Source organism: Protopterus annectens, chromosome 16.part0, assembly GCF_019279795.1.
Source record: "Protopterus annectens isolate FY-2018-M chromosome 16.part0, PAN1.0, whole genome shotgun sequence".
Classification (NCBI taxonomy): domain Eukaryota; kingdom Metazoa; phylum Chordata; order Ceratodontiformes; family Protopteridae; genus Protopterus; species Protopterus annectens.
The window spans coordinates 629,997,801-630,141,979 of NC_056750.1; the positions used below are offsets into that span (position 1 = coordinate 629,997,801).

The 144,179-nt window shown below is 38.3% G+C and overlaps 1 protein-coding gene across 2 annotated transcripts; it reads left to right on the top strand.

The window, feature by feature from the left end:
• The first annotated feature begins 44,158 nt into the window (after positions 1 to 44,158).
• On the top strand, positions 44,159 to 109,985 carry LOC122790329 (bcl-2-related ovarian killer protein homolog A-like). 2 transcript variants are annotated; one of them, XM_044057849.1, is made up of 3 exons: positions 44,159 to 44,668; positions 97,378 to 97,445; positions 109,545 to 109,665. In XM_044057849.1, coding segments are annotated over exons 1-3 (510 nt in total). In that variant the 5' UTR covers positions 44,159 to 44,227; the 3' UTR covers positions 109,546 to 109,665. The 2 variants fall into 2 exon arrangements, with proteins under 2 accessions (XP_043913784.1, XP_043913783.1); XM_044057848.1 differs by lacking the exon at positions 97,378 to 97,445 and having other exon boundaries at positions 44,162 to 44,668; positions 109,545 to 109,985.
• Positions 109,986 to 144,179: the final 34,194 nt, after the last annotated feature.

The window sequence follows — 144,179 nt, forward strand, 5'->3', positions numbered from 1 at the left end:
CCTCTCTTCCTGCCTTCAGGCATGCCTTCCCCCTCCTCTTCTCCTTTGGCCAACAGTAGCCCAATTTCCACCAGCACCCTGTTGGCTAACAGTACTGGTGGCGGCCATTGTTAACCCGGGCCTCGACCGATCTGGTATGGAAATATGAAATGTTCTCCGCATAAGTAATTTGGCAGAGGTTTTATGCCGGATACCCTTCCTGATGCAACCCTCCCCATTTATCCGGGCTTGGGACCGGCACAAAGAAATGCACTGACTTGTGCATCCCCAATGGCTGGGTTAGTTAAAGCCTCCAATGACTATGATATTTCCTTTTGAGATAGGTTCATAGGTTCATAGGTTGGTACTAGGCTATCGGCCCTAAGGCCTATGCAAACCTAGCCATAACAATTCCCTGGAAATTTCTTCCTACAATAGTTACTTCTTTGGGCCCCTGTTTAGCAGGGCGACTGACATGATCCCAGGTTGAATTTCCTATCTCCCATCCAATCATCAAGGTTCCTTTTGAAGAGGGCCAATGAGGCGCTCTGCTTGATCTAATTGTTGTTTGACTGTATGAGAACCTATCCCAGGAATCCAATATATATTAATGAATGTGTATATTTTTTTATTCAGTTTTAAAGTGGCAGTGCATAGCATACCTTTATCATTACTGTATGTATTTATTATTCTAGTAATTGGGAGGGAATTGTTCCATAAAATAACTACACCTCTTTTTTTTTTTTTGTTGATGATGTGAACTAGATACTACAGTATATTTCCTATTATTAAGTCTGTGTATGTCTTCCTTTAATAAATGTTTTTCTTGTAAAAAAAAAAAACATTAGGATTGAAGAGATTAAGATATTTATATAAATGTCCCATTTTTCAGCTATTGTTTAATCCATGAATATTAACAGAAATACATTTTAAAGAAGACATTTAAAGGATAAGTATGTATACTAGAGTTATGATCTTTAGATGGTTATATGTGTACATATACATATATATTCTTATTGTAATTAAGTAGGAATTAACAGAATTGTGATCCAAATGATGTAAGATTAATGTATTAGTTAAAACTTCTAGAAATTTTAGACACCAAAAAGTAATAAATAGTAACTATATACACATAAATTACAACTAAATTCACCATTACCCACTTCATGGAGTTCAAAGGACTCCCGACTCAAACAGGGTACTGTTTGAGTCAACCACCCCCTTACCAACAACAGTAAATTCTTCCCCACCATAATAAATGATAATTATTATTTTGTGACAAAATGCAAGAAATATTGATATTTTACGTGCAACTTATAAATCAATACATTAAGGAACTAAAGTTTGAAAATAATACTTGCTATCATGAATAGCATTAATAGAAAAGATCAAGTCTTAGTGATTATTTGAGCATATTGTAGATGAAACAAATTATTAATGAATATAGTGGATATATAACAAGACAAGAGTCTATACTGACCAAAACAAGACATGTTGTCTAAACCATCTTAAGACATTTTAATATTTGTATATAAAAATCTTATGTATCATAAAATGGAAAATAGTAAATGACTAGTGCATAGACTCCTATATATTAAGGCAGAGTAATAACTCTTGTCCTACTGATCAGTTATATATGTCAGGTCCTTATTCTTTAGATCAATAAACATTTCAATGTTTCAGATAAGAAAATTAATAAATTACAAAAATTCTAAAAAAAAAAATCATAACTTCCTATTCCCTACTTGTAATTAAGTGTCTTATAATGGAATATAAAGAATAGCTAAGATACATAAACCAAAATTTAAAGCTGTTAACTTGCAGTCAAAGCATAATATAAATGTAATGTATAATGTAAAGGTATATAAAATATAATAAGTGTAAGTAAACCAATCACATTCCAGCCTTTTTAATGTTTGGTTATAATCTATACAATCCTGAAGCTAAATGTGTATTTAAATGGTTCAAAACCAACTAAAAACAGAATAAATGTAGAGAAAGATAAATAAATCCCTAATGACATTTCTTCTTTCACCTCTTATTATTTTGTTTTGTTATATACTTTCCAAACACAATGTAAATGAATATATAGGTCAAAATGTGATTAGCAAAACCGTTACACTCACTATTCTTCCCTTTTGTATTGAAAGATGTTTTGGAACAATGAAACATACTCTATTAGTCATTCACTAGATAAGATGAATTAGCAAGTAAACAGGAATTAAATTGAAACAGTTTCTACTAGATCATCCATTCCCTTCCTCTCTTAAAAGGCAGTAAAACATCTGTACGCTACAACATAAATATGAATTTCATATCAAATCTAGCAAAACTGCAATAAAAACATTGATAGATTTATTATTCTGTCATGTAATATTAATATTATTTGGAGTCAATTTAATATATTTTATATATAGTGTTTGCAGTAAGAAATCTTTGGGAACACTATTATTAGTCATTCTCTTAAATAAAATAAAAATATAGATAAACAAGAACTAATGAACTCAGCTGCTATTAAATCATTCATTCCCCTTCTTCTCTCCATAAAAGAGCAGTTAACGAAAACATTAATAAACTGCAGCATAAAAACATGAGATTCAAATCAGATTTATCAATACTAATATACATTGTGTAATCTTTAATATAGTCACTTTTCTTTAGGGTCAGTGAAGCATATACTAAGGTAATGTTTGTGCATTCCATATGTTTCCTGTTTTGAATTATCAAAGTTCATTTGTCTGAAATGAAATGAATATATAATAGAACTAGTATATATAAACAAAGCAAAGACCCAAATATTTATAGTCTTTAGTATTTCAAGTTGTTCTTCTTTTGTATATTATATACATTATATTATTTTCATATTTTCTTTCTTCAACAGAGTTCTTCATAGCTTGTATGAGTGAGAAGATCTCTATAAAGTGTATCACAAGTAGCGTTTGAAGGTTCCATTCAGTTCCTGCCTTTAGAGTTCAAAGTTCACATTACTGTAATGATTTTGCAGCTTTGTGAGCAGAAACCAGTTTTCTTTTAAAAAATAGAAGCTCAGAGGCTCGAGAGACCATTGCAGCATTATGTTGAAGCTTACTTTTGTTATTTTCAGTGGGAACCTTCTGATAAACCAGAAAAATAATGGAACTGAGCATGTAGACTGCTCATGAGCCTCGGAACACTGCTTATACATTGAAAATAAGCCATCGCTTTACATTTATTATATTAAAAGTGTTTTCAAAAGAAAAAACAATGTTTTAACCTAAGCAATCAAATATAACAAAAATAAGCAATGCAATATAATGAATAAAAAGCGAACAGACAACAGTTCCAGCACTCAGTTCTGATAGCTGCGCAACACAGAAACTAACTGCTCATATTTCAATAATGTTAGCACATTTAAAACAAACACACTGAACTTCTAAACCTCCCCTATCAAGAAGTACAAATCATCTAGCTATTTCAAACTACCCATTAAGTGTTCAAAGTTTAATTGAACCAAAATACTTTGTGCTGGGACTTACCTTATTAATAAATATATGTTTCAAAGATATAATGGCATAATGAATAATAAAACTGTGAAACATGTTTTTGAAAATCAAAATGACTTAAAGAAAAATAGTAAAATTAAACAATTATTTGTCTTTCAACTTCTTCTTTTTTCTGACGATTTCCAAGAGTTATTATCTGCAATTCTTTTTAATGAAGGGAAGTTCCATTCCATGTCTTCAAGTTTGTCAATTAATTTGTGTGCTTTAATATAAGATACAGCAGAGTCAGGATTATCAAAGATTTTAATTCCCTCTGTGAGAAATAGTTTTAGTCTGGCTGGAAACAGAAGGTGTACCTTTATTTGGTTCTTTGTTAGTTCCTTAATAATAGGTAAAAAGAGCTTTCTTTTAGCCATAACTGCAGAAGAATAATCATTGTCAAAACGTACAGTAATGTAATTTATTTTTATAGGGGACTTAGACCATGCAGTTTTCAGTACTAGCTCTTTATCTTGTGAAGACATGAATTTCACAATAAGAGACCTAGGAGTGATTTTATTAGAAGACAACAGATCTGTGTGCCCTTTGTATTCCAAATGAAAGGGCTTCAGGAAGATTTAAGACAGTTGGTAACCATGTAGTTAAAAAATTCACCATGTTACTTCCTTCTATGTTGTTTGGCAAACCAAAAATCCATAGATTGTTCCTCTGAGACCTGTTTTCTAATTCAACTATTTTATTTTGAAGAGCAGTGTTTTGTTTCAGGAGAAACTTTTATGTTATTTTTTCCCTCTTGAAGCCTTCCATCCACATCAGAGAGAGATTGTTCTATGTCAGATATCTGAGTCTTTTGAAGTTGTAGTTCCTTATGAATTAAATCCATCTGCTTTGAGCATTTCTGTTCAAAGACATCTATTTTTGTGTCTATTTTGTCTAGTTTCAATGACATCTCTTGTAGAGTTGTTGTTAAAGATAAAAGTTATTTCTTAATAGAAGAGTCTGAAGAATTATTCTTGGTATAACTCATCTTTCAGGCAGAGATGTTGTAATATGTTATCTGAAAATTTTGACAGGAAAATTTCAAGTAAAGTAAGTATTTTTTAAAAATAATCCACAAGTAGGTTGATAGAAGTCAGGAAATGCCATAAAAAGTCTGAATGGATTATTTTTGAAGTTTAAATCCTGTCAGAAATATGAAGAATTGGCAGAGCTGAAAGAAACTGCTGCTAGTCAGTGTACATCTTTGCCACGCCCCCTACCAAAGAAAATTTTGAAGTAAACACAGCCTCCAAGGCCAAGGGCAACCACAAGGCTTTTTTTAGCCAAGTCTTGCTCTAGTTTCAGTAAACTTCAGCTTTTCATTACAACAGACCATCTTGTCGCAGCAGTTATGGAGACACTTAAGAAGTTATGCAATACATATAGTTTTGCTAATACCTATATTCCATAAAATCAACTGCTGTTAGGAAAAAATACCCTAATAACTTTATATAAATAACCTACACAGCATGGCAGCTTGTGCCTCTCACATTTTTTGTACTTCTTTCTCAGCTTACTCCCTGTCCTTCTAAGCAGGCAATAATTACACACCTTCCTACTTGTCTTCTTCTTTTACTTCCTTGCCTCCAACATTGTCCACTTTGCCCTGCTGCACAGGTATTACCTATAACCAACACAACTATAGGATTCTCTGCCTACAGTTTCACTCTTCACAGACTGATAGATAGAAGTAGACATAGTTGATGAATGGGAGAAGGAATGCTAGCCAAGCAGCTGATAAGCATTCAGGCAGTAGCGATAAGCTAAAAAAATCACATAACCAAAAAGAAACAAAGAAGGATGATATGGAATGTGACTGAGAAGCATTACTCTGTGATGCAAAGGGTCTGGATTGGAAGACAGAGTCAAAACAATAATGCATGAGGGGAGGGTGGACACTGTTGGCATCAGAGCAACATGGACCAATGATAACAGGAATGAGCTATGGAGATGCCTGGGTTAGGTCTGCCAGGAATAGAAAAAAAAAATGGAGAGATGGAGGTGAAGTAGCAATCTACATAAAGGAGGTAATTAGAGGTAAGTTCATAGGTCTGTGATGAGCAGGCCAATAATATTGCATGGGAGTGGGCAGGGGTTAGAAGATAGGTTATGTGTCCTAGAGCTTAAAGTAGAGGAAGGGTGGAAGAACTGATACATTTATAGCATATAATCTCTCAGACACATCAAGAGATGAGGATGTGAGACAGAAGGAATGAATAAAGCTGTGGAGTAGAAGGATGAGGATAATACTTAATGGGGATCATACAGGATCAAACTGAGAGATTCCAAGCTCTAGGGTAGAAGAAAAACAGGAGCTGACTGAGGTTCCAGACCATGAGAATTCAAACAACTAGTGAAGGACAGTACCAGAAAAAATAGCATTATGGATTTGGTCCTGACAAAGCATTTGCCTAGTTTAAGGGAAAAGGAGCCAATGGCCATACCACTGTATGACTTACAATAGGTGGAGGGTTGGACTACAAAGACAAAGATAAAAAAACAGAATGAGATTTTAGGAGAATGTGTTATGGTATGCTGGAGAGAGGGTCGAGCATAATTTAAGAAACTGGAAGCAAATTGTGCAAGTAAACTTGTGTGGGAAAGTACAGAGATATGGAACATTCAGAGTTATAGTCAAGGGTGTGAAGAATAGGCAAGAGTGGAGAAGGTTAGTGGCACTTTTAATATGAGTGTGATTCTAACATCTGGACACATGATAAAGCTCTTAAAATGCAGAAAGGAGGGTTGGGGAGGTGGAGGAGTGGACAAGTAAAGGGAGAAGGCTAGTAGAAAGAAAACAAAGACAGTAATGATAGCATAGGCAAATGTTGAAGGGGAGCAAGAAGGAAGTCCTTGACATATTCCTGCTCACAACAAGGATGACTTACCTTCAGTTACTCAAGGCTATCCCTTGCATTTAGCACCTCCAACACTCAGTTTACTATTCAAACCTGAGTCACCCTAGGTGCATCCAAGACTTTAACACTCTCTGCCATGGACACATTGACCTTTGTTATTCTTTCAGCAAATTTAAGCAAAATGCAAAAACATGCATCTGAATTTTTGACTGAAAATCAGTGATAGAAGAATTAAGCATTAATTCAGACAAATGGCATTTATTCATTTTCAATGTGGTTGGGGAAGGCAGTGTGCTTCTGTACACTGAAAATAAATGTCCATTAAATATTCATGCTACTTTACTTATGATATACAATTGAAAAAATATATCTCTCTCTATATTTGTATATATATATATATATATATATATATATATATATATATTTTTTCCCCTTTGGTAAGGCAGACCCTAGATAATTTGCCAATATCTGCAGAGGCTAACGTATTTTCTGTGTGTTGACAAGGTTTGCTATGACAAAGATTGAGAAATGATGAACCAGATAGTACCTACTCATACCGTAAAGCTAACTAAGGACATTATACTTCATGGCAGGTGGAAAATACAATCTGATTGCTTTAAATTTTACTGATACATCTCAAAGGTTCATACATATTATATAGTCCTGGTCACTTAATAACCTTCACTTTGCCATTAAATGAAACATTCCTCTAATAATGTCACATTTCTGTATAATCATTTCTAGTACCAATAGGTCTGCTTTGTAACTTTTGTGAGGTATTTACATTCAGATTATTTAGCAATAGTGTCAACAAACTGTGTCATGCAGACTTCCTGGTGTCGACAATGAAATGAACTACATTGCTTTGCCATGTGCACATCAACTTTTCGTATACAAACTGGCCATTAACAACTGATCAGATGCAAAAATAACATTACTCATGTATGTCTTTATATAGTCTTATTCTGAGCAATGAAACATCTGTGTTGTAATTTATATGTATTCATACTTTCCATATTATAAATTCAGTAACAAAAACATATAACATTATTATTTTTATGCCTTTTTTCACGTTTTGTTGGGGTTTTTTTTCCATTTATTATATTTGCATGTCTTCAATTTTTTATTCAATGATGCCTATGTAGATTTTCTCCTTGTATCTTTCTTGCAAAGAGAATCAGACCCAGAATACCTAGCCAAGTTAACAAGCCATCTATCCATACACAATGAATGGATCCATAAATAAATAATTTAGGACTTGAATAATAAAATTAATAAAAAGGCTTGTTCCAGTCCATCTACAAAAGATTTTCATTTATTGTAAAGTACCTCCATATTAGAGTAAATGGGGTCTATGTTCGGGTACTGAAAAGAAATATCTGTGAACCGCTACATATCAAATGTAAACATCAAAATGTAACATTACTGAAAGCATATAACTTCAAAAAAATCATTCATCGACTAGCCATAGTTGGCCAACAACAAGAAAGTAATGAGATGTATAAGGTAAGTGAAGGAAACCTTTTAAATGTTCCCTTTTTCCCACTATAACGGGATTTTGGATTTGGTATATGTAATTAGGGGGGTGGGGGGCAAAGCCCCTCATGTTGTCTGGTTGTGTTTGCGATGTTGGCCATCTATGGCCATTCGATGAATGTTTTTTCAAAGTTGTACGCATTCAGTAATGTTATGTTTCGCCATTTTGCATTTGATATTTAGCAGTTTGCGGATATTTCTTTTCAGTGAACGAACATAGACCCAAGTAAATGACAAAATGTTATCAATTCAGTGCAACACTTTATATTTCTGTGTATCATTTCAGTTATATCTCATAATTCTGTCTAAACTCTGAAACAAAACTTATTCACATTGATGGAATATCCATCCTGTAATGTTGCACGTTGAAAAACTGTGCTTGGTTTTATCTGTACAATTCTGCAACACAAGCTCACTAACATGGATGGGATTCTCATGCTATCATGCGCATAACTGCAACAAAAGCTCTAATTCTCTTGCTATAATTTTCCGTGTTAAAACATGTAAAAATCTGTGCTTAGGCAGCTAGGTTATGGCTAAAAAGGGTTCTAGAGCCAGTTCACTAACACTGTGAATAAATAAATATAGATGCATGCATACAAACATACATACAAACTGCTTTATCTTCAAAATTTCAAAATCTAGTACTCTTAATGGCTTTGTTCACAGGTATATACTAGGTTATGACCACCAGGGCCTTTATACATGTAGCCATGCAATCCAACTCAGTTGAATCACTATGTATCATGGGCGTTTACTAGGAGGGGTATGTTAGTTAGGACGTTTCTAGAGGTTATATGGGGGGGTATATTAGTTTGGGCATTACTGTCTGTCTCTGTCTATCAATGACATGGGGACCAGACTCAGGGTGAACTTCTGATTTCCCATCCATTGGTCAAGGTTGCGCTTAAATAATGTTAGGGATGGACTCTGCTTCACATGGATGGGGAGCCTATCGCAGAGCATGAGGATCCTCTGAGACACATACCTGCCTCAGCAACATGTCTTATTTATGTCATAAGCAAAATTTAAATCCTTGGATCTAGTGGTTCTGATGCCATTCATTTTGTAGATGAGCAAAAGGTCCATAAGAGCTGGATCTGAGGATACCTTGTATGACAGGTATAGATCGCCTCCCATTAACTTGTAGGAGACAAAGTATAGAGATACGGCTTTAAGGTGGTCCATATAGGACAATGTATTTTTACACTGGATTCTCCTGATAAGGAACCTTTGTGAGCAGTCCAACGGCTGCAGGTGTCTGGGCAGGTACATGTCAAAAGGGGCATTATACTCAATGATGGTCTGATAACTGTCGAATACTCAATGATGGTCTGATAACTGTTGAATAAAGTGGCACTATTACTTCTTTCAAACTGGATGCCATGGCCTAACTTATAAGCTGGGTGACATAGAATGGCTTTCTTACTACCCTGGCCACATGTTGGTCAAAGGCCAGATTTCTGTCTACATATGTTCCCAGATCCCTGACTAACAGGTCAGCTCTTAGGGGTGTCTTATTGATGGAGAAATTAGCCTCAGTGACAACTTTCCAAAAAGGCACTATAATGCATTTCTTGGCATTGCGTTTTAGTCCATGACTTTGGCACCAGTCATTTATCTGTGTTAGACCCTCTTGTAAGATGTTTGGGTCATGGGGGAGTCTATGACAGCTCCTAATTTGCAGTCATCTGTAGATTTGGTCAGCCAGAGGCCCTTGACATTAACCTTTACCTCTGAGGAGTAGATGTCAAATATGAGCAGCCACAGCACAGAGACTAGAAGGTACCTCGCTGGAGACTGGTCTCATAGTGGAAATGGTATCACCAATCCTGACTTCCTGGGTCCTGCTATGAGACAGCTGGGAACTGAGTGAGTTATGTAGGGGGTTATGCCCAGTTCAGTGTGCTTATCAACTATACTCGAGTGGGGCATTGTGTCATATGCCTTAGCCAGGTCCAGGTAGGTAATATGTACCTTTTTGCCCTCATCCGTTGCCTTAGTGACCTTCTCAAAGAAGTCCACCAGGTTTAGTAGGCATGACCTTCCCTTGAAAAAGCCAGACTGGGTTCAAGTCTAGTGATTGAAGGTTGCCTGTGTTGATCCCTTCCATTTTCCATGGCTTTGCATATTAGACTAGTCAGACTAATAGGTCTGTAGTTTCCACAGCTGACTGATGGCCCACTTTGTAAAGTAGGATAGCCATTGCAGTCCTGCATTCTCACAGTACAAAGCCTGTTTTGAGGCTATAGTTGAAAAGTGCCTCAAGTCGTCTTGATAGTTCATGTTTCAAAATTATTAGTGAGGCATCCCTGGATACTGTTGGGGCCCACTGAGGCTGTGTTTTTGGTCTTATCAAGTGTTGCCAGGATCTGTTAATACTTTTGGTGGGGGTATGCTAGTAGGTATTTCATGAGGTGAGGTAGGTGTGAAATATGAGCTGATTTTGTCACCCAGCAAATTCTCTATGTTGCTCTGTGCAGTGAAGATGGCACCATTAACCACCAGTTCAGCTCGCTGATGTGTGCTGCCTTACATGTTTTTGACATAGCTGTAGAAGGCTCTGTGGTTGTCTTTAGCCTGTGAGGCTATCTTCACCTAGTAACTGGACTTGTTGGACTTAATTAGTCCTCTTAGTTTTCTGTTTAGTTTAATTAGAGACATCCTATCATTATGGGAGTTGCTCTTCCTGATTTTAACTATGACTTATTTTCCTTTGTGATATACCTTATTATGGTTAGGATTCCACCAGTGTGGTTTGCTTTTAGAGTTTGTTTTGGGCTTACTCTTAGTAGGTACAGCAGCCTCTATACAGCCATTTACATAGTTGTACAAGTTTTGACTTAATAGGATGTAGTTTACTCTGGAATAGTTCCTAACTGTTACAGTGTTTGCTGGGGTTACTGAGTGGATTTTTGTTTTGAAGGAGACATCTTTGTGGTCCAACCTTACCAGTGTGGACATGACACTGGAAGGGAGTGCTCTCCCATATTGCTAAGTACCAGGTCCAGTATGTTTGAACCTCTGGTGGGTGCATGCACTATCTGGTAAAATATATTTGTGTTAATAAAGTCCAGGAATCATTGTGCCTGTGAGTATGAGGCAGTGTATGTTTCCTAGTCTATGGACGGGTAGTTAAAGTCTCTCATGAATAGGGCATTTGGTTTAATAGTGAGTGTCTCTGGTAGGTCTAGGTATGAACTATGGGATTCTAGGGACACAGTAGGTGACCTATAGCTTGCTATGATATAGTATGAAACATTTTCTATGGTGGTATCCATGTGAATAAATTTCAGGGCATTGTTTTGTTTAACCAATGGACAGTTACAGATTTATAATCCTCTATTTTTTTGTCTCCGTCTGTGCAACTGATGGTCTAAAAGTGTCAAAGACCATGTTTCAGTAACAGCACAAATGTCTATATTCTCCAAAGTGAAGAAAGCTTGTAGGGTGTGGAGTTTTTTGTTTAGGTTCCTAGCACTGAGCAGTAACACCTTCTACTTTATTTGGGTTTTATTTTTTATGGCGTTAAGTTTGTCAATTTGGCATTGCCTAAAAAAGGCTCTAAGGGGGTGAAGAAAGTTTTAGTCACTATTCAGATGCCTAGGGGAAACAGGTGCAGACCATACTTTGTGAAGCAACATGGTCTGTTAACCATGTCCTCCCATAATGACAAATATTGAATCCCCTTGGAAAGACACCAGAGACTAAACCAATTATTGAAGTCAGCCATCTTTTGTTTGTACTGCGGCATCATCCATTGTGAAGACAGAATTCTGCTCAATGTAAGACACATATCTGCCTGAGACACATATTCAGATAGATCAACAATGACTCTCTTCATATAGTCCAGGGAAGTACATCACAGGAGTTTAATACCATGGCTTCAGCACCATTTGTTAGTCAGAGATAGGCCTTCTTGAAGAATGATAGCATCTGCAGGGGAGTCAACGGTAAACCCCAGCTTGCAATTGTCTACAAACATAGTCAGCCATAAACCTTCAGTACTTGCTTCCATTTCAGAGAAACAGATGCCAAAAATGAGCGGGCCCAGTACTAAGCCCTGGGGGACTCTTCTAGTGACTGCCCTCTTGGTGGAGGTGACCTCACCTATTTTGACATCCTGGTTCCTATCAGTGAGAGAATTGGCTATCCAGTGGGTGATAATAAAGGGTTTATACCTAAATTAGTGAGCTTGGCTATAATGTCTGAGTGGGATATTGTATCAAAAGCCTTTGCCAGGTCGAGGTAAGCTGTATGAACAATCTTGCCTTCCACCAATGCTTTGGTAACCCTCTCAAAAAAGTCTACCAGATTTAATAGGCACAACCTTACTTTAACAAAGCCAAATGGGATGGGTCCAGCATTTGCAGGTTACCTGTATCCTCATTTATCATGCCCATGATGATTCTTTCCATTGCTTACTTATGAAGCTGGTCAGACTTATGGGCCTGTAGTTACCCAGATCAGTGGGTGGTTTTCCTTTGTTCAGGGAATGACTGTAGCCATCTTCCATTCCTTGGGCACAAAACCGACTATAGACTCCAGTTGAAAACTGATTCAGGTGTACCAGAGATGTCATGTTTCATGCTATTTATTAAGAATCCAGGAATGTTATCAGAGTCCATGGATGCAATGTTTTTGGCCTTGGAATGTGCATTGTGACCTATTCCCTAGTAATAGTTGGTGGGTTGTGCTATGCAATATTTCCTTTGGACTAGCAGGGGAGAAATTTGAGCTGAAACTGTCAACAAAAAGGTTGGCAACAACCTCATGTTCAGTGTAGGTGATGCCATTTACAATAAATTCTGCGCATTGTTGTATGTTTCCCCTGAGGTTATGGACATAGCTGTAGAAAGCTTTATTGTTTTCCTTCGACTGAGAAGTTATTTTTTCTTCAAATATAAACTTTGAAGTATTAATTAACCATCTTAGCTGCCTGTTTAGATTGGTCAGGGGACTTCTAGTATGCATGGCTTTGTTCCTGCTACACTTGGCCAAGATTTGTTTTGTTATATAACTGATTGATATTGTGATTCAACCAGAGTGGCTTGTCTTTTGAGTTTGTGTTATTCTTAATACAAGTGGGCACAGCTTGCTCTATACAGCTGTCAATATGGCCGTAAAGAGATTTTGTGAATAGCTCAGCATATGCTATGGTGTTTACTGGGTTTGGGGGTACTTGGAATTCAGCCAAGGTGTTGCTTAGTAGAAAGAGACAAGCCTTGGAATAAATACTTCTTAAAGGTCTTGGTTTTGCTAGATTCTTGGATTTTATTTTTATTTGAAGCAATACTGCCTTATGGTCAGATTTGTTGAGTGAAGACATTACCTTTGGTGAGGAACATCGCCACCCCTCCCCATGTTCATAAGTACAAGGTCAAAGATGTTTGTAGCCCTGGTAGGAGAATGGACCAACTGTTCCAAGATTTGGAATTGCTGGGCTTATAAATTAGAAGTCGCATAGGATTCATAGTCTATAGAGAGGTAGTTGAGATCCCCCATGAAAATCGTATTGGGTAGAACAGTGAGGGACTCTAGTACATTGAGATAGGCAGTATGGGCTTCCTGGGACATGGAGGGAGACCTTTATCGTTGCAAGAATATGGTATGAAACCCTGTTTATGGTGAGTTGCACATGTATGAGTTCCAGTGGGTCATACACATTAACTAGTCAGGATGTGAGGTTAGTTTTAATATAAACTGAGACTCCTCCACTTTTAGATCCCACCTGTGCAGTAGTTGGTCTAAAGGTATGAAAGGCATTATAACCTTGTACTGCTGGGGAATTCTCTGCAACTTTAAACCATGTTTCATTACTACACAGATTTCTACACTATCAAGGGAGAGAAGTCTTGCAGGGGGTGGAGTTTCTTGTTAAGACCTCTAGCATTGAGCAGTACCACCTTCAGATATTCCTTCATAGGTTCAGTTAAGTCGGTAGGTTTAGCAGTTTGGCATTGACTAAAAAAGGCACTAGGGGGGTAGAAAAGTACTGTATCGATATCTGAAAGCCTAGAGGGGATAAGTGCAGACAATCCCTGGCAAAGCAACATGGTCTGTCAACCACATCCTCCCAGGCCAAATATTGTAACCCCCTGTATTGAAGCGAAGCCAATTGTTAAAATCATCATTTTCTGTTGCTAACATGGCATCATCCTTGGAGAATGTAGTATAATGCTCAATGCTAGGGTCATACTTGCCTGAGACACATAATTAGTGAGCTTGATCATGTCTCACTTCTTATAGTCAAGGGAGGTACATCTCAGGTCATTAATACCCACATGGACCACATAGACAGAGTCATACTGGCATCTATGATTCAGTGACTTGAATGCTTGTGACTTGTTGGATCTTACCCCCCAGAATGGTAGCTAACTCTCTACTTAGACTGGTGAGGAGTAAATCAATGTGCTCACTATAGAATCACAAATGACCAGGAAATTAAGCTGTGCACTGGTTTGCCTTCAGAGCTTAGCAGTAGAGGCAATGGCTACAGTGTTACTGTGTGTAGCTGTGGGTGGTGTTTTAATGCAGTGTTTACGTGATGACTGAAGACCTTTTTTTGATTGTACTATGTAGGAGGTCTTAGTGTTTTTGGAAGATTATCTGGAAGTGCCTGAGCATAAGTAGTTTTATGTTTAGGGTCTTTTACCCTGTGCAGTAGGCATGGTGCAAGTGTCACTGACAACTTCTATAGGATTAGACAGACAACAGGCAACAGGCAGTTAAATGGAAGAACTCCCTCTCTTCTTACCTTAACAACCCCATTGGTGTCCCCCAAGGCTCTATATTAGGACCCCTCCTCTTCAGCATCTTTATTAATAGTCTCCAGTCATCATTCACTCACTGCTGTCTACTACAGTACTCTGATGACTCTACCATCATCTGCTCTGCTAATAACATGTCTGATCTTCTACATAGATTCATAGGTGTGAACTAGGCTAATGGCCCTGAAGCCTTTACAAGCCTAGGCCATAGGATTACCATGGCATCGTACCACCCGACCTTAGTTTCCAGTGCCTCTGTCGAGTAGAGCCACTGGAGTGATCCCTGGGGTGAATTATTTTCCATTCACTCATTAAGATTTCTCTTGAAGAGGGCCAGTGAGGTGCTCTGTTTGACATTCATGTAAAGTCTATTCCATAGCATGGGCAGTATTTTGGTTATGAACCTGTCCCTCCAGCATGTTCTGTTGATTGTGGTAAAGAGGCTGAGGTCTCTGGAGCATGTGGTGTGGAGGGATTGGGATTTCTTTAGATGTAGCATTTCTAACAGAGCTGGGTCAGACATGGCTTTGTAAGTCAAGCAGAGATCACCTCTAAGTAGGCGATATGAGACAGAGAATAGTTGGAGTTTTTTGAGTCTGTCCATACAGGACAAGTGTTTAAGGCCTAGGATCCACTTTGTGAGGTACTTTTGCGGCCTCTCCAGTTGTTGCACATGTCTAGTGAGATACATGCCAAATGGGGAATTGTACTCAATGATTGGCCCAATGAAGGAAGAGTAGAGGGAGACAATGACCTCTTTCTTCCTGGATGCAAAACCCTTAGTAATGAGATGTGCCACATAGAAGGACTTTCTTACCATAGTGGCAGTGTGGTGGTCAAAAGAGATGTTGCTGTCAACCTGTGTTCCCAGATCTCTTATAACGCCTTCTGTGTTCAGTGGGCTACCATCAATGTGGTAGGTCATGGGAACTGTTTTTTTTCCAAAGGGGATGACAACACATTTTTTGGCATTGAGCTTAAGGCCATGGTTCGAACACCAGTTGGTCTCAGTGAGATCTTTCTGTAGGATGTCAACATCACTTGGGGAGTTAATAATGGCTCTCAACTTGCAATCATCTGCAAACTTTGTCAGCCAGAGTTCCTTCATGTTGGCCTGGACTTCTGAGAAGTAGATACTAAACAGGAGAGGACCCAGGACCGATCCCTGTGGGACTCCACTTGAGACTGGTCGGCAGTCTGACTTGGAGCCTGCTACTTTTACACTGTGGGTTCTATCTGTGAGCCAGTTTGCAACCCACCTAGTGATATAGGGGTTGATGCCTAGCTTAGTGAGTTTTTCTATGATTCCTGAGTGGGAAATGGTATCAAAGGCTTGGCCAGATCAAGGTAGGCTGTATGAACTACCTTGCCTTCATCCACAGCTCTGGTGACTGAATCAAAGAAGTCGACCAACTTGAGCAGGCATGATCTACCCTTCACAAAACCAAACTGTGCGGGATCCAGAGTTCGTAGATTCCCTATATCCTTCTTTATTAGGTCCATGATGATGTGTTCCATAGCTTTACATATCAGACTTGTCAGGCTAATGGGGCGATAGTTCCCAGGGTCTGTAGTCACTCCTCCTTTGTGGAGAGGGATGACTGTAGCAGTGCACCATTCAGTAGGAACAAAGCCTGAGGTGAGGCTGTGATTGAACAGGGCATGCAGGTGAGGTGCCAGTTCACTCTGTAGTTCATGTAGAACACAGCCTGGGATATTGTCAGGTCCCATAGAAGCTGTATTCTTGGCCTTGAACAGTGCTGTTTTAACCTGTGCAGCAGTAATATTGGGTACCTGGCAATCTACTGGTATTGTGATTGATCCTTTGGGGGGGACGGGTAAAGTTAGCACTGAATCTGTTGGCCAGTATATTAGCAACATCTGTTGGCTCGGTATAGGAGGTACCATTGTGCAGTAGCTCAGAGCAAATCTGGATATTGCCGTGGAGGTTCTTTACATAACTATAGAAGGCCTTGTGATTGTCTTTACTATCTGCTCCAATTCTGTTTTCATAGCTAGCTTTAGAGGATTAGATGAGGGATCTCAATTTTTTGTTGAGGCTGATAAGGGAGTTTTTCCAGTCTTGGGACTTCACCTTATTCTGCATCAGTTAACTCCTCCTGTTGTAAAGTTTGTTTATGGCAGGGGAACACCAGATTGGCTTCCTTTTTTGGAGGAGAGCGTCTTGGTTCTATTGGGTATGGCGAGATCCATACATTTGTATGCGTGTTCGTACAGTGCATTGGTGTATAATTCAGCAGTCATGCAACTATTTTCCTTTTGTATGTGTGCCGTGAAGTAAGCCACCTCTTTTCTTAGTATACCAAAGTTAGCTTTGGAGAAGTTTTTCATGGTGGTTACCTTTGCAGGGGGGTGGGAGGGATGTCGATTTCCAAGGTGATTAGTTTGTGGTCGGATCTAACCAGGGAGGAGTTAAATATTGGTGTAGAGCAACAGTTACCCATGTTAGTAGTGACCAGGTCAAGGATGTTGCTACCTCTAGTGGGGGTAAGAATGAGCTGGTCCAGGGTATTGGAATTAATGAATTCCAGGAAATTTTGGGCAAGTGTATTGGTACATGAGTAGTTTTCCCAGTTAATGGAGGGGTAGTTGAAGTTGCCCAGTATGAGAGTGTTAGACTGAACCCTAATATTCTCCAGGGTGCTTAGGAACATGGAGTGAGTGTCTTGGGACATAGTTGGGGACCTATAACAGGCTGCTACCTGAATTGCTGCCTTACCCAATGTTAGCTGCACCTGAAGTATCTCTGATGCATTATGTTGGGCTACCAGTCTGCAGGTGTGTGCATCCTTTATGAATATGGAAACACCACCACCTTTGGACCTTCGTTCCAAGTTCTGGGACAGCAAGGTGAGGAATGAGTTATAGCCTGGTAGTGTAGAGGTGCCTTCTGCTGCTTTGAACCAGGTCTCTGTTACAGCACAAATGTTGATGTTCTCCATTTTAAGGAGTGCTTCAAGCGAGTGCATTTTGAGATTTAGATATCTAGCGTTGAGCAGTATGACCCTCAGATTGCATTTGTTTGTAGCTGCTATGGTGGTAATTTGGTCTTTGGAACACCACCTAAAAAAGGCACTATAGGGGTAGCACGAGCCTTGGCCAGTATCCAAAAGCCCAGGGGTGACAGATGCAGGCCCTCTCTGGCAAAGCATTGAGGTCTGTCAATCATGTCATCCCAGGCAGACAGCTACTGGATCCCCTTAGAATGACACTAGAAACTTAGCCAATTGTTGAAATCAATCATTTTCTGCTTGTACTGTGGTATCATTCTGGGTGATGGTAGGATGCTGCTCAGGGCTAGGGTCATACCCACCTGTGCTACATAATCCAAGAGCTCCTTCATGTCTCTTTTCATGTAGTCCAGGGAGGAACATCTCAGGTCATTCACACCAACATGGACAATGACAGAGTCATATTTATACTTGTTGTAGAGTGACCTGAGTGTGGGCGTTATGTGGTGGATCTTGGCACCTGACAAGCAGCTGACTGTTACTTCCTCCTTATTCAAACTAGTGAGTGGGACATCAGTGTGCCTCACTATCAAGTCATCTATGACTAGTGTGCTGGGCATGCTGTTTTGCCTTAGGGGCTTTGTTTGAGTGGCACAATGTTTAGGAGAGTTATGTGTCTTGTGATTAGTGTTGTGTTGTGGTGGTCAAGTGCGTTTCTGCCTTGGAGGTCTCTGCTGTTTGGGTAGATTTTTAATGACAGCCTCCACGAAGGTGAGTGTATGGTTTGTGTTTTTATGTGAAGGCAGTGCTGGTATGTGTTCTGGAGGGCTATGTGTTCCATGTGGTGTGGTGCAAGTGTTCACTTTCTCCTCTTGACCAGCTATTCCAGTGTTGGCTGGAGAGAGCATGGCTTCCAATATGGATATATAAGTGCATCTTTCACAAGTCTGAGTGTTGGGAGGTAAGAGGAGAGGGTTGTTGCTGTACATGAGGCAGTTGCTACATTGCCTCTGGATGCCCAAGTTCACCAGGTTAATAGGAGAAAGCACAGGGAACTGAGCTTTAGACATGCCTGGAGGGGTGGGCATTAATAATAAGTACTGGAGCTGTTTCCTTGTAGAATGTTTAGTGCTGGTAGCACTTTTAGTGCAGGAGACGAGAGAACTAACAGCTCTAAGGGAAAATTCACTCAACTGGCTTTTACTTCTATAGAGACCTGGCTCAGCAACAGTCACCTGTCACTTAATCCAAATAAAAACAAACTACTTCTATTTACCCCCAGGAAAAAAAAAGCCCTCATATTCAAGGCTCAGTTTCCCAAATTCTCTCTCAAAGCAAAACAATAATAGAAGTTGCTATTTACACTAAAATTCTAGGAGTAATTATCGATGAACAGCTATAATCTGGCATGCACATACAGAATAATGTCAAAAAATGCACCAAAAACTAGGTATTCTTTATAGGCACAAACACTTTCTTAGCCCTCCTACTTAAGAAACCCTGGCTACCCCCTATCTACTTCCCTCTATCTTTTATGGTGCCCCATTACTTACTAACATACAATCCTCCCTAAAAGCTAAACTTGAAATGTGTTATAACAAAGTCACCAAGTTTGCTGTAAGTACTAAACATTCCACACATCACTTTACAGCTTTACACTCCCTTAAATGGCTTGAACTCTCACACTCTTTCTCCTACCTGCAACTAACAACTATGCATAAACAAATTTACAAACCCTTAGCTTGTCCTGCCCTCACCTCACTATTCAGCAACTATTTACCCAAAAGGTCTCTCGGATCTGAAAATCAACACCTTTTGCTGGTGCACAAGCCTAATCTACCTTCCGGCCAGCTTATTTATACTTTTTCTGTAGCCAAAGCCTGGAATGTTTTGCCACTAGCAATTAGATGTAATCAAAAATTCAAATCATTCAAAAGTTCTTTACAAGTTTACCTCTATTTTAGTTGAATCTGCTCTTGCACCAACTCACAACCCTCTAAAACTTGACTTACCCTACTCTTCGAATATATTCTTATTTCTATTTCCCTTATTTACTACCTGTCGCTCGTCTAGTCGGGATGAAGTAGATGAACATTGTGGGTTCTTGTTCAAGCAGGTTTATTATATACAAACAAATAAGAAATGAGGCTAACTATCATTAACGTATATACAAACTAGTTAATATACTTATACATGTTTACACTCTGGCTGCACTTCTCAAAATGGCACTGAAGCTAGCACGTGCTTGCTGTTTATATGCACATGCTGTCCTTGGAAATGCTTCTTAAAGGTACAACACACACTATTCTACATCCTCCCTCTTTGAGAAATGAGTCGTGCAATATTGATGACATTAAATGACATGTAATTGATACAGATACCTTTTGTCATGCAAATATACAGAACAAGATACATATATAAAATCACATCTAACTTGCTGCGTATTTCACACTAGGTCTGGATATGTGACCAAATCATGTAACGTAGAGATCAGAGTTAGGTTTAGCAACTGGTGTTGTCTCTGCTGAATATTCAACCTTTGGGATATCAGGAACATCTTCAGAAACAAAAGTAGGAGTCAAGACATGTTCTGGAACAGGAACATTGTCTGGATTGCTCTGAGATCTAGAGTCTATATCACAGGAACAACGCTGCAATAATGGTTCTGATACAAGAAAAAGATGTCTGTGATTTCTTCTGTACTCCACATCCTCTGATTTCACAAATTAGGATCTCAGCACATATATTTGTTACTTGACCAAGCCGGTCAAAACCTTTCACCATTTATATCTTCACTGTCTCTCATTCTTTCAATGGACGAATAAATCTGCTCGAATATGTCAGTGGCTACTGTTGACCAAGGTAATTCTGGAATTTGATTTAAATGAAGTGATTCTTTTTGCAAATGTGGTTTAGTACTACTGCATACTGAACATGAAGAAAGTACTCTGTCAATGTCTTTTACTAGAAAAGGCCAAAGTACTAGTCCTCTCACCCTTCTTTTAGTAGCTTCAGAACCTGGGTGACCATGATGCAAAATCTGGATATATCCTTGTTGTAAGGAAGCAGGAACAACAACTTTAGGACCTTTAAAAATAATGCCATCTTCCATCAACATTTCATCTCTGTAAGGAAAATAAGTTTGCACTTCAGGTGGTACACAAGACTGCTTTGATGGTCATCCAACATTAATGCTAGTGACGGACTTCAAAAGACAAAATGCTGAAGTACAAGACATTAATGCTAGATAATTGTTTTTGAGTGAGAGTATAAAATGGAAACATGTTCCTAAAGGGATAAGAGTGAACAAGTTTCCGAATAATATGGAAGAGGGTTTGGCACTGTATAATGACGTGGTTAACATTTTGAATGAATGTGGTATTGCCCTGATGAAGGCAATTGTTAAAAACAATGACAGTTTAATTGATTCACTTAGAGGGGAAATAGACATATTGAACTGGAGGATTCAAGAGGATTTATTGTATACAGTTAATGAACATAAACGAAAATACTTGACTATTTTTAAAGATGTTGATAGGCCCATTAATAAAAGCCATAAACAGAATTTATCCAAATTAGACAGAGATAACAGAGAGTATGGGGAAGGAAGGGGCTATAGTGCCTTATGAAAGAAACAATGGAGGAAGGGCTTACAACAACTACCATAGCACCAACAATAATTATCATGAGAACTTAGAACATTTCGGTCAGGAAAGTGGAGACAATGGAAGGAATGGGGGACCCCTTTAGGGAACATGGACTTAAGGAGATCTGAGAGGATCAAGAATCTGGCATCACTGCCCACATATGACCAGATAACAAGAAGGCAGCAACCTCAATATCAGGGGAGACAAAATCACTATCCCCAAAAACAGTGGGAGCAGAAAGGCAAGTAGATAGAGTGCAAACCATTCAAGGGAATGAACAAGAACAGTTAATAACAGATAATATATATAGAGAGAAGGGGCTGTCTATACTAAAGATAACTTTCATATTTTAATTATACAGATACAGTATTAATATTAATACCAGTCATTTTAGCCTATTTAATAATGGGTTCGCTTTTATACCTGCTAGAAAAGGCAATGTGGCAAATATGATCTTAGGCATAAAAATGTTTACTAGAAAATTTAATTTGGAGCTGATGTTGAGTGAAACCCATTTGATAAAAACAGGCGAGACCTTCATTAGGAAAAGTACTTATAATCAACCACTACACTCAGAACTACTTAACTTTGAAACGTTAGTGGCTAATGAAATCAGGAATGTATTTAATACAATGAGAGGGTACAGGTGTAATCTTACAACAGAAGAGAAGAGTGTGTTGGAAAAGTTAAGGATTAATAAGACAGCAAGGATAATGAAAACTGATAGGGGGGGTGGTCATGATGGAACATTGCAACTATTCAGCTAAAATGTTGGAGATCTTAAATTCAGGTGGAAGGTATTCCCAGGTGTCTCATAATGAAGTGAATATGGCATATAAAAAGATAGATATGATATTGGAAGACAACTTGATACATGGGATTATTAACAAACAACTGTTTGATTTTTTTAAGGGTTCCAAAACCATTTGTTCCAGGAATTTTGGGATCCCGAAAGTCCATAAGGACCATATAGACCCCCACTGAGACAAGTTGTTACATCAGAGGGCTCAAAAACACAGCCATCAGCCATATACATGAATAATTAAAAGCCTTTTATAGTATGTATCTGCATATTCTGATCAATTCATCGGATTTTTTGTTGAAAATTGGGTAAGTACAATTTAACCCTCATTTTTGTTTTATAACCATTGATGTTAAAGATCTATTTTCTCTTATCCCACATGATCTGGGACTTGAATGGTTCGAGGAAATGATGGTGAAATTTACATTTTTAAATGTGAATGAGTTCCGGTTAGTATTGGAGAATATAGAATTAGTCTTGAAGAACAATTTCATTTATTTTCAAGGGGAGTATCATCACCAGTTAGATGAAATAGCAGTGGGTGCTAAATGTGCACCTATTTTTGCCAACATAGTTATGCTACATTGGGAAAAGTATTTTGTATTTAATTCTAGTTATAAGGACTACATAACAGCTTATTATCATTTTTTGGATGATATTTTTATTGTTTGGCAGGGGCCTTGTGAAATAATTGGTACATTTATGAATTATTTTAATGGGTGACACACCCAAAATCAACCTCCTGCACGAGGACAATTGCACGGCTCCAAAAATCAGATGGGATCCAAAAAAACAAGTTGAGCCAGCAAACTGTGACCTAAAAAGAACATTTATTAATTATAATAGCATAAAGACAAATAACCAGACCGGTTTTGGCTGGTAAAAAACACAGCCTTCATCAGTGTAAACCAGAAGAGTCAAATGCTACAGTTTAAATACATACAAGTGCAACTACATTGGCTCATTTTCAAAATTGCTCATTTAGGCCAGGTGGGAACAATCCACCTAGCTTTACAATCCATTTCTTTTCTTTAGAATCTAAAATAGAATGCCATCCAGTTTTGCTGGATTTGTTGCCCTTGACCATATCAATGATCATAACAGTGAATTTTGCAGTTTTATGTGCCAGACAGTGTATATACAAAGCATTATTAGCTTTTTTATTTTTAATGTTACTTACATGTTCAGAAATTCTAAGCCTGAAAGAACGAGATGTTTGTCCACTGTGCAAAAGGACCCACAGGTGCATGTTGCCAAATAGACTAACTAGTCGCTGCTACAATTAGCAAAAAATTGGATGTCATAGACCATGCCACAATTTCTACTCGTAAATTGTTTGGACATGGTAACTTTATCACAATTGGTACAGTGGCCACATGGGAAGCAGCCAGTCAGAGGTTCACCAGTCAAGGTGGTTTGTTGCAAGTGAGTGTGCCCAGTGTCATGTGTATGTTTGTAATGATTGAAGCAAGATGCCAAGTTCTTACCTTTGCAAAATGAAAACAGGCATCTGTCTGGTATTATGTTGGCTAATTCTTGATCACATTGTAATATGTTCCAGTGTCTATGTATGCTGTTGATTAATAAGTCAGAGTTCCTGGCATAAGTGGTTACAAACCTGATAGGTTGTGGTTCCTCCCTGTTCCGTGGTTTGTAGGTTAACAAATCCTCCCTATGTAGTGTGTTGGCCCAGTTGCTGGCTTGCAGAACATGTCCCATATGATATCCCCTGGATCTGAATCTGTTGGTCAGGTCCTGTCTGTGTTCTTGAAAAGAAGCTTCATGGGAACAAATCCACCTCATACGTATAAATTGAGATTTCGGGATGTTTCTAGCAATGTGAGGAGGATGAAAGCTCGATGCATGGAAGACAGTGTTGTATTCGGGGTACTTCCTGAAAACCTGTGTACTTAAAGTATGGTCAGGTTGTCTGTTGATCAAAACATCAAGAAAGGTAATGGTACTTACATGATAGTTTGCTGTAAATTGTAGACCCCATTTGTTGTCATTCAGGTAAGAAATGAATTCAGTTAAATACTCCACATCTGCCCTCCATACCATCCAGCAATCATCCAGATAACGTCTCCAGATGTTGATTTCATCCAAATATATGTTGTGGCTGTTGTCATAAATGATTTGATCTTCAATGAAGGCCATGAAAAGGTCAGCATATATGGGGGCAAAGGATGCCCCCATTGCTGTACCCTTGGTCTGCCAGTAGCAAGTATCCTGATATAAGAAGACGTTATTAGTAAGAACATGTTCTGCAAGACCAACCAGAAAAGAATTAAAGTCTGGTTCATATAAACATACAAGTAAAAAGGTATGAAGGCAACGACTCCAAAAAGCAAGGAACAGGCAGGATGTCAAATAACCCCTTTTAATACGTGAGCGCTTTCGGCAAAGGAAAATTCCCTCGCCTTCTTCAGACAAAATTAAAACAATTAAAGGCTTTGATTGCCATGTTAAATACTTAAATTAACAATGACATCACAATGACTTTCCAACATTTAAAGGCATATTAAATATTGGCATTAAAACACCATTTACATAGAAAAGTTGGCTAAAAGAAAAAGCCAGTCACTTTTTAAAAACATTCCATACTAAATTCATAAACTAAAATGTATATATTTAGTTAAACTAAGGCAAAAGGGCAAATAAATCACCAAGCAGGAATTCAAATTAATTATGAATACATAAATAAATACTTTGAAGCATGAGAAATGACCATATATATGAAAAGTCCATGAATGCACATATATAAAATGTATTACTCAAACCCATGTTGATAACATGGTGTGTATAGTGCATAAAGTGCTGATCAAATACAACTAGTATATCAGTACTATATAATGCATATTTATATGAAAAATCCAAAAATTAAAATCCAAAAATTAATGATACTACTAAGACACAACTTGTACTCATACACGTGGATAGCACAACAACATAGTTTCTAAATGTATAAATGCATATGTTTATAAATTTATAAACATGTTTATCAGCATATTTGTAAATTCAGGGACTAAACTATGGGTATAAATAGATAAACAAATAGAATAATTTTGATTTTATTTTTCATTTTTCATCTATTTAATGTCATCAATTTCAAAAAACATTTGATGGACAATATTTCATTGAGTCCAGGAGGTGTGTAAGCTGCAGTACGTATCTGCCAAAAAGCTTCTTGTTCTTCAAGTCTTAACTGCCACGGCCCTCCTCTAATGTGTGACTGAACCTGATAAATAGCCGCAAAATGAAAACAATGCTCTAAATTATTATGTATATGTTTTGCAAGAGCATTGTTCAGATCTCCTCTATTAATAGCATATATGTGTTCATAGATTCGTTTTTTTAGTGGTCTATCGGTTTTTCCTATGTAAAAAGCTGGACACTTTTTACATAATGCCGCATAGACCACTCCATTAGAATTACAATTAAAGGAACCTTGGATAGTATACTTTCTACCAGCCATGTCTAAAGAAGAGCTGACTAAAATGTGTTTACAATAGTGGCATGTACCACATCTTCTCATGCCTAATCCCTTCTTATTAATCTTAGTTCTTTCTAGTAGTTGTTTGAGATTCGGGCCACGCCTATATGTAATCTTTGTTTTTTCTCCCAAGAGTTTAATCAGCTGTTGGTCTTCTATGATAATCTTCCAATTCTTAAACATGATGTTACTGATAGCGTAAGCATCTATGCTATAAGTAAAAAGAAAGCTGGTATTAAACCCTGTATCATCCTTGTGACTTTTCACAACTATGTTACCCCCACAAAGTAGTGGTTTAAAATGTCCAGATTCTCTTTTAATATAAACCTCTTGTTTTATATTCTCTACAAAACAGTGTGGGTAGCCCCTTGTTGAAAACATAGATTGTATTTTATCACATTCGTTTCTGAAATCAACTATATTAGACACCATTCGGGCCGCCCATACAAATTGTCCCTTCACTACGCTCTTTTTTAGATGTATTGGATGGGAACTATTAAAGTGAAGGTAGTTGTTAGAGAAGGTGGGTTTTCTAAAAATAGTTGATCTAAACTGTCCCAAATCCAAATCCTTAGTTATTTTAACATCAAGAAATGAAATTTCACGTAAACCCACAGTATAAGTGAAATCCAAAAATTCAGTCATGTTAGACATAGTCTTGACAAAGGATGGAATGATGTCAGCCGAACCTTCCCACAAAAAGAACATGTCATCTTGGTACCTAGTGTACCAAGTGACATGTTCCTTATACAATTCATTCTGAAACAAGAACTCGTGTTCCCAGTAAGCTAGAACACTGTTTGCAAATGTACATCCACAGGGGGAACCCATGGCAATACCTGATGTTTGTAAATAGTATTAATTTTTAAACATGAGATAGTTACTACCAAGAATGATATCTAATAGTATTTCTACTAGGTACATCTGATCTTTTTGTGCTCCTTTCCTGAGCATAAATTCAATTGTCCATTGGATTCCTACTCTATGTGGAATGACCGTATATAGATCTTTAATATCAACCACTAAAAAAGTTACAAGAGGGTCAAATTCAATTTTACCAATATTTTCAAGAAAACTCCAAGAATCTCTACAGATTTGGAGTTCTTGTTTTAATAAAGGTTTTAAAATATTATCTACCAATTTGGCACACGCATACGTAACTGACCCTCTACCATCCACAATAGGCCTAAAGGGAGGGTCAAGAAGATTTTTATGTATTTTGGGTGTGCCAAATAAAGTTGGAGTCCTTTGGGCTGTCATTGTCAGATATTGCAATAAATTAGAATCTATGGTGCCTTCAAGAAATAGATCATCTAGTATTTCTTTGATTTTTTTATTTATAATGTTAACTTCATTGAGACTATAGGGGGTGTAAGGGCCTGTGTTTAGATATTGTAACATTTTATTTTCATATTCAAAATTATCCATGAAAATAAGGCCTCCCCCTTTATCAGGTGCCATGACTCTAATGTGGCAGTCATTTAGTAAATCAATAAAAGCCAGTTCATCATCATTAATGTTCAAATTGGTTTTAATCTTATTTCTGAACATGTGATGATGTTTGTTCATTGCACGCAAATCCAGCTCACACATTCTCGAACATGTTAAGAGTATTATTGAGTGGCGGGTTGAAAACACTAGATACTCTATGCGTGTCAAGCAGAGAAGGGGTGTTACCTAAAAGAACAGTGAGATTTAATTTGCGGACATATAGTTTCAAGTCAACAATTGTGTTGACAAGGTTGCAATTTTTATCAGGTACAAATGACAGGCCTTTAGCTAAAAATTCAATAATATTTTGATCAATTGTTAAGATAGTGTAGTTATAGACTTTAAGGTCCCCGTTGTTGTTACATAAAATGGTTGGCCTTTGTTCAACATTCAGTATATTATTGATAATAACTTGTCCTGTAGTTAATGCCTGCGTTGGTTGCCCCTTTTCTTCTTTTGATAATTGCGTCCCCGATAGTTGTTGTTCGTTGTGGTGTTCTTGGGGACAGCCCCCCTCTGAAAACCCTGATTATTACCAGATGAATTGCCATCCATATCTAATGGTTGATTACTCATGTTGTTACTATTTCCCCCCTGCTGGTTATTATTAGCTCCCTGATTTCTAATACGTTCACTTCTGCAAACTGGTTGTAACTCATTATCATTCGCAGAAGTAGTGTTATTGATGTTTGATTCATCTAAACCTCCTTCAACAGGTTGTCTCCAAGTAGCAACCTGTCCAAGTGGGGGTGGGGGGTAAGCAACATTATTTTGATATTCCATGACATCCCTATCAATTTTTCGTTTTTTATTTTTTACCATTTTTTCTATGGCAGTTTCAATACTAGATAACACTCTTTGATAATCAAACTTGTACCTATTGAAATCACCATGTCCCTGTAAAAAGGTCTCAAGCTTTAACAACTCATCCTGTAACATATTCACTTCAAGTGCATAATGTTTATAAGACATTCCATAAATTCAATGCCCTGTTTATCAAACATGCTAACCAGTTCTTTATGAAATTCAGAATTTTTTATTGTGCCTGCTGGGTACCGCCACTGGCGCAACCCTTTAGGCACAATGTGTCTGTTGATACATTCACGAAGATATGACATTTCGAGTTGCAGTTTCCTGCAACGAAACAACTTTAGATCGAAAAGGTTTAATTCGTTAAGAAACAAACTCACCCTCTCATCTTGTCCTTGTGCTCCACTGTTAATCCCATTCAAAGAAAAAAAGTTATTTGCCAGGAAAGAAGACAATCTTGGCAGTACACTGCCGTTAGGAGCCCTGTCTGCCAAGATTAAATTGTCATTCTCCACTCCATTGTCCGCATTCAAAACTCTACTCTGATGAAAATGTAAACTGCTGTCACTCCTATTGTAAGCAACGCTCTGTTGCTGGTTATTTCCACCAACATTCAACTGCTGGTTACCCGAAACAGTTCTTACAATATTACCGGCACAAACAGCTGTATCTCCTTTTTCCATTAAAGGAGGAGTATGAGAGTTGCTATGTGACGGTAGAATTGGCGCCCGCACTTGCGCGCCAATGTTAGCAGAGTTAGCGTTGGGATTCAAAATCCTTTGAGACAAGTTGTCCACTTTAGTAAGCAAAAGATTAATTAGAATTGTCAAATCATTTTGCGACATAGAATTAGTCGCTCGCATTGTTCTGAGACCAGAATTGTCTAAACCTGCTTGTAGTTGTCCTTCTGCCCCAGAAGGAAAATCTTGATTTTGCGTGATGAATAAGGGCTGACTATCCTCGCCTTCTTCAGAATTTTCCTTTGCCGAAAGCGCTCACGTATTAAAAGGGGTTATTTGACATCCTGCCTGTTCCTTGCTTTTTGGAGTCGTTGCCTTCATACCTTTTTACTTGTTGGTTTGGTTTGTGAGATTCAACTGTTTGTCATGTCAGAGGCAAACGAACCAGCTGAGCAAGGGAATGAGCAGTTCGGAATGGATAGTCAGCCCTTATTTAATTCTAATTAATCTTTTGCTTACTAAAGTGGACAACATGTCTCAAATGATTTTGAATCCCAACGCTAACTCTGCTAACATTGGCGCGCAAGTGCGGGCGCCAATTCTACCGTCACATAGCAACTCTCATACTCCTCCTTTAACGGAAAAAGGAGATACAGCTGTTTGTGCCGGTAATATTGTAAGAACTGTTTCGGGTAACCAGCAGTTGAATGTTGGTGGAAATAACCAGCAACAGAGCGTTGCTTACAATAGGAGTGACAGCAGTTTACATTTTCATCAGAGTGGAGTTTTGAATGCGGACAATGGAGTGGAGAATGACAATTTAATCTTGGCAGACAGGGCTCCTAACGGCAGTGTACTGCCAAGATTGTCTTCTTTCCTGGCAAATAACAACTTTTTTTCTTTGAATGGGATTAACAGTGGAGCACAAGGACAGATGAGAGGGTGAGTTCGTTTCTTAACGAATTAAACCTTTTCGATCTAAAGTTGTTTCGTTGCAGGAAACTGCAACTCGAAATGTCATATCTTCGTGAATGTATCAACAGACACATTGTGCCTAAAGGGTTGCACCAGTGGCGGTACCCAGCAGGTACAATAAAAAATTCTGAATTTCATAAAGAACTGGTTAGCATGTTTGATAAACAGGCCATTGAATTTATGGAATGTCTTATAAAACATTATGCACTTGAAGTGAATATGTTACAGGATGAGTTGTTAAAGCGACCTTTTTACAGGGACATGGTGATTTCAATAGGTACAAGTTTGATTATCAAAGAGTGTTATCTAGTATTGAAACTGCCATAGAAAAAATGGTAAAAAATAAAAAACGAAAAATTGATAGGGATGTCATGGAATATCAAAATAATGTTGCTTACCCCCCACCCCCACTTGGACAGGTTGCTACTTGGAGACAACCTGTTGAAGGAGGTTTAGATGAATCAAACATCAATAACACTACTTCTGCGAATGATAATGAGTTACAACCAGTTCGCAGAAGTGAACGTATTAGAAATCAGGGAGCTAATAATAACCAGCAGGGGGGAAATAGTAACAACATGAGTAATCAACCATTAGATATGGATGGCAATTCATCTGGTAATAATCAGGGTTTTCAGAGGGGGGGCTGTCCCCAAGAACACCACAACGAACAACAACTATCGGGACGCAATTATCAAAAGAAGAAAAGGGGCAACCAACGCAGGCATTAACTACAGGACAAGTTATTATCAATAATATACTGAATGTTGAACAAAGGCCAACCATTTTATGTAACAACAACGGGGACCTTAAAGTCTATAACTACACTATCTTAACAATTGATCAAAATATTATTGAATTTTTAGCTAAAGGCCTGTCATTTGTACCTGATAAAAATTGCAACCTTGTCAACACAATTGTTGACTTGAAACTATATGTCCGCAAATTAAATCTCACTGTTCTTTTAGGTAACACCCCTTCTCTGCTTGACACGCATAGAGTATCTAGTGTTTTCAACCCGCCACTCAATAATACTCTTAACATGTTCGAGAGAATGTGTGAGCTGGATTTGCGTGCAATGAACAAACATCATCACATGTTCAGAAATAAGATTAAAACCAATTTGAACATTAATGATGATGAACTGGCTTTTACTGATTTACTAAATGACTGCCACATTAGAGTCATGGCACCTGATAAAGGGGGAGGCCTTATTTTCATGGATAATTTTGAATATGAAAATAAAATGTTACAATATCTTAACACAGGCCCTTACACCCCCTATAGTCTCAATGAAGTTAACATTATAAATAAAAAAATCAAAGAAATACTAGATGATCTATTTCTTGAAGGTACCATAGATTCTAATTTATTGCAATATCTGACAATGACAGCCCCAAGGACTCCAACTTTATTTGGCACACCCAAAATACATAAAAATCTTCTTGACCCTCCCTTTAGGCCTATTGTGGATGGTAGAGGGTCAGTTACGTATGCGTGTGCCAAATTGGTAGATAATATTTTAAAACCTTTATTAAAACAAGAACTCCAAATCTGTAGAGATTCTTGGAGTTTTCTTGAAAATATTGGTAAAATTGAATTTGACCCTCTTGTAACTTTTTTAGTGTTTGATATTAAAGATCTATATACGGTCATTCCACATAGAGTAGGAACTAATGGACAATTGAATTTATGCTCAGGAAAGGAGCACAAAAAGATCAGATGTACCTAGTAGAAATACTATTAGATATCATTCTTGGTAGTAACTATCTCATGTTTAAAAATTAATACTATTTACAAACATCAGGTATTGCCATGGGTTCCCCCTGTGGATGTACATTTGCAAACAGTGTTCTAGCTTACTGGGAACATGAGTTCTTGTTTCAGAATGAATTGTATAAGGAACATGTCACTTGGTACACTAGGTACCAAGATGACATGTTCTTTTTGTGGGAAGGTTCGGCTGACATCATTCCATCCTTTGTCAAGACTATGTCTAACATGACTGAATTTTTGGATTTCACTTATACTGTGGGTTTACGTGAAATTTCATTTCTTGATGTTAAAATAACTAAGGATTTGGATTTGGGACAGTTTAGATCAACTATTTTTAGAAAACCCACCTTCTCTAACAACTACCTTCACTTTAATAGTTCCCATCCAATACATCAAAAAAAGAGCGTAGTGAAGGCACAATTTGTACGGGCGGCCCGAATGGTGTCTAATATAGTTGATTTCAGAAACGAATGTGATAAAATACAATCTATGTTTTCAACAAGGGGCTACCCACACTGTTTTGTAGAGAATATAAAACAAGAGGTTTATATTAAAAGAGAATCTGGACATTTTAAACCACTACTTTGTGGGGGTAACATAGTTGTGAAAAGTCGCAAGGATGATACAGGGTTTAATACCAGCTTTCTTTTTACTTATAGCATAGATGCTTACGCTATCAGTAACATCATGTTTAAGAATTGGAAGATTATCATAAAAGACCAACAGCTGATTAAACTCTTGGGAGAAAAAACAAAGATTACATATAGGCGTGGCCCGAATCTCAAACAACTACTAGAAAGAACTAAGATTAATAAGAAGGGATTAGGCATGAGAAGATGTGGTACATGCCACTATTGTAAACACATTTTAGTCAGCTCTTCTTTAGACATGGCTGGTAGAAAGTATACTATCCAAGGTTCCTTTAATTGTAATTCTAATGGAGTGGTCTATGCGGCATTATGTAAAAAGTGTCCAGCTTTTTACATAGGAAAAACCGATAGACCACTAAAAAAACGAATCTATGAACACATATATGCTATTAATAGAGGAGATCTGAACAATGCTCTTGCAAAACATATACATAATAATTTAGAGCATTGTTTTCATTTTGCGGCTATTTATCAGGTTCAGTCACACATTAGAGGAGGGCCGTGGCAGTTAAGACTTGAAGAACAAGAAGCTTTTTGGCAGATACGTACTGCAGCTTACACACCTCCTGGACTCAATGAAATATTGTCCATCAAATGTTTTTTGAAATTGATGACATTAAACAGATGAAAAATGAAAAATAAAATCAAAATTATTCTATTTGTTTATCTATTTATACCCATAGTTTAGTCCCTGAATTTACAAATATGCTGATAAACATGTTTATAAATGTATAAACATATGCATTTATACATTTAGAAATTATGTTGTTGTGCTATCCACGTGTATGAGTACAAGTTGTGTCTTAGTAGTATCATTAATTTTTGGATTTTAATTTTTGGATTTTTCATATAAATATGCATTATATAGTACTGATATACTAGTTGTATTTGATCAGCACTTTATGCACTATACACACCATGTTATCAACATGGGTTTGAGTAATACATTTTATATATGTGCATTCATGCACTTTTCATATATATGGTCATTTCTCATGCTTCAAAGTATTTATTTATGTATTCATAATTTAATTAGAATTAATAATTTCTGCTGACAAAGGTGGGGCAGTAGTAGTCATGAACTGGTCAGACTATGATAAGGAAGCCAAGAGACAACTTTCGGACAGACGCTATTATTCTGAAATGTCAATCAACCCCACTTTTAGATTTAAGAAACAGATTGATGACTTTCTGTCCATTGCTAGGGATGAAGGTATTATTACAGCAAATGTGCTGCAGCAGCTAACAATTCAGAACTCTGTCAATCAATACATATATTTTTTACCCAAGATACACAAGGATCCAGTTAATCCACCAGGTAGACCTATTGTGTCAGGTAGGGGATACATCACGGAACCACTATCTATATTTCTGACCAAATATTTGAAGCCTTTATTGTCACGGGTTCGTTCCCGTTTACAGGACACTACTGAATTTCTACAAATTATTTCTGACACACAGTTGGAACTGGGTTGGTTAATGTGCACAGTTGATGTCAGCGCCCTATATACCAACATTCCTCACAAGGTAGGTTTGGAAGCTCTGGCCCATTGGCTAAATGTTTATTTTATTTTATTTTACATTTGTTGACCGGGCTAGTCCAACTGGATATATTTCCATTTTCAGCAGAGGCCCGGGGAGAAAAGCTCCACATATAGACAAAAGGAGATACATCATGAGGACAAATGACATAATACACATTGTTACCTATATCTAAAAACAGGAAAAAACAAGTGAAAGAACATGGAAAAGGAAATGTAATAAGTTAACCGAAAGAACAGCACTTAACTTTCTAGCAAATCTAAGTAACACAGTGATGAACATTCTAACATGTTTTAATACCAAGGAGGAAGTATAAGATTAAAGAAAGAGAAGCAACAATAGAGAGAGAGCAGATATAAATAGACATAAGGTAGTTAGAGAGAGATTAAGGGCCATAAAGATGACGATGACAAGGAGCAGTCTGTAATGGTAAAAAGAGAAAGGTAAGGGAGGAAGCAGAAGGCGCAGACGAGTAGGAAGAGAAACGAGAATAATAGATGGAAATTATTTTAGTCAGGATTAGAGCAGGGACACATCCAGTGGCTTTTAAGGTAACTTCTGAGTTTTGTTTAAACAAAACAGTGGAAGCAATAGAAGTAAGTTCAGAAGGAAGTTGATTCCAGTGTTTTCCAATGGTATTTGAAAAAAGGGAATCACCTGCTAGGTTTTTAGATTTGGTTAAGGTAACTAGCAGTTTGCTAGATGAGCGGAGGGAGTTTAGATTGGAGTAGGGGATGCAGAGGTTGGAGAGTATAGGTGTGTTGTGAGGTTGGTAAAATGCTCTATGAACAAATGTGAGTTGGGAAAGAAGTAACATGTTTGATAGTTCAAGCCAGTTTAGTTGCTGCAGATTCAGACAGTGGTGTGTTCTGAAAGGTTTACCAGTAACAAATCTAGCTATATTATTGTACGTGGTAGATAGTTTAGAGAGAATATTTTTCTTGAGGTTAGTATAAATAGGTGAAGCATAGAGAAGAGTAGAAATTAGATGAGAGTGGGCAAGGGTAGCTTTGGCTGAAGAGGTTAAGAAAGTTTTAATTCTATAGAGAGAGTCGAGTTTTCTGTTTACAGATTTAATGGTATTATTGATATGACAATCAAAGGTGAGGTTGTTGTCAATCGTGACACCTAGTAGTTTGGTTGTAGGGTCAGGTGATATAGTAGTTCCATTGCTAGATAGGATAGTAAAGTCTAGTGTAGGGGATCTGATAGTGGGCTTAAAGAGTAAGAGTTTGGTTTTTTTAGCATTTAGAAGTAGGCATCGTTTTGAGAACCAGGTTTCAACTTTGGAGAAAACAGCTTGAGTGTTAATTTGTAGTTCAGGGATGGATTTAGCAGAGCAAATTAATGTGGAGTCGTCAGCATATTGTATACAAGTGGCCTGGGGAATCGCTGCTTGTAAGTCATTTATAAAGAGGGAGAAAAGAAGTGGTCCAAGAATAGATCCTTGGGGACCCCAAGTGAGATAGGGAGAAGGGATGAGAGTTTGTTATCCCAAAGAACGGCTTGTTTCCTGTTTGTAAGATAGGAATTAAACCAGTGGACAGCCTTAGATTCTAAGGAGAGAGATTCAAGAATTTTCAGGAGAATGGAGTGGTTAACCATATCAAAGGCCTTAGACAGGTCAATAAAGAGAGCTGAAGACAGGATGCTGTTATTACGATTCTTATTAATATGGTCTGTAAAAGTGAGGAGAGCGGTGGTTGTGCTGTGAGAAGGCCTAAATCCATGTTGACAGTTAGTGAGAATGTTGTACTTTATTAAGTGGTCCATTAACTGATGATGAACACATTTTTCCATGATCTTTGCTAGTGGGGACAAGAGAGCTATGGGCCTATAATTAGAGAGTTCATAGGAGTTACCTCCTTTGTGCAAGGGTATGATGTGAGAGATTTTCCAAATGTCAGGTATGGTTTCTTCATTTATGGTTCTGTTAATGAGAATAGATATGGGATAGGCAATTTCAGAGGCTGCTTTTTGAAGGAATTCAGATGGGAGTTGGTCAGCCGAGGGGGTGCAGGGTTTAAGTTTGTGGATACATTTTTGTATAAAGGCAGTGGAGATGGGTTGTAGCCTAAAGATTGGTAGTCTGGAGGATGCAGGGTTGGGGATACTAGTATAGTCACTAGAGAGGTGAGAGGCCAAAGAATTAATAGTATCAATAAAGAAAGAGTTAAAAGTATTGGCAGTATCAAGGGAAGAATTCTTTTCAGATCCGGTAGGGGATGGAGTGGTAGTCTGTCCAGGGTGCAGAAGCCTGTTTAGGGTTGACCAGAATTTTTGAGGGTTATTGTGATTAGCTTGCTGGAGATTGCTATAATAACTTCTTTTATCAGAGAAGATAGCTTTTTTAGTACTGTTTCTTAGGTATCTAAAGGTCTGTTGGTCTGCAGGAGATTTGCTAGCTCGCCATTTTATCCAAGCTTTGTTTCTAAGTAGCATTTTTTGTCTTGTATCTTTAGATAACCAGGGGGCAGGTTTAGATTTAATTCGGATAGTGCGTGATGGGGCATGATTATCTAGAATAGTTAGGAATGTAGTATTAAAGTATTGTACAGCTTCTTCAAGAGGAAGTGTCTTTAGTTGGTTCCAATTGCAAGCACTTAGTTCAGTTCTAAATTGTATAGGGTTGAAACATTTGAGATTACGTAGGATCCTGTAGGTAGGTGTGTTGTTAGAGGCATTTCTTTGTCTAGTAATATAGGTTAGATTGTGATCGCTAAAGTCATCAGGTAGTACTCCAGACTGATATTTAATAAAAGGTTTATTAATGAGAATCCAGTCTAGAATGCTTTCTTTGTTGTTAGTTTTATTGGTCCTAGTGGAGGCGTTTATTATTTGAGTAAAGTCATGGAGGTTAATATGTGAAGCTGGGTTATTAGTAGTTAAAGAGGACCAGTCCAGGTTAAAGTCTCCGAGAATTATGGTTTCTTGGGGATAGGAGGAGGAGAGCCAACTAAGGTTATTTTCTATAGTAGTAGAATTATTTCCAGGGGGTAGATATATACAGATAATATAGATGGACTTTTTAGGGTTTAGTTGTAGCTTTGAGATAAGAAGTTCAGTCTTGTTATTGTCCAGGTTATCATAGGGTATTAATGTTACACTAAGTTCTGTTTTGAATAGGAGTGCAACTCCTCCGCCTTTTAGTTTTGCGGTCAAGTCTCAAGATGTTATAACCTGGAGGTAAGATTTCATTATCTTTGGTAAAGGGTTTTAACCAGGTTTCAGTTAAACAAAGAATATCAAAGGAGTGGTGTTGTAGAAGGGAGTGGAGATGGGTGATTTTATTATTGACACTTCGTATATTAAGGTGACCTATGAGTAGAGTGTTTGTATTAGAGGTTGGTAGTAGTAGGGAAGAGTTTAGTGAAGTGGTTGCCACACCAGGTGGAGTAGTTAAGGGCCCTGGGTTGGGGTGGATGTCCCCGTCAACCAAGGTAGAGTGGCTATGTTCAAGGTAAGCTATGATAGGGGAGTAAAATAAATATTTTGGTTTCTTAATCAAGAGATTTAGAAATTTAATGTGGGACAGTCTGTGATATCTGGCAAGGAGGTAGCTAGGGATAGATGTAATGTTTAAATGAGTAAGTTTTAGGCTTATGAGATCAGTGGCTGTATGTTTGGGTGAGTAGATAAAGTGGTAATTGGGATTTGATTCATAACAGGTTAGGAAGTATGGTAATGTGAGGGCAAGCAAAATAATAGGTGGAAGTGTTAGGTTTTCCAAGGTAGTTCCTAATACAGGGGTCTTGGGTATTGGTTTGTAAGTTTTGGTAGACATATTGTGGTGAAAGAGAAAGGAATAAACTGGATATAGGCTAAGAGTATAGAGTGAGTAAATGAAACCAGGTGGAAATCAAGGTAAGTGAGTAGTTATTGGGAGGGAGGGAGTAGGAGGAGGTAATAGAGGGAGGTTTGACAGGAGGCGGTACAGGTGAGATAGGAGCTTAGGGTAGGTTAAGATATAGAGGAGGAGTGGTATGTAGGAGGCTAGGATAGGTGGAGAGAAGGAGGAGGTGTGGTATGTCAGGTATAAAGCTAGGGGTACGTGGGGTGGGTGGGATAAGGGGTAGGGAGGGAGCCAAGGGCAGAAACAGCCAGAGAGGAGAGCGAAGTCTATCAGCTAAGCAGAGTAGCTGAAACACTACTATTTCATATGCTACGTAGTTTAGAGATATGTAAAGGAGAGTTTGTTAAAGAAAGATAAGAAGGTAGGCAGTAGTTTACAAGAATATAACAGGCACAAGGAAAAATAGTCAGCAGAGGGACAGTGTTAGGGGTAATAGCAAGTATACAAGTAGAGATGTTCAAGATATAGTCAATTGATGAAGGATAGGGAGGAATAAGAGGGAAAAAGAGTGCAACAGGCCAGGAAAGCAAATTACAGACAGTATGGGAGCAGAAACAGGCAGGCAAGTGGGATAACAGTGGAGGAAAAGTTAGACAACCTGGGGTAGGAGGGAGTAGCAGTAAAAGAGGAAAGATGTTAGGGGTAAGTGTCTGAAAGCTGAGGGGAAAACCATAGCTGGTGTCACGTGTGTGCTTCCACAATAGGACAAAACATAAACTGAAATAATTATGCAAAGTGACATACAGGCAGTAGTGGAAGGATTAAGCAGCAAATAACCCGTCGTTCAAGAGGAGAATAGGGGTGCTTCTTGGGTGCCAACACAATTTTCCTGCTATGTTACTTCAGTGATACCAAGTGAGATGGGTCAGCAGGGAGGGGACAACCCGATGAGGAGCACTAGGCTTTAATGAGGCAGTAGTGGAAGGATTAAGCAGCAAATAACCCGTCGTTCAAGAGGAGAATAGGGGTGCTTCTTGGGTGCCAACACAATTTTCCTGCTATGTTACTTCAGTGATACCAAGTGAGATGGGTCAGCAGGGAGGGGACAACCCGATGAGGAGCACTAGGCTTTAATGAGGCAGTAGTGGAAGGATTAAGCAGCAAATAACCCGTCGTTCAAGAGGAGAATAGGGGTGCTTCTTGGGTGCCAACACAATTTTCCTGCTATGTTACTTCAGTGATACCAAGTGAGATGGGTCAGCAGGGAGGGGACAACCCGATGAGGAGCACTAGGCTTTAATGAGGCAGTAGTGGAAGGATTAAGCAGCAAATAACCCGTCGTTCAAGAGGAGAATAGGGTGCTTCTTGGGTGCCAACACAATTTTCCTGCTATGTTACTTCAGTGATACCAAGTGAGATGGGTCAGCAGGGAGGGGACAACCCGATGAGGAGCACTAGGCTTTAATGAGGCAGTAGTGGAAGGATTAAGCAGCAAATAACCCGTCGTTCAAGAGGAGAATAGGGGTGCTTCTTGGGTGCCAACACAATTTTCCTGCTATGTTACTTCAGTGATACCAAGTGAGATGGGTCAGCAGGGAGGGGACAACCCGATGAGGAGCACTAGGCTTTAATGAGGCAGTAGTGGAAGGATTAAGCAGCAAATAACCCGTCGTTCAAGAGGAGAATAGGGGTGCTTCTTGGGTGCCAACACAATTTTCCTGCTATGTTACTTCAGTGATACCAAGTGAGATGGGTCAGCAGGGAGGGGACAACCCGATGAGGAGCACTAGGCTTTAATGCTCCAAACAATTAAGCCAAGCCTTGTCTCTCCACAGGATGCACCTAGACAAAGCCTAGGCATGTTTATATGAACCAGACTTTAATTCTTTTCTGGTTGGTCTTGCAGAACATGTCCTTACTAATAACGTCTTCTTTTATCAGGATACTTGCTACTGGCAGACCAAGGGTACAGCAATGGGGACATCCTTTGCCCCCATATATGCTGACCTTTTCATGGCCTTCATTGAAGATCAAATAATTTATGACAACAGCCACAACATATATTTGGATGAAATCGACATCTGGAGACGTTATCTGGATGATTGCTGGATGGTATGGAGGGCAGATGTGGCGTATTTAACTGAATTCATTTCTTACCTGAATGACAACAAATGGGGTCTACAATTTACAGCAAACTATCATGTAAGTACCACTACCTTTCTTGATGTTTTGATCAACAGACAACCTGACCATACTTTAAGCACACAGGTTTTCAGGAAGTACCCCGAATACAACACTGTCCTCCATGCATCGAGCTTTCATCCTCCTCACATTGCTAGAAACATCCCGAAATCTCAATTTATATGTATGAGGCGGATTTATTCCCATGAAGCTTCTTTATAAGAACACAGACAGGACCTGACCAACAGATTCAGATCCAGGGGATATCATATGGGACATGTTCTGCAAGCCAGCAACTGGGCCAACACACTACATAGGGAGGATTTGTTAACCTATAAACCATGTAACAGGGAAGAACCACAACCTATCAGGTCTGTAACCACGTATGCCAGGAACTCTGACTTATTAATCAACAGCATACATAGACACTGGAACATATTACAATGTGATCAAGAATTAGCCAACATAATACCAGACAGATGCCTGTTTTCATTTTGCAAAGGTAAGAACTTGGCATCTTGGTTCAGTCATTACAAACATACACATGACACTGGGCACACTCACTTGCAACAAACCACCTTGACTGGTGAACCTCTGATTGGCTGCTTCCCATGTGGCCACTGTACCAATTGTGATAAAGTTACCAAGTCCAAACAATTTACGAGTAGAAATTGTGCCATGGTCTATGACATCCAATTTTTTGCTAATTGTAGCAGCGACTGGTTAGTCTATTTGGCAACATGCACCTGTGGGTCCTTTTACATTGGACAAACATCTCGTCCTCTCAGGTTTAGAATTTCTGAACATGTAACTAACATTAAAAATAAAAAAGCTAATAATGCTTTGTATAAACACTGTCTGGCACATAAAACTGCAAAATTCACTGTTATGATCATTGATATGGTCAAGGGCAACAAATCCAGCAAAACTGGATGGCATTCTATTTTAGATTCTAAAGAAAAGAAATGGATTGTAAAGCTAGGTGGATTGTTCCCACCTGGCCTAAATGAGCAATTTTGAAAATGAGCCAATGTAGTTGCACTTGTATGTATTTAAACTGTAGCATTTGACTCTTCTGGTTTACACTGATGAAGGCTGTGTTTTTTACCAGCCAAAACCGGTCTGGTTATTTGTCTTTATGCTATTATAATTAATAAATGTTGTTTTCAGGTCACAGTTTGCTGGCTCAACTTGTTTTTTTTGGATCTTATTTAAATGGGCCATGGAATTTTTTAATTTTATACATGAAATTTGGGACAACAAGGTAAGTTATCTGGATGTAGGCATCTGGAAGGATTTTGTAAATAAAAGATATGTTTCACAAGTATATAGGAAAAACTGTTTTTCAAACTCTTACATTTTGTGAGTAATCACCCTTTTACACAGAAGAGAAATATAGTGAAGGGGAAGATGGTATGGGCAGTTCGGATGACATCTGTTAAGGAAGATTTGTAAAGAGAATTAAATTATATTGAGAGGTTGTTTTTTGAAAGAGGGTATCCTGACAACTTTACAAAATTCCTCAAAAATGAAATACTGCTGGACTGGGAGATCAAATACCTACCTTTATTGACTAGGCCAGTACTAAAGGGGACTGAATACAGAAAATCCACTGACATCTTATTTAGTAACAACGTATAATCAAGGTACGGGGAGGATTCTGAATATTATAAATAAGTATTGGGAGATGTTTGACAAAATGCCCAGTAGGTTGGAAGTGTTCAACAGGCCCTTAAAGTTTAGTTTTAAGAGGAACTCCAACTTGAAAGAAATCTTTGAAAAAGGGCAAGGAGATTGGGGAGACAGGGATGGAGTTAGGAATGAAACATTTAAGTGTGGTAGATGTTCACAATGTACATTTATAGCTAATACAGAAGAATTATGGTTACCTGTACCCCCAATTAGGTATCGAGCAGCAGGTTTCTATAATTGTTCAACCAAGGGGGGTGTGTATGTTGCTTATTGTACATCTTGTTGGGCATGTTATGTAGGTAAGACGGAACATAGTTTGAGACAAAGAATATACGAGCATATGTACGAAAAAGGTAGGAAGAGAGAGACCACTGCCTTGTTCCGACGTGTTGTAAAATGTGTAAAAGCAGATTTCAAATTTTGGGTTTTAGAAGTGGTTAAACCACAAGAAAGGGGTGGGGACTGGGAATCTAGGCTGAAATTTCGGGAATAATATGGCAATTATGCCTGGATGCCTGTGTCCACCCAGGACTGAATGATCATATTTCACTGACCTCAGCCCTAAACTTAAGGGCTAATAAGTTATAACGTGTATTTGTTATATTATTAATGTAAAATTAGATATGTTAATGTTTTTAAGTTTTTTTTGGTTATAGCTAGAAATGTTTAACAATAATATGGGTGAGTTGGGGGGATAGATGTAATAAAGGCATTAACCAATAGAAAATGAAATGCAGCCTTATATTCGGGTCAGGATGTTGTGTTAATAGATTCTGATGAAGCTTCCTGTTTGGAGACGAAAGCGCTAAATCCCTGTTGTGTTGGCTTGTAAATAAACTTTTTATACATCTTTTGAGCCATGTCCTTGTTATTTGGAATCTGTTATTTTGGACATTGGATTTGTGAGTGCCTTTATTGGTGCCAACGTGTGAAGCTTTTCTCCCCAGGCCTCCACTGAGAATGGGCTCTTATTGACTATCCTGGTAAACAAATGCCAATAAATAAAGAAGTGTATATGATAATGTAAGTCTTAGCTTTTGTAGAGTTTAGCAGAAACCAGCAGCACTCTTCTTCTCAAGTAGAGCAGTTGCCAAACATCCCAGGCACAGAGTTTCAAAATTTTAAACAAGCTAGTCCTGTAGTCAATCAAATAAAGACACAATAACTCTTACAAAAGCAATTCCTGGCTCAGAAGGATGTAGACTATCCTCTCCTGCCACTAGTGTGTAGACCACAAACTTTCTTAATGTAAAATAACTGGTTTGGAGCCCAAGTGCTTAAACCAGAACAAAGACACTTAGAATAACAGGCACAAAAAACCTTCACCAGCAGTTCCCACCTCAGAAGGGTGGAGGCTACTTTCTCTTAACACAGAGTGCAGACCACAAACCTTCTTAATGTACTTGTGGCTTGTGTCTGTACACTGGGCACTGAATTATTTTTTTTCCTATTAAATAGGTAATACGAGAGAGAGAGAGAGAGACATAGAGCCCTGACTATTACTCAAGTGACCTGAAAGTTATTAAAGAATCAGTCAACTGTCTGAGCTAGTTTGGGTGAGGACAGGAGTGATGAGACTTTCCTTGGTCTCCTCTATTTGGGAGAAGGACAGTGGATGGAGGGGGCAGTGTTGCACTTGGTTGTTCCAGTTATGACTGGAGCTGAGAGCAGTAACTGGTTTAGATATGCAGGTGGATTTGGAAGACAGGTCTCATCGCTGGGCCTGGGGCAGGATTTCTGTAGGCCATACCTCACTGAAGGTAGTGACCAAAGAATATGTTCCAAGCATCCTAAGGGAATAGGCTGTAACTTCACAAACCCAGGACCTCTACTTGTGGCTATGATGGCTGAATGGTTCCTCACCTCCCATGTAACTCCTGAATATCAGTTTTCTTGCGGTGAGTAATAACCCTAGCTGTGAGGTATGATGGTTAATGACTGCTCATGGAGTAGGGGGCAGTGTAAGCCCATACGGGTATGCTGCACTGAAACAGAATTAGTACATCCACATTACTGACCATTATCTATTACAGATTACACAAAACATAATTATGGGTACACAGGAAGGTCCCTGATGCTACCCTGATTCTTTTACTGTTGGAACTCTTTGTGACTGTAATCAACCTTGAGAAGAAATTGAATTCCTTAACTTCAGTGCAACTATTGATAGCAGCACTGAATTCCTCCTTCATCCATTTTCGGAGAAATATTTTTTGAAACTGCTTTGCAAGTCCCAAAATATACTTGAGAGAACAATTCCCAAAAAACAAAGAAGCATCAGCTAGGTGTGTGTGCCATTTCCTCAGTCCCTGAAACCTAAATTAAAAGGTGTCTAAAAGCAGGACAAATCTGATCCCCCTCACCCTAATTATATCAGAAAATAAGATTATTAAGCTGTCTGTGTGAAACAAATCGTCTCTTAGCTTTGCCAGTTTGTTTTTAAGCAAATTTAAATTAGATCTTTTTTGTGTGACTTAAGCTTCATTTTGGCACTTATTATTACTACACAGAAAATCTAAATTAAGTACTAAAATAACAGCAAAATCCCCAAACTTGAAACTGGATACCACAGGTGAAGTTAACGCCTATTGAGATGGCTGTAAACATCCTCCATATTATTCGGAGAACTCAGTACCAGACAGAGTATGACATGTTTAAGTGTTCCAGCATCGTGTGACTAGAGATTTCTGAAGATGATCTTTCAGTAGTTATGCATTCCCCATAGCAGATGTTGCTACACCATCTTACTGTCAGTCTTCCAAATTTTGGCTGCAGTTAGATCAGCTAAGAGCTTTCCTAAATCCAGCTTACGATCCAGCCTGCAGCTGCATGCTCTTCCTAGATTACTAGCATACTCTAACGCATTTAGATAGCACTCATTATACAGCTATGAGACGTCATCATTCCAGTGATATTTTTAAACACATACCAAGTTATGAGTCTGTGCTCTGCAACACTTTATTTTTAGCTGTTGTTAATAGATATGGAATGTAGCTGTCAAGCTACACATAATGCCAAGCTGCTGAAATGATCTGACCAAATCAGCTACAGCTTTACACATGGCTCTCAGTGAACAGGAAGATCCCATAGTACGAGAAGCCTATGTTATGTCTCATGATTACATTGCTTATGTGACAGGGAGGGCCTCCAGTCGAGCTCCTTCTAAGACAGCTGCAGCCCTAAGAAATGCTGGAGATGAACTCTTAGAGAAGTTCCCCATATTTTTTAAGCGCTGGCCGCGATTATTTCAGGATGTGTCAGAGGAGAATGCCTGCATGTATTTGATTAAAATTCTGGATGAACACTTTAAGCCACAGAAACCAAACCCTTCTAAGCAGCTAACCTGGAGTGAAATTCTGTCTATCTATGTGCTGGCAGGACAGATGGCCATACACTGTCAAGAAAATGGCATGGAAAAGATTCTAGATTCACTGCCAGACCAAGTTGGTGAATACGTGGAGAAGCTTGTGTGTCCAGTTCTTAAAGAAAAGGGTGGCTGGGTAAGTGATGGGTTAAAACATGAATACTTTGTTGAACTAGAAAGAAGCAGTGAAAAAAAATAATATCTGGCTCTGAATTTTATGTTTTCATAAAGTTTCATCGAGTCTGGTCTAATAAAAATACTTTTTTTTATCAATTTAGAATAAAAAAACATGAAGCAAAACAAAAAGTACCTTCAAATTAATTAGACTTTTCTTAACTGAAATTTATAACTGAATAATTGAGTTTTAACAAGTTATTATAAAAGGAAATTGTTAACCCTGAAACAAGAAAATGACTTTGCATGCTGTCAAAAAAGTGCAGAATACAGCAGTTGCAGTATCATTTAGACAGATACTAAAAGAAAAATAGATTTGCAGAATTTGTGCATCTAGCAGCAAAGAACTGGCTACACATTGGCTAATAGTGTCTAAATAGAGATAAACTAAATGTCTTGAGGTAAATTGACACCAACCATCAGGTTCCATATGTGGAGAGTGTAGAAATGTCAATGTGTTTTGTGAACAATAACTGTTCCAATTTTAATGGAAATATATGGTATTGTATTAGTTTATATAACAAGGATTTGGCCATTCAGATTGTATCAGCAATAGATGTACACCTACCCAGCAAAAATATATTTAAAATAATGTATGTACCCTGCAGTAACCCAGACTACTTCACCATTAGGATAAATGACTGCACCATTAAACAGTAGTGGTTTGTCTTTTTTGGCAATCCCCATGAAACCAGAACATGTGCAATGCCCAGCATCTGTTTATATATTCAGCATTGCACTGCACAGCTGACAGCTATCAAATGCTAGGAATTAATTTAGCCCATTTTCAGAATAGGGAAGTTTTATAAAGCTGAACTGGGTCACTTTTTCATGTAAACAAGTGGTAATGAGCAGTAGTGTAGAACAGTTGTTAAACAGAAGATAGACAGAGCACTTGCTGTTCTCAGTTTTAAATCTCTGTAGTATTTAGTTGATTGGAGTCTTTCAATAAAAATGAGTGAGTGTGATGTGACGGATATTTTACCTTGTACATAAATGGCCGTAGCAAGCATTGGTAGATAAGAGTATGAATGTCAGACTTTCTTAAAGAGCAATAAAATACACATCAAAGGCCTTTGGTACCTTATCAAGTGTTTTGCCTGGTGTAACTGTTACATCGAAAATGAAACAGGAGGGATATTTACAGAGATATGGGTATTGTAAGATATTCTAGGCTTCAGTATTTTGCTTTTTCGAAAGTGAAAAATTTGCAGCTATAATTTCCCAGTCAAATGATATATTTATTCCACCCATATTTATGGTGTAGTGGATTTTTGATGGCCACAACACAGAAGCATAACAGATGCTGTACTGAAGATAAAGGGTAAAACTTTTAGGTTCAAATTGTCACTGAGAGGGACACTATAATGAAAGACATCCCTCACTACTAAATGAATTAGATACAGTTTGGGAGTGTCCTTTACCCACATAGTTACTTATTGTGATAAGAAAAAGACAATTGGTTATCACATGACAAAACTGAACCTGTAGCATAACACTAAAGGGATGTGGTAGTCCAGTATTATACTAGATAGCAATTTTATTTTGAATAAACAATGGGAAATGCAAGCCTGTTTCAGATGAAACTAGTTCATTATCTCCTCATTAGGGAATGTTTTCCTTGTAGCTATACATGTTTAGTTCAGTTAATGCAATGATTTTGTGTCATCTTTCACCAAACAAAGGTATCTCCATGCACATATGATATGCTAATCCTAAATAATTCCATCATAACAATCACCTCAGGAGCCAGCCTGATATGTGTTATCTCTGAAAATGACTACCTGGTAGTTAACAGGACCTACAGCTTAACAGGCTACATATATTGACCACTCTGGGGAAAATAGGCCTATACTTAAAAAAATCCAGAATGGGCCGTATGAGTCTTGCATTTTTCATTCTTAAAATAAATCATCATTCTTGTTTGATTGATTTCTTTGTGGTTTCACTGGCACATTTTTTGTCTGCCATTCTCAATTTTCTCTGGTCAGTTTAAGATAATGTCAGCAACCAGAAATGTGACATGACTATGTTTTTCTTTTAATTCCTTCAATAGCCAAGTATCTTCAAACTGCAGTTTGTCACTTCCTGATTAAGAAACTCCATAAAACAGAGAAATGCGCTGATTTTAACAACAAAACATAAATTTAGTGATGTCACCAAGATACCTGCATATACACATATTAACAACACTGTCATGTTTTAGTGATGTCATTCTATGGCCTAGTCATGTTTGTAAATCATTACGGAGCCATAAGAAGCAAGTCTCTGACTATTGGTACATTCAGAGTATCCATGCTATCAACAAAATCAGGCAAGTATCAATGTTTCTCTGGCTGGTATGAAATGTCATTAATACACCAGATATTTTACCCATAGATAGTTTTTGGGACCAATGAATCCTATGGGTGCTTACGGCCCATCTGGTCAAAGGAGGGCTACAGCAGGTTATCTTATTTTGATATTTCTGTTAAAATCAGTCAAAATAACAAAGGTTTGTGCAGTTCTCTTTTGAGGCTAGTAAGTCAGATAGATAAAAATGACTTTAATGGGATAAAGTAGCTCAGCATGTGCCTTTAAAATTTAAATTCATCTGGTTGCCCTGTAAAAGATGCTGAAATTGTCAGTAACCAGAACATATACATTCAGACATCAAACCGTGGGCAGCAAAGCAAAAGGAGGTGGAGTTACAATATATATTAAAGATATACACACTTCCAGGCTAGTCAAACAGTATGATGCACAGGAAACTCTCCAGGTGCCATTAATCATTGACAAGACCCCTATTCAAATCATAGCTAGTTACAGGCCCTCAACTTTGACTCAAGATGCCCACTCCACCTATCTGGACCTATTTGTATCTATCAAGATTCAACCCTTTACCCTGATCTTGGGTGACTTTAACTACCCAACCATAGATTGGAAGAACTACTCATGCCAAAATACAAATGCCCAGAGGTTCCTTGATTTTGTCAATGCAAATGCCTTGGACCAGCTGCTCGACACTCCCACAAGAGGTGATAATATGTTGAACTTGGTATTAACCAACATGAGTTACCATTGCAGCATCCCTACAATGTCTTCCTCCCTAGTAAGATCTGACCACAAAGCAGTCACTTTCAAAGTCACCAACTCCCCCCTGACACCCCCATACCTAGGGTCAAACAAAATAACTTCTCCAAAGCTGATTACAACCTCCTGAGGGAAGGTATAAACAGCTTCACAGCCCCCGTCCCCCTCCATAGGAACTGGCACATATGCCCAAACCTACAACAAAGTACTATATTATCATTTATATAGCTGCATGGAATCAGGAATACCAGACAGGACAAAATCCTCCTCCTCAAGGAAGAGTAAAAGTGTCTAGTAGACATCTGCAATAAATAAACTTTTCAATAAAAGGAAAAATTTGTTGTCCAGGACCAAGAAGGAGCAGTTACCTAATTGGAAGCAATCTCTCCTTAGTCTGATCAAACAAATAAGAGCACTAGTGAAATCCTCCAAAGCAAACTTTGAGTCCAAACTGGCCACAGTTACTAAAGACAATCATAAGGCCTTCTTCATATATGTCCACAATCTGAAAGGAATTGCTCAGATCGGCTCAGAACTGGTGGTCAAGGACACCACGTACACAAACACTGTAGATATAGCCAACCTGCTGGCAGACAGGTTCAATGAAAACCTCACCCCTCTGTCCCCCCATTAGTAAATCAGGACATCCCCAGCACCTGCCCCCCTCCCCTTATCTCTAGGGAGCAAGGCATCACTGCCCTCTCAAAGGCAAAAAGTACAGCCCCCATGGGACCCAATAACATCCAGCCTATATCCTACATGAACTCAGGCAGGAACTTGCAGCAACATTAGGCACACTATTCAACCAAAGCCTGAGTACTGGTTTCATCTCAGCTGAGTGGAGAACAGCCACTGTCATCCCTTTGCACAAAGTTGGAGTGTTCACCAATCCAGGAAATTATAAACCTATCAGCCTAACTAGCCTGATCTGCAAGACCATGGAATGGATTATCATGGACCTTATTAACAAGTACATTGGCAACCTCCAAACACTCAATCCTATAAAGTTTGGTTTCATCAAGGGGAAGTCATGCCTGTTAAATATGGTTGACTTCTTTGAGACAGTCACCAAAGCCATGGACGAGGGGAAGACGGTGCATACTGCCTACCTTGCCCTGGCCAAAGCCTTTGATGCCATTCCCCACTTGGGTATAATAGATAAACTCTCTCAACTAAGTATCAATCCATATGTTACCAGATGGGTAGCAAACTGGCTCACTGATAGAACCCTCCTAGTCAAAATAGGGGAAGGTACCTCAAGCAGCAGACCTGTAATGAGCGGTGTACCCCAGGGGTTGGTCTTGGGGCCTCTGTTGTTTGGGATATACTTTTCTAAGGTGCAGGCCAAAACCAGTGGGCTATGGCTGACCAAGTTTGCAGATAACTGCAAGCTTGGCTCTGTCATAAATTCCCCTAGTGATGTGGACATCCTCCAAGAGGTTGTCACCCAAACAAATGACTGGTGCCAGAAACATGGCTTCAAACTGAATGCCAAAAAAATGCATCATCATCATCCCCTTTGGGGAGAGTGACATGTCCACAAATCTTCACATTAATAACAAGGTCCTAAGCATGCAATCAGTTGTGAGGGACTTGGGCACCCAGGTTGATAGCAAACTGACTTTTGACCAACATATTGCCTCCATTGTATGGAAAGCTTTCTACATGGCCCACCTCATTAGTAAGGGTACCTCATCAAGGGACAAGGATGTCATAATATCCCTGTATTTTTCCCTTATAAGGCCCATTATTGAGTACAATGTCCCTTTCAGCATGTACCTCACAAACCACATGCAGCAGCTGGACAGACCATAGAGGTTCTTCACCAGAAGAATCCAGGGCTTCAAATAACTACCCTACACATATAGGCTAAAACCCTGTCCCTCTACTCAGTCTCATACAGACTCCTCAGAGATGACCTCTGTCTGGCATACAAAGCAATCTCAGACCCTACCTTGATGGGACTGCTGCATATCCACAAATCTAGCTCCACTTGAGTAACCTGCATGTGCAACCTCAACTTGATCTGTGACATCAATAGGACTTGTTGGCAGGACAGATTTGTGTCCCAGAGACTCCTCATTCTGTGGAATAGACTCCCTCTCCACATCAAGCAGAGTATCTCATTAACCCTTTTTAAGTGCAACCTGGATAACTGGATGGGGAACAAAAAATACACGCCTGTAATTCCATGTGTCCCTGCTGGACAGGAGTATTGGGTGCTGACTTGTCAGAACGTGGGCTAAATTCTTGGCTAGGCTTGTAAGGGTCTCAGGGCCAATAATCTAGTAACTTCCTATGATCCTATGATCCTATAATCACATTGATTACTACGAAGAAGTCAGCTTCATGTCTTTAGTATACCTGCTAGGAGACCTTGACTCTATTAACCCCCAGTGTTGCTCCTTAATTCATTTAGTGTTGCTGGACATTTATCGCAATAAATTATTTTTAGTCTATTCTGATGAGGCTAACCCTAATTGTTGTAGTTCTACTGTGAATGCCATGACCCTATTTATTCTGCAGAAGGTTAGATGTACCCTCTGATTCTGTTTATTCTGATAATCCCCTTAATTATTTTAAATCTTGCTAAGGACTTCTAACATTGTCATTCTTGCAGAGACACCTGAATCAATTCTGCTGTAATCTGCTGACTCTGATAAGGGCCCTGTTCCATTTTATTCTATTAGTGATCAGAGTTTATGAATCATGTGCTGGTTTCTTGACTGTATTAATCCATTTCTACTCACCTGTGTTAATTCTGTGAAATTTCCACACCTCCCATAATCCTTGTCTATCATTACTACCATTGTCAGTGTCCAGCCTTGACACCTCCCATAATCCTTGTCTATCATTACTATCATTGTCAGTGTCCAGCCTTGACACCTCCCATAATCCTTGTCTATCATTACTACCATTGTCAGTGTCCAGCCTTGTATACAATTTATCATCTATGTCCTAATATTATCCACTCTTTAAAGGCTTATTTTTATTTTTTGTATGTATAAAATCATAGGATCATTCTAGGTAACACAGTCCAGGAGGAGAGAGGATGGGGTTGTTGGATTAGGGGATGATATAACAAAGGTGAGGCATCAGTGAAATGTGGCAGCACAATTCCTGCTAAGAAGGACCCCAGGCTGTAACTTTCTGGGAGTCCTAAAAATGTTCAAAGTGGCTCTGAGTTCAGCCCAAACAAAATGATTCAACTTATACCTCTGACAACTGCAGTGGTTAGGGTGTAAGCATGATTATAGTGGGAGTGGGAGGTTGGCATAATGGTTAAGGTGTTTACCTTACAGACACAAGGTGTGAGGTTTTATTCTCACATGGGGTAACTGGCTATGCTTAAAAATATCCCAAAAAGGCAGTTAGTTGAACCTATTAGTGTTGTAAAGAAAATTGCAACAAAAGTGGGACCATCTTTTTCAGCAGTCAGTGAAGTAGTCACAAAATATGTTAGTGTAACTATAAAGACTCTTGTCATGTCACAAGAAGCATGAAGTAAGAATTAAACTACACAGACAACACTGGCAGGATGGGGACTATTGCTAGAACATAACCTTATGACAGTAGACTTTGAAACCTTGATAGCCACAGCATAGAAACAAGCCTGGCTGCATGGTCTTGTTGCAGAGTTAAATGATATTGATGGTAGGATATACTTGGATGCACTTGAGGAGTACAATAGGACATAGAAACACTGCAATATAAAAGGAGCTTCTACTTGTAGATCACGCAGTGTGGTATTTGTTATTCATTGCAGGACATGGCCATGACTGGGTACATTGGTGAGTTAAAAAAAACTCTTTAGCAAAAGATGAACTAGTATAGACAGATTACATGAATAAAATGATGGAGAAACAAATGGGACAACATTTTTCTCAGTCTGACCACTTCATTACTGAGGCCTCAGGGGTTAGGAAAAACTGGGAATTACAGGCCTGTTAGCTTAGGAATAGTGGAAGATAAAGTTATGGAGAAAATTCTAAGGGGAACCTAGTAGCCTCTTTAGAGGAAAGAAATCTCCAGGACAGCAATCAATGTGAATCCTAGCCAGAAGGAACTGTCAGTGAAACCTGATCCTGTTTTGAACTTGACAGGGGACTTTCAGTAGATGCATTCTACCTGGACTTTGCTAGGGCCTCTGACTCTGTCTTACACAGGAGGCTGATAGAATAACTAGGGAGAAGGGGACAGAAATAAAACTGAGGGAGTGGACATCTGAATGGTTTGGACACAGAGAGTTGTGATGAGAGAGACAATGTCATGAATTAAGAAAGTGAATAGTGGAGCCCACAGGTGGTCTTTCCTGGGTTCAGTATGTCAGTGATTTTTTTTTTCAGACATATCTGAAGGAAGACAAACAGGATTAACCTATTTGCTGATAACACAAAGGCAGGACTTTCTACAAGTGTTTGCATGCTAGTAGCTCGTGACACACTTGTAGACTGTCACCTGAAATAATTGGCAAGTGTTCTAACTCCAACAAGCCTGGGCACTTGCCAATTAGAGCAAGTGCTAACGAGCATGCAAAAACCTGTAGTAGATCTACCCTCTCACCACCTGACCCTACTGAACTGCATAGCACTACAAGAACCCTAATTCTAACCCTAAAATTCCCACCTAATCCCTAGCCCTACCCCTAATCATAGCACTCCCCTCCTTAACTCTGAAGTCCCTGAATACTCCCTAAACTTAAACCTCCACTCTCCTTTCATAAACCTAAAGTCCCCAATCACCTCCCCCAACCATAAAGTCCAGTTCCGTTTGTAAACCAAATCTCCCGTCCCACTCTATAAACCTAAAACTCCTTTACTGCTCCCTAAACCTAAAGTCCTCAACCATTCCTTAACCCTAAACCTCCCTTCTATTCCCTAAACCTAAACCTCCCCTCCCTTAATCTAAACTCCTCCTCCTGATCATTGCCTGACCTAACCTGCACTCCCCCTCCCCTCCCATTCCCTCCCTGTGGTTGCTGGACTTACCTTGCTCGAACTAGCTACTGTGTTCAGGTGAGGTGGAGCAGATCCACTATCTCCCCACAGCAGCCGCACCTCACCCAAATATGTAGTTGAGATTACAAATGTGTGCTAGTGGCTGGCAATGCAGGCTAAAGATGCCTGAAACCCTGGCTGTGGAATAGTTGTATTCAAGCACCTGTGACTGGGGGCAACCCAAATTTAGATGCAGCATTGATAGTAAGGGAAGAGTACTTCAAAAGATATGGAAAAGGTGAACAACAGGGCAGAAAAGGGGCAGTTGAGGTGCAATGCAAACAAATTCCCTGTACTAGGCATATAATCTCAGTGTGAAGTATCATCTGAAAGAAGTGACATTTGACAAGAGAGCTGGAATAGGATCTGGAGGTGTTGATCACACCTGCATTGGACCATTATGAACAAAGTAACAGGGCACTGATAGCAGCAAACAGAATGCTGGAGTATATCTTCACGGAAAATAAATTCCAGAAGCACAGAGGTAATATGTCCACATTACAAAACATTGGTCACACTGTGTCTTGAGTATTGTGTGCAGTTCTGAAGGCTCTATAAGGAAAAGGACATTGGGCAGCTAGAAAAAATGAAAAGAAGAAGTATCAGAGGTATCTGTGAAATGGATTGGAACATACATGACAAAATCCATAGGATCCATATGAATGGATTGGAACATACATGACAAAATCCATAGGATCCATATGAATGGATTGGAACATACATGACAAAATCCATAGGATCCATATGAATGGATTGGAACATACATGACAAAATCCGTAGGATCCATATGAATGGATTGGAAAATACATGACAAAATCCATAGGATCCATATGAATGGATTGGAACATACATGACAAAATCCATAGGATCCATATGAGTGGACTGGAAAATACATGACAGAATCCATAGGATCCATATGAATGGATTGGAACATACATGACAAAATCCATAGGATCCATATGAATGGATTGGAACATACATGACAAAATCCATAGGATCCATATGAATGGATTGGAACATACATGACAAAAAGCAAAGAGAGGAAGAACTCTTCTCACCTGAGAGCAGAAGTGACAGGCATACACGATGAGTCTTTTGGCTTTTCCCAGTTAGGGGTTGCCACAGTGGATCACCGGTCTGCTATTAATTGGCAGTAGGTTTTTACGGTGTCAAGTTGCCAGCCCAGTGCCCAATCTTCGCAGAAGGTGCACACACACACACACACACACACAAACACACACACACACACACACACACACACACACACACTCACGCACCTACCTGCATGTCTTTAAAGTTCACTTGACTGCAGGGAGGACATACAGACTACGCACAGAAGGTGCTCCAGCAGAGCATTGAACTGGAGAACCTCTTGCTGTGAGGTGACAGCAGTAACCACTGCACCACCATGGCCAGGGGCGGACAGGCATACATGATGTTGGCAGTGGCACACAAGATCATGTCAGGGAGATGTGTAGGGGTCATTCTGAATATGAAGGACAAGAAGGAAAGGGGGATACAGACAGCAGGCTATACAGGCTAAGTACTCATTGGCTGTCTGATACAGACAGCAGGCTATACAGGCTAAGTACTCATTGGCTGTCTGATACAGACAGCAGGCTATACAGGCTAAGTACTCATTGGCTGTCTGATACAGACAGCAGGCTATACAGGCTAAGTACTCATTGGCTGTCTGATACAGACAGCAGGCTATACAGGCTAAGTACTCATTGGCTGTCTGATACAGACAGCAGGCTATACAGGCTAAGTACTCATTGGCTGTCTGATACAGACAGCAGGCTATACAGGCTAAGTACTCATTGGCTGTCTGATACAGACAGCAGGCTATACAGGCTAAGTACTCACTGGCTGTCTGATACAGACAGCAGGCTATACAGGCTAAGTACTCACTGGCTGTCTGATACAGACAGCAGGCTATACAGGCTAAGTACTCATTGGCTGTCTGATACAGACAGCAGGCTATACAGGCTAAGTACTCATTGGCTGTCTGATACAGACAGCAGGCTATACGGGCTAAGTACTCATTGGCTGTCTGATACAGACAGCAGGCTATACGGGCTAAGGACTCCTTGGCTGTCTGAAAGTTATTTTAATGCAGGAGGTTGTGGATCCGTGAAATGGACAATCAGAATGGTTGATAGAGAGGGAATCTACAAAGGCACTGAAGAAGACATGAAGAATGAAGGGAAACAGAATAATATGACAATTAAAAGGTCAGAGTATGCATGCTTATTGTCTCATGACATTAGATAAATGCAATCTGATGGAATACATTTTAAAGCAAATTTATGTTTCTAGCATTATATTTTTAGCTTAATCTCACTTTCTCTCTCTCTCTCTCTGACAAAGTGAAATTCAGTTTAGAAGTTATCACTTCAGTAATTCTTTCTTATTCTGTTTAATTATAAATTCTGATGACCAACTAGATAAATCAGAATGTTTATAAAGGAATACAAACCGTCTGTATTATATTAATAACAAGAGCTTCTATCATAACTGTATGCCATAATTTATCAGCACTAGAAGAAGGGCTGCAGTAGTCCATCATCTTGATTTTTTTTGTAATTTGTTAGCTGGTATTGGATTATTTAGGTAATTAATATAGGTTTGTGATGCAGCCTATAGCAGTAAGTAGAAATACATTACTCTAGCTGTTACTTTTTCAGTTTTTTTCTCAATGAGACATCAGACATATAGAAAATGTGAATATCATTTTTGGCAGCAGGTGACATATGAAATCAAATGACAGTTATGGGATCACTTGTGAATGATTGATTATTGTTATAGTTTGTTGGGGGGGGGATATCTGTCAAAGAGCAGCATGACATTTGTATTTATGAGATTCCTTCACAGTCTGAGGCATAGTCTCAAAAGGAGCACATTCCACTTGGTCAAAATGTATGTGTTTTTTGCCCACCTGACTTTGGCCTCTTGTATACAGCTAATAAATCCAGCATTTCAGATGTTTTTTTTGTTGTTGCTGCAGTCTAGCACTTTGCCTGTTTTACTCTGAGTGCTATTCCACCTGTAATGCGCAGATGTAGTAATTACAAGTAACAGGTGTGTGCATGCGGGGATGTTGCAAAAATACTTTAACTACATTGCAGAATGTTTTGAAATTTATTGTATTTCTATGTCATTTGCACTTCATTTCTCATACTTTGGGACTTGCAGTTATGGGTTTATACTTCTGATAAGGAGCCTTTGCATTTACTTAGTCTTACAATGATAAATAAATTGTGCAGCATTCCTTGGATTTGATCAGCCAACATGTCTGCAGTACGGGGTGCCACTGCAGTTATTGGGGATGCGAGGTTTCTCTCACTTTGAGTAATCTCTAAGTGCCGAGTCTGTGTTAAATCGTTTCCATTGGGCAATGCAATTATAGTTGCTTTAAGTGTTTTTGTGAATGTGCATGCTTTCAGACAGTCTGAAGTATATTATAATATGTAGTATTTGTTGCAATTAGCCTATCACATATGTCATCTGTCTTCAGTGCCATTGTGGTTACTGTGATGACGTATCAGAGTTGCTACTTTTATTATTACTTTTGAAAAAAAAAAGCTATAATAAATTACTATTGATAGTACTTCTATACTTGTTCAGACATGTGTGTTGCCTCCAGTGAAGAACTTATGCCTTTGTAGGTAATGACTGGAAGCAAGAATGAATTTAAATGCACAGCAGTATATGATCAGTTATTTATTTAACAATATACCTGTGCTCCAAGTTGACCCTGCACAGAGATAACTCAGCCCCACCTACTCAGCTGCTCCCTGTAGCTCTGCTTTGCTTTACTACTGCATATGACTGCAAGGCAAAGAAAGAAGAGGAAAATGATACCTGAACCAGGTAACAGGGAATGTGGAAATGACTAACAGTAATATTATGTGCCCCCAAAATGGTCTTCTACATGAAAATGAACCAGAGCAGCGTATAGCAAGGATTAAAGCCGTGACACCTCGTTAAAACTCTTTCACACATTAAGTCTGTACACTGGAAAAAAAAACAGAAACTGTAACTTCTTAGAAAAGTGGATACGTGTATCTCTCATAATATGGGCTGTTTCCAGTTGTACATTACTAAATATGCCTGTCTTCTGGCCTACAGAAAAAACAAATAGTGCATTTCAGATGATGTAGTACATGTATATTTTACAGCCACATCACTTTTATACATAAAACATGGCTGTCACATTATTTCAAAAAGAAATCATTCCCATGTTTCTCACCAAGTGCCAACAAACACGGATCAGTAATGTTTCTGCAGCAGCAAGACGTTCCCCTCTAGTACTGTAACTGAGAAGGACCCAAATTAAGGTGTCTCCTTATTTGGAAGTTTAATAAAAATGAAAAAAAAATGATCAAGCACAGGAGTCTCACCACCATGAGTATCGAAGAAAAAATAAAAAAAACAGAGAAACTAGTGGGTCTTAAAGCTTCGTTGATGAGCTCAGTCGCAGTAATTTTCAAAAACATGAAACCTTAGAAGTTGGTGTAGAAACTATACACATTGTTTAATTTTAAACCAGCCTATTCATGGCAAACAATACAAATAGGGCTATAAAAGTGCATTTTAGAACAGTTTTACAGCCCTGTTTATATTGTTTGCCATGAATAGGTTGGTTTAAAATTAAACAATACGTACATTTTCCACACCTACTTCTAAGTATAGAAAAGTTGATATGTTTAACATTGTTCAAATATTTCTGATTTTTTTGTTGCTGAGAATGGCTTGTCTGAGACGAATAAAGGCTTGTTGCATTAGAACACTACCTGGGTTTCATGTTTTTGGAAATTATTGCTCAAAAGACAAGGATATTTGACTTGCACTGCATCAGCTAAGGGCCATTTTGCACTTGGAAGATGACAGATGATTATGGGAAAACACTGTAATATCATCCATCAAAACAAGGCACGTAATTGTGTCAGGGTATGGAATGCAATAACATACAACTGAGTAGTAAGACTCTTAAAAACACATTTAAACTTTGAAATATATTTGTGTGCACTGTACAATTGCAATAAATCTTTCAAATATGTTTTTTTCTCGCACATTTTTTATTTTCTGTTTAATTACATTAGACAGCAGTATCACATGATAATTCCACATAATGCCTGAGGACCTCCTAAATGTTAAACAATCTGTTGTGAGTAACACATAATTTTATATTCTCATTGTTTTTATTAAACAAATTATAATATAACAAAATTAAGATCATCTTTTTGCAGCATGTATCTGTGTTTAACTTCATGCAGGGAAGACTGCATAAGATATAAAGCAAAAAAGAATTTGAGCATTCATGTCATATGAGAAAAGACAAATTAACTAGTTCCCTTTTTAGACATCATTTGATACTCTGAAGGGCTTTTTTCCAGTTTATATGTATTAACAATTTGTCTCACTAAGGGTATGATTAATGATGTAATCCTGTCCTAAAAGCTGAGGCTTTATAACACAGACATAATAAAGGTACAAGGGTTTAATAAAATGCTTGTCCTGCTTTGACTTATTTTGTTTTGCATATTAAATAACTATTCACTACATGGCAGGACTGAACGAAAAGATGTACAAAGTACAGTTATTTAAGTTGCACTTACCCATGTCAACAGATGTTCACATTCCTCACTGCCTTTGTAGCCCTTAGGCTGTATATAGGTTGTTTCCAACACACACACACACACACACACACACACACACACACACACACACACACACACACACACACACACACACACTCCTTCACTTTTACTTCTGAATGGCTAATCCGAAAAAAAAAAGGAAATCAGATCAGCAGTCAGAATGAAGCTTTCTTCAGGACTTTCATCCCCATATAATGCAAGAAGAACCTAACAATCCTGAATCAACCAAACCAAAAAGGCAACAATATATAAAGTAGAAACTAAAATAACACCCTACTTTATTTCCCAACTATAGCTATATAAAAGAGTAGGGGAATGTGGCTACTGCAGCAGTGAGGAATTCAAACATTTACTGATGTGGGTAAGTGCAACTTATATAACTGCACTATGTTCATCATTCTTATTACTGCAGTAGCCCTTAGGCTACATGGGTTGATTTCCTAAACCTATCCATCCTGGGAAAAGGAAGGCTATGGTCCCAGGACCACCTGGAGAATTGTTCTAGCAAGTTCAATCGGGAACTAAAAAAGGAATCTAACTTGTAATTTTTTTGTAAAGGTATGCTCAGAGGACTGTGTAGCTGCCTCCAGAATGCGTATACCATATATCTCTTCATGGTATGTCATCAAAGAAGACAAGGTTCTAGTGGAAAGATTGAACAAAATAATAATTTCTTACATGGATCTAGCTGTCACCCTCCACACTTGTTAGAATCTCTCCCTTATGGAGAAATGTGGTGTGTGTATAGGTTATGTAATGATATAACAGGTTTTGAAGTGGAAATTAAAGTGGTAGAGATGTTTCTAGAAAGGAGGTACCATCAGGGGGTAATTAGACAAGGACTAGAGAAATTAAAAACAAGTACATATGAAAACGATGGTGGGAGAGGGTGTGATAACAACAGAAGGAGAAGATTAGAACAGAGGGAAATGTATATAGTAGTCACCTATAGTGTGTTTAACCATCAAGTAGTAGACATTATGGAAAATGTATATAGTAGTCACCTATAGTGTGTTTAGCCATCAAGTAGTAGACATTATGGAACATTTATATAGCAGTTACCTATAGTGTGTTTAGCCATCAAGTAGTAGACATTATGGAAAATGTATATAGTAGTCACCTATAGTGTGTTTAGCCATCAAGTAGTAGACATTATGGAAAATGTATATAGTAGTCACATATAGTGTGTTTAGCCATCAAGTAGTAGACATTATGGAAAATGTATATAGTAGTCACCTATAGTGTGTTTGGTTATTAAACAGTTCTGGGATATTTTGTTTAAGTTCAAAGAATTTAAAAATAAGTTATGTGGAATTCCCACTTTTTCATATAAAAGAGGTAAAAATATCCAGGATACAGTTGTTCATAGCAGATTTGTCAAGCCTAATGAAAGTTTGTATAATGAAATACAGTTAAAAGGTACACATATTTGTGGAAACTGTTCTGTGTTGCTTTGCATTTATTAATCGCATTCCTTTTTATCCCAAAGGACAATACTGCTGTAATACAGAAGGTGTTGGTTATGCTTTAAGTTGTTCCTGCAATCTCTTTAATAAAGGTGAAAGTAAAAGAGCATTTAAGATTAGATTGCAGGAATATATAAGAGACATAAAAAAACAAGAAAGAGAGCAGTTCATTGGCAATGCATTTTCAAATTTATCATGACAGTAACCCAGTTTAATCATGAAAAGGGGGGTTGTTCTTAAAGAGACCCTATTCATGTGGAAAATCAGATAGGGTTCACCTTCCATAAGAGCTTGCAAATCTGATACTGTTCTTGCAGTTGTCACAACAATAATGGATACAGTTATGCATGTCAAGAACCTTACATTAGCTTGATGCAGAGGTTCAAAGGGTGACATAGTCAATTTTTCCAGCACACAGTTGAGATTCCAAGGAGGAGTAACCTTTTTATGAGAAGGTTTCAAGTTTAAAACTCCTTTCAGAAACTGTTTTATCACAAACAGAGAAGAAAGTGGAGGATCCATAGGCATACATGCTGAAATAACCACAAGATGAACCTTTATAGAGGAATAATTGAGGCCACAGGAAAGTAACTCACAAAAATATTTGGGTACCAGTGCTACAAAATCCCTGATGGAACCCTGGATCTCCTTACATTCACTGCTGCAGTATTCGCAACATTTGGGATTCTCTGCCATGGAAGTCCGTCATCCAGCCAGTATATCAAAGACTTCCCATTGCATTTAAAGGTATGCCTGAATGTTACTCAAACGTTCATTGAATACCATAGGGTATAAAAAAGAAATTCAGGCTTACCATAAACAGAACGTCTTTACTGCCAGTCCTAATGAATAGTTTTCACTGTCAGTCTATTTACCTACATCCTTTTTGTCAGCTGAATGCATTTTCTTTCTCCGGTGATTACCTACACATGTTTGCTATGCAGATAAGTGCCTCATTTTGTTTTTGTGCTCTTTGGGATTAATGTTATTCAGGAAGGGTAAATGCCAGTGCGGGGACAGATTCCCCATACAGACCACCATGATAAGTGTCTTTTTTGTCTAGAAGCATCTCATGACCATGCATCTTGTTCTATTTGCCAGGCATTCATGCCAAAAACCCTTGACAGCAGACTTTCTTTCCTTTCCTTGTATCTTGCGAACCAGCATCTTAAGCTTCTTGCTGAAGGTACAATGGATGGAATCTCCTGCCCCAAGGGTCAGCCATTTAGGAAGAAGAAGGTGAAAAAGGCATAACCAGAATCTTTTGCTGTCCAGTCTCTGCCAGGTATTTCTCCTGAGGTTGTTACGAACCCGAAGGCTCGCCAGGTTGTGTTGTCAGATTCCTCTACCATGACTGTGTTGGAGGTCGGTGAGGTTCTGACTGACAACACATCCAATGATGATTTTCAGGCATCCATCTCTGACAGTCAGGGGGAACCACAGTTGAATTTTTCCAAGGGGCTTAGGAGAGTTCCTCAGATTTTAGTTGGGGAGGAAACTTCTACTACAGTTCTCAACTGCCGTCCTGAGTCTTCTCACTTTTTTGGAAGGGACATTTTCTTAAAAAAGAAACAAAAACTTAAACATGTTTTTTTCTGCTGCTAGAGATCCTGAAAGTGAATGGTAGGCTTTCGCTCAGGGGCTATTTTCTGCTTTAATGTCTTTAAAGCCTCCTCATGGGGTTTCAATTCCTACTCCTCCTTGGTCCTCTATTCCCCTTAAAAGGCCTAGAAAATAGGGTTCTTCTGAGACTGAGTCAGATTCTGATGATGAATCCCTGACTTATTCTCCTCAAATTCTTTCTCCTTTGGACTATGGGTCAGAGGAGGAGGAATGTATTAGTCCTAATGCTCCTTTTGAGGAAATTTCCTTTGGGGACACACTCTCTAGGATGATGGATTTTTTAAGTTGGATTTTACTCAGGTCCCTGATATCCATAGGAGGTACTATGAGTTGCTACATTTGGAGTTTCCTAAACCTGCAGCTATTCCTCTTGTTTTGGCTGCTTTACTGGATGTTTTTTCCAATGCCTCTCATGCTCCAGATTCTGTGGCCTCTACTTCTCCCTCAGGCTTATACAGTGTCTCTGGATTTCAAGGATGCTTATCTTACCAACATAGAATTTTCTAGTAGCAGGCTTTCTTGCAACCTTTAGTAACTGCTTCATCATCCAGGCAGTCAGTTGAAGTTGACTGATATCAGTGTGCATCAAACTCCTCCTGTCTTGTGTGAGTACATCAGTCTATGAGGAAGATTGTGGTAATCGAGCACCAGCCTGTTGCCAGTAAGAGAAGCAGCTGAAATGGCACCTGGATCTGATCTAAGGTGAGACAAGAACCTTAAACAGATTATCTGCCTTTTTTAGGACTGAAGGATGGGTATTAGGAAGAGTACAGGCAGCATTCATCACATACTCCAGGGCTGGTAGTATACGAGGAATGGATGAGGGATGAAGTATATCCATCTGTAAAAGTTTATTTATTACCATACAAAATACCTCATTCATCTTGGCAATGGTCTGATTAAAAGAAAATTCTTCCACAGGAGGATAAGAATTAAAGTTTTCCACTCAACCAGAGAGTTGGTCTTGGGAATATGTAGGAGATGAAGTCCTATCTTTGTCAAAATCAGAATCATCAGACCCTGTTTCCTCCAGAATACCTTTACAGGGAAGGTCCATCTGTAAAGCTTCTGCAAACCAAGATTTACTGCCTTTAATGGCTGTCTAGCCAAGATAAAGAACTCATCTTAATCAGAAGGACAATGTTTAACTGATTTTTTTCTTAACAGGAGTTCCAGCAGAAGGGAACTGACTTGAAAGAGAGATGTCTACCCAGTGTAATGGTCAACTGCCCTGTTTACCTCAATAAGAATCTCCTGGAGTGTCTCCTAGACCTAAAGAAGATGCTTCTTCCATGCCTGTATCAGACATTGGAACAGCTAAAGATGATGTGGCTAACAGCCAGTTCATGCTGACCCAAAGGACTTCAACAGAGGAAGCTGGAGAAGTAAGTTAGTGGTCTGAAGAACAAATGATGGCCACTGCAGGTTTATCCACTATTGGTTGAGGCATAGACTGAGTCTACAACAATGAAAAGGACATTTTGGTAAGGTGATCCTTTTCTTTCTATGTACTGTGGGAGTGCTGCCAGTTGGATCAGAGGAAGTATCTGTGCTGAAACCAGGGAAGCTCATTCCAAAGTGGTAAGAGTGGCTGGAACTACTCAGTTGGAAGGTAAGTTATCATAAAATGTTCACAAGCAACACACACACACACACACACGCACGCACGCATGCACACACACACCTTGACTGAATAAAAATGTCAGGTTGTTGTCACAAAATGAGCACAAGCACTACACCGACACAAAAGTTCCCACCCACTCCTCCATAAACTTTTCTGTCCCACAAAATTCAAAGTTTACACAAGCAGTATAAAATTTTACAGCAAAGTAGCCTTAAACACTTTAATTAACATTAAAATTTAAAATGTTGGCCCCTGACAGGAAACATCTGATGTTGTGAAAAAATCCTGTGTTTCTTAAAGGAGGAAATACTGCTTTTAATCAAAAAGAAGATAAAACGTTATTTTTCTTAAAATTGGCAATAATTTCTGAGTGGAGGGGGTCCCCATTGGGAATTTATCTGTCAAAAATGAATCTCTTAGGTGACTGTTGCTTTTGTGAAGCCTGAGAGATTCTCCTTCTTGAGATGGCAAAAAAGTACTGAAGAAAGCTTTACTCTGCTGATTTCCTTCCTTGGGATTAGCCAAAACAACAGTCAGAGTGAAGACGTTGGGGGAGCTGGAGCTTTTTGAAGCTGTCTGGTTGCTGTTTCTTTGGCAGGAAAAAATATCACCTAAGGGGTACTGCAGCAGTGAGAATAATGAACATCTTTATTAATGCACAAAATTACTACGCTACTATGGCTGCAGTCAAGATGGCTGAGCAGGATTTGGTCAAGTCTCAGTCCATCAGGCAGTTTACTGAGTCCAGATCCGTCACCCACAGGGGAAGTAGTGTTACTGACCTGGGTCCTTACAGAATCTGTGGTACAGCAGCAATTATTCTGACCTAACAATATGCGAAGCAATTGATATGCATCAAGTTGTGTAATGACAGAATCACCATTTTTTATGATTTATTTTTGATTTTACTGAACGATGATTACATTTTATAATCTGTATTAAAGGATGCATTATTATAAAGCGTTTTGATATATCCGGTAAGCCAACTGATTTAGTATCTCATAGCTGCATTTTCTTTATTTAATTTTATAACCCAAAATCCACGAAGATGAACTCAATCCACACAAAACCAATTCCACAGCAGGTAGAATCCAATACCAGTTTAATCACAGTGGTTAAGCGCTTTCTTCCCTGAACTGGGACTTCTTCAGAACAATTTACAAACTAAAACACAGTCCTTATAAAAGATAACCCCACCCTTTACTCAATAATTAAGTAATTAAGTAATGAACATCATTAATACACTCAATTAAAATTCAAGCAAGTAAGCTTATTAAAATCACAAACATCAATAAGACATTCATTTCCATTGTCAAGAAAAACTTTACATAATTTTTGACAGTAAAAAACAACAACAAAAATATATATATAATTCACAAAATCTGTTTTATGCCCTACCAACAACACTTATCAGCCTAAGATATGTTTCAGTTTCAATAAACACAAAATGTTAATATTCTCATTAATACCAAGGAGCTGGGTGGCATTTAATCTTAGTTGACACCTAAGTTCAGATATATCTAAGTGCACATCTAACACTCAGTTCCCTTGGGCATCTTTAACTGCTGAAGAACTAAAAATGTAAAATTATGTTGGTCATGCTCTTGCAAGTGTCTGCTTAGTGCATTAGTCATTTTACGATTCCTAATATCCAAAAGGTATTCCTTAACCCTGTCTTTAAATCGCCTGCAGATCTTCCCCACATAAAATGCGGGGTACATTTGGCACTTAGCCAAATAGACCGCATTTTTGCTGTTACAATTGTAATGTTCTGTTATGTATATGCCCTTACCATTTAGCATAAAGCAGTCTTTTGTTTCCAGCAAGTTCCTACAGCAGACTCCCATACCACATTTAAAATTCCCTCTGGTTCTAGAACAAGCTGCCCCATCTCTATTTTCTTTGGATTCCAATATATTCGTAAATGACCTATCTCTCCTATAAACTATTAATCCAACTTTATTAATAATATTATTAATAATATTATTGTCATATGCCAAAATCACCTAATTTCGTCTAATAATCTGGGCTATTGCATCTCCATCAAGATTAAAGGTTGTAATAAAGCTAAGGGTTCTGCTAGGCTGATTAACCACATCAGCCTCGGGACTTTTAGTCCTCACTCCATTTCCATCCAACCTTCTCAAGATGGGCTTATAAATACCGTCAGCCCTTTTTCCAATTACTTCCTTAGCAATCTTATGTATCATTTGCAGTGGATATCCCCTTTTCAAAAACATTTGGGTAATAAAATCCACCTCAGCCATAAATTGGATATCTTCACTTACCATGCGGGCAGCCCTCACCATCTTTCCCTTTACAATGGACTTCTTTTCATGATATATATATATATATATATATATATATATATATATATATATATATATATATATATATATATAGTATGTATGTGTATGTGTGTGTGTGTGTGTGTGTGTGTACATATATATATTATATATATATATATATATACATATATATATATATATATATATATATATATATATATATATATATATATATATAATACATATGTACAAAAACATATCAATACATATGTGTGTGTGTGTGTTTGTGTATAATGGAGAACTAGATTATATCCCTTTGCATGTACTTCATGTCCTTTAAAGAAAAACAAATCAAAATGGAAATTTTGTGTAACTGTATATGTGTATCTACTACATACACACACACACACGTGTGTGTGTGTGTGTGTGTGTGTGTGTGTGTGTGTGTGCACACATTTAAACACAGTTAAGTACTTCTGATTTCCTTTACTTAATGTTTTTAATGCAAGAACACATAGTAAACATGCACTGAAGTAAATTCAGCTGTATATTATGATCGCCATCAATGGACAAATTTCCTTCATGGATTACAAAATGCTGATGCATTCTAACAATGTAAGGACTGACTTATAATCAGTGAGAATCCTTTACCCTGGATCTGCATGTACAAGATATGCATCACTCTCTGGGAGGATATCACAAAAAAAAGCATAAAGACCTTTTTATGAACATTATCAGTGTACCTAGTTGATAGGGTTGCCACTTGTGTCTCTTTCTGCAGTTCTATCCTGGGGTGTGAGTGAAAAGGGTAAAAGTGTTGATACTTTACAAGAAAAAATATTTTCTGACTTTTCTCTAAATGTCACAGAAACCTTTGATAGTACATTTACGTTATCTTGACATATAAGCTATTATAAATAACCAACATTTAAAGATTAGTGTGCCAATACTGTGTTGTTGGTTATGTGAATGTGTCAGAAGAGGTGACAACTGCCTTTAAACCCCTGACTGATTTAATTGCTTTGCTTTACTATGAAAGGGGGGTGTTAATAAAAGCAGTGGAAAACAGTTCCACAGCTTTCTATCTTTTTTTTGTATATATCAGCTGCTGTGCTCCTGACATTAGCAGGATTAATTGCCCATCTAAGACTGACAGCAGTACCTGATGGTAAACTACAGATTTAACTGTATCTATGATATGTCATGCAGGTGGAGACAAATGCCTCTGCGAAGTATGCGAGAAGTTAGGCTTAAAAAAGTAGGTGGGCTTTCCCTTTCTTTGATTCCAAGGCAGGGAAATTAAAGTTTTAAAAAGTACTAGCAGGTTTCTGGTACCTACACAATACCAGGACCATGCTGTAGAGAGAAAAGAACCCAAAGGATTGAGTTAAACTGTAAGAGAGGGTGGAGTTTTCTGTTAAGAGAGATGAGCCTTGAATGTTCCTAGGTACTCAGGACCAGGAGAGTAGTCACTTGTAACATTATATAAGAGTCAAAGGGAGAGATTATATTCCTTATAATCTACTGCCAGATTTAAACAGGCTAGCCAGAAAATGTTTCCATGTGTTGACTCTCCAATTAATGATGTTTTGTTACAGCAGTTTCCAGCCATGGTAGCTGCTAAATCCGTCTTCCGCCCTGGGCAATCCTTAAATGCAATTAATGTCCCTGCATCAAGGATAATCCCATTCTTACAGGAAGTACAGCAGCCACTCAGCTGGTCAATTGTTTCCAATGTCTAACCATCTGGTGCATTGAGTTGTGAGCCAAACATGCAATGCTAGCTGTAGAAATGAACAGGCTGCCTCTGCCTCAGTGGACTGACTCCAAGACTGTTGCCATCATAAAGTTACTTCAGTCCTTTTTCTCCATTGTCCCCCTCCATCCCTTGACTTCAGGTCCAAATGACTCAACCCCTATAAAACGGCATTAATGGAGATTAACTTGGTGTCTACAGTTGGTTAAGTGGAGCCACACATGCCATTGCATTACTACATCAGATCCACTAGCTCTAACCAAACCTTCAGTGATATTTTATGATATCCTCATCATAAAGTTTGTAGTAATGGAATCCATTTCCTGAGTAGGACAATAACTTTTCACTGATAGGTCCATAAGGCAGCCATATAATGATCTGGAGAGTCTCATCAGACACAAACCTTTACATCACCACCATGTGAGCCAAATATGTTGGCTCTCTCAAAGAAAAGAGGATACACAGGCATAATTATAAATATTTGACTGCCCTGATCTCTTATCCTGTATTTGGATCTCTGATCGTTGATGTAGAGAAATCTTCTTTAGAGCAACTGCAGCTACTAAGGTATCTGTCTCTGACAGTGTACTGGAGGTTTTATGTCGGGGTTCTCCTACACCATATTGGTTAACACCTTCAATACAGTAGCCAATGATGGGTCCACCCAAGAAGACTTATGTGAGAAGGAAATGGGGTCATTTAGACAGACCCTCTCTTTCACACCATTTCCAGGACCTCCTAAACTTATTATCATCAGGAGGAGAAAAGGGCAAATTAGTGTCCTTTTCATCACGTTAATCTATGTGTATTCATAATCTACATCCAATAAACAAAAGTTTATTGCCCTGACTCCTTGGTTTCTGTCTTACAGGGGGAACAAAACACAATAATACACATATTTCCATAGAGGCCAGGGGAAGTAAACTTTCATCTAATGGATGATGTTATGATTTATTGTTTTAAATTTCACCTGTAGTTATTTTAAATCTGTGTGTTCCTCTTACACAGGGTCTTCCTGGAAGTTATGAAGATGAAGAGACCTGCCTTTTCTAGCCTGAAAGGGCAAGAGGGACCTGCAATGGGAGTATCAGTTTGTCAAGTATAGTCTGCAGGGCCAGGCTGTGGCTCCACAGGAGTCCTGTCTAGAGTAGAAAAAAATTGTTGACATTGAATCAGAGAACAGTATGGAATGGTGTCAAATCTACAAAGTAGGAGGCTGGGAATTTTGTGCACTGTTAACAGCTCCATTGGCTTCATGATGACCTGGGCTGAATACTTCCAGGTCAAAGCTCTGAGTCTGAGTACCAAACCTAAAACCATCTGTGAGATGAAGGGAGTTGGGAGAACACACTCATTCTTTCATTAACAAAATACAGGAAGAACCACCACTGTAAGCTTACTAAGATAACAACAAATTTCAGGAAGATTATTATAGAAAAAGAACAGAATTAGTAAAGAAAAATGTTCATTACAGATTCTTCTATCTCTTTTATACATGCTATTATTGTTATTTTTAACAGGAGGCAGATAACAGTAAAGAACTATGAACCAAACAAAAAATAGGCTAAAAAACAGCTTTGTGAGAAATAATGTAAGTGTTAAAATGGAACTAGACCTACCTGTCTAAAAGCAATTTCTGACAAAAAAATATTACATAATATTTATAAAATTTGCTGGACTGGAAGACAATGGTATAATAAAACAGCATTTAGTGGGGGAAAAAAAGAAAATAACTATTAAAAAGTCTTTGGGAATACAATTTTACACAGAGAGGCCTGTGACACTCTTAAGATCATCTAAGCACTTTACACAGCAACAAAGATCTGGAAAAAGAGAACACAGACCACTGCTGTTGATTATGTGACTTGCTATTCTGCCATAAAATATCACGGTTAGATGACTGGACATTTATGTTGTGGGCATTTTATTATTGGTTTTTCACAAATGCATTGCTTTAGTTTTTGGTTAGAGGAGTCAGACATGATGAAAAAGATGAGCTTTGTTTCTGTTTCACAGCTTTTCCTTCTTCAATGAGTTTGTACAGCCTTGGGGATAATATATACAAAGACGGGGGTTGCAAGGATTACACTCCCACGTCAGTGGTGCAAGGGACCTTGCTATATAGTGATAGGGTAATTTGTTCTGGAGTGATGATAAGAGTGTTATTAAACATATCATTAGGTGTTTTAATTATGAACATTTGCATTTTGATTGAGTAAGATGTGATTAATCACAGTAAATCTGGCACTGCAGTGCAGCGCATTGTGGGGAAAGTGCCAAGCAGTCTAAGAAAATTTAGACTGCTGAGCAACCCTAGTGGGTGTGGCCAAAGTTGCTGTGATTTACCGAGAATGGGCCAACTCTAATCAGATCAAATGTTATTATTGAGCAAGTAATTGTGTTTAGCAGTACACAGGGTCTCTAACAGGCAACAGTTACCAGTACAACAAACACAATCTGAGCACATAGGAATCCTTCTGGATGCTGGAAGTGGGCACTGGTTTAATCCTGTATAACAGTAATGACTTTGTAATTTACAGAACAGGAGTATTTAAGGTAGCAGGGTTTACTGAAATAATTTTGCCTGTTTGACTTGTATTTACTGAATAATTCTAAGTTTGGGATAATAAGCAAACATGGTTATTTTACTGTCATTTATTATGTTGTACTATTCATATATGTGACCACTAGATGGCAGAATAGCATGAGAAGATTTATAATATGAACACTCCATGTAACTTAATTATCAGTGTTGCCCTTTAAAAGTTAAAAAAACTTATTAAGTGTTTGTTACGCTGTTTAGGAGTTATCACTGTAAATCAACGTAGCACATTTAGTATCCCAATACAGTTATTACCTCCATGTCTTACATAATTAGAAGGGAAGGTATTGCAACTTTTTTGAAAATTTTTACTGAATGCAGATGTGTTTATTGAATTAATATTTTAAGTTATAAAAGGTGAAACAGTACTTTAACGGGTGCCTCTCTGCTCTGCTTATTGATTTTATTTTTCCTTTAAAATAAAGGTGACTTCCTTTTTTGGGGGGGGGGGGGTTAATTGATAAAGTCCATGTACTGACTGATAAGTGTTATCTTGTTTGCACAGTGTGATTGTTCCCAATAGTTACCATGTCCTGCCTTGCTTTATCATTTACTTGTTGCTTCCTAATGTAAACCATCATTTGGGGAACCACAAAGTATATGCACTGCAAATTCTTCCAATAGTGGAACATCTACTGTATTTAGATAAAGACGTAGCTCTAGTTTCAGATTAGTAGCACGATAGGGAAGTTATATATGATGCTACTGATAGTTTACCGTTAATGTTACTGCAATTTGAAAATCAGTGCAAATTCTAGGCTATCATTATTTTATTGTGCACTAAATTGGTTCGATACTTTTCAGCTTTCCAGCTTTCAAAGCATGGCAGGAACCTACAAAACTCACAGCACTATATATTTAGCTATACATAAAATTGTGCCCTAGTGATAACAGTGTACAAACCTTTTATGTGTTAATATACAGCAAAAATAAAGTTAATTTTATGTGTTCACCACAAATGTATGAAATGTAACTCTACTGTGCTCTGAAATGAAGTACTGTGAAAAACTGTGATAATTCTGGAAGAGAATTAAACTGCTTACTGTAGACCATGATTGAGGATTTGATTCCTTCCACCTCCGTTTGTCTGCTGTGCATGTCTGAGCAAGTTACTTAATCAGACAATGTTACGGAGTTTCTTCATAAAAAAGACACGTGTCCAGTGGGCTCAGTGAATGAATAACAAAATGTACATTGCAAGAATAATATTACATCCATGGGTTGGGGAAGGGAAGAGAAGAGATAGTATTAGAAAATGTTGACAGAGACTGACTCCTGTCAAGTAGATCATGCTGATAAAGAAAAAACAGCTCTGTCTGTATTAAGGAATTCGTAGTGTCTGGAGCATAGTGATTATGCTCAGATATCTGGAAAATGACAAATCAGTCAACTGCTTCTATAGCACGAGGCCCCATCTTAACAAATGTTAAGCACGACCTTCTTCACTTGTTAAAATCAGGTATTGCCCTAGACAGTTAAATCTGCCAATATTGACCAGCAAACAACAGCAGAATTGTTTTTGCCTGCTGTCATGCCAGTAATTTGTCCCTGACTTTCTATAACACTAGAGCATATTATTGCTTTTCTGACAGAGCTCACTGTGTCTTTTATGGCTTTGAAACCCTTCAAAACACTTAGTACTTTTTTCCAGTAATTACTAGTACATGGAGCAGATAAATCTCCACGCACTACAAATAATCATGATCAGGTTTCAGATCCTAACATTTTATTATGTGTTTTCAACATGGACGCCAAGATTCACCTCTCGAGCTACTCTCGGGATGAATTTCTTGGCGTCCATGCCTCAAACACATACTAAGTAGGTTATGATCATCGATCCACTCATATTCGTCTATCTTATGTGTATTTCCTTATATATTAGTCTTTAAAAGTAACTGCTAAGTTGATTAATTTGATTGTTGTAGTTTTTTTTGTTGTGTCTATACACCTCCAATATAAATGGCAACTAAATCTCAAAGATTTCAAAGCCCATTTAAATCAGCACATAATTGCTGTCTCCATTAAGAAATTTGTTATAATATTTTATCTTTTCCTGCCCATTGCAAACTGTTTATAAACGGTAAAATAATAGCAGCAAAGTTTAAGACAAGTTTAAACAAAAATTAAGTATGTGAATTAAATCAGTAGTAGTAACATACCGCTCAAGTGTACCTCATTACAAGGAATGTACCTCATTTGGGGTCTTAAAAAGTTCACGTTCCTCGAAGTTCCTCAAAATTCCACATTGAAAGACTCTGTCGTACATTCAGTGTTAGGAATTATTTAAGTGAAATCCATTGTAAATAGAAATGTATCATATTAATTCATTAAAAGATCTTCTTTATAAGTAAAATCAACATATTTTAACCATCCTATGATCTTACTAGTTGAAGTTGGTAGTAAGCCATTAGTATGTTTTCCACATTTTGCCCATTTGTTCCACATTATGAGGACTAGTGTTCCTCATTTTGGAGATGGAAAGTTGAGAGCTATAAGTAGTAATACTAGCACCGGATGCACAAGAGTTTGCAATATCTTAACATGACAGCCACATACTTCATCTAATAAACAATGACTGATTATCTATAACTGGAAAATAAACATGATCTTTCAAAAGTATTATAATGACTAATTCAAAGAAGTAAATAACAGCGTGGCTGAAAAAAAATTCTGGGCAAGATATTTCCATGGGGACACTTTTTGTACTTTAATAATAACATGTGGTTCAGATTGCTTGTTAATGTTAATGATGCAATCTAGGAAATCAATACCTGATTGGTTGAGATCTGCACTTCTGCTGAGCCAATGAATGAGCAGAATTCAGAGAAGTGAGTCGTTGGGGAGCAATGGAACAGTTTCTGAAATTTACATTAAAATCCAAGTGTTCTGCCAAAAGTGGAACACTTGAGACATATGAACAGTGGCCTTACATTCTCTAGTAAAAGGTTGTATAGCATTCCTTGTGCTAAGTGACTGCTTAGGACTGGATTGGTAAATTAGTTTTTACTATATAGCATCATCAACAGGAACTCTGATTTCCATTTTTTGGAAAATGTCAGAAAATCATTAATTTGGACTGCTGTTACTGGAAAAAAACACTCAATTTTCATGTAATTTGTCATTTTAGGCCAGCATACTAACATACCAAAAGAGGAAAATACACACACACACACACACACACACACACACACACACTGATATTATGAAACCATGGCAAGGAACAAAATTGCACTTACATTTCATCTCATGAAAATCTAATTTGATTTTTTTTTTTAACTGCAAATCAGTGTCTCTGGTCATCAGGGGATCTAAGAGTTAGAAATAATATTGATCAACATGGAAAGACCACAAATTGTTTTCTTTGCGTTCTCACATGGGCCTTCTTCACCACAGAAAGTGTATTAGGTATATGAGTCCTGCCACCTTGAACTATCATAGTATCATAAATTGCCTTACGTTTAGTATTCAGGACCAGCTGACAACTAATTCATATAGAAATGAACAAACAACAAAATATACAATTTTGAAATTATTTCAGCAAAATTAAATAAGCAACCCTTTCTGATGAAAAGTTATAAAACTACTAAAAGAAATGAAGAGGTCTCTATTTTCTGTAGTCAGTTTACATAGCAAGAGGGTAGAATTTATTACTTAAAGACTTAACTGTCCATGATATTACAATTCTAACTAAATTAATGAACCATTTCATCCATACTTCGGACTGTGTGTGCAGAGCTCTGACCAATTAATGACACCAAGTTACTAAATCCAGTAATCCAAAACAAATAAATGTACTTTTATTAATGCTACCTATTTAAAAATTATGTTAGAATAAGTTGCAAACTTCTGTAATAGACTTTCTCATGTTTTTGTATACCAGCAACTGTTTCTTTTATTATTATCCTAACATGTTATATCCTCTAGCTGTTCTCTTCTCACTCATGGATGTATGTAAATATTTAGTCCAATATAAATATATCAAGAAAGATTCATATATCTAAATACTATTATTTATTTGTAAATTTAAAATGGCATTTAATACTTTCATAACAATTTACTTGCAACCTTTAGTTATGGTATATATTGATGTTTAATAATCGAACATGTGAAATTTTATTACTGCCCGGACCTCTGCTGAAAAGGGCTGCTATAGCTGACTCAGATTATCCCAATTACGAATATGAAGGAGGTAGTCAGCGTCCCTGCTAGATGGTTTCCTCACCAAAAGCTCCGAAACAGCAATAAGTAAAAAAGTGAGATACCAGCCACGAAGGATAAATGCAGAGATATTCAATGTTGAAGCACTTGTAGCTAGTCAGGAAAAATCCGACAACTTACGAGGTACCAAAAGCTTTATTTAAGAGAACAAAAAATGAGCGCTTTCGCGTGGTCCATCCACGCTTCATCAGATAATAATTGCTAATCAGCTGTTGTGTATTTATACATCCGCTAAGTGCGGGAAACTGATTGATTGAAATAAAATAATTCTTTTAAAATCTTTCATTAAAAATATATGTTATGCATACATTATTTATTGCAAGGATACAAAATTCATTCCTATTAGATATATATGAATGAAAATAAAAATAGTGAAGATAAATATAAAACAAAAGTTCATGTTCCTTAGAAATATAAACATTCACTATACTTGGATTTCTTATACATCTAGTTCACAAAGCCAGTGGAATAAGATGTATCTGGATATGTTTCTAGTTGGGACATCGTAAAAATATATTCAAGTGGATTGTTAGCTCAAATGAATAATCTTCATAGATTATGTAAAAGACTTGAATTAGACAGTTAGCACTAGTATTTTCTTAACGCTGTCAAATTCATCGATTATAAATAAAAAATCATGTTAAAGCAGCTATATTCTCTAATTTAAATATTATTACTTAGTAGAAATATAATTATTAAAATTATATATAACAATAAATAAATATGAAATTTAATAATAACTTATATTCAATACATACTCTTTATAGATGCAGATGTGCCTACACAAATCAAACATTTGTATAATGTAAGATAATTGTGTATATAATGTACAATGTGATGTGAGCTGTATGCATAAAATATAAATATACATATGTAATATATAATGTCAAATGCGCGTGTATTTGGCATTCAATATACACATGGTTAAATTAAATGAATATAAATACAAGTAAAACAATTATTTTCTAGATATCAATACAGGCTTAATAGACAAATAGTTGTTTATGCCTGGGGGTATATGTGCGCCTAATTTTAATATCCAATTTAACTCTGCAAGGGCCAAGTCATTCTCTAAGTCTCCACCTCTAATATTTTGTGGTACCACTTGCAAAACTCTGAAATGAAATGAGTGGGTGGAATATTCAATGATGTGTTTGGCTAGTGTGTTGGTTTCCACAGCCTTGCGAATGTCATATAGATGATTATATATTCGCTCTTGTAACCTCCTCTTAGTTAACCCTACATAGAATGCCTGGCATACTGTGCATGTGGCAAGATAGATTAAATTACGCGTATTACAGCTAGCATAAAACTTGGGAATGAAAACATAATCAGTATTTGGATGTTTAAAAGATTGTACTTCTGTTATATATTTACATCTATTACATTTATGGCATGGAAACGTACCTTTATTCAGATGGGTACTCCCGTGGACAATACCTATGCTAACCTTGTGCTTCATCAGTGGGAGAAAAAGTATATGAGTATTGATGCAAATGTTTTAAATAAGAAGATTGAATTTTACTCAAGATTTGTAGATGATTGTTTTTTTATATGGCATGGAAACATGAATGAACTGTTAGAATATGTGGCCTATCTAAACAATACTACAACATTTCTTGTTTTTAAGATGAATTGTTCTATTGATAGCATATTATTTTTAGATGTGTTATTGAAAAGGAAGGAAAATATCATTCACACTAGTGTGCATAAGAAAGAAGTACAGGCTAATAGATACCTGCACTGGCAAAGTATGCACCCCCCACGTCTTTAGAGGAGTAATAAAGGCCCAGATATATAGAATAAGTAACACGAATATTGATGAGACTATGTTTGAACATCAGTTGAATAACATGATTGAAGAGTTTGTCAGTAGTGGGTATAACTATAAAGATATCATGGAAGTGGTTGAAAGGGTAAAGATGGCCAGAAGTGAGGATGCAAGTCCAATTTGTAGCCAAGGAAAACAGACAGTAGAAAGAGTTTTAGAAAACGATAAGATTAGATATGTTACTACGTATAATTTAAGAACGAAAGAACTACAGAAAATAATAGAAAAAATTGGGTAATTCCCTTGGCTTTGCCTGAACTACATAATATATTAGATTTTAAACCATTTTTTATATAAGAATGTAAAAAGTTTGAAGAGAAAACTCTGTTATAAGGATTTTAAAAGTTTAGATAAAATTAAAATAGGGCAGAAATATGGGACTTATACTTGTATGGCATGTAGCTGTTGTGTTGATATAGAAAAACTGAATAGTGAAGAATTTATACATCCCACTTCTGGTCGGAAGTTTAATTTTCCTGTGTAGCAACTTGCAATAGTGTTAATGTGGTCTATTTGGCCACCTGTAAAACGTGCAGATAATTTTATGTAGGGAAAACGACAAGGAGTTTAAAAGACTGCATAATAGAACACAAATCCGACATTAGAAGGAAAAATGACAAGAATGCATGTGTAAGCACATTTTAGATAAAGGAATAGACCACACCTTTACCTGTAGAGTAATAGAGAATGTATATAAAGATGTGAAGGGTGGGGACTTAAACAATTGTTTAGAAAATAAAGAATATGAGTGGATACTCAGGCTCTGTGCAGATAGTGAACCAGGTATAAGCAATAAAATTAGTATTAAGCTTGTCCTTGTTAGGATGCAACAGTATAATTTATAATATTTTATAAGATTTTGAAGTGTATTTATGTAATTTATGTGTTTATAAGTACTTAATTAAGGATACTTTGTGATTGGATGGCTGTGGTCACATTGCATCTGCTTTGCTCCTTTTAAATGAATGAGAAAATGTAGTATGATGTTTAGCATTGAAGAAGGTTGTTTGACCGAAAGCTCTGCATATTGTAATAAAGCTACTTGTTTTTTTCTGACGGTGATTTGTTTTACATCAGAAAATTGCTTTTCTTCACTTTATCTTGTATCAACGTGTAGTAAATTTAATATTCCAAGTATTGTCAGGCAAGTTTTATAAATTTCCCCAAATTAAATTCCTGTATTGCCATTTCTAATGGAGCTTTGTTATATCATGTTTTTACTAGCAGCACGCTAATACTTAGGGTGGTACTTTGCTCCTGGTGCTGCCTGCATAGGGGTGGGGGTGAGGTGGGAGGCACTGCACTACACAATTTTGTGAGCCCCACTGACTTCTCATCTAAGATGTATGTATCCTCTGTGAACATCTCTTTGTGCTTTAATCATAAGATACATCACTTATCTCATTAACACCTATGTGGTGTGGAATGTTGTACCTCCTATAGCCTAAACACGTCCTTGTATTCCAGCGCATTTTTGTAAAAAGAAAATCAACTTAGAATGCATAAGATAATCAAAGTTTTTTTACTGTGGGACATCCTAGATTAACAATCTTGGTGTAATTTTGTTAATAAATCCTTGTTCTTTTTTAATCCTGCCTATTATAAGATGGTAAGTCACTTAGTGAAAAAGTCAGATCCAAGAAAGTTCTGGACGCCATGAGGAGCTATGGGTGTTTGTTTGTTTGTGTCTTTCGGCTTTTCCCGGTTAGGGGTCACCACTATGGAACTCCAGTCCGCTACTGATTAGTGTTAAGTATACAAAAAAAGGTATTAATGGCTTGAATTAGTTCATAGGTTGGTACTAGGCTATCGGCCCTAGGGCCTATACAAGCCTAGCCATAACAATTCCCTGGCTGTTTCATCCCACACTATTTACTTCCCTGGACCCTTGTCTATCAGGGCAACTGACATGATCCCCAGGGTGAATTTCCTATCTCCCATCCAATCATCAAGGTTCCTTCTGAAGAGGGCCGAAGAGACGCTCTGCTTGACATGTATGGGCAGTCTATTCCAAAGTCTAGGGAGTCTCTGGGTCAGGAACCTATCCCTCCATTATATTTTGTTCATTGTGATGACAAGGTTTAGACCCCTGGAGCGTGTGTCTCTGAGGGATTGGGATTTCTTTAAGTGTAGCATGTCCAACAGCTCTGGGTTTGACATGGCCTTGAATGTTAAGCAGAGATCACCTCTGAGTAGATGATATGCGACAGAGTACAGGTGGAGTTTTTTTAGATGGTCAGCATAAGGCATCTGCTTTAGGGCTGTGATTCTTTTAGTGAGGTATTTCTGTGGCCTTTCCAGTTGTTGCAGATGTCTTGAGAGGTACATACCAAATGGGGCGTTGTATTCTATAATGGGTCTAATGAGGGATGAGTACAGTGGGACAATGACCTCCTTTATTCTGGATGAAAAGCCCTTAGTGATGAGGTGTGCCACATAGAAGGATTTCCTGACTGTTGTGGCGATGTGGTTATCGAAGGTGAGACCACTGTCCACCTGTGTCCCTAAATCTCTTATCACACTTTTGGTGTTTAGTGTACTGCCACCTATGTGGTAATTCACGGGTACATGTTTTTTCCCAAAGGGGATAACTATACATTTCTTGGTATTGAGCTTGAGCCCATGACTCTGGCACCAAGCATCTGTTTCTGTAAGGCCCTTTTGTAGAATATCCACATCATTTGGGGATTCAATAATGGCTCCCAGTTTGCAGTCATCTGCAAACTTTGTTAGCCAGAGCCCCTTAGTGTTGGCCTGTACTTCAGAGAAGTAGAAGCCAAACAAAAGCGGTCCCAGGACTGAACCCTGAGGTACTCCACTTGTCACTTGTCTGGAGCTGGATTTGGAGTTGGCTACTTTTATAGTGTGGGTTCTGTCAGTAAGCCAGTTGGCAACCCATCGAGTGATGTAGGGATTAATGCCCAGCTTAGTAAGTTTATCTAAAATTCCAGAGTGGGGGATGGTGTCGAAGGCCTTGGCGAGGTACAGACAGGCTGTGTGGACCACCTTACCCTTGTCCATGGCTCTGAAGACTGATTTGAAGAAGTCAATATCAGGTTCAGGAGACAAGATCGGCCCTTCACGTACCCAAACTGCATGGGGTCCAGTTGCCCAAGCATGTCATTTGCCATACAGCACTCTCCTCCCAATAGGACCTACATTGGTGTGCCACTATCACATATCTGTTCATTAAAATGTAGAGCTCTTCAATGAATAACTAGAGTGTGTGCAAATTATACAAATTACGTCTTAATTTAAATGAAGGATAAACATCCTTAATGATTAATCTTAACTATTGTGGCTGTATAGTCATCATGAAAGAAGAACCCAAGTAGCTAAGTGGTGCTCCATTAAATATTTCTGTTATGATCCACTATTTTTTCTAACAAGAAGTAATGAACATGTATCATTTATTGTTCAGTGAATAAAGATCATTGTGTATACATTGTCAAGGCCACAGTTCTTACTTAATAAAATAATGCAAGATGAATAATAATAATAATAATAATAATAATAATAATAATACTATGCAAAAATGGAAAATTATCTGTCCTCTAACTACCTGATTACTCATATCTCCACAGTCACTTTGAAAGCTGCATATTGCAGCTATGTAATCCATGGTACTTGGTTCTGGTCCCCCCAGAAACTGTATGTCTTCCATTTAAATGAGTAGGTTTCTTGCCATCTCTCCCTCTCTCCCCAAGATGCATGTGTGGTAGCTAATTTTCTTAGAAATTGTACTAACTAATGTTTTAAACATGTATGCATGTGTTCGATAAAACAAGCACTGTACCATCCAAGCATGAAAAAAACAATATCTTCCTAAACAAGTTCTAATAACATATATTCAAATTAAAAAGGGTGTCATGTTTACAAGAAAAATTGAAGAAAAATGCCCTGGGATTCAGAAATATGCCTTCTTTGACCACTCAAAGGCTACTGTTGAGAAACAGAGAGACTAGATATGCCTCAAAGGTAATTATCAGTTATGTATGAATCTCACAGCTCAAGTAGTAATTAAATTAGAACCCCACTTATGGAAATGGAAATTGCAGGGATTATAGGGCAAGAGTTTTTTTTTTTTTTTTCATGATTGTGGCCAGGTCTTGCATGAAGACAAGTAGTTAGTATGTAACATTCACATGACTATGAATGTGCATATGTGCAATATCTCAGTGCTATGGGAGTAGCAGAAAACCATTAAAAGTAGCTCCCAGCAGTGTCCACTTACACTTTTATTGCTGGAAATGGGAATATAGAAAATTCAGAAAACAGGAACAGCAAGCAGAGGAATGTACACAAAGACACAGAGAAGGTACGAGTGAGGTGAGGAGAGGGTAGAAGTGTATCCTTTTTAATGTAACAGCTGCCTACTTTTTTTAAGAAGGGTAGATCAGAAAGGATTTAAGGGGATGGTGGTAAAGGGAGATATGGAAGCAGGGGGATATAAACAAACAAACAAATATAAAATACATACACAGACCAACAGGGCTGGTGCTGACACATAAAGAAGGGTAACAGTGAATATACTGACATACAAGCAGCGGGAAGAAAAGTTGTGCTGAGGAGGGCAGGACAACAAAAATGGGAGGAAGGTGACAGACAAGGAAGGAAAACATCAGGATGTTTGATAAGGCAGTAACTCTGCTACTGACCACGAACGAGGTTGGCCGCCACCATGACTGCCATTACCCGTTGGACCCTACCTCAGATGATAGTGATGGCAGTGCCAGGCAGGCGTGTGACTCCCTAAGGAGCTTGAGGAACTTCTCTAGGTGGTGAATGTGAGCTTGCAGCTGCTGGTCCACCGCTTGCCCAAAACAACTTCTAACTCTTGTTGGGTGACAAATTTTGAACCCCTGGCAGCATCACTGGATGGAACAACAGCAATCACTTCCGGCGAGTGATCACCAGAGGCAATTGCAGATGTCACTAGGCTGCCTGTCCAGTGAATGACCTCCATCAATGGATAGAAATAAAGCAGCAAACACTAAATAAAATACATAAATGGATAGTAACAAAAAGAGAGAAAAATGACAGACAAAATAAAAATTAATTCTCGGACTGTGACTGATGAGAAGGCCTACAAGTACCTCAAGGTGTACTATATGGCTGATAGTTTTGCTACTGTGACAAGACCTGACTAGGTATTTAAACATATATACAAAAGTTATGTCCATGTGCGCATGTGCACACACATATACAAACTCACACACATCGTCTGCTCTGGCCCTCCCCACCTACGTCTATGCATACGATGAAAACTGTACCCTGCCCTCAGTACTCAGTTACCTGTGCAACCTGTCTCTGATGCACAGAGTATGGCTAGTTCATGCTTGATATAGCACAACTTAGTATCACATGAATCATGTCACTGTTAGGTGTTATGGTTATCCTGGCCCACAGTTAAGAACTGGACACTGCCTCTTAACCTGTGCCACAATATATAGCATTTACCTTCATTTTGCATAGTCATAACCTTCTGCTGGCTCTGACATGTACTCCTCATCAGCCAGCAGCTCTGTTGATGACTCCAGGACTTCCTCCTCTCCAATGTCTCTGCCTGCTGTAACTGTTTGTATATCACAAAGATCCACCAAGACTTGTAGAAACAAAGACCAACAGCAGGATGAGCGTTAAAAATATTTATTCTTCACTTTTGTCTATAAAAGACTTCCTCAGAACAAAATGTATATCCACAGCAAACCGTTTTATACCAAATCACACCAATTAAAGCACACCAATGAAACAAGCTTTTAATTAATCAATTAAGCAATCAATAAAGTAAAAATCAATACATTGATAAATATTTACTTGTCTCTACCAAATGTATTAACTGTCAACCTTTTATTTTTCAAAAAACATTTTAAGTTAATGGTCTCATTAATTCAAGCTGGCTTATCTGCCCTTAATTTCAACTGCCAAAGTGTCTCTCTTTGGTCAACCATATCCCTGTAGTTTTCCCCCCTCTAAGATCCTTTGGCACTTGCTCAAGGATGGAAAGCAAAAATTTTTTATTTTCCTTACAAACTAAACTATGTCTAAATAAAGTTTTATTCTGGTACTTAACCTTTATAGAATATAAATTTTCTTTAATGCATTTTTCTAAACTTCTTGTAGACATTCCTATGCAAAAAACATCCATAGTCAGAACGTACACTATATATATATATATATATATATATATATATATATATATATATATACATACATACATACATACAATACCCTCAGTTTTACAGTTGAAAACACCAGAAATAGCTATGTTTTTTTCTAAATGTCTCAAATTAACAAATGGACCTTCTGAAATGTAAATACAAAGTGAACAGGCACCACATTTGTACATTCCTTTAATCATATTAGAGAATGATCCCAATGAAGTAACCTTGTAAGAACCATTTTGTAAAAGTCTTTTTAGATTGTAGCTGTTCCTGTAAGTAAACCTAGGTGAACTACCTAAAACTCTAACTAAATCCAAATGACCCTGTTGAATACTCCCATTCCTCTCAATGGTGGAAGAAGTACCGGAGCTGTCTATAGTCATTTCTAAACAGCAGGCTGTACTATGCTCTATCACTTTATTGTGCCCCTCCTTATTTTTGATGTCTAATCCAAAATTTACAATAGGTTGAAAGTCCTTCTTTTACAAATTTCATCTGCTATAGTATTTAACATCTCAGTTTTATAACCAATTTGTAAAAATAAGGTAGATATTAATTTATCTTCTGTCTAAAAAATAACATATTTCTGCCTACTCATTTGGGATAGTCCTGTTTTTTTTTTTTTTTTTTTTTTTTTTTGTATATCACAAAGATGTTTAGCATTATATGCACTACAAAGAATTTACTGCACTTTCTAATGACATACTGCAGTGCACCAAAAGAAACATCTAGACAGCAGAAACAGGCCTTTAGCAGTCCAAGAACATGCTCAACTATAACTCAGGTCTGTGACAGGACAGTGGTGTACACATTCTCTAGCATGGTCTGTGGGTTCCTAATTGGCATCATTAGCCATGGCTCCAGGGCATATCTGACATTACCAATATGATGGTCGTGTGGAAACTCATCCCGGTCCAAACCAGTGATATAGGTCACATGTGTGCCAGATATGAGAATCATAGTCACTACCTTGGTGGAATACTGACACATTGTGAATAATTCCCTGTGCATTGAAGATCACTTGGCGGTTGATGGACTGGAACCCTTACGGTTGATATGCCATTGTCCCTGCTCACAAGTGGAGCCTTTACTCAAAGTGGGTACAATCAATCACTCCCAGTACCTCAAGGAACCTGGCTATGTTACAAAATGCTTGTCTGGTGCTGCCTCTCTCCTCTGTGGTTTGTGGGAATCACATATGCTCCTCCACATGTTGTAGCATGATGTTGAGGAACTGATGGAGTATCATTTAGGCAGCTGTCTGGGATACACTCACTGCATCACACGTTTGTCATCTGAAAGGCCACAGTAGCCAGTATTCTCATAGCCACACATGCTTTGGTGTCAACAGGAATGAGTACTCTGTGCTTCCCATGATCCTGCATATGAGTGACACATCTCATCAAGCTCCAGCATGGTGCTTCTACATATACAGGTAATAGCCACTATTACTGTGCCACGGAAGGAACAGTATGTTAGGCGTGGACAGATGACCCAGCAGCCATGAGGATAACAGAGTGCTCCTCCATGCTAATGGCAGCTACAACAGCCTGTTGCATAAACATACTGATTAATGTGGCAGCTATTCCCTGTATGATTTCATAACCCGTCTCTCCCATAAATCCAAGATTTTACTGCAGTCAATGACTTTGGCATCAGCATTTCTCCACTTGAAATGTGTATCGCATTCCCATTTGCCTTAATTTTAATAATGCTGCTCATTACCATGCCATTAAACCACATCCACATATTATGAAGGGTGTGAAATTTGTACCCACCTAGCATGCGGCTATACTTTGCTCAAGATTGGCCACCACAACATCCCAGGGATGTGTCAGATTCAGTAAGGTTTACCAAGGGTGGACGCCTCAACATGGCCAGGTTTCTCACTCACAGCAAGCCTTTTTGATTCTTCTCCCTCATGGGAAGCATTTTTGATTCTTAGGAAACCCTACTGCCAACGTTTCAGGGGAGGGGGGGTCTCACTGACAGAGCTGCATGATAATACAGCAGTCTGGGTACTGAGTGATGCTAATTAGCCATGAGCTCTCCACCAGAAATGCCAGCAGTTCCTGATTTATCCTGCTGCGCCATACAGTGAATTGTAGAGCTGCATGTTGTTATAGTTGAAGGGAAAAGTTAACACCATCAAAATACAGCACTTATCCATTCACTCCAACGGAAGCAGTCATGGTGCAAGTAAGTTCAGCAAAGATTTGGGGTGGTGGGTTGTTAGTGTGTGTGTGTGTGTGTGTGTGTGTGTGTGTGTGTGTGTGTGTGTGTGTGTGTGTGTGTATGTGTGTGTGTTGGTTTGTTTATAAGGACATGAAAGAAGCTGAATGAATGAATATGAATATGTGTGTGTGCTCTGCATATTTTTCAAAAGTTTTTCCTGCAGTATTTCCCTTGCTACTAAATCTATGAACTATTGGTCAAATGAAATGTATGATCTGTAAAGAAAACTCCATATGTTATTTAGGGGAGATAATAGATAGAATATATACATACCAAGCTGTATAATTCCTTGATTTTCAATTTTGTATGCAAGAAAAATCATGAGGAACTATAAGTGGAGTGACTATTGAAATAAATGAAATCCAACAGGTATGGACATCATCACAATAGTTCTCCTTAGTCTCTGTTAGTTCTGCTTTAAATCCTTTATAGGTTTATAGATTCATATATATACATATGGTTCCCATTCAGAAGCCTGAAACATCATAAGCCTGAAAATCAAAATCCTGAAACCAAAAGCCTGAAAATTCAGAATCCTGAAAACTCAAAATCCTGAAAGCCCAAAATCCTGAAAGACCAAAATCCTGAAACTCAAAATCCTGAAAACACAAATAATGCTAATATGTCACTATAAAGACACTAATATCTACCAACTGACCCTGACCCTAACCCTAACCCTAAGGTCCATCACTATCGCACACTCACCTGACTCGCGCCCTAACCCTAACTCACTTAAACCGCCCCAACCCCAATATTTGTCACTATTGCATACATGCCTAACCTGCACCCTAACCCTAACTCACTTAAACCGCCCCTAACCCTAAAATAAAACCAACCGCACACTTACCTGACCCCAACGCATGACCTAACACCACAGGGCTAACAATAGCAAAGCCACAATGACATCAGTATGTCTATTTTGTGTTTTCAGGATTTTGAGTTTCAGGATTTTGGTCTTTCAGGATTTTGGGCTTTCAGGATTTTGAGTTTTCAGGATTCTGAATTTTCAGGCTTTTGGTTTCAGGATTTTGATTTTCAGGCTTATGATGTTTCAGGCTTCTGAATGGGAACCATACATATATATAATGAGTCTTATAACAGTTAATGTCTTGCCAGTACCTTCCCTCAGGGGCATCTTCTTTCTCTAGGATGGACATACTAGTCAGTCCAAGAGTAAATCTGTGGGTACCCATGCAGTCATTTAAGTTATAAAGGAAGATAGTCAGTTGGAAGGGAAGGTTTATTCCAGAGGCTTGCGAGGCATTGGGTTATAAACCTGCCTCACCATGTTTTATTATCAATTGGTGAAGCATTAGTTCCCTGATTTTTATACTGGTGGAGCCCTTGGACTTGCAGACATACAGGATGTCCAGGACAACTGGGTCTCTAGTGGCATAGTTAAGCAGGACAGAAGTCTCCTCTCAAGTCTGTAAGACAATTTAAACAGGAATGCAGCTTCCAGACTTTTTTGATAGCTTAGGGGCTTTAGATCTGTAATCCTTTTGGTTAGGAAGCTTTGTAGCCTCTCCAGTTGTTTGATACGTTAGTGAGATACATGCCAAAGGGGGCACTGTACATAATAACTGGTCTGACCAATGCTGAGTATACAGAGGTGATTATCTCTGTAGACATTGATGATATTCTTCTGGCAATTTGCTGCACTAAATAAAATGATTTCCTGCAACCACTGTCACATGATGGTCAGAGGGACTTATCAACATCTGTTCCCGAGACCCTGACTCGATTTTCATTTTCCTTCTGTAGTGGTGTATTGTGTATACAGCATAATGAGAGGAGGGGGTTGCCTACCAAAAGTGATGCATTTGGTATGCACATTTTTTTAAATAAAACAAATGTTTAATAAGGAGAAAACATTCTGGAAGGTTTGGGTGTCAGTGAATGATTTTACAGCAGGCCTTAGTTTGCAGTAATCTGCAGACTTTGTTAGTCACAAGTTTAGGCTCTCTTCTTGGAGATCTGTGCAGTAAATGCCCAAAAGAGAGCACCACTGGCCACTTCCATAGTTTCTGATGTAGTGCTTGCAGGTGACACTGTATGGATTCTGTTTCTCAGCAAGTTAGCTATCCATATTACCACATATGAGTTGATGTTTAAAGAATGTAGCATTATGTATAATGACAGTTTGGGGAATGGTACTGAAGATCTTGGCCAGCTTTTACAGTTTCTGTAACCCTTTCAAAAAAGTTAACCAGATTTGATGGACATGATCTACCCTTCACAAAGCCAAGCTTTTGGGGGTCAAGTCTAACAAGATTACTGATATCACAATTTATAAGGTCAGTTATAATATGTCAAATGGCTTTGCAGAGGAGGCTTGTAAGGCTGATAGGTCTGTATTTAAGTGGGTCAGTTGTAAGTTCAGCCTTATGAAAGGGCATCAGCACTGCTGTGCGTCACTCATCAGGGACAAGATCAGCAAGGGCATGTTTATCACTATTAATTAAGCAATCTGATATGTTGCCAGGTCCCACGGAAGGAACATTTTTGGTCTTGGCTAACATTTTCAGTAAAGGATCTTTAGGGAAGTAAAGGATTTGTGTATTTCAGGGCTTTAGGCAGACATCTTGGTGTTGAACTTGGCAATGTCTATTGGGTCAGAATAGAAGGCATTATTATGTATGCATTCAGAATAATTTAGTGTACCACTTGTTAGTTTTTTAACATAGCTAAATAATGATTTATAATTATTTTTGTCTTCAGACTTAGTTCATGGGTTCCTTTAGTGGACCCGATAATGTTTTTCAGTTTTTTTGTAATGCTTTTCATGTTTTTCTTCAGAAGAGGTGTTTTGGATCTACAATACAATTTAAAAAAAGTTTCTTTCTTTTGTTGTACAGTTTATTTATAGTGGTGGACTAACCAGGGTCATTTATTTTTGAATTTCCCATGATACCACTAGCTGTATGCATGTTCTGGTAGGTACTGCAAGCTAGCTCTGTGTATATTCTGGTAGGTACTTCCAACTCTATGCATTTTTCTAGATGTAGAATTCCTTAGTGAAGCTTGCTGTTGCTGTATCAAGGTAAAGGATGGTGCAGCCGTAAGTAAATGTTCAACTAATGACCAATCATAATTAATGTTGATATTTTATCATAGAGTAGGTTGAGACTGGTGTGTCTGTGGTTCATAAATTCAATGAAGTTTGCTGTAGGAGCTTTTGGAAGTTTGGTTCTTAAGTACTTAAATTTTACTTCAGTTCCCAGGTCCTTACTGATTCCTTTACTTTGGAATCAAATATTAAGTTGCCTGCCCAAGTATCAAAGCATTTTTTAAATGTTGCCAGACATTCTCGTCCCTTGATCTCCCCTGGAAGCTAATTCCATAATAATGTGACATTTATTGTCCAGATATGGGAATCTCATACTTGTGCTAAATTTGGGAATATGAAAATTGCAATTTTTGTTTCTTAGGCCCTGTTTATTATCACAGATTCTCAAGTTAATGACAATTCGAAAATGTTGTCATAAAATGCCTTGTAAACAAGTATACATTTCCATCTGAAAGAACTGCAATTTAGAGTATATAAATTAAAATACATAAATATGTGGTATATTCCATGTGAAATAAAAATTTACTTGTAAATTTTCAAGTACAACCATTATTTTCTTTAGTTGTTTGGCCATATAAATACAGAAAATACTCTATCCTAAAATATGACGCACATATATCTTAAATAGTGAAGTTAAGAAATGTGTAACCCTTGTTGCTAGATGTCGTATCATTATGCCTAGTTGGTTTATCGCTCTATGTTATAGCGTCAGCATGGCATCCAGATCTGGACTTATTGGATGCAATAATTCCTAGAGCTTTATAACAGCTATTTAACTGTAATATATTAAATCCCTGGTATATAGAATTCATTATACAGTTTTTTCCAAAGTACATTATACTGCACAGATGACACAGTTCCTTTACAAATATTAGTCATATTCCTGTTTATGACACTGAAGACATTATCGGATGTACTAATAAAGCCTATTTTGCTGTCATCAGCATATTTCCTGATCCAACATTGCTTGTGTCTCAGAACAGAGGCAAAAGTGATATTAAATAGAACAGAGCCCAAAACAGAGGTATTCCCAAAGTAACTGGTTTATACTCTTATATTATTCCACTAATTACTACAGCCTGACTCCTCTGTTAGCCATTCCAGTATCTACTTAACAATACATGGATTAAGCTTTGCATTGTTTATTGCCTTTATAATTGATAGAAAAGGTAGAAAATCAATTTTTTTTCATGGTCTAAATAGATGAGATTTGATGATAAGCCTAAATTAATAGCAGTGCAAATTTACTTATAGAATTCTGTAAAGTTAGTAAACATTGACCCACATCCAATAAAACTGCGATAATTAATATCTAGTAATGCTGCTTTATTTTTCTCATTCATTATATCAATGAGGCACCTCTCAAAACATTTGCCCAAAACTGAAGTTAGGCTTATTGGTCTGTGGTTTTTTAACCTCATCCCTGCTTCTATTTTTGTATATGTGTTATATGAGACAACTTCTTCAGGAGATAGCAGACAAATAGTGGAATAGCTGGCTATACTTGTATGAATTAGGTCAAGTATTCTGTGTCCTCTAATAGTTTAACTTATCAATTGCTCAAGGACGTTTTTGTTCATTAGGTCTAAGAAAATGTTGGTTATACCCTGCATTGGAGGTATAGGTTCATAGGTTCATAGTTAGGTACTAGGCTATCTGCCCGAGGGCATTTATAAGCCTAGCCAGAGTGTGTCGGCTTTCGTCGCCCCATTGATTAATTAACTGAGCCTCTGTCAAGCAGAGTCAATGAAGTGATCCCAAGGGTGTATTTTCTGTTACCCATCCACTTGTCAAGGTTTCTCTTGAAGAGTGGTAGTGAGGGGCTCTGCCTAATGTAGTTAGTAATTTTGTTCCAAAGCATGGGGAGTCTGTGTGACAGGAATCTATCCCTCCAGCATGTTCTATTTATTGTTGTGGCGAGGTTTAGTTCACTAGAGCATATGGCTCGCAGTGACTTTGATTCCTTTAGGTGGAGCATGTCCATCAATTCAGAGTTGGACATGGCTTTGTAAGTCAGGCAGAGATCACCTCTGAGTAAGTGATATGCCACTGAGTACAGCCGGAGTTTTTTCAGTCGGTCTGCATAGGACATATGTTTGAGGCCAGTAATCCTCTTGATGAGGTATTTTTGTGGTCTTTCCAGCTGTTGGAAGTGTCTTGTGAGGTACATCCCAAATGGGGCATTGTACTCTATGATGGGTCTGATGAGTGATGAGTAGAGTGGCATTATAACCTCTTTATATCTAGATGTGAACCCTTTAGTAGTTAGATGGACACATAGAAGGATTTCCTAACTACTTTGGCAATATGATTGTCAAAGGAGAGATTACTATCTACCTGGGTCCCTAGATCTCTTATTACCTCTTCTGTATTAATGGGGCTGCCACCTATCTGGTAATTCGTGGGTATTTTGTTTTTTTCCAAATGGGATGACTATGCATTTTTTGGCATTTAGCTTGAGACCATGACTTTGACACCAGGTGTCCATCTCAGTAAGGCCTTTTTGGAGGAAGTCCGTGTCAGCCAGAGAGTCAATTCTGGCTCCCAATTTGCAGTCATCGGCAAACTTGGTTAGCCATAGTCCTGTGTTTGCCTGTACTTCTGAGAAGTATATGCCGAACAGCAGGGAACCCAGGACCGAGCATTGCGGGACACCACTTGTGACTGGTTTAGAGTCGGACCTGGAGCCTGCTATTCTTACCGTGTGAGTTCTGTCTGTAAGCCAGTTGGCAACCCATTTTGTGACGTAGGGGTTTATGTTCAGGCTGGTGAGTTTTTCTATAATACCTGAGTGAGGAATGGTGTCGAACACCTTGGCGAGGTCAAGGTAGGCTGTGTGAACCACCTTTCCCTCATCTATGGCCTTGGTGACTGTCTCAAAGAAGTCAACCAGGTTTAGTAGGCATGATCTGCCCTTAACAAAGCTGAACTGGGTCGGGTCAAGTGTTTGGAGGTTCCTATAGTCTTTGTTAATGAGTTTCATGATGATGTGCTCCATAGCATTGCAGACCAGGCTAGTCAGGCTTATGGGGCGATAGTTACCAGGGTCAGTTGTGGCCCCTCCTTTGTGGAGAGGAATAACCATTGCTGTGCACCATTCTATGGGCACATAGCCTGTGGAGTGGCTGAGGTTGAACAGCGTGTTTAGGTGGGGGGTTAGTTCTTTCTGTAGTTCATGCAAGATGCATCCTGGGACACCATCTGGCCCCACTGATGCTGTGTTTTTGGTTTTGAAAGGGCTATTTTCACCTGTGCAACTGTGATTTCCAGGACACTACAATTTTCTGGTGTTGTTGTGGGCCCTTTTGGAGGTGAGAGGGGGTTGAAGTTTGCAATGAATCTATCTGCCAGGATGTTGGTAATATCAGTAGGTTGAGTATATTTTGTGCTATTTTGCACTAGTTCAGTGCATATCTGCGAGTTGCCACTTAAATTCTTAACATAGCTAAAGAAGGCTTTGTGGTTATCTTTTGAATTCTTGGCTATTTTTCTTTCGAAGTTAGCCTTGGATGATTTTATGAGGGACCTTAGTTTCTTACTGATACTGATCAGGGATGTCTTTCCTTCTTGGGATTTGCTTTTTTTCTGAACTAGTTTCCTCCTTTTATTGTATAACCTGTTTATGGCAGGGGTCCACCAGACTGGTTTCATTCTCTTAGGGGAGTGAGTCTTAGTTTTGCTAGGGATGGCACGATCCATGCATCCTTGTACGTGCTCATAGAGTGCATTTGTAAAGGATTCTGCATCTTGGGCAGCCTTATCCTTTAGCGTGGGGGCTGTGAAACGTACCACCTCTGTCTTAAGTAAGGTGAAGTTTGCTTTAGAAAAGTTTTTCATGGTGGTTTCCATGGTTGGGGGGGGAGTGCGGTGTGGGCATCCAGAGTGATTAGTTTATGGTCTGATCTAACCAGTGACAGGTTGACCTCCGGTGCCGAACACCTGTCGCCCATGTTGGTGATGACCAGATCCAATATGTTTTCACCTCTGGTAGGGGAGTTTACCAGCTGATCCAGGGCATTTGAGTTGATAAATTCCAAGAAGTGCTGAGCCTGGGAGTTTGTACTCAAGTAGCTTTCCCAGTTAATGGTAGGGTAATCAATATCAGGGTGTTTGGTAGGACCTTCATGTTTTCCAGTGTCTCCAGAAAGGCAGAGTGGGGGTCCTGGGTCATGGAAGGTGATCTGTGGCAGGTCACAATTTCCATTGCAGATTTGCCTGATGTTAGTTGCACATGGATGATCTCAGAGGTATCATGCCGCGCCACTAACCTGGAGGTGTAGGTATCCTTGATGAATATGGATACACACCCTCCTTTTGTGTTTCGGTCCGTGTTCTGTGGCCGAAATGTGCGGTATGAGTTGTAGCCCAGTAGTGCTGGAGTGCTCTCTGGAGCCTTGAACCAGGTTTCAGTTACTGCACAGATGTCGACATTCTCCATACTGAGGAGTGCTTCGAGCACATGCATTTTGAGATTTAAACTCCTGGTGCTGAGTAGCATAACCCTATTTTTTTTATTTGTGCTGTTTTTGGAGGTGGGTTTGACTTTTGAGCCTTGCCTAAAAAAGGCACTCTGGGGGCAGCAAGAGCCTTGGCCAGTATTCAAAAGCCTAGGGGTGACAGGTGCAAGCCGTCTCTTGTGAAGCAATGTGGCTTGTCGAGCATGTCATCCCAGGCTGACAGACACTGCATCCCCTTTGAATGACACCAGAAGCTTAGCCAATTGTTGAAATTGATTATTTTTTCTTTATACTGAGGTATCATTCTTGAGGGCAGGATGCTACTCAGGGTCAGGGTCATACCCGCCTGGGCTACATGATCAGAGAGCTCTTCCATGTCTCTTTTCATGTAGTCCAGGGAGGTACATCTCAGGTCATTCACAACAACATGAACAATGACAGAGTCATATTTGTACTTGTTCTGGAGTGACCTGAGTGCTTGTGTTATGTGGGGGATTCTGGCTCCCAACAGGCAGCTAACAGTAACCTTCTCCTTGTCCAGCCTAGTGAGTGGGACATCAGTGTGCCTGACTATAGAGTCACCTATTACTAGTGTGTTAGGTATGTTATTTTGCCTTAAGGGATGTGATTGTGCGGCACATTGATTTTGTGTTTTATGTGTTGTCTGGTTTGCGACGGGAGGTGCAGGTTTTTTGGGTGTCTGCTTTGGAGCTCTCTGATGCTTTTGCAGGTTTTTATTTAGAGCTTCCAAGTATGATTTAGTGTATTTATGTGTATTTTTTGCCAGTGCTGGTTTAGTAGGTCTATGTGAGTTTGGAGGTGTTGTGCAAGTGTTAACCTTCTCCTCATGACTGTCTGTTCCAGTCTTGGGTGGAGAGACCTTAGCCTCCAGTTTGGCTGTATAATTGCATCTCTCGCATATGTTAGCGTTTTGTGGTAGGAGGAGAGGGTTGTCTGTATACATGAGGCAGTTGTAACATTGCCTCAGGATACCCAGATTCACCAGCTAGACTGGAGAGTACACCTGAAGTTGCCCTTTCGTCATGCCTGAATAGTAGAGTGAGCTGCTTAGTCACTTGGTTGGTGAGGGGTGGATAAACAGCCCTGCCCTGCTGGGCAATCAAGTGTCAGGGTATATTAGTGCTTGCTATTAGGTCTGAGCAAGTGCTAGACTGTAGGATGCTTTTTGAGTGCTTAAGTTGAGAGTTAGGCTAGTTTCAAGGGAAAAACTGAAGAGGAGACTTAGTGGAGACGGAAATAATTTAACCGTAGCTAACCAGTGCTGCCCGGCGCGCAAAACTGTGCAAACATGGTTTTTAAACTATTAACAAATGGGCTGGAACCACTCCTCCAGGGACAGATGGTTGTTCAAAGTTCCCCTCTCTCACAGGTGAGCAGAGAAACCTCCCTCTATCCAAGTAAGGTATGGGCAACTCAGAAACTTGTAACACAGCCCTGAATTCAGCACTAGCCTGAAAACTGGACATGTTTCTAGCTTAGAAAGGTGGGAAACAATGAATGTTTTTGTTTTTTTTGAAAAGATAAGGCAAAAACTATAAAAAGTACACTTAAAACAGCTTTAAACGACTACGAGCAATTAGAAAAGGCTATCGTACTTTAGTGTGTAGCCTACAACAGTTAAACAAATTATTTAAACAAAAAACGACTTTTAAAAGTGCAGGCAGTCAAATAAGTACAATATGTGAAGAAAAACAAGCTTTTGAATCACAATAAACACTGGAAAATCAGCGTTTAGGCAGAAAACAGTTAAGTACAGCAAGAAAATACAGAAAACTGATACTTAATCACTCCAAAGACACTCTTTTACGCTAGACGGCTTGTATCAGTTTAAGGCTTTCTAGTGCTTTCCAGTAGGTTAGTTACAGGAATGATGGGAAACAAGTGCAGATGTGGTCTTTTAAAACAGAAAGTTGAAAGAGATGGACAGCTTCCCAAATGATCAATAAACTACAATTCCTGGGCCAAGAACCACTCCTCTTGTAGTAGACAGGCTACCTATTACTTAACACTCCCACGGATAAGCTAGAAGGCTCCACTCCAACACAAAGGCTTGGAGGGCTCAGAAGCTTACAAACAGTCCTGGATACAGCAAATCTGTACCTGGACTAGACTAGTTATGGGAAAGGTGGTGATCAAATGCAAACACGGACTTTAAAACCAGAAAGTTGAGAGAGATGGAAAAACTGCCCAAACGGCCAATAAACTACAATTTCTGGGCCAGTACCACTCCTCTTGTGGTAGATAGGCTACCTTGTGCTTACCACTCCCACTGATAAGCTAGAAGGCTTCCCTCCAACACAGAAAGGCTTGCGGGGCTCAGAAGCTTACAAACAGCCCTGGATACAGCAACTCTGTACCTGGACTAGGCTAGTTACAGGAAAGGCGGGGAACAAGCACAAATGCAGGCTTTTAAGCCAGCAAGTTGAAAGAGATGTATAACTGCCTACACGGCCAATAAACTACAATTTATGGGCCAAAACCCACTCTTCCCATGGAAGATAGGCTACCTAGTGCTTACCACTCCCACTGATAAGCTAGAAGGTTTCCCTCCAACACAGAAAGGCTTGGGGGACTCAGACACTTACCAACAGTCCCGGATACAGCAAGTCTGCATTTGGACTAGATTAGTTACAGGAAAGGCAGGAAACAAGCGTAAATGCATCTTTTAAACCAGAAAGTTGAAAGAAATGGGAAAAAACTGCTAAAATAGCCAATAGGTACAAGTTCTGGGTCAGGAGCCACTCTTCTTGTGGTAGACAGGCTACCTAGTGCTTACCACTCCCACTGATAAGCTAGAAGGCTTCCCTCCAACACAGAATGGCTTGGGGGGCTCAGAAGCTTATCAACAATCCTGACTACAGCAACTCTGTATCTGGACTAGACAAGTTACAGGAAAGGCGGGAAACAAGCGCAAATGCAGCTTTCACACCAGAAAGAGATGGAAGAAAACTGCCCAAAATGGCCAATAGTTACAATTTCTGGGCCAGGGATCACTCCTCTTGTGGTAGATAGGCTACCTAATGCTTAAAACTCCCACCGATAAGCTAGAAGGCTTCCCTCCAACACGGAAAGGCTTGGGGGCTCAGAAGCTTAAAAAGGAGTCCTGGATACAGCAAAGGTGTACCTGGACTAGACTAGTAACAGGAAAGGCAGGAAACAAGCGCAAACAAAGACTTTTAAATCAGAAGGTTGAAAGAGATGGAAAAGCTTCCCAAATGGCCAAAAAACTGTAATTTCTGGGCCAGAAACCTCTCCTCCTGTGGTAGTTAGGCTACCTAGTGCTTACCACTCCCACTGATAAGCTAGAAGGCTTCCCTCCAACACAGAAAGGCTTTGGGGGTTCAGGAGCTTACAAACTGTCCTGGTGGATTAGACTAGTTACAGGAAAGGCAGGAAACAAGCTTAATTTTTTTTTTTTTTTTTTTTTTACAGAAAAGCCGCTAAAACAGCAGTATATACAATTCAAATGTAGTGCAGGCTAGCACACATGTGTAGCAATATTACGGCAAATACAGTTTATTTAAATGCAATTAAATTAACAAATGACTAAAAAACAAGTGCAGAAGGCATTAAATTAGAAGGCTACTAACAAGCAGTAATAAGTGCAGAGTAAGAGCGATTGAACAGATAGCATGCAGAACAGCAACTAAGACAGTTACAGTAAGAACAGCTGAATAAAGTATACATATACATATATATATGGTTCCCTATCAGAAGCCTGAAACATTATAAGCCTGAAAATCAAAATCCTGAAAACTATAGACTGAAAGCCCAAAATCCTGAAACTCAAAATCCTGAAAACACAAAATGGACATACTGACGTCATTGTGGCTTTGCTATTGTTAGCCCTGTGGTGTTGGGGCATGCGTTGGGTTCAGGTAAGTGTGTGGTTGGTTTTATGTTAGAGTTAGGGGCGGTTTAAGTGAGTTAGGGTTAGGGCGCAGGTTAGGCATGTATGCAATAGTGACAAATATTGGGGTTAGGGGCGGTTTAAGTGAGTTAGGGTTAGGGCGCGGGTCATGTGAGTGTGCGATAGTGACGGACCTTAGGGTTAGGGTTAGGGTCAGGGTCAGTTGGTAGATATTAGTGTCTTTATAGTGACATATTAGCATTATTTGTGTTTTCAGGATTTTGGGCTTTCAGGATTTTGAACTTTCAGTCTATAGTTTTCAGGATTTTGATTTTCAGGCTTATAGTGTTTCAGGTTTCTGATAGGGAACTATATATATATATTTTTTTTTTTTTTTTTTTTTTTGATGGAGGGAACAGAGCAGGATTAAGAGGCTACATGGATTGTCCTTCCCAAACACTCTCTTTGTATACAGTAGGAGTGCCTGAAATCAGAATATGATCTCACTGCACTCAGTTGAGTGAGCAAATGAGATGGGCCCAGAAGGAGTATCCAAATACAAATTTACAAGAGGGGCGGGCAGTTTCAAAGCCACCAAGATTACCACCAAAACAAGAACAGGAAGGGTAGGTGGGAAACACAGTGGAGACAACAAGGGACAGAAACAATACAGCACCACTATAAATAATAAGCAAATGTATAAATACAGCACAGTGCAAATTAAGTTGCAAAAAGTGTAGTTATTAGTTTGGAATAGATTCCAACTCTGCTCATAACAAGTCTATCAGCTTTCCACCAGTTCACAGAAATGCAGTCTGTATTGGAATTACAGCAATGAAAATACACCTCAGGCAATGACTAACAGCTAGGATGTGGGCTGACTCAACAACCCCCTACTTGAAACTAGAGAAAAAAACACAGTGGAGATAACAAGGGACAGAAACAATACAGCACCACTATAAATAATAAGCAAATGTATAAATACAGCACAGTGCAAATTAAGTTGCAAAAATTGTACTTATCAGTTTGGAATAGATTCCAACTCTGCTCACAGCAAATCTATCAGCTTTCCACCAGTTCACAGAAATGTAGTCTGTATTGGATACTTTTCTCAAGGGCAGTTAACATCACTCGGAATAATAGAGTTTTTGGTAATAAAGAGATCATTTGGAACACTGAGAAATCTTATGTATTCATCAGGGCACAAAGAAGGCATTCTGCTACAAGCTATTAGTTGCCAGTTCTACAAGTTCAGTTTATGGACCTTTGGAGTCTCTCCAATTGTTCCTTGACAAATATGAAGACTCCATCACAATTTCATTGTGTCTGAAGACATGAAAAGCACAAAACCCAGGTATAGAAAGAGTGCTCACTTTAGTTTTAAAAAAGCCTTAATGACTACACAGGCATGAATGTTTTCTAAATGCAAGAGTACCTCAAAAATCAGGAAATGTGTTTAGATGTTTACTATTGAGGAGAGCTACCTTAATATGACTCAGTTTTTTAACTGATACAGTAGTTATGTTGAAATGTACATCAATTGTTTAAAAAATAGGTGCATAGGGGCATTAAATGCTTTAGCCAGTATGCAGAAGAATTGAAATGAGAGGTGCAGGCCATTCTTACTGATGCAAGCTGTACAACTAAGCATCTGAATGCATGCTGACACAAGCAGGATTCCCCTGGAGTGACACCAACTATTATTGAAGCCAATTCTCTTTTCTTTGTATCTAGGCATCATTAAAGTGGAAGGAAGGATTCCACCCAGGATCAATGTGTTACCTGCATTTGCAACATGCATGGTAAGTTCTGACATGTCTCTGTACATGTCCCTAAGGGGTTTACATATCAGGATATTCACTTCCATGTGTACCACTACCATGTTGTACAGGAGTATTTGTCATGATTAAGGGTTTTTAGGGCCCTTGTAATATCAGAAATCTTGGACCTGGAAGACAACTCACTGAAACCCTTTCCTTATCCAGCCTTATGAGTGGCAAGTCAATGCACCTATTAATATAGTCACCTATCATTAAAATGCTTCTGTTGCTGCTGTTGTTCCAAGTGGTAGATCTGCCGTGTTTCTGTTCAGGGTGACTCTTTATGGTAGGTATGCATGACATGGATGAGTGACCTGATTTTGTTGAGATTTAATCTTTTTAATTGAAGGAAGCTTTGAAATTGATTTCTTACAGCCTCAGCATATGGCATTTTATTATGATTAGTGAAGGCTTAAAGTGGAGGTGTATGAATCTTGCAGGGCAAATTTTAGGTAAGATGGAAACTTCAAGATTAATTAGGTATATACACCTCTCACAGATAGAATTATTAGTGTTGAGAATAAATTCATTACAAGTGAATATACAGCAGTTAGCACACTGTCTTAGGAGTCTTAGTGCTAAAAGGCTTACAACAGAGGTGAAACTGGCAGGCTGACCTTCCATCTTGTGCAGTATGTAGGTGTTTAAAAGAATAAACGCATCAGAGGGTTATGTAATTATAGTAGAATATTCAAAATATACAGAAGGCTCCTCAGTGATTAGTAGTCTTGCCGAGATGTTGGTTAATACTTCTGCATATTGTGCTGTGCACTAAGCAGGTACCTACCTCTGAAATGTCCAGATTTTGGAAGAAGTCCTGCTATTTGCCTCATATTTTTGCTCTGTTCCTTATAAAATTTGTGGTTTTCTGCCAAGTCACTGAAGGCTGAAGTCACTAAATAATGCCATACATTTGAGCTTCTGACTTCACATCCTTCAGAAAAATGCATGCTAACACAAATCTTTAGGAGTTTATAAATGCAATATTTAACATTTGTCCCTGTTTCAGGCATTTGTCTCTTCATTATTTTTGGCTTTGTCTAGATAGGCACATATACATTTATATAAAAGTAATCAAACTGTATTAACAAGTTAAAGTTAACAAACATTATGCTTCACATATAAAGCTATATATAATATAACCTAAGTAACATTACATAAATTATTCAATTTCTGCCACCTTTTTTTAAACAAGAAACATCTTTATTAAACCATCACTTACAACATAAGCAATAATATATTTATATAAATGAAAACAAACCACACCGATACAATCCTAGTTGCAAGCATTTTACATCACAAACCATAATGACACACTTCCAGATGCAAACATTATACGTCACTTATAATCAACCCAATCATTTTCAGTCAAACATTACATACAATTAATTTAAGTCCTACCTTCTTTTAAACCTCATTCCTCCCCTGCAAGTACTGTTCCCACAATTCCCATTTTTTTTCCTATGTAGCTTGCTCTTACCTTTTTTTCTAAAGATCTCAATTCCAGTTTTTAATGTCTGTTACTATATTCACTACTTTAGCAGTCTAAGAGGAGGAACTTCTAAGTTTGACCATCTAGTGCTCACTAGGATGAGAAGATGAAATGAAACTGGGCTGAGCTTTCAAAGACAAATTTTGTAGTAAGGTCAGGCAAATCCAGAGCCTCTAAGTTTGAAGAGCAACATAGATTGGTTGGATGGGCATTCCGTATTCTGCATCTATTGAATACAATAGCAGAGCAGATGTATTCAAATTCAAATTATAGTGAGTTACTAGACAAAATGAGACTGTTGTGCTGACAGAAAACAGCCAATGAATGAGAAAAGGGAGTGAATTTTGTGGTCAAATTAACATATGTGTGGATAACGAGAGAAACACTAGGCTTAAGAACACAACAAGGACAGGGTGGGAGGGTAGAAAATACTTCAGATACTTAGCTTTATTGTTAAGTGGCCTGGAGCTATCTCATAGCAAGTTAGCAGTTTAAAAAAGTGCAAAAGTATGCAAAAAAAAAAAACTTTTGGAACTCAACATCCAATGGTTAATTTACTTCTGTGATGGATCAAAGCAATCACAATATCTGAATTAGCTTGGCTGTCACTCTCCTCACAAGAAAGCAGGGTCTAATTACAGCAGTCAAATAAATGTCAAGGTGCATGGCAGCTATTTACTGGATTTACTGAATGTGAGCTTCATGAGCTTCAGAACACTTTCTGAGATATCACTGGATCAGAATCAACCAAACACTGATTAAACAGTTTAATAATATTTGAAAACAGCTAAAACAGATAGAAACTGTTAAATATCAACTTAAAACTTTTAAATTGAACATAAAACAGAAAAGAAATAAATGAAAATCCTTCAGACACTTCGTTTTATTGTGGAATGGTTTGGAAATTCTAATGAGCAAAAGATTAAAAGAAATGCAGAGATTTGGAAAAAAACTCTTGGAATTCAACAGCAAATGGCAAATATGTCCAAAACAAATGCAAGAACTGGAACACCCACACATATACCTTATTAAAAGGATACAAGGTCTAAGCAACATGACCTACATCGACCAACTGAAAGCCCTGTCACTATATTCGGTATCCTACAGACTGCTAAGAGAAGACATGTGTTTGGCATACAAGGTATCTTCTGATACATTACTGATGGATTTACTACACATCAGCAAGTCAAATGACATCAGGAATGCTCAGTCTAGGGATCTAAACCTCTTCTATAACATCAACTGAACAGTTTAGAGGGACAGGTATAGTCTGCAGAGGATACTGCTATTGTGAAACAGATTCCCCATCCATATAAACAAAGCTCAACCCTGTCCATTTTTAAGTGCATCTTAGATCTCTGAATGGGAAACAGAAAATTTACCCCAGCACAACAACAACAACAACTACCCTTTGTACTGCTATTGGACAGGTGCAGCTCCTAAATGCTTTATCCCATCCTTTTGTCCTCTCAAATTATGTATTGTATGATCCCAGTTATTTTTATTAGGGGTAATATACAATTATCGACCATGAAATGTGTAAGTCCTATCTATAACCAAGTGGAATAGAATATTTTGAGGGCAAAAAGGGAAATTTGCTAGGCTTAAAGTGGCTTGCAAGGGCCTATGAACCTAAATACACTTTTAACCTACCTCAGAGCAGTCATAACTCTTGAACTTGCCTGGCATTCACTCCACTCACAAAAAATAAATCAGTGTTTAATTCCAACATTTAGATCACTTTCATGGCTAAACACAGTTCATCCATTTGTATTTATTGACTATAGACTTTAAAACACTTTAAATACTTTTCTTAACATTTGTAGGGTTGGAATCAACAAAATATTGACTAATGTTTGTCTTTCGGCTTTTTCCCAGTAAGGGGTCGCCACAGCGGAACTCCGGTCAGCTAATGATTGGCAGTAGATTTTTATGAAGCGCCGAGGTGCTAGCTCGATGCCCAACTTTCAACGAAGGTACGCCCATTTACGCACGCATGTCTTTCGAATGCTACCTAACCACGGGGAGGAAATGCAGGCTCCACACAGAAGGCACTCCCAAGCCAAGCAGAGAATTGAACGGGAGAACCTCTTGCTGTGAGGTAACAATGCTATCGCTGTACCACCGCAGCGTCAACAAAATACTGATTAATACAACTTAATAATCATTTAAAAACAGCCAAAATGGAAGCAGTCTCTTCTTTGCCTGTAAGTGCTCTACTGCAATCAGTGTACTACCCTGGTAAACATCAATAAATGAATACATGCATAAAATATGAAATTAAAAAAATAACACAAAACGGAAACAACTAAAACAAACACAGACTATTATACTTAAAACAATTAACAAAATTCCTTATATGCATAACTCTGTTGTTAAATGGCATGGAACTAGCTAAAACTAGCAGCAGTTTAAAAGAATTGAAAAGTTTTGAAATAAAAGCTCTTGGAACTTAACAGCTGATGGTAAATATACTTCAAAGCTGCTGTAAAGCAATCACAACTTTTGAATTAGCTTAGCTGTCACACCTCTAACAAGGAAGAAGACTGGGCTTAATCCCAGTAGTTAGGCTATGTAAATGGCAAAATTCAATGCAGCTATTATCTAAAAAACTGAATATAGACCTACATACCTTTACAACACTTCTCCCAGACATTGTAGGTCAGAATCAATAAAACACTGACTAAAATAACCTAATAATTATTTAAAAACAGCTAAAACAGATGAAAACATTAACTAAGTAGTGTTAGTGGTGCAACAGGTAGCACACTTGCTTTTAGTGCAGAAAGATGTGGGTTCTATTCCCACACCAGGTAGACTAATTGCTGGCACTCCTGAGTCTGTCATTTTCTGAGGAGACATTAAGCTGAGGTTCCATCTGCTCGACATGGTGGTAGCTCAAATTGATATAAAAGATCCATAGCACCTATCGAAAAGAGTAGGGAAAGTTCCCTGATACCCCTGCCAAAAGTTCCCCTAGTAGTAAAAATATCACTTTGGGTCTCCCCTGAAGAGAGACTACTAATTAATAGGACTAACCTGATCAACAAAAGGATAAATAAAAATAAATAAGAAAAGATACAAAGAAATGAAAATAAAGAACGGTGATGCAGACTTAAAATGAACTTAAAAACAGATAACAAAGAAATGAAAATACTTCAGACACTTAGCTCTGGTGTTGAAGGAACTGGAAACATTTCAACCAGCAGCAGTTTAAAACAAGTGCAAAGGTTTGAAAAAACAGACTTAAAACAGATCACAGGAAATAAAAACAACTAAACAGATGCAGACAGTTAAACTTAACTTAGAAACAAATAAAAAAATATTTGGACTCAATTCATTACTGAATGGCCTGGAACTAGCTCAAACCAGCAGCAGTTTAAGAGGAGTATAAAGGAAAGAACGCCTCATGGAACTCAACAGCTAATAGCCAATACACTAACCTGCCCCAAAACAATCACAACCCCTGAAGTGGCTTGGTTGTCACTCCCCTCACAAGAAAGAAAACAGGATTCAATTCCAACTGTTAGATGACTTTAATGGCAGAAAACAGTGTAGCTGTTTATTGGAATTACTGAATATAGGCTTAAGGAGCTTTATGGCGCTTTGCCCGGATGTTGTAGTGTCAGAATCAAAAACATACAGATTAAAATAACTTAATTTTAAAACAGCTAAAACAGATACACACTGTTAAAGATTTACTTTAAATAGATAACAGAATATTGAAACAAATAGATACAGGTAATTAAAATGAACTTGAAATAAAAATGAAATGAAAATTCGTCAGGTATTTAGCACATTTGTTGAATGCCAGGAACTAGATCAAGCCCTCAGCCATTTAAAGGAAATGCATAGGTTTGGGGAAAAAAAAACTCTTGGAGTTCAATATGAAATAGCAAATGTACTTCTTCCTTAAAGCAGGTCAGAGTTCTTGAACTAGCTTCACTCTCACTTGTATCACAAGAAGGAAACAACGGCTAATTCCAATAATAAGATCAGATAAATGAAAAAATATATAATGCAGCTAGCTATTTATTGAAATTACCGAACATATGCTTAAAGAATTTTAAAATGACTTTTCTCACATTGTAGAGTCAGAATCAATAAAACACTGATTAAAATAACTTTATAATTATTTTAAAATGGGTAAACAGATACAAACTATTAAAAACTAACTTTATAAAGGATAACAAGAAATGAATAAAATCCAATCCAAAAGCCACAGGACCCGGAGCTGATGTTAATATAGTATCTGATTTATTAATCCGCACACAAAAGTAAAATAAATAAATAAGTAAACCAAGCGCTTTCACCCGGCTCCTGCCAGGCTTTATCAAGGAACAGGATCAAGGAGCAGGAGCCGGGTGAAAGCGCTTGGTTTATTTATTTATTTATTTATTTTACTTTTGTGTGTGGATTAATAAATCAGATACTATATTAACATCAGCTCCGGGTCCTGTGGCTTTTGGATTGGATTTTATTGGTTTTGTTTCTTGTGACGTTAGTTTTGGATTAACAAGAAATGAAAGCAACTAAAATAGATACAGACTGTTCAAATGAAATGAAAGGAATGAAAACAGATACAGATGGTTAAAATGAACTTAAAACAGACAACAAAGAAATATTCTTCTGGTAATGAGCCCTGTTATTAAATATTCTGGAACTAGTTTGAGCTACCAATGATTTAAAAGAAGTGTAAAGGTTTGGAAAAAGTGTGTATGATTCATTATGTGCAGGTGTCTCTTTTTAGATCTAACCTGAGAACTTTGTTTAGTTAAATGATTTGCTCATTTTTATAAAGTATGCACGTATAAATGAAATAACTTGAAAAACAGGATAATATTCATTAACAGCTTATACCCATAACATTCAATTTCTATTGCACTTCAACATAACAGTTAGGCTGGTGTTTAAGACAAACTATAATATCATAGGTTCATAGGTTCATACTAGGCTATCTGCCCTAGGGCATTTATAAGCCTAGCCAGAGTGTGTGTGGCTTTCACCACCCCTTAGGATGAGAATACTATACCCATTAGTTTGCTGTGCCTCTGTCCAGACTGCAAATCTTAAAGCTGGCTAGCTACAAAGGGAGGGTGGAGCCAAATCTGGTGTTTACTTAGTAAAATATATTCACAGTATATAACCACCTCACTCATTTCTCATTTAGGGGTTTGAAGTTGTTGTCTCTGTTAAAAAGAGGTATACTGGTATAAAATCACTTCTCAGTCTCAGCAAAGCAGAAAGATAAACACTGATAAATAATAATTGTCCCCTTTTCCTTCATATTTGGAACTGATCTATCCATTTGGCATGCTACCAGTTAGTAATAAAATACATTTAATCCTGCTCCTTGTTCTGAAAAGATGAAGGAAATATTGAAAGAGCAAAACAGGAAGATGGGGATGATAAACATTAACATGTTAAGTAAAGCCAGCAATGTATGTATGTATGTAGTTAATTATTTACTTGGGGCGGCACAGTGGTGCAGCAGTTAACGTTGTCACCTCACAGCAAGAGGTTCTCCGGTTTGATTCTCGGCTGGGGTACCTTCTGTGTGGAGTTTGCATGTTCTCTCTGTGTTCGTGTGGGTTTCTTCCAGGTACTCCGCTTTCCTCCCACATTCCAAAGACATGCAACTGGAGCATTTCTCCCAGGGCCTCCACTGAAAACAGGCTCTGTGGAACCTAGTTGGACTTTCCCGGTCAACAAATGTTAAATAAATAAAAAAATAAATAAATAAATACTTACTTAGTTCATAAGTAGACTGGTCTGGGGACCCAACTCTGAGACAGACCACAGTGCCTTTACAGTATTTATAAAATATCTACACAATTCAAACTCCAGAATGGGAATGCAATGTAACTGAACATGATACTTCAATGTAGCTTGGGGACAAGTATGGTAATTGTAAACAGAGTGATGGGTACAGTTACAGAAGGGAACATAATGCAGAGATGGAATGCAAATACAAGAAGCTGAAAAGTTTATATAAGTTTTTTGTATGCCAGTATTCTGTTCACCTGTATTTCATTACTTGGTTGCTCAAAAAATCTAATTATTTTACACTGTCCTAGGAAACTGTATAACCCTCTACTAACACCACCTAAGAACACAATTTGTGACAGATGCAATTACATTAAGAACCTCACAAGCCAGTATATCAGGCACTGAGAAGGTTGTCAACATGAACACCATACCTCAAATACCACTCACACCTACACAACAGACACACACATGAGGAGGTCCTCAACAAAAACATACCCAAACAAAAGAAACCTCCAAGGCAAAAATACACGTAAACTCAACAGCCCACCACACCACACACCCCACATAGTGCACACAGCTGTGTCTCACAGCCACTAAGGCCTAACCCTAAACCTAACATATTAGTCACAGCAGACTCCTATGTGAGACACACACATGTGCCCCCCTCACCAGGCTGGATAAGAAGAAAGTCACATTTAGTTGTTTGTCAGGTGCCAGAATCTGCTATATCACACATGCACTCAAGTCTCTTAACAACAGGTACTGTTATGACTCTGTCATAGTCCATGTTGGTGTGAATGACTTGAGACGTACCTCCCTGAATGATATGAAGAGACACATGATCGAGCTCGCTGTGTCCCAGGCAGGTATGTCCCTAGCCTTAAGCAATATTCTACCATCACCCAAAATGATGGCTCAATACAAACAGAAAATGATTGACTTTAACAATTTGTGTCATTCCAATGGATCCAGTACCTGAGATCCTGGGAAGACATGATCAACAGACCACAATGCTTTGCCAGAGATGGCCTGCATATGTCTCCTTTAGGCTTCAGGTTTCTGGCAAAGGCTCTTGCCAACCCCAAAGGCAATACCATGAGGACAAATCTAAAAACATAAAAAAATTCATCAAAATGAAAATTAAAGGCCATGCTGCTAAACACTAGGGGTCTAAACATGACACTGCACTCATTGCAAGCATTCTTAATCATGGAAGATGCTGACATTTGTGCAGTCACAGAAACCTAGTTCAAAGCTACGGACAGCACCCTAGCCATACCATACATTCTGGCCAAATAGTATGACACACAAGAGACACTCCAGGTGCAGTTAACCATTCACAAAACTCCTATTCAAATCTTAGCTAGCCACAGGCCCCCAACTCTGACTCAAGATGTCCACTCCACTTATCTGGACCTTTTTGAATCTGTCAAGATTCAACTCTTTACCCTAATCCTGGCAACTTCAACTAACCAGCCATACACTGGAAGAACTACTCATGCCAAAACACAAATGCCAAGAGATTCCTTGATTTCATCAATGCAAATGCCTTGGACCAGCTGGTCGACATCCCCACAAGAGGTGATAATATCTTGTACTTGGTATTAATCAACATGAGTAACTATTGCAGCATCCCTAAGGTGTCATCCTCCCTGGTAAGATCCGACCACAAAGTGGTCATTTTCAAAGTTACCATCTCCCCACCCCACCCCTGCTAGGGTCAAACAAAAAACTTCTCCAAAGCTGATTACATACTCATGGGGAAAGTATAAATAGTTTCACAGCTCCCACCCCCCGTAAGAATTGGCACAAATGTCCAAACCTACACCAAAGTACTATATGAGCATTTATATAGCTGCATGGAATCAGGAATACCTGACAGGACAAAATCCTCCTCCTCAAGGAAGAGTAAACTTGTCTGGTGGACATCTGCAATAAATAAACTCTATAATAAAAGGGAAAAAAATGCTGTCCAGGACCAAGAAGGAGCAGGTGCCTAAATGGAAGAAATTTCTCCTTAACCTGAACAAACAAATAAGAACACTTGTGAAATCATAAGGTCTTCACATATGTCCTCAATCTCAAAGGAAGCACTCAGATCTGCTCAGAACTGGTGGTCAAGGACACCACATGCACAAACACCATAGATATAGTCAACCTGCTGGCAGACAGGTTCAGTGAAAACTTCATCCCTCTGTCTCCCCCATCAGTAAATCAGGACATCCCCAGCACCTGCCCCCCTCCCCTTATCTCTAGGGAGTAAGTCATCACTGTCTTATCAAAAGCAAAAAAAAATACACCCTCCATGGGACCCAGTAACATCCCAGGCTGCATTCTACATGAACTCAGGCAGGAAATTGCAGCACCATTAGGCACTCTATTCAACCAAAGCCTGAGTACCAGCTTTATCCCAGCTGAGAGCCACTGTCATCTTTTTGCAAAAAGGTGGAGCGTCCACCAATCCGGGAAATTATAGACCCATCAGCCTAACTAGCCTGATCTGTAAAGCCATGGAACAAATTATCATGGATCTCATTAACAAGGACATTGGCAACCTCCTAACACTTGATACCACACAGTTTGGTTTGATCATACCTGCTAAACTTGGTCAACTTCTTTGAGACAGTCAACAAAGCCATAGACTAGGGGAAGATGGGCATACCACCTACCTTGACCTGGCCAAAGCCTTTGATACTACTCCCCACTCAGGAATAATAGATAAACTCTCTCAACTAAGCATCAAACTGTATATTACCAGATGGGTAGCAAACTGGCTCAGTGATAGAACCCACCTAGTCAAATTAGGAGAAGCCACCTCAAGCAGTAGACCCATAATGAATGGCGTACCCCAGGGATTGGTCTTGAGGCCTCTGTTGTTCAGGATATACTTTTCTGAGGTGCAGGCAAAAACCAGTGGGCTATGGCAGACCAAGTTTGCAGTTGACTGCAAACTGGTCACTGTCATCAATTCCCCTAGTGATGTGGATATCCTGCAAGAGGGTCTCACCCAAACAAATGACTGGTGCCAGAAACATGGCCTCAAACTGAATGCCAAAAAATGCATTATCATCCCCTTTGGGGAGAGTGACGTCCCCACAAATTATCACATTGATAACAAGGTCCTAAGTACACAATCAGTCATAAGGGACTTGGACACCTAGGTTGATAGCAACCTGACTTTTGACCACCATATTGTCGCCACTGTATGGAAGGCTTTCTACATGGCCAACCTCATTATGAAAGGTATCTCATCCAGGGACAAGGTCATAACATCCCGGTATTCTTCCCTTATAAGACCTGTTATTGAGTACAATGCCCCTTTCGGCATGTACCTCACAATGCACATGCAGCAGCTGGAGAGACCACAGAGGTTCCTCATCAGGAGAATCCAGGACCTCAAACATCTGCCCTACACAGTTAGGCTAAATACCCTGTCCCTCTACTCTGTCATACAGACTCTTCATAGATGAGCTCTGTCTGGCATACAAAGCAATCTCAGATCCCGCCCTGATGGGCCTGCTGCATATCCGCAAGTCCAGCTCCACTTGAGTAACCCGCACATGCAACCTCAACCTGGTATGTGACATTAATAGGACTTGTTGGCAGGACAGATTTGTGTCCAAGAGACTCCCCCTTCTGTGGAATAGACTCCCTCTCCAGATCAAGTAAAGTACCTCATTAAGCCTTTTTAAATGCAACCTGGATAACTGGATGGGGAACAGAAAATACACCCTGGAATTCCAACTGTGTCCTTGCTGGACAGGGGCATTGGGTGCTGACTTATTGGAACATGGGCTAAATTCTTGGCTAGGCTTGTAAGGGCCTCAGGGCTAATAGCCTAATAACTTCCTAACTTCCTATGATCCTATCCAATATGTCATGACCAGATAGGGAAACAAAAGCTGTGCCTGAAAATTAGGTAATAATTTTCATATTCTAATGTGTTAAAAGAATAAATTAGTTTCTCCTGGGGTCAATTTTCATAAAGCCCTTTAAACTCACAGGAAAGCCAAAATGTGGTCTTTTGCAGGTTTTGCCACTGTTTTGTAGAGATGTCAGATGACAGATGCAGGACAGGATCTGACTGATAAGCAGTCTGCAGGAGAGAGACAGTGGTCTTCATGAGTGAGATTAAAAGGAAAGCTGGGGAACAAGGCAAAATGGAATGTAACTGGCAGTCATTTAGCATTTTTTAGTGATAGGAAGAGGTACCCACAGCTGTTGGGAAGAGAAACAAATCCACATATCACTCTGACATCCACTCAACAAGCAGATTTTTTTTAGTAATGATTATGACAGAAGCTAAAGGTTAGGAAATTTTAAAAAACAATGCAAGGCAATTATAATTTGAAAAAAAATCCAATTATATAATAAGGTTTAATTATATTCTGACAGGACTTAGTGAGCTTAGCTGTTTGATCCCAGTTCCATCTGTAAATATACAATAAAATTCAGCATTAGGAAATTCTCTACTGTTATACTGATAATGTTAATTTCTTAGAAATAGATTCAGTACAGTAGATTTAAGACTAAACATTAGAGTTTGTTCACTGGTACTCTATGGTTACATTAAGCATTCTTCCCTCCAAAGTCTTAAAGGTATATATATATATATATATATATATATATATATATATATATATATATATATATATATTGTCATAGTCTGCCTTTTCTGTCCTTATTGTAATAAAATACTGAATAATCAACAAAGCCAGAAATATTAGCATTAAAGTTTTAGTCACACTAGTTGTCTATTCTGACTTTTAACATTTTGTTATTTCTTTCCCTCTTTGGTCAAATGTTGGAACTATATCCAGAATGGCTTTATAATCCGTTATTCTAAGAAAGAAAGCCCAGAGACAAAAGTGATTAAAATCTGCTGTGGAACTTTGCTGCTGTTAACTGTAGCCTCCATCATCTATTATGTTTTGAAAAGATGAGCTTTGAAGAATGGAATTGTCTGCACAATGTATACAAGCAAGCTGCAACCATTCACAGCAAACAGAACAGTTATGGTAAGTTGTCGACATGAAGAATCAAACTTTGGGAGCTATGAACAGTAATATTGGCACATGAGAACATACCTTAGAACCTGGGCACAAACTGGACTCATTACATTAGATATATGGCTTTAACCAGCTTCTGTAACAGCTGACTGTTAAGATGTATAAAAATATTTTAGAAATGTAGTTGATTTTACCTGTTCACCTTTTTAGAAAAAAAATATTGAAAAGCCAAATTAAATTACAGCAAAAATGCTTCAACAGCTCTCCATGCATTTATTGGCAAGCACTAATACTTACACCTACTTGTACCATATGCTAGGATTATGAATTTTAACAAAATATACAAGAAAAGAAATGCATCATAATTGAGTATGGAGTTCTGAGATGCATTGATTAGAATTGGACTCTTTCAAGTCTGACTGACTACACTGTGAAGAATTTGGTTAGTATTATACATTGGTTTAGGATGCTTAACGAAGATAGGCCTGAGGTCCTTCATATTTTTCAGTATGAAAAAAAAATTTGAATAAAGTCTGGAGACTTTCTGTTATGGTGAGACCTCCAGAATGGCTTCTTTTCTTGTAAGAGGTTTGTAATCTTGACTTGGGCCACCACCTATTGATGAGGTGGGATGTTGGGAAGGGAAGAAAAGGTGGCCTTTGTGGAGAAATGAAGGGAATCTTGCAGAATACAGATATGATCTCTCTTATCCATCTATTCTAAATTATTTTTTGCCATGCTTACAGATTAAGGGAAATTCAACCTCCAACTGCATCCTGATAGAGGCAGTTCAGGTAAGATTTCAGAGATTCTGTGGCTGGTTCCCAGAGCAAACACCATGAAAATCTTGGTTCTGTCAACCCCCTTTTGCCTCTGAGATGGTTCTATTTGAGAAATTCATATGTTCATAGGATTTTCTGTCTAAAAACTGTTCATTTGGGTGCTGTTGAGCTTTTTGGAACCATATGTTCTGTATTATCTTCTGGTTCCTAGAAAAGTTCATCTGAGGAGTGGAGACTTTAATGCTCAAACTTGTGGGTGTCTTGACTTCCTGCTCACTCTTCTTCAACTTGTCTGTCATGTGAGATCCAAGCAAGGAGGAATCGTTATACAAGGCATTAGTAAAAGACACTTTAAGTAATAATCATTTCTTCAAGGTACAAAAAAAATGCTTAGCAGTATGAGCTGTATGATTGTGTAGTGAAAGAAGCCACTCATAATGCTCAGTACTAATGATCTTAAACCATCTTTGCTAATGCACTTCGCTGATTACAACAGGATCCTTTTACTTACACTCAGAGCACAACAAAGGATGCTTCCGTTACAGTTATGTTAGCTGTCCCACTGTGATATGCTGTATACACTGTATGCTACTCTTGAAATCAAATGTTTCTATTTTGCAGTCAAAATAACATATTTTGTCTGAGTGACTTGTTACTGTAATTGCAACAGGTTATTTTGACTAAAACTGATAATACACAGTCCCAGTGGGAAATTAAAGTACTTAAAGTAATGCTCAAAGAAAGAACGTACAAAGTCACATCAATTGATAAGATCACACAAGAGGTAACAATTAGAATCAAAAGGTTTCCATCCATCCATTTTGAGTAATACAATGAAAGAAAGGGAAATAAATAACAAAGAAATATCTGAAGGGTGCAACAGAAAAATACAATGATTTTGGATTACAATGCAAGCATTAAGAGAGTCACAGAAGAAAATTGGAAAATAATTCAATAAAATATATATTTTGATTGTTGCTTAGTCAATCAATACTAACTGCCTTACTGTTCTCATTGTAAAAGCTGTACTTCAGATTACTCATTGTAAATATTGTTTCAAAATGTTATGCAATTATGTCATTTCCTTTGCTCAAACCTTCTTGTGATAACTGTAACAAGTTTACTTGCTTCTATGTAAATACTTGATATAATATTCAGATATTCTTTAACTCAGTAATTTCTGCCCAATGGGCCTGGGTCTAGGATGAAAAGCATCTACTGACCAGTCCACCTGACTGGTTATCAAAATATAATATATGAATTGCAGTTTATGCAAATCAATAGAAAATAAGCCTATTTTGTACACAGGAGAAATAAAAAACTAAAGATTTTGTGGAGAGTGAGACAAAAAAGTATCCGTATTCATAAAAAGTGAGGACTTGTGAATTTTGTTCTAAATATCAGTACATTAACAAAGGGCCCGATGTTTACTTCACTCATTTTAATGTCAATTTATGAGCAAAAGTGCACTTTACCTGTAGTTCAGGTGTGGTTATATACCTAGAACTGTGTCACAACTGCAAGTTGTTCTAAGTGGATTGAAAGACTCACATGTTGGCACAGAGATTTTGTGAGCAAGCACATATACAGTGAGAATATCAGACCAACAGTGCTTTTTGTAAATGTTTATTGACTTACAGAAATCTTAAAAAAATATTTTTTTTCTATTTGTCCAAGTTAATGAAAGAGGAGGTAATAATGAAACACTCCTTGACAAAACTGAATGGAGTGTCAGCTGAAACTTATTGCAGAAAGGTAGTCCTTGGATGAAATTATGTGATTAGTATAAAATATTTTTAAAAACTCTGGTCTATTTACTCTGAAGAAGTCTCAGCTTTTCAGGAGATGAAAGAGCTCAATAACTTCATCAGTTCTTATGGATTTTCTTTTGTAGCTCAATGTGCTGTTTTTTTTTTTTTTTTTGTTTGTTTGTTTTTTTTTTCTAGTCAAGCAGTTTCTACATGTACATAAAAAGTATTTCGATTTTTTTTTTGCCTTTTAACTAATTACATTGCATAGTTGTCTGTTTAGTATGCCATATTCACTACCTTTAGATCTGAGAGTCTATACTGAATATTTAAATTATGCTGTGTGGTGGCAAATGTCTTTTTTACTCTTACATTTCATTGCATTTGTTTGATGGTAGTAAGACAACAAGCTTGTCTAATTTACTAGTTATTATATGCTGCTGTGACTGGTCTTTTTGCAAAATATATAATGTGTTATTAAGTCCACCAACAAGATACGTTCTTGTGTTTATTGCAGTTTCTTTTAAATGCTTCTGTATTTAAATTGTGTTGCTTTCAGTAAGTCAAGCAATGTAAATATATCAAACACATTTGAGAAATGAGGGCCTGTGAAGAGAAGACAGTTGCGTGGATATTTTCAGTCTGTGTATTTGCTTCTATTTTGTGTGCACTTTAGAAAACTTAATAATTGATGTTGAACAAACACACTGCCTTAAATCCCTGCTACCCTTTATCAGGGAGATTGTCAAATCTCAGAACTCCTCCCACTGCTTGGCAGGTAATAAAAGCAGGATAGTCTTTCACAGCCACAAACAGAAGCCTTTCAGTTTTTCTAGTACCATTGGAAAAGAAGTAGCTCTAGACACTGTTCCTCTCTCACTTACTTCATCTTCTGTGCACAGACAAGAAACCTTTGTTTTTTTCCCTCCCTCTGCTTTTTTCTGTTTATGCTTAAACTGTGTTTAGTGCTCAGTTTCTTAAAAATAAAAAAGTGCTATGTTTTCAGTATTATTTATCCTCTATCACAGTATATGTTTATATTGTGTGTATTTAGTTGATTTCTAGTTTGTGTGGGGTTTTAAACCCTTTCCAAGTGCTTTATGTTTTTTTAGTGAATGTTTTAGAGAGTTTCTGCACTGGGGTCGTTTTAGTGCAGGTCTGTCATTGCCACATGTTGCCATAATTGCAAGTAAGTCACAGCAGTTATTTTCGTTGATTTAAAGCTTTACTTTGAATTTTTTGACAGGTAAAGTTGCTATTTTTCCTGGGGGGAGGGGTGTTCTTCACATCTCCAAGTATACAAGTGAATTGTATAGATATGATGACTTTTAGACTTTTTTTATTTAAATTGTGATTTTGGTGCCATTTTGTTTCTGGATTTTGGCTAAAACTGTATCCACCCCTCAGAGCCTTTTTTAGGGAATGCCAAAGTATCAAACCTACTGACAGACTTTAAACCCAGAGGAACCTAAAAGTGTTACTGCTCAATGCTAGGAGCTTTAACAAAAAACTACACACCCTACAAGCTTTCATCATTCTGAAGAACATAGACATTTTTGCCATTTCCCAGATATGTTTTAATGCTGCAGAAAGTACTCCAGCAGTGCAAGGCTACAGTGCCTTCCACACATTTAGGCTATCAGTTGCACAGATAGGGACTAAAGGCAGAGGTAACTCGATTTACATTAGCAACAATTATACCTCAAGGCTGGTTAAATAGGATGATACCCTCGAGTTACTGGCTAGGTTTAAAATGGTCCTTCCGGACAGTTAGCCTAGTATTCTTCTATGAACCTGTAAAACTATGAGTTCATCCACATGCAAGTAACCTTAGATAGGGCTCCTTGCCATATCTTAGCAAACTATAGGTCACCATCTATGTCACAAAATTCCCACAACTCTTATCTAGACCTACTGGAGGCACTCTCAATCCAAGTAAGCACTCTATTCATAGGAGACTTTAACTACCCCTCAACAGAATGGGAAACATACACGGTCTCCAACTTGCAGGCACAACCTTTTTTGGGCTTTATTTACACAAATGCCCATAATCAGTTAGTGCACACTTCAAGAAGAGGTTTAACATACTGGATCTAGTTATCACCAATATGGGAGAGAGCTGCACTCCTCCCCATGTCATGTCCTCACTGGTGAGGTCGGATCACAAAGCTGTCTCATTCTAAATAAAAATCAACTTGGAAAACCCAGCAAAATGTGTTAGAAGCTATTCTAACACAAACTACATCTGATTAAGCAACAGTTTGTCAACATTCAGTGCCTCGCCTAACCTAGAGTTTACAACAATCTATGTAGAATTATTCACAGAAGCACTGTACAAACATGTATATGGCTACACAGAGGCTGTTGTACTTATCAAAAGTAAGCCCAAAGCAAACCCCAAAAGCAAACTACACTGGTGGAATCCTAATCTTAGCCGGGTATATAACAAAAGGAAAAAAGTCGTGACCAAAGTCAAAAAGAGCCAATTCTCATAATGACAAGAGCTTATTAATTAAATTAAACAGAAAACTAAGAAGACAAATTAAATCCAACAAGGCCAATTAAGATGTCAAGATAGCTTCTCAGGCTAAAGACAACCACAAGGCCTTCTACATGTATGTAACACACAATAATGTTCAGAACTAGTATAAATGGTACTATCTTCACTGACCAGAGTAACATAGCAAATCTAAGGGCCGACAATTTCAGCTCAAACTTCACCCCCACTTCCACCCTGCCACCCCTTGTGAAGTACCTATAAGCATAACCCCCCAACTCTCAGCAGGGAGTAAGTCATAGTGACACTCGCTAAGGCTAAAAACACAGACTCATTGGGGCCTGACAGTATCCCAAGCTGCCTCCAAAAGAGCCAGGCACTTCCACCTATGGTCTTTCATTTAAGGATCCTAATTTTGATGGGGGATCAGGTGTGTGAGAGCTCTGACTTGTCTGAGTTGGATCAGTCAATTATCTCTAATGACAAACAGGTATAGGAACCAAGTTTTCTTTTTCCCAAATGCTGGCTAGATTTAGGGATGTATTTAATTGTTAGCTACCTTCTGCTGCCACTGAGACTGTCAGGATATGTGATCTTTTGGAGGATGAGGTACTGTATTTGAGTCCTTCCTCCAATAATCCCAGCACTGGAGGATGTTTCAAGAAAGCCTGTAATTTTCCTCTGCTTATTGAGGCTCTCCCTAAAAAATATTTAGGAAATTCAGAGTATCCCCCAACATGCCAGGCTTCTAAACCCCTTTGTCTGTGTCTGTCTCCTTGGCTTCTAATAAAAAGACAATGTCTTCTTCAAATCTGGTCCTTCAAGATAAATTAGGAAAGTAGCTAGAATCTCAGGGAAGGAAGATGGCACATTCTAGCACAGTAACTTTTAAAATATTTAACTATCACTTTTTTTTGTGGAAGTTTGTGTTGAGATGAATGTATAATTTAGAAGAGTTTGCTGCATCATTGCCTGCTGAACAAAATGTCTGTGTCAAGGATATTATTTTTAATGTTTCTCATGTGTCAAAACATTTGCTAAAGAGTGCTTTTGAGGGGGCTGACACTATATTCAGACTTGCTACTTTGTCTGTAGTGTTGAGGAGGCATGCTTGGTTGCACAGCCAGAATTTCTCTGATGAGTTTAAAAATGAGATTTTGAATGCTCTTATGGAGTCTGATTGTGTGTTGGTATAGCAGCTAATCAGATGCTTAAACACTGGGATGACAGAAGTAAACTGATGCAAGGAGTATCAAAAATGTTTTATATTCCCAAGTTCTCCTCCTTTAAGCAGAATCATTTTCAGTGGCCTCTTAAACAAAAGCCCCAGCCTAACAAGAACCAAGGTAATAAAGGGAAACGTCAGGATGAGAACTCCACCAAGCCTAACAAGAGGGGTCCCTTTCCCAAAAAGGATAACCCCCCTCCCAATTTATAACCATGCTGAGAAGGGACACCCATATTTTTCAAGCCCCGACCCATCGCCGAGTGGTATGACTCTAAAATTGTCTCTCAGCAAGCTAGTGTGGCCATCAGTGGTTTCTTACAAATGGGTTCTCAACATTGTAAGCAGGGTTTACGGATGGCAGTGAAAAAATCACCCTCCTCCATTCAGAGGGGTTCCCTCTCATCCACCAGACCAGTCTTTGTAACTCTCCAGCATATGCTAGACTCAGGGGTCATAGACCAGGTGCATCCTTCCAAGAGAACGGGGGGTGGGGGGTTATTCTCGAATTTTCCTGGTTCCCAAAAAAGAACTTTCATGGAGACCAGTATTGGACCTTTCCTTTCTGAACACTTTCATCCAGTTTGCCAAGTTCAAGATGCCAGAACACTACTTCATGGTGACCCTGTGAACAGCCTGTGTCTAGGTGTTTGGAATTGTTAGAGTAGGTTTTGGTCTTACTCTCTGTCTCTTCCAGGTTCAAGTTATGCCTGACCCATTCTCAAAGTCTAATCTTTCTAGGATGTTTAATTAACTCTAGTGAAAGAATCACCTTTCTGCCCAAAGACTAGATCCCATTTTCACCAAATGGTGTTTCTGGAATTCTACAAAAGTAATGTCACCTCCGCCGAGAATTCCTGAAATTTCTTGGACTGATGGTGTCCATAGTTCTTATGATATCACTGGCTCATCTTCAATATGAGAAAAATTCAATGGAATGTCTGAAATTGTTGGACCCAGCACTTTCATTCCCTGGAAGCCAAGTAACTGGTGCTTCCTTTCACCAGATGAGAGTTATAGTAGTAGAGAGAACAGTTGACTGTCAGTCCAGGACGTTCATTCTCCCTTCAGATACATGTGCAATCTGTCCAGGCAGATTCATCCAACCTTGCATGGGGAGCTATGCCAATGGGAATGCAAGTGCAAGCCATTTCAGGGCAAAAGGATGCATGGAAGCACATCTGTATCAAGGAGATGCTGGCAATGATTCATTCTTGAAGGTTTTTCATCACCTATAGACTCCAGGTCCTCCCCAGGGGATTACTGACAACACCCCAGATGTGTGGTATCTCAACAAACAAGGGGATATGAGGTCTTACCCTCTGAGTTGATAATGGACTTGGAGTCTGCTTCTCAGTATTCTCTGTCTCTTCAGGCTTCATGCAGCCTGTCAGAGCAGAACACTGGGGCAGACAGACTGAGCAGATCCAGGGCAATCTCCCACAAGTGGCAGCTGAAGGCAGTGGTGATCCAGGATCTAGTCTAGATGTAGGGAAGGCCTCAAATACATCTGATTGCCTCCTTGGAGGACAAACGCATTCTCATATCCTTGGATGGGTATGTTCCTGTATATGTTTCCACCCTCTCCACTGATTCAGAAGATACTTCTCAAAGTTCAGAAAGAAATATCAAAGATCATTGTTGTTACAAGTATTGGCACAGGCAATCTTCATTCTCCTTATTAATGGTATTGGCCAATGTCAATTAACACAAACTTCCTCACACAGTCTCAGAGGCAACTGATGCACCCTGATTTGGAGAAACTTCATTTGACAGCCTGGATAATTCAATCTTGACTTTGTTTAGACATTTGTTTCAGAAGGGTGTGCAGAAGGTATTAAAGAAAACTAGAAAAGCTGTTACTAGAAAATCTTAATGTTTATAAATGGATAAGGTTATCTAAGTGGTGCCTAAATGGAAAGATGGGCTCTGTTGAGGTTACTATCCCTCTTGTCTTGAAATATTTGTGGCGGTTGAAGTCAGGAAGGCTGATCATATTGAGTGCATGAAGTTGCATTTAGAGGCCATCTTTGCATGTCTCCCTATGGCTCCCACTCTTCCTTATTCTCAGGCAAATTCCTCTCTCATGGGATCTCAACTATGTTCTTGAAAAAGTGACATTACCACCTTTTGAACCAGCAGTTCATGCTGATCTTAAGTTTGTAACATAAAAAACTGTTTTGCGTATTGCCCTGACATCTGCAGGGTGAGTTTCTGAGCTGCAAGCTCTCATGGTGGAACACCCTTAGCTTAATTTCCACAATAATAGGGATGTGTTGCATACTAATCCTGCTTTCATGCTGAAAGTGGTCTCAGAGTTTGCTCCCAATCAGTTCATTAATCTCCCTGTGTTTTTTCCATAGCCTAAGAATGAGGAAGAGAGGATACTTTATACCTTGGATGTGCATCGGCAACTCAGGTACTATCTTTACAGAGCAAAATCCTTTAGGAAAGCCAGAAGGCTTTTTATTTCCTTCTATGGGGCAAAGAAAGGTCAACATTGGGAGCATCCATTGATGCTAGGAACTAAAACTAAACAAAATTAACATTCAAAAAACACTTTATGAAGTGCACACTGTATAATAATATAATTAAACCTGCCCTTTCCCCACTATAGTGCGACCTCTCAGTTGGTACATATAATTAGTTTTGGGGGGCACAGTGCCCCCACAAGAAGAGCAATACTTCAATACCAGACACGTACACCCATGGAGAGGGGGCTGTGCCCCCCACACACCCGCTACTTATATATTTCAACTGCAAGGTCACACTAAAGCGGAGAAATGGCAGGTTTCCTTATAGCTACATTACCATGGTAACGCTTCCTTTATGTTGGTCAACTATAACTATGACATGATTTAATTTACGATGAAATGCCTATGAAACAAAAAGGGATTTTGATGGTTAACATTCAACTAAAAGCTGTTCGAAGAATGTTTTCTTTCACGATTAACCATAGCTCCAACATACACACACAACTGTTTTTCATCTTCCTACAAGCACGCGCACATACAGACACACAATATCTTTGCTGAACTTCCCTGTGCCACAAGCACTCCAATATGAGTGAATTGACGACTATCATGTTTCGCAGTGGTCATTTTTTTTTTTTTGCCCAGAGTAAAATTTTACTAGGGTGACCAACAAACTGATTCACTCACACAAGCAAATTAGAAGCTTCTGTTTAAGATCACACCGTTAATTAGCATTAGCCATACCCCCCTGTCTGCATTAGTGCAGGGCTTCACCCATATAACCACTCTCTGTTCTAAGGCCCCAGTGAGAGGTAAACCTCAGTGGTAGTAATCTTTGAACTAGGAAGAGTTAGTGATATGGAAACCTTCAGAGATAAGATTTACGCATCATACTAAGCATTTCCAACTCCCAATGGTAGATTTTAAACCTCTCCTTCACTCTTCAAAAATTTCAAGTTCTCTCTGATATATGGTGGTACTTTTTGTACCTGATGCATGTGCCCTTTGTGGAGAAAAAGATGTGTTTCAAAATCACCACAAGACTAAATGTCTAGCTTAGTGTGGCAAGTAGATTTGACAACATCCGCCCTTCAATCTTCCAAATTTTAAGTTCTGACAAGAACATTGTTGTTCTTTTTATACTTAGGGTAGGTGCTATTTGCCAACATCTGAGTGAAAGAAGGATTAGAGAACAAATCTATTCAATTTTAATAAGTCATGACAATCTAGCATTAGATTTACAATTATGTACTTCAAAATTCACCAAAAAGGTAAATGTTTTTACTAGTATGATTTCCAAGACAGAAGAACATTTTAATAATTTCTAATTTAAAACTGTGTCAAACAAATGTTAAAAAGTATGTAGATATGAGAAGAATATGTCATTTCTGTAGACAATTAAGGAGTGACCCAAACAGTACATACTTGCTAGTTTGCACACGTGTTCATCTGCCTGCTATCAAACTTAACACACAGTATATTACAGATATGACAAGTGAAATAGTTCAAATAAACCAACGGTATAATTTTTTATGAAAGCAACATTTTTTGTATTTCTAAAATATTACTAAGGTAGGTTTCTTTTGGGACATTTATTTAACTAATTTAGAAAATAGCAAATAATTATATTAGACCTATCATATTTTAAAACTAACTTTTGATATATAAAAATCAAGCTTGGTTTTGGGACTGTATTGTCCAATTTTTTTAGTATTTTTTTGGGGGGTCCTTCCCATCCATGAGCATAAACCCCTCTAATCTTAGAGATCCTTTCATTTCCCCATGGGGCAAAAGCCACACTGACAGCTGAGTGCGAGTCAAGGCAGGCGAGCCATCATTCTCCACCACATATGCTGAACATTCGTTGATATTAATGTCAGTGTCTGTCTGTGGACAATGTGCCACAAGACCCCGCCACTGATTTTTGGGAGAGCTAAAGCTCAGTATCTTCACCATGGATCTTCATCTCCATTAAACGTCTTTATCCGCCTTCCAGAATAAGCAAGCTGTCAAAAATACTGTTCATTCCTTCTTTCCCCATGCAGAAACCTGCTGACCTTGGCCTACAAATTGAACACAAGTCTCTTTCACTGTAGCTAGTGCTCCATCCCTTGGCCCTTTGACATTGTTATTTCAGCATTAAACCAACGGTGTATGTGAATCTTTTTTGCTCTTACAGTCCATCTGTAAGATTTACATGGATTTATATTTTGCTGATCCTGAAAGTAAACTCTAGCATATATTTCAGCTGTCAGGCTGACCAGAGAATGACAGGTTGGCTCAATAAAGCAAAGCACAGACAGACATACAAGTTGTACAAGGAAGCTGCAGTATTCAAACTAAGGCCTAATGAATATGGTAAAATACTGCACTCAGACTATTAACTAAATACAGTGTGCAAAGTCTTACAAAGTATGTGCACAACATCAGGTCCATCTCACATATACACAAAGAGCACTGGGTGAGGATGTACATCTAATGCACAGCAATGTTGTAGAATGGAAGGGTGTTACAGCTATTTGTGCAGTAGAGGAGGCAACACATTTAGGATTTCCAGTTGCTTCCCACACAAGAAGACGTATAACACTTCATGTCATGTTTCCTGTCACATGACATATCTAACATCTGCTTCGGGGATCCTGTATGCCTGACAGTGCCATTATTATCTGAACTCCTTCTCTCAACATCCTTATGTATGACTTTTCAGAGAATCCTGTCAGTCTGCCACTAGGTTCTCATTATTTAATAGTTTGACTGACGGGATGATGGTTTGATTTCCTAGTTTTTGGTAAATAGGCATGCTCCCATTTTTCATAGCTTAATATAAGAAACTAGTCTGAATGCATTGTGACAATGTTTATTTTCTAGGGGCTTAATTTAATTTGCTATACTTTGTTTCTTGTTTCTAATTCTTTGCTCCAATCTATATAGAAAAGGAAAATAATTCTTACCATTCCTCATACACTAAACACTGTGTTATGTCAGCCTTATCAGCATTTTGAAGAGTGTCTCCCGCCTGGCAGCAACCACCTACTGAATGATGATCACCACAACAGCCAGTTGTTTGCATTTTATGTTTTTTAGGTTGTTTTTACATGCAATAAAGTCACTGTTACTTGAAATTTAATTTCTCATTAAATCTTGACAGTCTCATTTGTTGATTTTTGATAGCTGTTATATATAGCTTTACACATTCTTACTGTAGTTAAGTTGTTGCGCATGCTTGCATGTTCGATTTAAGAAATGAATAAAAGTATGCGAAAAAAAGAAAATAAGAATAAGTTTAACAATACAATTGTAGTTTTCTTTCTTTCCAATGTAGCTGTTCTTAGGACTGGCAACAAGCAGTAATTGTATCAGTTCTGAGACATACCTACTTCAAAACTGCCCATTTAAGCTCTATCACCACTGGTTTACTAAAACAAATTGAGAAAAGCAGTGTTTTTTTTAGCATAAACTTTTCTGTTTCTTCCTTTAATTGTAACTTCCACAGTATTCAGAAAGTGTAGTTTTTAGTTATAGTCTTATTAATTTTCGTAGACAAAGTGGCCAGTTCTGGCCTTTGTTTATTTGTTTGGTTTGTTTGTATTGAATCGTGCTATTTAACTTTGCTACAAAAAGTGTTAATGAGCATTGAACTGCAAAGGAAAAATCATTAATAAATTGAAAAGAAGACAGTTTTGCAACTCTCCTTGATCACTCCTAAAGGCGGCAGTGCCTAGTTGATCTCATTAAAATTAAAAATTAAATTAAATTAAAATTAAATTAAATGTAAAATGACTAATTATTTGAATACATAAACATAATTAATTAGTGTTTAAAAATTTGTTGTACGTGGGAAAAATTATATTTATTTATTTATGTTTGTTTGCTTTTCTATAGTTATTTTTTAGTAATGTAAGAAAAGTACAGTTTTGTACCTACCATAAATGTAGATGTTCGAAGATCCACATTGCTGCAGTCCTTACACTTGGGTAGTCTGCTGTCCTCGGTCGGCCCGAATATCAAAGTATAAGGCTGACGTCGGTCAAGGCGCATTTGACTGACATCAGGACGTCAGGGTACAAATGCGCATGACCAACGTCATATCCTCAGTCTTTTCTTGCCCCAGATGTCAGAAGACCCTAAAAATAAAGGTCAAAACCAAAAGACAGCAAACCAACAACCAACCACACTTGCACTAACTATATGTACAATATATACAATATACACAATATTTACAACCCAACCAACACAACCACCTCTAACTACAGAGGGGAAGGAGGGAGGGTAAATTGGACTGCAGCAATGTGGATCTTCGAACATCTACATTGATGGTAGGTACAAAACTGTACTATGTTCTTCATCTCACATTGCTGCAGTCCTTACACTTGGGTAGAATCCCAAAGCAGAGGTAAGGGAGGATGGCCAACTACAAGGAAGCAGGAGCTGCCAAAATGCCCTGCAAAACAGCAGTGGCAAAACCAGCCCTGGATTTAGAGTAAAGTGGTAGGTGATAATGCCTAGAAAAAGTATGCACTGAACTCCAAGTAGCTGCCTCCAAAATATCCTTGGTTGCCACTCCCCTCAAAAAGGCTGTCGAAGTGGCAGTAGCCCTAGTGGAATGAGGCCTAATCCCAGCTGGAATCACCTTGCCATGATGGGAATAACAGAAAGCAATGCAAAACCCAATCCACTTAGAAATAGTTTGTTTTGACACAGGCTTGCCCTGAGAACTCAAAGCAAAAGAAACAAACAACTGCTGAGACTGCCTGAACCCCTTAGTTCTGTCCAAATAATATCGCAACTGCCTGTGTACATCTAAAGTGTGCAAAATCTTTTCCCCTTGATTTTGGGGATTTGCATAAAAAGTAGGCAAATGAATAGTTTGGTTCAAAGCCACACTAGAAACCACCTTAGGCATAAAGGAAGGATTAGTACATAAAGATACCCTATCCTTATGGAAAATCAAGAAAGGCTCAACTGCCATAAGGGCCTGTAATTCAGAAACCCGTCTTGCAGAAGTAATGGCCAACAAAAAAGCAGTCTTCCATGATAAATATTTTAACTCAGAAGTAGCTGCAGGCTCAAAAGGTTGTAGAGTGAGTTTCTCCAACACAAAATTGAGATCCCAAGCAGGAGTAGGAGCTCGACGTGGGGGTCTTATATTCTTTGCCCCTCTAAGAAACTGCTTGAACAAAGGATGAGAAAACAATGGAGGGTCACATTCATAGTGAGCTGAAATTGCTGCAGCATGAACCTTAATAGAAGAGAAGGACAAACCTTTGTCCAGTAACTCAGTAAGATATTGAAGAGCCGCACTTAAATTAGGCTCAGAAACATCAAAATCCTTTGCTGCACTCCAAAATAAAAATCTCTTCCATTTATCTGCGTACACTTTCCTTGTACTAGGCCTTCTAGCTTCCAAAATCACATTCAAAACTTGTTGAGGAAGTTGAGACCCTTTATGATTCAAAACAGAATATGCCAGGCTGTTAGGTGAAGAGAGTGAAGTTTGACATTGAGCAAATGACTGTCCTCCTGTGACAACAGGTGTGGAATCGAAGGCAAAGGCCATGGAGGCGTCCGTACCAGACTTCTCAGTAATGGGTACCAGTGCTGTCGAGGCCAATCTGGAGCTATCAAAATCATCCTTGGCTTGTCCTGTCTGACCTTTAGAAGTACCTTTGGGAGGAGAGGCAGAGGTGGAAAGGCATACACATGAAGATTGCTCCAATTGAAAGAAAGAGCATCCACTTTCCAAGCTGTGGGATGAAACCTTTTTGTGCAAAACTTTGGCAGCTGATGGTTTAGTGGAGAAGCGAAATACATGAGGATCCAATTTCCACTCGTGGGGATCCATAATTCGTCTGCTCAACACATCTGCTAAGGAGTTCTGTGCTCCTGGCAGAAACCTTGCCTGAAGATTAAGCTGTAAACTGAGATCAGTCTCCCACAAAATCATTGCTTGCCTGCATAGAGGATAAGAATGCGTTCCCCCTTGCTTGTTGATGTACCACATGACAGTTGTGTTGTCTGTTAGAATCAACACCTGCCCTGGAAGAAGTAAATCCTTGAAAGCTATCAATGCAAACTGGACTGCTAACATCTCCTTCAGATTGATATGTAGATGTTGTAGTCTGGCAGGCCACTTGTCTTGTATCCACTTTCCATTTAGATGAGCTCCCCAAGCTTTGTCTGAGGCATCTGTCATTAAAATCTGACTCGCCTCTGGCCGGGTCACAGAGAGTCCCTTGTTTAGGTGACATTCCTGAGCCCACCACAAAAATTCCTTTTGAATGCAAGGTATTATTTGAATGACAGTGTCCAGATCCTGGCAGTGCTGTGTCCATACATTTTGAGATACCATTGCAGCTTCCTCATATGCAGTTTGGCATTGGGAAGCACCAGAATACAAGATGCCATGAACCCTAAGGCTTGAAGGACTGTCCTTGCAGTCAGTCCGGACTGATGAGATAGTTGATGGAAGTAAAGGGAAAGACTCTTTTGTTTGTCCGGGGTTAAAAGGCCATCTGGGATGCTGTATTCAGTCTTACACCCAGAAAGCACATGTCTTGAGAGGGTACTAGACTGGACTTTATTTCGTTCACAGAATACCCCAGGCATCTTAGCACTGCTATCACATATTCCAAATGATGAAGAAGCTCTTCCCTTCCTTGAGCCAGAATCAGGCAGTCGTCCAAATAAGGATAGATCTGTATTCCTTTTAGCCTGAAGAAAGCTATCACTGGAGCCAGAACTTTCGTGAACACTCTGGGCGCAGTAGATAAGCCAAAGGGCAATGCAGAGAACTGATAGTAAGAAGTCCCAGCTCGAAAACGCAGATACTTCCTGCAACTTAGTCTGATAGGAACATGAAGGAACATGAAGGTAAGCCTCCTTGAGATCCAAAGTTACCATCCAATGATCTTTGCCCAGCAGAGGTAAAAGCTGTTGTAACATCAACATTTTGAACTTGGGAATGTCCAGATAAGTGTTGAGGATAGATAAATCCAAAATTGGTCTCCACGTGTTCCCCTTCTTTGGTACTAGGAACAGGCGAGAATAAAATCCTAGGCCCACTTCTGGCATAGGGACCGGCTGAATGGCCCCTAGTTGAAGTAACAGAGAAATTTGCTTGTGAGCCTCTATTCTTTGTTGAGGAGGAACGTCTGGCATGCCTCTGAAAGGAGGCAAAGTATGGAAATAAAACCTGTAACCTTGGTGTATGATATCCAATACCCATCTGTCTTGGGTAATTACACTCCAATTTTCTTTGAAAAGTGCCAACCTTCCTCCCAAAGGTGTTGCCAGACGAGATGGCTCTGGCAGCTGAAAAGGCAGGTCATTGGGTCTGTTTACGAAAGGACTGACCCCTACCCTCACCTGAAGACTGTGCAGGAGAACTCCCTGTTCTAGGCCTGAAAGAGCCCTGAGCTCTGCCCCTCCCACGTCTAGATCTACCCCTAGACTGGGAATCATAAGAAGGATACGTCCACCCTTTAGCAGGTCAATTCCTACTAAACTTTGGAGGCTGAACCTGCAAAAAATCTTTAACAGTCTGCATAGACTTAGCCTTGTCTTCCATTTTATTTAAAACTGCCTCAACAGGAGAACCAAACAACACATCAGATTGTAAAGGAGCATCTAAAATCCTTGTTTTAACATGGTCAGATAAATTTTGATCCCTCAGCCAGGTGTGCCTGCGAAGAACTGACCCAGTGGCAACCACCCTAGATGAGGCCTGTACAGCATCAAAACCACATTGCAAAGAATGCTTACCCACCTGTTCCGAAACATGTACTAAATCTTGTAACTCTTTACAATCAATACCTTCCGCCAGAGCATCAACCTTAGACTTCAACTGTGAAAGAAGATAGTTTTGGTATTTTAACATGTGAAACTGGCAATTCAAAGCCCTCATAGCTAGAGTGGAAGAAGTATAAACTTTCTTTCCCCATCTATCCAAGGCCCTGGCTTCTTTATCTGCAGGAACCGGATTCTTGACAACAGAAGCCTTAACACCTTTAGGCCCCTGGCTAACAGTTTCTGGGTCCGCCCTCGGACTCTTAAAAAGATACTTATGAACTTCAGGCACCCTGTAATACCTATCCGGTTTAACAGAAGTAGGAGGCAAAGAATCAGGATTAAGAGAAGCCTCTGTAAAAACATCTTCCACTACATCTAAAACAGGAGGTATAGCCAAAGGCCTATGTTGGGGTAAAAACAAAAATTCCCTAAGCCTTTTCCTGGAATCAGAGAAGTCCTGACCTTCCCACTTAAAATGCTCCCTCATGGAATGAAGAGTTTCTGAAAAAGAAAAATCCTCAGGAGGAGAAGCAGAAGGAGTAGAATCATCCACATCAGAATCAGAATAAGGAGAGTACTCCTGCAAGTCTTCAGCCGAAGACTCTGAAACATCCGAAGCCTGCTCAAAACTCCCTAGCTCAGGCTCCACCCTTGGTCTCTTATCAGGAGGGGGCAAAGAACCCCTAATCAGAGAAATCAAATCTTCTGCCATTTTAAGCATATGCTTCCTGGGCACAGTTCCAGAAGAACTAGGGGTGACACCAACTGAAGCTAAACCTGGCCTGCCTCTAGGAGAAGCCTTGGAAACAGAAGGAGAGGGCCTAACCACCCTAGGCAGGGAGGGGAGTATAGTAACCTGAGAAGCCCCATCACCCTGGCCTGCCTCCTGAGAGGCCACATCCTGCAATAACAAGGTCTCTCCCTGGGATCCCAAAGAACCCTCCGGTGGAACCACCGGCTCCACCGACACCTCTAAAGAACCGGCGTCCGGTACGGATGGTTCTTCTAGCCTAGGCTTTACTGCTTTGTCCTTGTGCTTCTTCGAAGAAGCGGGCGTCGGAGCATCCGACGGCATTTTGTAATTGCACCGCTTCCCGAAGACTAACCTGGCACAATCTAATCTCCTCTTTATAGTGCGCTTATTGAATCTAGCGCAAGAGCGACACCCAACAACGTCGTGCTCAGGCCCTAAACAAGGAATACACAAAGTATGATAATCTCTATGCGGTATCTGTTTCCCACAAGAAATACAGTTATTCACTTTTTCTGACATCCGTTTAACCACTGAGGCAAGAAAAAACCAAAATATTCCCCAACGGGGTACTTAGCCAACTTTGACTCGGTCTGAAACTCCGGAATCGAAAAATTTCAGAACGCCAACCGGCACTTGCAATACTGCTTCTGCATCGGACCATGCGGCAAAAAAGACTGAGGATATGACGTCGGTCATGCGCATTTGTACCCTGACGTCCTGATGTCAGTCAAATGCGCCTTGACCGACGTCAGCCTTATACTTTGATATTCGGGCCGACCGAGGACAGCGGACTACCCAAGTGTAAGGACTGCAGCAATGTGAGATGAAGAACATCCATCTTTTATGGAGATGTCACTGACTGTATTCAAAATAGTCAAGATAGCCCTTAAGGTGAAAGTTCCATGATGAGGAACCCCAAACAAAGTACATTTTAATGCTTTATTAGAGAGCTTCTATTGGTATTTGAGTTAAAGGCTTAGAATTATGTGCAACAGATGTAAAACAATGAAGATGCAGAGGCCAAAGTAGGCAAGAGTTCAGAGACATCGGATGCTGTGCATATGAGATAACAGACTGTGAGAAGATCTGAGCACTGTGTAGGGAGATGTTGATATGATGAAGGTGGACAATGTGATTTTGGCAGGTCAGCTAAATTAGCAACTTAGGCAAACTGAGGTGCAAAACGTCAGGATGCACACTTTTGGTGAACCAGTATTGTCACTTCAAATTAAGCAATACATTTAAGAGAACAGAGAGAGCTAAGAGAAGATTTATTGGGTTGAGAGGGTCAGAGTAGATCTTAAAAGACCAAGGCATTTAAGTTGTAACTTCTATAGCCAGGGATCACAGCAGTGTCTTCTAAGAGTTTCCAGAAAGTTGATAGGCCTAGTTTTCATAAATCACAAGGTCAAATGCTTGGAAGACTTCTCCAATGAGTTGTACAACAGAAGTGAGTACTACAACCTTGTTGCCTGGCACATGAGTCAGAAATGTGCAGTACTGAAAGTAATTTATTTTGGTATCCTATGTACAAGTCTCGATGGGGAGGCTGTCATAATTTCAAATGTGTAAAAAGGCACTGGCATTCTAGAGGTATGGGATGGGAGAAAACGATGGGATGGCTAAATTGAGATATCGACTCTAAGCACAAAGAAGCAAGTCTGAAAGAACCAAATACTGAATATGAAGTTAAAAACATCCTACCAAGGCAGTGAAGATGAGAACAGAAGTTGAAAGAAACTGAGTAAGTATGCAAAGAGAGTTGAAAGAGAGTTGATATGAGGAAGGAAATGAAGCAACTGAGGCTATTTGTAGAAAATATTTGTACAAAACAGAAGAGTCTTTTAAGAAGCCATTTCCCAGTAAAAGCTGAAGACTGTCAGAGATGAGGTTGGCATGTTTTACATCAGTTCCTGGAATGGGAAGCCCACGGAGGCAGGTAATTAACTGAGAAGATCATAAGAAAGCAGCCTAAATGCAGGAGAAAAGAGAGGTACAAGAGCTACAAAAAGGTTAAACATAACTTGATTGGCAAAAGGAGAACTGTCACAAGAGAAGGTGCGTGTTAGATGGAAGACCAATGCTGTAAAGGAAAGGAAGGATGGGAGAAGCAGAAGTCATTTGTCTTGTATTAATTTAGTTCTTCTGTGTTTTTTTTATCACAGTATCCTGATTACAGGTGGTTGAGAAAGAGCTTCAAAATGTGATAAGATACAGAACAGGCAAAGGAGGATTAATAACTCATTCTAAAGTACTGTACACTTCTTTCTTATAAAGTCAGATCTCATGCAGTTGACATCAAACAGAAAAAGACAGTTGCCTCCTGCAGGCAGCTGAAGTATAAAATATGCAACATGGAACATCAGAAATAGAAAGCAAGCATGGAACATAAAGTTAAGTATGATATTTACCACAAGCTTAAATCAGTTAATGATGAGCACTCTTACACTGTGCAGGGAGGTACTCTTATTTGTTGGAACTTACACTGAACATTTAATGTTTGCAAAGTGTTTACATGAATGTTTGTCAGATTTTTGGGTGAATCAGGAGGGTATTTGGGAAAGGCACATGTGACAAGATCTGTTCAGAGTTAAGGTAATGCAGAAGAGGATTTTGCCTGTTTTGTGCCTCTGTAGGGGACGGAGGGGGGTTATGCAGTTTGCTTATTGGATGATGTGTGAACAATATACAGGTTATAAATCTCTCATTTGTTCAGATGTACTGTGTTGCAGACATTTATGATGCAGATGGTCAGTCAGCAAAGTACTGCAGCATATGTATAGAGCTTTAGCTGGGAGACTTCCCAAAGCTACCTCAACGACAAAGAAGGAAGAGGGATGTGGTATTTAGTAGATGAGCTGTTCTCATTTATACATAAACAACAGCAAGGAAAAAAGCAGCAACAACAGCAGCAGTGATATTATATCGGCATGCATGCATAGAAGGGTTAGGCTCAAATGAATGGGCGTGCATAAGTGATATGGTCAGAAAGATGGAAGGGCTGAGTGTGTACAGCAGCTACAGGGCTAGAAAGGTGCACCAAGGAAGACCGTGCGATAAGTGAGGCATTCCCATGGGTGGAAGACATTAGGATGATCTGCATCTCCGTTTAATGGCATCTGTAGCAAAATGCATCGCCAGTGGGAACTTAACTGGCCTTATGAAAAAACAGTGCTTATGGGTTTGTTAAGTCTAGCTCTGAAGGTGAGGTTGCAGGATGGAGGAGAAGGAAAGGTTTATGAGGTTAGTGGCTGGGGAGCAGATCAAACTTGAAGTAAATGGAAGGAAAGAACCAAGTAGGAACAGGTGAAGTTTCCTTCATACATGGAATGTGGGACGAAGGAATAATATTATAAAGTCCAAAACTGCCCTCATGAGGATAAGGAGGGTATGTGCAGGAAGAGTAATATTTTAAGAAATGAAACTTAGGATGAAGTGGAAATTAAAACTAGGAAGACAAGGGCCCCAAAAGGTGGGAAAGTGGGCTGTACTAAGGGTTGATGCAAGACAGTAGAAGGATTAAAAAGGTCAAGGCCAAGGTCAAGGACTTCAACACTATTCCCTATGCTAGCATCCTAAAAAAGCTATATGCTTTAAAAAGAGACCCCATATGAGGTAAGATGGATACCAAACACCTGTACAGTGTGAAAAAACGAATACCACGGCCGGACTGCAGAGAAACGTTTTAAAATACTTTAATTTAAACGCTTGAAAATAAAAAATAACGTTGTTCGTCCTGTTTACATACAGGACTTCTTCAGAAAGCTCACACAGTTGAATATTTTCAAAGTGTAGTATTTATACAATGTTTCTAAAAAGCGCGCAAAATTTTTTATTGATGCTTATCTTCTTAAAGAGATATATGTACATACATACTGACAAAAAGAGAGAGAGACTGGACAACTTCATTTTACGCTGACAACTTTACAAATCCCTTTTTATATATATATATATATATATATATATATATATATATATATATTCTTTCTAGACAGGGAAAAATTACAACATAACCAGCATTCAGATACCTATGATTTAATATTTCCAAAATTTTGAGGGTGTAAAATACACGAAAAATTGAATATTTAAATAAATAAATTTATGTGCAAATGTATGTGTAGATCTGTATGTATTGTGCATGTCGAAAGGTGTGATGGATCTGTTAAAATTATATATGTGTTAAACATACACATACAACATGTGTTTTATGTTATGTATACTCATATACACACACACACTCACACACCCACACAGAGACACACTCACACACGCACACATACACACACACACATACACACGCACACACCCACACAAGCGCGACCTCCACCTCACCTTATGCCCAATATAAAATATAAAAGATAAAATATGTAAATATAAGTATAAATAGATATATAAGAAATAAAATGAATTTGTAATTATGAATACGTTTGATCTTTATAATATATAAAAATGTATATTTTATATTTTATGAAATGTGAAATGTAAGTTATTAAGTAATAAAATTATAAATGTTGTATAATAATTATGATGTGAGATAAAAATACACTGATTGTGCCTTTAAATATTTGTATGTGCACAATCTTAACTTACATTTCGATGAACCTTATAAAATACTTAAAGATTCTGTATTAACATTTCATCAAATATCTAACATTCAATGTTTAATGATACATTGAAATAAAAACTTTATATATATATATATGTGTTAATAAATTAAATAAAAATACATAAATTTAATTAATTTAATATTGATATTGATATCCATAATTTAATGAATTAATAATTCAATAATTCCATAAATTTTATATTTTATAAAATATTTATGTAAAAAAATTATTATGTAAAAAATTATTATTATATGAAAAATTGTATTTTATTGTTATTAAAAAGCACATTGTGTGTTATGGCTTATCTTTCTAAACTTTTCAACCTCAACAGACACATTATTGAACATTTATCATTTAAACCTGGGTTCACAAAGGCATTCAATCTAAGTTGCCAAATCAATTCCATTTTCTCCAATAATAGGGTTGATGGCCCTCCTCTATCATCTTGTTGGATTTGCTGAATTATCTTAAATTTGAATTTATGTTGTGGATGCATTATAATATACATTGCCAAAGCATTGTCCTCCCTTTTATGTGTTATACTTCTTAGGTGTTCAAATATTCTGTCCCTTAATCTTCTATCTGTTTTACCTATATAAAAGGAGGGACATGCTTGGCACTTTGCAACATAAACTACTCCTCTGGTATTACAATTGAAGCTGCCCTTTAACCGAATCGTGTAGGAATTGATGACTATGTTGATACCTTCATCTATTATATAACAATAGGGACAGCAAACACATTGTTTCATACCTATATTTCTATTGATACATTTTCTTTTTCTTTGAAAAATTTCCTTATAACTAATACCCTTTCCCCAAATCACCTTTGGTATGAAATTGAAAATGGTACTTAGATCCATTTCATCTTTTAATAAGGACCAATTTTTAAAGATGATTTCTTTTATATCCAAATAGTTGGATGAAAAACTCATAATACATGCTGAGTTGAATTCAGTTTGAAAGGGTGCGTTTGCAACCTGATCAACATCCAACTCACTTATCTCAACCTCTTTATTGAAGGAATCTACATTAGTATTAAGTATTGGTTCATAAATACCATTCTTTCTTTTTAATGTTACTTCTTGGATTAGATCATCTATCAATTGGATAGGATAAGCTCTATTGAGAAACATTTCCTTTAAGACCATGCATTCTTTTTGAAAATTCTCATCAATGGATATCATTCTTGCAGCCCTTACTAACTGGCCTTTTAAAACCAAACGTTTTTGGTGGAATGGGTGGGCACTAGAAAAATGTAAAAATTTATTTGAATATGTTGGCTTCCTATATAATACAGCTTCATAACGCTTATCAACATTATTTTTTGATACCTCAACATCCAGAAAGACCATAACATTATCATTGGACAAATGGGACAATTCTAAAAATTCAGTTATATTATTCATCATATGAGTCAATTCTGTTGCTTCACTTGACGACCCTTCTATAATCATAAAAATGCCGTCGACAAATCTACCATAAAATTTAACAATATCTTTGAACAATCTATTTATAAAAATATATGTGGTCTCCCAATGTGCCAACACCATGTTGGCATAACTAGAGCCACATGGTGAACCCATTGCCACTCCTTCTCTCTGTTTATAGTATTGTTTGTTGAATAGTATGAAGTTGTAAGACAAAATTATATCCAACAACTCCTGAACCAGGGTTATCTCTGCCTGGGGTGCATTCAGTTTACCCATTCTAGAGATTACCCATTCAATACCTGTTTGTTGGGGGATACAAGTGTATAAGTCCTTTATGTCCATTGTTATGAAATTATACTGTTGTGAATAAGAAAAATTGTTCAAACTGGCTAAAAAGGCCCAAGAATCCTTTAGAATCCATGATTCTTGTATTACATATTTCTTCAAAATTGAATCTACAAGTTTTGCACATGCATAAGTTGACAAATTTCTACCATCGACTATAGGTCTGAATGGTGGATTATGAAAACGCTTATGTATTTTAGGCACTCCAAATATGTATGGTGTTCGAGGGACCAAAATTGTTAGATAATTAAAAGTGTGCAAGTCTATTCTAGCCTCTATGAACAATTCATTGAGAAATCCTTTTATGAACTGGTTCACTTTATTGTATTCATTAAGCGATGCTTTTACATACGCATTGCTTTCCAATATGTTCATGATGCGACTTTGATAATCCGGTAAATCCATGAAGACCAGGCCTCCGCCCTTATCAGGATTCATGATCCTGATATTGGCGGACATTAAAGCTTCAAGGTCTTCCCTTTCTTTCCGGACTAAGTTATTAATACCATTAAGCTTACCCTTACCTAACCTCCTTAAATCCAATTCACAAACCTTCTCAAAAATAAAAAGAGCATTTTGTAAGGGAGTATTATAAACACTTGGTACTCTAAACCCAGAATTTTGTGGTACTTGATTTCCCAATAACATTTTCAAATTTAATTTTCTAACAAAAAATTTCAAATCACAAATTGTTTTAGCTAAATCCATCTTAGATGATGGGACAAAGGTTAGACCCTTTGATAGGGTTTCTGCCATATGATTTGAGACCTGAAAAGAAGAATAGTTATATATAGTGAAATCCCCTTTTCGATTTTTTACCAATACGGGGACCAAGTATTGGTTTAATTCTTTGGTCATCTCCTGTTGTTTCGGTTCTTCCTCTTGTTCCATTGTTTCTTCTGATTGGGTTTCTGAAAACCCTGATTATTGTTCGATTTAGCTGTATTGCTTGAAGGCCCTGATTCTGGATTGTTCCGTTCCTTTAGTCTTTCACTTCGTCTTACTTGGTCATTAGCCGATTGGTCATTATTTGTTTGTTGTTGACAAAAGTCAGAAGATTGATCTTGATTGCTAGCCAACGGAATGTTGTGCCTAGTATTTATATCCTGATTGTTGAAACTAGTCTGATTTACCATAGGCCTCAGTCTTGTCTGTGATGTTGGAGGTGGAGGATATGCTCTACCTTCATTATATTGCATCCTATCCCTGTCCAATTTTTTTAATTTTTGTATACCTCATCTTCTCAATGTGTTTTTCAATACTTTGAAAACACCTTAAATAGTCATATTTGTATCAACTAAAATCATTATGTTGTCTTATAGTGCCATCTATATGTTCGATATTTTCTCCCAGTTCTTTGGCTTGTATGGTATAATGTTTCATCATAATTTCCATTAACTGTATGCCTTGTTGATTAAAGACCTTTATAAGGTCTTTACGAAATTCAGAACCAGTGACCAAACCAGTAGGATAACGCCAAGTTCTTAAACCTTTAGGAACTATGTCTGCTTTTATACATTCTTGAAAGTACTCTATCTCAAGATTAAGTTTCTTGTATTTTAGCATACTGCTATCCAAATTATCCAATAGATTGGCCAAAAGTGGGCTATCATTCTGTTCCATTCCTGCCTCACTATTTGAATGTCCCGATGTATTTAAGCCCACTGGTGTTATTAACCAATCTTTTAGGTTTGGAATTTGTGTTCCTATAGGTGATATATTAGTGTTCATTTGATTTTGTGTACCCATTCTCTCTGTCACTGGTATGTTGTTCTCCACATTTATATTTGCCTCATTTCGTGGAGAGGTCATACTGTTGTTATTATCATTGACATTTGATATTGAAGATGTCGCCACACATGGTATCTGTAGCCCTTGCCCTATATTAGGCATACTGACAACATTAAAAGGAGCATTAAAAGCATTGAGAGCAGTAGCCCCCATTACAGTACCTGTTTGTATTATGTGTCCTTGATTTCCAAACAAGTTCCCCTGCGATTGTGTTGGTTGTTGCATCTCCAATGCACCCCTACGATCTCACTGACCATTTGGAATGAAAGAAATTGCGTCCAGTCTCTCATTCATTGTCTCTACCTTCTGAGACAATAGAGCTATGAGTTGCGTTAATTTGTTCATTCCGTCATTTTCGGCTTCCATTTCTGTAGCTCTTAAAATTTCCGGCGTTCCCTGCAAAGTGTCCTCAGCCATGATGACTCAAACAAACTTCAAAAACGATATTGTCTCCAAACAGATGAAAAAACGAATACCACGGCCGGACTGCAGAGAAACATTTTAAAATACTTTAATTTAAATGCTTGAAAATGAAAAATAACGTTTTTCGTCCTGTTTACATACAGGACTTCTTCAGAAAGCTCACACAGTTGAAAATTTTCAAAGTGTAGTATTTATACAATGTTTCTAAAAAGCACGCAAAATTTTTTATTGAAGCTTATCTCCTTAAAGAGATATATGTACATACATACTGACAAAAAGAGAGAGAGACTGGACAACTTCATTTTACGCTGACAACTTTACAAATCCCTATAGATATATATATATATATATATATATATATATATATATATATATATATATATATATATATATATATATGGATCCCCTACACTTCACCGACACGCCACAACGCCGACACACAAATCACCGACACCAAAAGACCGACAACACAGATGACCGACAAGGTGAGAACCCGACGGACTTGGTAAGTGTGCGATAGAGTGAGGGATTTAGTGTTAGGGAGCGGACAGGTAAGTGTGCGATAGTGAAGGACTGTAGTTTTAGGGGCAGGTTAAGTGAGTTAGGGTTAGGGTGCGGGTAGGGTAAGTGTGCGATAGTGGCGGACTATGTGTTTAAGGGTGGGTTAAGTGAGTTAGGGTTAGGGTGCAGGTAGGGTGTGTGTGCGATAGTGACGGACTGTAGGTTTAGGGGTGGGTTAAATGAGTTAAGGTTAGGGTGCAGGTAGGGTAAGTGTGCGGTTGTGTCGGACCTTAGGGTTAGGGTTTGGGTTAAGGTTAGTACATGTATGGTTGTGTGTATTGTCGGTATTGTGTGTTGTCGGTCTTTTGGTGTCGGTGATTTGTGTGTCGGCGAAGTGTAGGGGATCCATATATATATATATATATATATATATATATATATATATATATATATATATATATATATATATATATATATATATATATATATATTCTTTCTAGATAGGGAAAAATTACAACATAACCAGCATTCAGATACCTATGATTTAATATTTCCAAAATTTTGAGGGTGTAAAATACACGAAAAATTGAATATTTAAATAAATAAATTTATGTGCAAATGTATGTGTAGATCTGTATGTATTGTGCATGTCGAAAGGTGCGATGGATCTGTTAAAATTATATATGTGTTAAACGTACACATACAACATGTGTTTTATGTTATGTATACACATATACACACACACTCACACACCCACACAGAGACACACTCACATACGCACACATACACACACACACACATACACACACCTGTACAGTGTGAATTGCAGGTGCCTCATCAGAAAGCATGAACATTGACTAGTGGTATCCCTCAGTGCTTGGTGCTGAGACTCGTTTTTTGTATTTACATCTCGGCTCTCCAAGCAGAAAGTCAAGAGCTCTGGCTAACAAGGTTTGTAGATGACTACAGACTTGGTGTTGTTATTAAGTCACCCCATAACACTTAAACACTCCAGAATGAACTCTCCATAGCAGATTCTCGGTGTACTAAAATGGACTCAAATTAAATGCTAAAACATGTTATATTGATCACTTCTGGTAGCTAACCCCTATGTAAAAGCTCTAATCCTGCAGCCATGTTTCTGTGCACTTCCTCCTTTTGCAGGTCACCTTCTACTGATCTATTCCCCAATATTTAAGTCATACTTAAAAGTTCTAATTCTGTAAGCATATTCACACACCAGCTGCACTCTTATTTCCAAACTGAATGTAGCCAGACTGAAAGCGGTGACACTAAAATGCCACAGAGAGAGAGTGTGTGTGCTAGGACCCAGTCTTGTGGCCATGCAGTACATTGATCATGCTAGCCAAAAAGAACACCACTGTACCCCCATAATGCTCCACATTACAAATACATATAATGGAGTCATTAATAAGAATAGCTCTGACTATATCATGCCTGGTCCATTGTTTCTCTGCACACTGCTTCTTATGAGGATCCGTAATTTGTTTACTTGCTTCACCTACCTAGATAGATGGAGGAAGCTTTCACATTCCCGTTCTTGTGTATCCTTCATCCAAAGGCTGCATACGGCACTAATTTATCTTCCTGCCTCCTGTCTCAAACACCCATTTGTATCTTCATAACCTAATCAAAACCTGCTTTCTTAACACCTGTTTTAGCTGTACCTGGATGGACATGTCTTATGTGAAGATTTAGGTCCCTGTTTCTAGCAATGGTAGAGATATTGGACTTACAGAGATATAGAAGAGCTTAGACATTCAGGTCACTAATGGCACAGTAAGTAAGACAGAAATTTATCCTCGAAAGTCTGTAAGACACTGAATAAAGGGATAGAGCACCTCTTTGCTCTCATGTTCTCTCGCTCTCTGTTTAAACTTTGCTATGTATTTTATTTCTACATTTTCTCCTATTCCACACTTCACCATTGTTTTCCAATAAAAGGATGGAGACCGTTTTCAACCTGTAAGTTCCTGCATATATCCTTCCAGACTGCAGACATCTTACCTTATAACTTTAATGCACCCCAAGCATAACCACCACATGTCTAGATACAGGTTTGCTGTATCCAGGACTGTGTGTAAGCTCCTGAGCCCTGCAAGCCTTTCTGTGTTGGATGGAAGCCTTCTAGCTTATCAGTGAGAGTGGTAAGCACTAGATTGCCTATCTACCACATAAGGAGTGGTTGATGGCCTAGAAATTAGAGTTCTTGGCCATTTGGGTAGGTTTTCCATTTCTCTCACTCATCTTTCTGATTTAAAAGCCTGCCTTTGCACTTGTTTCCCCTCTTTCCTGTAACTAGTCTAGTTGAGATACAGATTTGCTGTATCCAGGACTGTTTGTAAGCTTCTGAGCCCCCCCCCCAAGTCTTTCTGTGTTGGAGGGAAGCCTTCTAGCTTATCAGTGGGAGTGGTAAGCACTAGGTAGCCTATCTACTAAGGCTATACTATCTACTATTGCTAAGGAATTTGACACCATTCCCCATTCTGGTATTATAGATAAGCTCACCTGCCTGAACACAAACCCCTACATCACAAGATAGGTTGCCTACTGGCTCACGGACAGAACCCACATGGTGAGAGTTGCAGGAGCTAGGTCCGACTCTAAACCGGTTACAAGTGGTGTTCCCCAGGGCTCAGTCCTAGGACCCCTCCTGTTTGGCATATACTTCTCAGAGGTACAGGCAAGCACAGGAGAACTATGGCTGACCAAGTTCACAGACGACTGCAAACTAGGGGCTATAATTGACTCTCCGGCTGACACAGACATCCTCCAAAAGGGTATCACTGAGACGGATACCTGGTGTCAAAATCATGGCCTCAAGCTAAATGCCAAAAAGTGCATAGTCATCCCCTTTGGAAAAAACAAAGTACCCACAAACTACCACATAGGTGGTAGTCCCCTAAATACGGAAGACGTAATAAGGGATCTGGGGACCCAAGTAGATAGTAATCTCACCTTTGATAATCACACTGCCAAAGTGGTTAGAAAATCCTTCTACATGACCCACCTAATCACAAAAGGGTTTGCATCCAGATCAAAAGAGGTCATTGTGCCCCTCTACTCATCACTCATCAGACCCATCATAGAGTACAATGCCCCATTTGGGATGTGCCTTACAAGACACCTGCAACAGCTGGAAAGACCACAGAAGTACCTCACGAAGAGGATCAATGGCCTCAAACAGATGCCCTATGCATCTTGACTGAAGAAACTCCAGCTGTACTCGGTTGAATACTGCCTACTCAGAGGTGATCTCTGCCTGACATACAAGGCCATGTCCAACCCAGAATTGATGGACATGCTCCACCTAAAGAAAACCTTATCCCCTCGAGCCACATGCTCTAGGGATCTAAACCTCACCACAACAATAAATAAGACGTGCTGGAGGGATAGATTCCTGTCCAAGAAACTTCCCATGCTTTGGAACAAGATCCCAATCTACATTAGGCAGAGCTCCTCGCTAACACTCTTTAAAAGAAACCTTGATGAGTGGATGGGAAACAGAAAGTTTACCTCGGGGATCACTTCAGTGGCTCTGCTGGACAGAGGCACAGGGAACTAATCTAAGGGGGCGGCGAAAGCCAACACATTCTGGCTAGGCTTATATATGCCTTCGGGCAGATAGCCTAGTACCTACCTATGAACTTACCTATGAACCTATGTGAAGTTTTCTGTCTCCTCCTACTGCTCCTTCTCCTTTCCACTTCTTCAGCATTTCTCTTCTTACACAAACCCTTCTTGTTCTCTAAATTTAGCCAACATTCTGTACCATCTGTATAATAGCCTCTTCTGCATATTATATGCTGGGCTTAGAGGGATACCCACCCTTTTACTCCACATAACTGTCATGCCTCATCCCACATGCTGTCATTCAGCCACACTACTCTTTTTCCCAAGTTTTCCTTAATTTTACAAAATCAGTTGTGGAGCTCCTCTCTCCCAATGTTCTGGAAATCCTAATTATTCTATTTTTTTTCTTTTCTAACCGATACACTTTCTTCTCTTTTTACTCTGCTTCTCTATTTTTATCACTTTTACCAAAAATATACAGCAATCTAAGTGTTTTTTTCTGATCTTTATATAGATCCCTAATTTTCCCTGTTTCCTAATATCTTATCAGTCATTCTGGTTCTTACCCTATATATCCTCCATGTTTTCATTTTTTTTTTTAGAAACATGCTCATCTCTCAATAATTCAGTGACTTTTCACTGAATCTACTTTGGTCTTGCTACATAAGTTCAAGGGTGTCCATTGTTTCCTCTTTTGTTTACTATTGCAATAGAATCTTCAGCCAACTTTATTTGTGGAACTAGTTAACAATAAAGGACTTACTCTTGAAAATAATACTCAGTTTAAAATAGTGTTGTTTGAAGATAATGCATTATTGATACTAATAACAATTAACAAATCTCTCTACTATATAAATATTTTTTTCACATTTTCAATTTAATCAAAACAAAACAGTATTTTAAATAGTAATGTAGAAATAGATATAAAACTTATAAAGAAGATTTAATTTTAATTGGCACTGTGAATAATTTAAATAATTGGGAATCTATCTTTCAGATAATTTAGAGATAATTATTCAAATTAACTATAAAAAGATAATAATTGAAATAAATTAGTTAATGAATAGCTGTAATAAACTATTAACATTATATTATTACCCAACATATTATATATAATATATATAACCTCGATGCCAACTAAAGCACATACAAGGAATATAAATTATTTATTTTTAAAACTTCTTTGTAATTCAAACAAGTAAAGGGTAGCTTACAAAATTCATATAAGAGCAAAACAACCCAGTAGCAAAAATTAAAAATCCACAACTGGCCACAGTATAAAGTTTAGTATAAAACAGCACTCAAAACACTCTGGTGCCTTGGCACACAGCCTTCCAGGAGTAATACAAATACAAAGCATCTTATATAATCACATAGATTAGCACTCAATTACATAACAATTGCTTCCAATTAATTTTCAAATTCAAACCTAAAGGCAAGTGTATCAAACTTTAAAATGTAAATAGATTCCTTACAAAGTAGTTTCTCTTTAATAGTACACATTTCACCAAGTTTCATAAATATTTGTTCCAAAACACAACCCTATAATAAAGAAAAATTACTATTGTGTTTTTCCTTAAAATGCATAGCAATGCTACTTTCAGTTTTGTTCTTTTTTATGTCCCTAATATGTTCCTGAAGTCTGGTTCAAAATGCCCTTTTACTCTCGCCTATAAAATACAAAGTGCATGGACATCTCAAGGCATACACAATGCCCTCAGTATCACAACAAAATCTACCAGAAGGAGGAAAAGAAACACCATTTATTTTACCAAACCTAAGGACCACATTGGAACATACACCGCATTCATCACAGGGAAATGTACCCAGTAAAGAAGGATTTATATGAATCATACCATCAGGGGAAATAAAAAGACTAGAGGTCAAAACATCCCTTAAATTTCTACCATGCTTATAGGAGATAGAAGGATGGCGACCAATAATATTATTAAGTTCACCATCTTTCACTAAAAATTCCCAACAATTTTTCAATATTGTACCTATCTCACTACTAAAACTATTATAAGTAGACACAAAGTACACTTTCTGATCCATATTATTTATATTTTCACTATTAACTATTCTTTCAGTACGAATACTTCTAGAAGAGGCCCTTGAATGAACATCCCCAAATCTCTGTGAGACTACTCTATATAAGGATTTTTTAAACTACATTATATTCATAACCTCTATTTATAAACATATTAAAAGTTTTCCTATCCTTCTTTATGTGATTATATAAAATGCTTTGTATTTGTATTATTCTTGAAGGCTGTGTGCCGTGGCTCCAGAGTATTTTGAGTGCTGTTTTATATTAAAAATCACATAAGAACCTGGGATAAGGAAGGAATAAAACTAATGGACATGCCTGGGGATTCAGAAAGATCCCAACTGCAAACAGTAAGAGTTGCAACTAAAAGGAACTGTTTCCACAATGTGAGAAACTGTGACTTGGAGATATGTTAGCTGCAATGAGGAAAGACCTCATTATTCACTAATTTACATTTCCCTGAATCACCCTTAACTACTACAAGTGCAAATCAGCACTTTCCTATGGTAGTCAATACTGGCAGCCCATGCATCAAGTTGGCACAAGCATCCCCCATTCACTCTTGCATTTACATACACACATTCAAACACAAACACACATACGCAGATACACCCATACCCACATACCTCTTACCTGTCTCTGAGTGGACAGAATGTCCCCATTGTCTGTTCTTATTTTTGCCTCTGGCTTCACAAATCACAGATCTATACAGTCAGTCACTAATTCCAGACATTGGAGCTTTATACTTCTTATTTCTTGTAAAGTGCATTGTGATGCTACACTTGTTGCTCTAATAGCTTTTTAAGTTGGTCCCACTAATATCATAAATATTTCCATGGTATCATCTAGTGTTCTTCCTGTCTTTGTACCACAGCTTTCACCACATGGACATGCCTCCAGCCCTCTCTCAACAGTCTGCCCTGATTTTACAGGATACTCCTGATGTTGCCTCTTATAGGTGCATTGTCCCTTGCAGTTTATGGACTGTTATAATCATTGAATAATGCCAGCCATTAGAGTTTCTTACTTCTTATTATGTAATAAACCCTGCTACACTAACTGATCAGTTAGCATAGTAGTTTAAGGCTGCTGCCTTCTGTGTCAAGGGTCAGGAGTTTGAATCCCCCCTCCATTTACTTTTTTTCAAAGACTTAATTAGTATTTGAAGAGTATCCCTGGTATCTAGTGGCAGTGTAGAGGATTAATATGGTCTCTGATAGTGCTGAAGGTTTGAATCCTTTTAAGTGCCTTTACAGTATGATATAAAGAGTATACATGTTGTCCCCCAGTGCTGCATGATTTACTCATAGTTTAAGGAAGTGTGGTACCATGACAACCCCCGACACACACAAACATTCACAAATTCATGCATACACAAATGCAGCCCCCTTCACTCGATCACACTCAGGGACCCCACATACACCAATCCTATATATCCCCTATCTAACTCCTACTACAACTTCCCAGGCAGACAAATGCTCACTCACACACACACACACCCACATGCACATCTTACAGCATACCTGTATATGCACTCAAACATACAGTCACACAAATGCACACGTGCAGACACCTTCCAAGACTGCCTATCCACTAATCTCCCCAGCATATACCTCTAACACAATCAAGTGAATGCGCTCATTTAGTCATGTTCATTAACTAGGCCAGCCAATGTAAATTACACAGCCAAGAGTTTCTCTGAATTGCTCAGTTGCATAAATACCTTCATGCAGGCATTTCCAGGGAGAGAACAAATGGTTAATTATCATAGGTAGCTGCCCCAGAAAACCTCATTAGCATTTGTACTAGGCTGCAGAGACAGCCCACTGTAGAGCTGCAGCACAGTGCTAGGGCTGTCTCTGAATCAGAAATAATTACAGCTTCATAAAATGCGCTAATAGAGGGTAAATGAAAGAACAGAAAGATAAAAACAACTGCTGTTGTTCAATTGTTTGAATACAACTAATCTACATATTCTCTGGAGGAGATAGAAAAATAGGATTTTTGGATTGTTATTCAAACTATTAAACACCTCATAATAAATAAATACATAAACAAATAAATACAGAAGAATAACAGTTAAGGTAACATTTATCCTGAATTAATACAATATTTCAGATGTTTTTATCTAATTATACATTTCACAAATTTGTATAGCTGAATTTATATAAAGTGATTATTAATATGAAGACTATCATGCCTGATACATTATGGAAGCATCAAAAATAAGGCATCATTAAATACTATTGAAACAGATACAATTTTACTTAAAAAATCTGTTAGAAAACAACTTCCTCAACAATCTGGAAAATATTTACATAGAAGTTTTTACTCAGGACTTAATATACTAAAACAATGAGTAACAAGGTCACAAAGACAAAGCAATCAGTAAAGACTACAACAAAAAGCTAGCCAAGCTAGTGTCCATTGTGTGA

Coding starts and splice junctions, on each gene's coding strand:
- LOC122790329 (XM_044057848.1), top strand. CDS start 44,228: ATGGCTCTCAGTGAACAGGAAGATCCCATAGTACGAGAAGCCTATGTT. Junction 44,669..109,544: donor TTAAAGAAAAGGGTGGCTGG/GTAAGTGATGGG, acceptor AACTATATCCAG/AATGGCTTTATAATCCGTTA.